Source organism: Nicotiana tomentosiformis, chromosome 1, assembly GCF_000390325.3.
Source record: "Nicotiana tomentosiformis chromosome 1, ASM39032v3, whole genome shotgun sequence".
Lineage (NCBI taxonomy): Eukaryota > Viridiplantae > Streptophyta > Magnoliopsida > Solanales > Solanaceae > Nicotiana > Nicotiana tomentosiformis.
In genome coordinates this window covers 54,923,441-55,067,619 of record NC_090812.1, presented here as the reverse complement: position 1 = coordinate 55,067,619, position 144,179 = coordinate 54,923,441, and the positions used below count along the sequence as shown (strand labels likewise).

Here is a 144,179-nt window from a genome sequence, read left to right as displayed (position 1 = left end):
AGGCTACAGCACTGGTAAATATGGGAATCGGGCGAAATTCTAGTTTTTTGGCCGAAAAATGCAAAACATGAGGAACAATCATAGAGGGGAGGTGACTATGGTTCCCTAGGTCGTATTTGATGGCCCGAAAAAATTTAGGCGATCCGAGGCAGGGGGCCCGGCCCACTTCAAAGGCGTGGGCTATAGCACACGAAAATATGGGAATCGGACGGATATCTAGTTTTTTGCCTGAAAAATGAAAAAGATGAGGAACGATCATGTCATGCTATGAATATGGTTCCCTAGGTGGTATTTGATGACCCAAAAATTTTTTAGGCGGTTCGAGTCAGGGGCCCGGCCAACTCGGAAGGTGCGGGCTATAGCACACGAAAATATGGGAATCGGGCGGAATTCTAGTTTTTATCCGAAAAATGTAAAAAATGAGGAACGATTATGGGGGTGTGGGGGGTGGTGACTATGGTTTCTTAGGTCGTATCTGATGGCCCAAAATAATTTTAGGCGATCCGAGTTCGGGGGCCAGGCCCACTCGGAAGGAGTGGGCTATAGCACACGCAAAATAGGAATCGCGCGGAATTCTAGTGTTTTGGCCGAAAAATGCAAAAAATGAGGAACGATCATTGAGGGAAAGTGACTATGGTTCTTTAGGTCTTATTTGATGGCCTAAAAATGTTTTAGGTGATCCGAGTACGGGGGGCCCGGCCCACTCGGAAGGCGTGGGTATAGCACACGAAAATACGAGAATCGGGCAGAGTTCTAGGTTTTTGGCTGAAAAATGCAAAAAATGAGGAACGATCATGGCAAGGAGGAGACTTTGGTTCCTTAGGTCATATTTGATCGCCCGGAAAAATTTTTGGCGATCGGGGTTCGGGGGCTTGGGACCACTCGGAAGGCGTGGGCTATAGCACACAAAAATATGGGAATCGCGCAGAATTCTAGTTTTTTGGCCTTAAATTGCAAAACATGAGGACCGATCATGGTAGGGCATTGACTATGGTTCCTTAGGTCGTATTTGATGGCTCGGAATAATTTTAGGTGATCGGGGTCTGGGGGTTCCGGGACCACTTGGAAGGCGTGGGCTATAGCACACAAAAATATGGGAATCAAGCAGAATTCTAGGGTTTTTGCCGTAAAATGCAAAAAAAGAGGAACGGTCATGTTAGGGTGGTGACTATGGTTATTTAGGTCGTATTTGATGGCCCGGAAAAATTTTTAGGCGATCTGAGTCTGGGGGCCCGGCACACTTGGAAGGCGTGGGCACACGAAAATATGGGAATCAGGAGGAATTCTAGTTTTTTTGTAGTAAAATGCAAAAAATGTGTAATGATCATAGTGGGGCGGTGACTCTGGTTCCTTAGGTCGTATTTGATGGGCCAAAAAATTTTAGGTAATCAGGGTCCGAGAGTCCCGGATCCACTTGGAAGGCGTGGGCTATTGCACATGAAAATATGGGAATCAGGCGAAATTCTTCTTTTCTGGTCGTAAAATGCAATAAATGAGGAAAGGTCATAACGGGGCGGTGATTATGGTTGCTTAGGCCGTATTTGATGGCCCGGAAAATTTTTAGGCGATCTGAGTCCGGGAGGCCAGGCCCATTGGCAAGGCATGGGCAATAGCACACGAAAATATGGGAATCACGCGGAATTCTATTTTTTTGGCCGTAAAATGCAAAAAAATGAGGATGGGTCATGGCGGGGCAGTGACTATGGTTCCTTAGGTCATATTTGTTGGCCCGGAAAAATCTTAGGCGATCGGGGTATGGGGGTCCTGGGACCACTTGAAAGGGGTGGGCTATAGCACACAAAAATGAGGAATGATCATGGTGGGGCGGTGACTATGGTTCCTTAGGTCGTATTCGATGGCCCAGAAAAATTTTAGGTGATCGGGGTCCGGGGGTCCCGGGACCACTTGGAAGGCGTGGGCTATAGCACACGAAAAAATATGAATCGGGTAGATTTCTAATTTTTTGGCCGTAAAACACAAAAAATGAGGAAAGGTCATGTCGGGGCGGTGACTATGGTTCCTTAGGTCGTAATTAATGGCCCAGAAAAATTTTAGGTTATCGGGGTCCGGGGGTCCCGGGACCAGTTGGAAGGCATGGGCTACAGCACAGGTAAATATGGGAATCGGGCGAAATTCTAGTTTTTTGGCCGAAAAATGCAAAACATGGGGAACAATCATGGAGGGGCGGTGACTATGGTTCCCTAGGTCGTATTTGATGGCCCGAAAAAATTTAGGCGATCCGAGGCAGGGGGTCCGGCCCACTTCAAAGGCGTGGGCTATAGCACACGAAAATATGGGAATCATAAGTTTAGTTTTCAAAACCAAGTCCAAATCTGTCACGCCACGAACTCAAGGAGCGCACCCGGCGCTCAACAGAGTGAACCCGACCGAGCAAGCCTGTTAGATTTCCTTCTACCCAAACTCAACCATGAATAAAAAGGAGATGCACTCCATTAATCAAACACTGAAACGATTTCATTAACAACTCACATTTCATTTCCATTAGCAACTTCATTCATAATTTCCAAAAGATTACAAGTGTATAGATATAATGAAAACATGTTTGCCAAATACAAACACTTCTAGTTTAATTCCAAACATCAAACACCACCCACAACATGTCTACAAAGCCTCTAAGTACAACAGAAGAGTAATATGGAAATGCCAGCAAGAAGCCGGCTATACCTCAAAATACAAAGTACAACATCCAATGACATCAAGCCCAGAACAGAGTAGAGCTCACCAAAACATGTTGAATAGGGAGTAACAACTAACGAGGACCAAAGTTGCCCGCTGATGAACCACCTGCACCCATTGAAGATGCAGCGCCACCAACAAAAGGGACGTTAGTACTATCATGGGCGGCTTTCCAGCCATGTCCCTTGACTTCTTGGACGCGCCTTGTGGCGTTCTGGCCAGCCTCCCAATGCCCAGCACCACAGTCGGCCCTGTGGTCTCGGCAGTTCCAAGTGACAAACACACATGTGCCTCTGTCGCTCCACCGCTAGCCATCTCCAGCGCCTTTCCCGAGTTCAGCCTGATCGATAAGCTCCACGTCTTTCGGAGTTGCCAGGTCTAGAGTTTTGTGTACATCTTATGTATATCTGTATATATGTTATGGGTAGGTCGGGGCCCTGTTCCGATCACAATATATCTATCAGTAGAGGCTTGTAGACATATCCTGTTGGTTAGTGCAGTATGTTAGGTTTGTAGGCCTGGTATGTATAATTTGGTGGTTTGTCAGCTGTAGTAGCTATGATGGCCTTTTCGGCCTAGCTTTATATTGATGTTTAGTTAGCGCTAGTTTCCATTCAGTTTTATATTTTGCTTCGCAAATTGTCTTGCAAGGTGGCCCCATGGCCAAAGTATGACATTATATGTTCAGAGTCCCTTAGTTGCAATTTGGTACGCCAGGTTAGGTAGGGCACCGGGTGCTTGTCTCGCTCCTAGGTTCGGGGCGTGACAAACTTGGTATCAGAGCAGTTTTGTTCTAGGGAGTCTACAAGCCGTGTCTAGTAGGGTCTTGTTTATAGATGTGTTGTGCACCACATTATATAAGCAGGGAACTACAGGGCATTTAGGAGTTGGTTACCCTTCTTTGAAATCTAAATCGTGCTATAGAACTGAGTTATAGGAAATTTGAATTAAACTTATGTGTTGGTGTTTGCATGCACAGATGACGGTGACTAGGAAGACTATGGCTTGCCAGAGGAGAGATACAACAGTAGGTGAGGGGACCAGCAGGGTACCCCCAATAGATGGGGCCCAGTTTGAGGCTCAAGGCGAGACCCCTACTCAACCATTACCGGCTCCTCCACCAACTGCGGAGATTCCTAGAGAAACCGCACATCCAGTTCCCCCCCCCCACTTCCATCAGATCAGGACTTGAGAAGTGCGGTGCACTTGTTGACACAGTTGGTAGCTACCCAACAACAGGCTAGGGTATCAGCTAGTGCAGGAACTTCTGAGGGGTCTGCGAGTTCAAGGGTCCGAGAGTTTATTGCTTTAAGTCCCCCAGAGTTCACGGGGACAGATCAGAGGGAGGACCCGCAGGATTTCATAGATCAACTTCACAGGATCTTTAGTGTTATGCATGCCACGGAGAAAGAGGCACTTGAGCTAGCAACTTTTCGACTTCGAGATATAGCCATCCTTTGGTACGAGGGATGGGAGAGGTCCAGGGGACTTGATGCACCTCCAGCTATTTGGGAGAATTTTTCAGATGCCTTCCTTGACCAGTACCTACCGCGGGAGATCCGACAGGCTCGAGTTGATCAGTTTCTAGCCCTCAAGCAAGGTAATATGAGTGTTCGAGAGTATAGTCTCCATTTTGACTCATTGGCCAGATATGCACCATCCATAGTTGCTACTATGCGGGACAGGATTCACAGGTTTATAGGAGGGTTAGCCTCAGAGTTAACCGAGGCATGTGCCACCGCTGCATTGCAGGATTGTATGGATATCTCCCGTATTCAGGCATTCACCCAGAATATAAAAAGGGGTAGGCGTCAGCAGCAGGGTACAGAGAGGGCTGAGCAAGGGCAACGTAAGAGGATGAGATTTCCCAGGTCTCAGGAGCAGTCTCGGGGTAGTTATAGGACCCAGTACTTCGGACGGCAACCTTACCAGTGTATGAGCATCTAGTAGATTATACAAAACTCCAAATACTGTCTGAAATAAACCTTCCTCGGATCCTGCACAAAAAGTGCAGCAAGTGTAGCATGAGTGCGTAAACAACGTGTACCCAGTAAGTATCAAGCCTAATCTCGAAATGGTAGAGATGAGATGATTGACTTTGACACTCACTATGGGTCAGTAATAATAATTAAAATAAAACTAGAATATCGAAATCAACATGATTCACAGAGTTAACAATAATTTATTTAACCAGCAGAAATAATTAAATTCCTTCAAATGCATCAATTTCCCATCTATTAATTAGCCTCATTACAGGGATAACAATAATTTCTTAACAAGCAGAGATAATTAATTCTTTAAATTCTAAAGATTTTTAATTTATCAATTAGCTTCACAAGTTGCAATAAACTATCCACTTATCGTGTAATTATTATTATTAAGCACGATTTCTGCTGAGGTTGTACGGCCCGATCCAGAGTGTCGTGTATACTGCCGAGGGACGTACGGCACGATCCATAGATGCATCTATCCTGCCGAGGCGTTCGGCCCGCTCCACAAGAAAGGAGGATATTTTCTTATGTACCTCCGGAAGGAGAGTATATTTATTATAAGATAAATTCTGGAGGAAGAACAATTTCTCTTAACAATTAATTAATTTAAATAGAAAATCAAGTATATGAGATTTCTATCCTTTAATATTTTTATCTAACAATTCACAATATATATATATATATATATATATATATATATATATATATATATATATATATATATATATATATATATAATATTAATTAAACAAAGAATACAATTTACACAAGTAATTCATGCTTTGAGTCCTAAACTACCCGGACTTTAGCATTAATTGTAGCTACGCACGGACTCTCGTCACCTCGTGCATACGTAGCCTCCCACAATTAGCAACAATTATTACTTTAATTACCTATGGGGTAATTTCCCCCTCACAAGATTAGACAAGAGACTTACCTTAATTTGCACCAATTTTAATCCAATAGAAGGCCTTTTCTACGATTATCCAACTCTGTCTGGCTCGAATCTAGCCAAGAATAATTTGACACAATTACTAAAAATATAGGAACCAATTCCATAAGAAAATACTATATTTTTCAATAAAAATCCGAAATTAACTCAAAAATAACGTCTCGGAATCCGACGAAAGTTACGAAATATGAACACCCACTCAACCACGAGTCTACCCATACCAAAATCACTAAATTCCGATAACAATTCGGCCCTCAAATCCTCAAATCTATCCAAGAGGGTTTTCAAACTTATCCAACTCAATTCACCAATTAAATGATAAAAACAATGATGGATTCGGGTAATTTAACCAATATTGAGTTAAGAACACTTACCCCGTTATTTTCTCTGAAAATCTCCCAAATATCGTCCAAATCCGAGCTCCAAATCGTTAAAAAAGGAAGTCCCATTTTCAAAACTTAAACTCTCTGCCTAGTGATCTCTTCTACGCGATCGCAAACTTCCTCCCGCGATCGCGAAGAACAATTCCAACACTGCCCAAAATTAACTCTACGCGATCGCATAAAGACTCACGCGACCACGAAGCACTGACTCCGTAAACCTACGTGATCGCGAACCTCCTCACGCGATCGCAAAGCATTAAGCGCGTGGTCCAGCTCCTCCCCAGGTTCCCCTACGCGATCGCAGACAATGCCACGCGATCGTGATGCACAGACTGGCCCAACCTACGCGATCGCGGATGTACCCACGCGATCGCATAGAACAAATTCACCTCTGCCCAAATTAAGCCTACGCGATCGCAGACAGACTTACGTGATCCCATATAAGGAAATCAGAATAAAATTCCAGCAGCTATCAGAAATCTCCCAAAAGCCAAAAATGATCTGTTAGCCGTCCGAAACTCACCCGAGCCCCTCGGGACCTCAACCAATTATACCAACAAGTCCCAAAATATCATATGAACTTAGTTGAACCCTCAAATCACACCAAACAACGCTAAAACCACGAATCATCCTCCAATTCAAGCATAATGAAACTTAAGATCTTTAACTTCTACATTCGTTACCGAAATCTATCAAATCAAGTCCGTTTGACCTCAAATTTTGCACACAAGTCATAAATGACATGATAGAGCTATAAAAATTTTCGGAACTGGATTCCGACCCCGAAATTTAAAAAGTCAACTCCCCGGTCAAACTTCCAAACTTAAATTCTTGTTTTAGCCATTCAAGCCTATTTTAACTACAGACTTCCAAATAAAATTCCGAACACGCTCCTAAGTCAAAAATCACCATACAGAGCTATTGGAACTATCAAATACCAATTCCGGGGTCGTTTTCTCAAAATGTTGACCGAAGTCAAACTTAGCATTTTAAGGTCAACTTAAGGAACCAAGTGTTCCGATTTCAACCCGAACACTTCCAAATCCCGAACCAACCATCCCCGCAAGTCATAAATCAATGAAAGTACATACAGAGAGTTTTATTTAGGGGAACGAGGTCCTAAAAGTCAAAATGACTAGTTGGGTCATTACATTCTCCACCTTTTAAACAAACGTTCGTCCTCGAACGGGTTTAGAATTATACCTGGAGTGCTGAATAAGTGTGGATATCTGCTCCGCATGTTTTCCTCGGCCTCCCAAGTTGCTTCCTCGATTGGTTGGCCCCTCCACTGGACTTTTAATGTAGAAATCCTCTTGGACCTCAACTGGCGAACTTGTTTATCAACAATGGCCACTGGTTCTTCTTCATAGCCTAAACTATTATCTAGTTGAACTGTGCTGAAGTCTAACACATGTGATAGGTCGGCATGATACTTCCGGAGCATAGATACATGGAAAACCGGATGAACTCCCGATAGACTAGGAGGCAATGCAAGCTCATAAGCAACCTCCTCAACTCGTCTCAACACCTCAAATGGGCCTATAAACCTTGGGCTCAATTTGCCCTTCTTCCCGAATCTCATGATTCCCTTCATCAGCGAAACCTTTAAGAGAACTTTTTTACCCATCATAAATGATAAATCACGCATTTTCTGATATGCGTAACTCTTATGTCTGGACTATGCTGTACGAAGTCGCTCCTGAATCAACTTTACCTTTTCCAAGGTATCTTTCACCAAATCAGTACCATATAACTTAGACTCACCGGGCTCAAACCATCCGATGGGCGAACGATATCGCCGACCATATGAAGCCTCAAATAGAGCCATCTTGATGCTGGATTGGTAACTGTTATTATAAGCAAACTCGGCCAAAGGCAAGAAATGATCCTACTGACCTCCAAAGTCAATCACACATGTTGTGTTGAGCTCTACACGGGTCCCCAATACACTCTGTACTGATCTCCAGAAATGTGAAGTAAATTGAGGGCCTCTATCTGATAGGATGGAAATTGGCACACCGTGCAATCGAACTATCTCTTGAATATATATCTGGGCCAACCTCTCTGAAGTATACGTAGTCACAACAGGAATAAAGTGTGCCGACTTGGTCAACCTGTCGACAATGACCCAAACTTCATCAAACTTTCGCAAGGTCCGTGGCAACCCAACTACAAAGTCTATAGTGATATGTTCCCATTTCCATTCCGGTATAGTCATCTGCTGAAGTAGGCCACCTGGCCTCTGGTTCTCATATTTAACTTGTTGGCAATTTAGACACCTAGATACATACTCAACTATGTCCTTTTTCATTTGTCGCCACTAATAATGTTGCCTCAGGTCATGATACATCTTCGTAGCACCTGGATGAATAAAATACCGAGAACGGTGTGCCTCCTCTAGAATCTTTTTCCTCAATCCATCCACATTAGGAACACATAGACGATCCTGGAGTCGCAGAACACCATCCAATCCAATAGTAACTTCCTTGGCTCTACCCCGTAGTACCATTTCTCGAAGAACCATTAAGTATGGATCATCATACTGGCGAGCCTTGATCTGCTCAAATAGTGAAGACTGATCTACAACACATGCAAGAACTCGGCTGGGCTCTGAAATATCCAGCCGCACAAGTCTATTGGCCAAGGGCTGAATATCCAAAGCTAATGGTCTCTCATCTGCTGAAATGAAAGCCAAACTACCCATACTCTCCGCCTTTCTATTCAAGGCGTCTGCAACCACATTTGCTTTGCCCGGATGATACAGGATAGTAATATCATAATCTTTTAGTAACTCAAGCCATTTGCATTGTCTCAGATTTAGGTCCCTCTGCTTGAAGAAATGCTGCAAACTACGATGATCAGTGTAAACTTCACAAGACACCCCATAAAGATAATGCCTCCAAATCTTAAGAGCGTGAACAATCGCAGCTAACTCCAAATCATGCACTGGATAATTCTTCTCGTTAGGCTTCAGCTGACGTGAAGCATAAGCAATAACTCGCCCTTCCTGCATCAATACACAACCCAAGCCAACGCGTGAAGCGTCACAATACACTGTATACATCCCCGAACCGGAAGGCAACACTAACACTGGTGTTGTAGTCAATGCTGTCTTGAGCTTCTGAAAGCTCACCTCACAATCATCGGACCATTGAAACGGAGTACCCTTCTAGGTTAATTTGGTCAAAGGTGCTGCAATAGATTAAAAAAACCTTCCATGAACCGACGATAATAACCTGCTAAAACCAGAAACCTCCTTATCTCAGTCGCCGAAGTGGGACGATGCCAATTCTGAATTGCCTCAATCTTTTTGGGATCAACTTTAATACCCTCGCCCGATACAATATGCCCCAAAAATGCTACAGACTCTAGCCAGAACTCACATTTGGAGAACTTAGCATATAGCTTTTGTTCCCGCAATGTCGGAAGCACTACTCTCATATGCTGCTCATGCTCCTCCTTACTGCGCGAGTAGATTAAAATGTCATCAATGAAAACAATGACAAACAAATCAATATATGGCCCGAATACCCTGTTCATCAGATCCATAAATTTTTCTGGAGCGTTAGTCAAACCAAAGGACATCACCAGAAACTCGTAATGACTATATCTAGTCCGAAAAGCAGTCTTCGGAATATCCGGATCCCGAATCTTCAACTGATGGTACCCCGACCTCAAGTCGATCTTAGAGAACACCCTAGCACCCTGCAACTGGTCAAATAGATCATCAATACGCGTCAACGATTACTTGTTCTTAATAGTGACTTTGTTCAATTGACGAAAATCAATGCATATTCGCATCGTTCCATACTTCTTCTTCACAAATAATACCGGTGCACCCCAAGGTGATACACTCGGTCTAACGAACCCTTTGGCTAGTAACTCCTCAAGCTGTTCTTTCAATTCTTTCGGAGCCATGTGATACGGTGGGATAGATATAGGCTGAGTATCTGGAGCCAAGTCAATACAGAAATCAATATCACGATCAGGTGACATACCTGGAAGATCTGAAGGAAATACATAGGAGAACTCCCGAACTACAGGCACTAAATCAATAGCCAGAGTCTCTGCAGTAGTATCCTGAACATAGGTTAGATAAGCCAAGCATCCCTTCTCAACCATGTGTTGAGCCTTTATAAAATAAATAACTCTATTAAATGAACTAACAGACGAACCCTTCCACTCCAGCTTAGGAAATGCTGGAATAGCCAAGGTAACAGTCTTGGCATGATAATCTAGAATAGCATGATATGGAGATAACCAGTCCATGCCCAGAATAATTTCAAAATCGGTCATCTCAAGAAGTAGAAGATCTGCTCTAGTTTTATAACCACAGAATGTAATAATACAGGCCCGGTAGATTCGGTTCACAATAACAGAATCGCCCACAAGAGTGGACACATAAACAGGAGTACTCAAGGACTCACGAGAAACACCCAGGAATGGAGCAAATAGAGATGACACATATAAATACGTAGATCCTGTATCAAATAATACTGAGGCATCTTTGCCGCAAATATAAATAATACTTGTAATCACGGCATCTGAGGCCTCTGCATCTGGTCTGGCCGGAAAAGCATAGAACTGAGATGGAGCACCAACTGGCTGACCTCCACCTCTAGGACGGCCCCTACCCACTGTCCTCCACCTCTTGGTGGTCAGATAACTGGTGGAGCATTTGGTCCTGTAATCATAGGCTGCTGGCCCTGTTGCACTAGTTTACCCCGAAGCCTGGGGCAAAATCTCCGTATGTGACTGGGATCCCCGCACTTGTAACAACTCTTCGGTGCGATGGGCTGCTGACTAAGAGTCTGGCCCTGGGGAACTGAATACCCACTGGGAAGACCCTGAATAGCTGGTGGGCGATAAGAACTCTCTGGTATAGCACTGAGATAGGGTCGCACTAGAGCACCTCGAGGAGGCGGTGGTGCTGGATATGGGGGCCTGCTGGACTACCCTCTCACAAACTAACCTCTACCCCTAGACGGGGCACCTCTGAACTCTCCAGAATGCCTAAACCGCTTCTCTCTAGTAATCTACTCTCGGCTCCGCCGACGTACACCCTCAATCCTGCGGGCTATCTCTACGACTAGCTCATAAGAAGTACCCATCTCAACCTCTCGAGCCATAGTGGTATGAATGCTAGTATGTAAACCCGCAACAAACCTCCGCACTCTCTCCGCCTCAGTAGGGAGTATCATAAGTGCATGGCGAGATAACTTAGAAAACCTCGCCTCATAATCGGTCACTAATATCTGACCCTGCTGGAGCTGCTCAAACTGAAAACACAACTCTTCCCTCTGGGAGAGTGGAATATACCTATCCAGGAAGATACGGGTGAACATGTCCCAAGTCATGGGAGGAGAATCTGCTTGTCTGCCAAGAACATAAGACTGCCACCATCTACGGGCTTTGCCCTCTAGCTGAAAAGTAGAAAAGTCAACCCCGTGAGACTCTAATATCCTCATGTTGTGCAGTCTATCCCTACACCGATCAATGAAGTCCTGGGGATCTTCATGTCACTCACCCCCAAAGACAGGAGAATGTAGTCTAGTCCATCTATCCAATAGTTTCTGAGGATCAGCGGTTGCAGCTGGCCTGGGCTCAGGTATAGCTGCTACCACTGGCTGGGCTCCACCCATAGGTAGTGCACCCTGGGTCTGATATACAACAACTGCCTATCCATGAGCCTGCGCGGTAGGGGTCTATGCTCCCCCGCCGGCCTGATATGTGGTTGGGTCTGCCATAAATAAATCGTCCTGAGTCATATTGTCCATGAACCGCAGCATACGACCCATGACATTCTGAAATCCCGGTGCAGATGTGAAATCAACCAGAGCTGGCTCTGCCACAGGCACCTCACCCTGTTCCTCAACAATGGGATTCTCTGCTGGACCCACTAGCGGCATAACTGGAACAATCCTGGGACGTCCTCGGCCCCTACCACGGGCTGGAGCCTTCCCTCGGCCTCTAGCAACTGGGGGAGTAGCTCTTCCCTGGTCTGGAACCTCATTAGAGCGCGTTCTCACCATCTGTGAGAGAATAAGAGAAGGATATTTAGTACTACATTAATTGCACGATGGAATATGAAGAAAGTTAGTTTCCTAACACCCTATAGCCTCTCGAAGATAAGTACAGACGTCTATGTACCGATATGCAAGACTCTATTATATCTTCTCATAACTTGTGAGACCTACATGAACCTAATACTCTAATACCATGTTGTCACGACCCAATTTTACCTATAGGTCGTGATGGCGCCCAACACTACAGCTAGGCAAGCCAACTAGTAATTTAAACATACATCAATTATTTTCAGAATAATTTTTCTAAATAATTTTTATTATTTTACTAGCAATATTAAAGAAAATATAAAAAATACCGATTATTTAAATCCAAGTTAAATAATTGACTCCCAATTCTACTAATGTGTGTACCAAGATCTGGTGTCATAAGTGTATGAGTATCTAGTAGATTATACAAAACTCCAAATACTGTCTGAAATAAAAATAGAAAGAATAAAAATGCAATAAGAGGCACTGGTAGCTGCAGAACGGCTCAGAAAGGCAGCTCACCACTATGCCTCTGGATAACGCGGATGTTCCATGATAGGTCCTCCACTAGTACCTGCCTCAGATCCTGCACAAACAGTGCAGCAAGTATAGCATGAGTACGTAAACAACGTGTACCCAGTAAGTATCAAGCCTAATCTCGAAGTGGTAGAGACGAGATGGCTGACTTTGACACTCACTATGGGTCAATAATAATAATTAAAATAAAACTAGAATATCTAAATTAACATGATTCACAGAGTTAACAATAATATATTTAACCAGTAGAAATAATCAAATTCCTTCAAATGCATCAATTTTCCATCTATTAATTAGCCTCATTACAGGGATAACAATAATTCCTTAACAAGCAGAGATAATTAATTCTTTAAATTCCAAAGATTTCTAATTTATCAATTAGCTTCACAAGCTGCAATAAACTATCCAAATATCGTGTAATTATTATTATTAAGCACAATTTCTGCCGAGGTCGTACGGCACGATCCAGAGTATCGTGTACACTGTCGAGGGATGTGCGGCACGATCCATAGATACATCTATCCTGCCGAAGCGTTCGACCCGCTCCACAAGAAAGGAGGACATTTTCTTATGTACCTCCGGAAGGAGAGTATATTTATTATAAGATAAATTCGGGAGGAAGAACAATTTCTCTTAACAATGAATTAATTTAAACAAAAGTTCAAGTATATGAGATTTCCATCCTTTAATATTTTTATCTAATAATTCACAATATATATATTTATATCAAATAATATTAATTAAACAAAGAATACAATTTACACAAGTAATTCATGCTTTGAGTCCTAAACTACCCGGACTTTAGCATTAATAGTAGCTACGCACGGACTCTTGTCACCTCGTGCGTACGTAGCCCTCCACAATTAGCAACAATTATTACTTTAATTACCTATGGGGTAATTTTTTCCTCACAAGATTAGACAAGAGACTTACCTTAATTTGCTTTAATTTAATCCAATAGAAGGCCTTTTCCACGATTATCCAACTCTGTCTGGCTCGAATCTAGCGAAGAATAATTTGATATAATCACTAAAAATTATAGGAATCAAATCCATAAGAAAATACTACATTTTTTAATAAAAAACCGAAATTAACTCAAAAATAGCCCGTGGGGCCCACATCTCAGAATCCGGCAAAAGTTACGAAATATGAACGCTCACTCAACCACGAGTCTAAATCACTAAATTCCGATAACAATTCGGCCCTCAAATCTATCCAAGAGGGTTTTCAAACTTTTTCAACTCAATTCACCAATTAAATGATAAAAACAATGATAGATTCGGGTAATTTAACCAATATTGAGTTAAGAACACTTATCCCGTTGTTTTCTCTGAAAATATCCCAAACATTGTCCAATTCCGAGCTCCAAATCGTTAAAAATGGAAAATGGGACAAAGTCCCATTTTCAAAACTTAAACTCTCTGCCTAGTGATCTCTTCTATGCGATCGCAAACTTCCTCCCGCGATCGCGAAGAACAATTCCAACACTGCCCAAAATTAACTCTACGCGATCGCAGAAAGACTCACGCGACCACGAAGCACTGACTCTGTAAACCTACGCAATCGCGAACCTCCTCACGCGATCGCAAAGCATTAAGCGCGTGGTCCAGCTCCTCCCCAGGTTCCCCTACGCGATCACAGACAATTCCATGCGATCGTGATGCACAGACTGGCCCAACCTACGCGATCGCGGACGTACCCACGCGATCGCATAGAACAAATTCACCTCTGCACAAATTAAGCCTACGCGATCGCAGACAGACTTACGCGATAGCTTATAAGGAAATCAGAAGGAAATTCCAACAGCTATCAGAAATCTCCCAAAAGCCAAAAATGATCCGTTAGTCGTCTGAAACTCACCTGAGCCCCTCGGGACCTCAACTAATTATACCAACAAGTACCAAAACATCATACAAACTTAGTCGAACCCTCAAATCACACCAAACAATGCTAAAACCACGAATCATCCTCCAATTCAAGATTAATGAAACTTAAGATTTTTAACTTCTACATTCGTTACCGAAACCTATCAAATCAAGTCCGATTGACCTCAAATTTTTCAAACAAGTCATAAATAACATGACGGAGCTATGAAAATTTTCGAAACTGAATTTCGACCCTGATATTAAAAAATTCAACTCCCCGGTCAAACTTCCAAACTTAAATTCCTGTTTTAGCCATTTCAAGTCTATTTTAACTACGGACTTCCAAATAAAATTTCGAACATACTCCTAATTCTAAAATCACCATACGGAGCTACTGGAACCGTCAAATCCCGATTCTGGGGTCGTTTTCTCAAAATAATGACCGAAATCAAACTTAGCATTTTAAGGCCAACTTAAGGAACCAAGTATTCTGATTTCAACCCGAACACTCCCAAATCCCGAAACCAACCATCCACATAAGTCATAAATTTATGAAAGTACATACCGGGAGTTTTATTTAGGGGAACAGAGTCCTAAAAGTCAAAATGATCGGTTGGGTCATTACAGGTATGATGAACTCGAAGAAAGTATTATCTTCGATAAGTCAGATACCAACGGTTTGGCTTTCCCTCACTATAATTCTCTTGTTATCACTTTACAAATTTTAGATACCGACGTGAGACGGATTATGGTAGACGATGGGAGCGATGCGTGTATTATCCATCCTCGAGTACTTACACAAATGAAACTTGAGGATAAGATAGTGCCATGCTGCATCACACTAACAGGTTTTAACAATGCAGTTGAGCGAACATCCGGTGAGATCACACTCCCGGTCCTAGCAGGTGGCGTCACTCTGGAAACCACGTTCCATATCATGGACCAGGACACGGCTTACAACGCAATAATAGTGCGACCATGGATACACATCATGAGAGATATCCTCTCCAGCCTATACCACGTGATCAATTTCCCAACTCCATGGGGAATAATCAGTATACGAGGGGAGAAACGCACTTCCCAGGAATGCTACTGCATCGCCTTAGACTGTACGGCCACCCAATAAACAAGGGATAAAGAAAAAGAGGCATAACAATCAACTGGGTCGGGGTCGGCAAGCGGGGACATCGAGGACGTCATCAAAGACCCTGATACGGCCGAGGCCGCAGGATCAACCATAGAGGACCTCGACCCCGTTCAGTTAGATAGCAACGACCACAACAAGAAAGCTTACATCGGCTGCAAACTTCAGGAACCGGGTAAGTTTCGTGAATTTTTAATTGCTAACGCGAACTTGTTTGCTTTTATCCATGAAGATATGCCAGGTATCCCAAAGGAGATCGCCACGCACAAATTGAACGTCGATCCACTCTACCCCCAGGTGAGGCAGGTTAGGCGTAAGTTCAACTCCGCAATTAATGATGCAGTACGCGAAGAAGTGAAAACATTGTTGGAAAATGGCTCCGTCAGGGAATCGAAATATCCCCTATGGGTCGCCACCGTAGTCATGGTGAAAAATAAGAACGGCAAATGGTGGATAAGTGTAGATTTCACTGACCTGAACAAAGCTTGCCCCAAGGATTCATTTCCATTACCCCATATCGACCATTTCATCGATGCAACAGCCGGGCACGAGCTACTAAGCTTTTTGGATGCCTACTCGGGCTATAATCAGATCCTCATGGAAGAAGAAGACTAGGAAAAAACCATCTTCATCACCCAATAGGGGACATACTACTACAGGGTCATGCCCTTCGGACTGAAAAATGCAGGGACAACTTATCAAAGGTTAGTGACGAAGATGTTCAAACACCAACTCGGCAAAACAATGAAAGTCTACATAGACGACATGCTGGTCAAATCCAAAAGGAAAGAAGATCACATCGATCACTTGAGAGAAGCCTTCAGTATACTCAGGCAATACGGCATGAAACTGAATCCCGAATAATGCTCATTCGGCATAGCCTCAGGAAAATTCTTGGGTTTATTAGTATCGCAGTGAGGTATCGAGGTCAATCCCGATCAAATCAAGGTCGTAGAAGGGATACCAGAGCACTTGACCACCAAGAAACAAGTCCAGAGGTTGACTCGCTATATCGCCGCCCTTTCGAGGTTCATTTCATGGTCCTTCGATAGGTGCCATAAGTTCTTCGGCGTACTCAGAAAGGACAACGACCTCCAATGGACCCCTGAATGCGTCCAAGCCCTGAAGGATTTAAAGGTGTACTTGTCATTGCCATCGTTGCTTTCAAAACCAGAGGTGAAACAGCCCCTCCTCGTCTATCTCGTCGTGTCTGAAGTAGCCGTAAGCGTGGTCCTGGTCTGAGAAAACAAAGGTACGCAATCCCCCATCTATTACATTAGCAAAACACTAGTCGACGCCGAGACAAGATACCCACATCTCGAAACACTAGCTCTAGCCTTAGTCGTAGCTTCACGGAAGCTTAGACCATATTTTCAATGCCACGCTATCTCGGTCGTCAGGACTTTCCACTTAAGAAGCATTTTCCATAAACTCGAGCTATCGGGCAGGTTGGAAAATGGGCTATCGAACTGAGCGAGCATGATATTACATATCGGCCGCGAATGAAAATAAAGTCACGGGTCCTCGCAGACTTCGTCGTCGACTTCAGTGCAAGAATAATGCCCGAAGTCAAAAAGGAAGTCGTCTACGCTTATCCCCAAACACAAGACCTCTTGGTCCTGTATACTGATGGCGCATTTAACGCGTCAGGATCTGGGATGGGACTCGTACTCGAAGTTCCAACAGGCGAAGTAATTCACTAGTCCATAAGATGTCCGGACATGACTAACAACGAGGTCGAGAATGAGGCTGTAATTGCAAGACTAAGACTAGCACTTAAATACGGGGCGAAGCGGCTAAAACTACGTTGTGATTCTCAACCAGTGGTCAACCAAGTCACAGGAACTTTCCAAATCAAGGAGCAAAGGTTACAAAAGTACCAGACCAGAATATACAAGCTTCTACCCAAGTTCGACGAATGTAAACTCCACCAGATCCCCCGAGCACATAACACCGAGGTGGACGACCTCGCCAAATTAGCCACAGCCACCAAAAACATTACAATCGGAGAAAGAAATATGGTCCACCCCCTCAACTCCTCGATAGATCAAATCGAGGTAAGAACCATAAACCTGACTTGGGACTGGCGTAACTGTATTGTTACATATTTGCAGGATGGCGTACTCCCCAACGATAAAAAAGAGGCCAAGAAACTGCGAATGCAAGCAGCTAGATATAACATCATTCACAACGACATGTACAAGAGGACATATGGCGGCTCTCTGGCGAAATGCTTTGGCACAAATCAGACGCGACGCGTCCTTGAAGAAGTACATGAAGTCCACTGTGGAGCTCACTCCGGAAATCAAGCGTTAGTTAGATGCCTCACACGGGCTGGGTATTACTAGCCCACCATGAAAAAAGAGGCCGTGAATTTCGTGAAAAAATGCGAGCAATGCCAGAAGTATGCCCCAATGATCCACCAAGTAGGCGAATACCTACACTCAGTAACTTCCCCTTGGTTGTTCACCAAATGGGGAATGGACATCGTGTGCCCCCTCCCGGCAGGACGAGGTAACGTACGATTTCTTTTAGTTTTAACTGACTATTTCTCTAAATGGGTAGAAGCAGGAACATTCGCCCAAATACACGAACAGGAAGTTATCGCATTCATATGGAAAAACATCATATGTCGTTTAGGTCTCCCCAAAGAGATCAGCTACGACAATGGACCCCAGTTTGCGGGAAAACAATATCATTGAGTTTTTGAAAAATGGCACATCAAAAGAATACTCTCAACGCCATACCACCCCGCGGACAACGGGCAAGTGGAATCCTCCAATAAGTCGATACTGAACATCATGAAGAAGAAACTCGATGACGCTAAAGGATTGTTGTCGAAAATATTACCAGAAGTACTCTGGGCCTACCGAATAATGCCAAAGATGAGCACAGGAGAGACGCCATACTCATTAGTCTATGGGACTAATGCAGTAATACCAGTCGAGGTCGGGGAGCCCAGCCTAAGATACTTCCACGAAAGCGGACCCCGGAACGACGACAGTAGAAGGCATGAGCTCGACGATAGTAGAAGGCATGAGCTCGATGACAGTAGAAGGCATGAGCTCGACGAAGTCAAGGAACGAAGAGATATGGCCTACGTTAGAATGGTCGCCCAAAAGCAACAAGAAGAACGCTATTATAACAAAAAGGCAAAGGACATGCCACTCAAAGTCGGGGACTATATGCTTAAACCTAAAACACAAGCGAGCAAAGACCCATGGGAAAGCAAACTAGGAATAAATTAGGACGGCCCGTACAAATTCATGGAAACAGCAAACAAAGCGTCATTCCAACTAGAAACGATGGAAGGAAAGCGACTACCAAACAACTGAAATATTACACACCTCAAGTACTTCAACTTCTAAAAGACAAAGCGCCCCCAAAGTCGTACTCTTTTTTCCTCACTTGAGTTTTGTCCCAATTGGGTTTTCTCAAGGAGGTTTTTAACGAGGCGACGAAGGGAACATTTCAGGATTGAAGTGCGCACAGGATGGCTAGTTCATTGCTCGACCTCTCAATATTTCTCCAGCTCGACCAATGAAAGGAATAGATAGACTGGGACTGGGAATGAAATGCCAGCCAATACCAGGAAAATATGTAAATTTCTCCAAGTGTATAAACAAAGCACAAATGCATGAAGTTTATTTCTATTTCCTCCAAATATACAACCAAAGCAATGTCGCCTTAAAATCATACCGCCAACAAGTGTAGCACCTAATCGGCCCTCGGCCATAATCAAGCATAGGTGATATTCGACCTCGTTCGAATCAACACCTAATCGGCCCTTGGCCATAATCAAGCATAAGTTATACTCGACCTCATTCGAATTAACGCCTAACCAGCCCTTGGCCATAACTAAGCATAGGTTACTTTCGACCTCGTTCAATCAATACCTAATCGACCCTCGACCATAACTAAGTATAGGTTACATTCGACCTCGTCCGAATCAATACCTAATCGGCCCTCGGCCATAAATAAACACACGATATGTTCAACCTCATTCGAACTAACGTCCACTGGCCCCCGGCCATGATCAAACCTAATTCTGTTTTGACCTCGTTCGACCCCACTCGAGCTAAATCATTACGACCAAGAAAACCAAGGCAATCAAGCAAACAAATCAAAAGGCATACAAACTCAAACAAAAGAAAAAGGGATCAGGTACAAATAACGAAACTGGTATTTCATACTTAGAATATATTATTACAAAGGCTCGAGAATACGCCCACAAAAAAGTGCACAAGTCTGTGTCAATACAAAAGAAGGAAAAGAAAAGCTACTAATCGCCGCCTGACCCAACCGTACCATCGGCCTGGTCGCCTAGACCATTATTGTCCGCCCCTTCACCATCACCATTTCCATCAGGATACTCATCTACATACCTGGCATCCTCTTCAATCCGGTCCACGCCCGCATCCTCCTCGTCATCACTGGCCTCCAGTGTAGCAGGATAGTAGCCACATGCGACCCGAGCTTCACGTGCCTTAGCACGAGCATCCTCGAGGACGATTTCCGAAATGGTTCCCGCCTTTATCAAATCTCTAATGTATCCAGTTGGGCCTCGACATGAGTCCACTCCTCGTATAAATCTCGAGTAACATCAGGGAAGTTAGAATTATGGGAAGAGGATGATCGAGCCAATACATGTGCCTTCTCGGCCTCTAGAGCGGCGACTCGTTCAAAAAGGCTAGAAGCCTCTTTCTCCAATCCTCCAATCCGTTTATCAAGCTGCTATTCTTTAAGTCTGGTGGTCTGCAAGGCATTCTTTCACTCGGATCGGAGAACATGGATGACGATCTCCAAAGCCTCCATCTTCCTCATTGCCCCCGACCGATCTAACTTCGCCTTCTCGAGATCTGCTACCTTCTCAAAGACCTCATTCCTTAAAGTATCGGCTTTGAATTCAAACCCCTCGATCTCTATCGAGGCCAACTGGAGGTGCATCATTCCCTGGTGCTATGTTGTCATTTTCGTCGTGGTGACCGAAATCATTGTCCATGTGTAAGGGTGCTGCCTGAGAGTTCGACATTTTGATCCTGGAATCAAAGATACCCACAAGAACAAGTGTAAAATAGTGTGTGTTATGAAAGTTAGTACCAGGTAATCACTATTATCCTTAGCCCCACGATGGGCGCCAAACTGTTTACCCTAAAAATGGATAACAATTGAATTTATACGCGGTTTTAAGGATACGTGATATAACTTGGCACAAATTAAGAGAATATATTAATATTGAAATTGACGATAAAAGAAATAAATACAAATCACACAAATTGAATAGGATTGGTCCTCGAGTTCGATCACCCTTGAACCAAGAGATATTTAAGTTGATATATGAACAGAGTAACAAGGTAATGAAAGCTAGAAATAATAGTATATTGTTTTATGTTGCGTAAATGTGATGTGTTTTAAAAATGATCAGACCCCCTTTATATAGTAGGGGAGTCCTACTCTTGATACAGTTCTAAATGAAGTAAGAAATCTCATGATAGGCTAATTAATCGGCTTATCCTTGATACGTGCCGAGATCTCCGCCGTGACTTACGCCTGATCGCGGATATTTCATCCTTCTGTTATTCGGCTTAGCAAATTTTCCTTGATCTTGCATGATCTCGATTTTGTTCGGTCCCGGGGTCTCGAGCTTGACGATATAACCTGGCACCTTGGTTCGATATGATTCGAGGTCGAACCTTAATCTATCACATTCCAGTCTCAATCAGTCACGCAAGGGGCGAGCCCGGTTTTGACCGTATACAAAGTTCTTTTGGTTCTTGAAATTATTAATATTGAAAACAAGCATACATAAATGAAATTGATTATCAGTTTTTTCTTGTAGTTCTAAGGAGGAGAGCAATGTGTTAAAATATCTCAGGCTTTCATCAAAGAAGTTGTTGGACACTGGATTCAAGTTTAAGTATGGACCAGAGGAAATGTATGATGAAGCTATTGAATGTTGCAAAAGTAGGGGTGATCTAGTCTTTTAGTTTAGACCTCTAAAATGGAAGAATTATGGGTCTATATTCTTAAAGATATAGAAAAATCAGCATGATGTTAATACTTCCTAAAAGTTTGTATTGATTAATGATTATTATTAGCAATTGATACATGGATAAAGTATAACCATTATTTGGTCATGTATTATGTATAATTCTTCCAACATTTGTATGCATCAGGTTCATAGGACTAAATATATCCAAAAGGGAAAAAATTTAGTAGCTCATATTTCAAATAAAAATCGTGGGGTGGGTCTTCACCCTAAAATTCACTTCGGATCGGAGGACTGATAACTTCTTGAGTGGCCAAGATATTGAACAATGAATATTTGGTACAAGGTTGTGTGCGGTCGAAATAGATTTCGGCCTTAGTACGTCTGATCGAGTTTGAAAGATTATCGATCGAAGTAAGACCTCGAGATGAATTCCAAATATGGTACAAACAAGCTTCGAACCTGGGGGGCCGATTAATGTCGAGTTCGATATCGTCATCAAGCTCGGACCCGAATCGAACTATGATGCAAAATGAAGATATCAAGCTTATGATCCAGAGACCGACCAGCATTGACCCCAAATTAATTCGATAGCTCGAGTCAAAATCGAGCTCAAGCCAAGATCGAAAGTTCGAGTCAGAATCGAGCTCAAGCCAAGATCGAAAGTTCGAGTTAGAATCGAGCTCAAGCCGAGATCGAGAGCTCAAGTCAAGATCGAGCTCACAGACAGGGGTCGTTGCAATCCCACTAGAGGAAAGAATATTAGCAGGAATTGTGGGAAAGCTGATTTATCATGGGTCTCCCACTGAATATTTTTAATTATATTTAAAGCAAGATCCCTACACTATAAAGGGCATGGTTATCATTTCTGTAAGTGCAAGTTTTTTTGCTAAGATTGTAATTCAAGCATCATATTCTCCTATAGTAAAGAGTTGTTCTTTCAAGCTTTTTAATCCGATTCCACTTGTTCATTCCATAATCTCATCTTCTTTGCGACCTTGTCTATTTTGTGTTATTTGCAACCTATACTCAATATTTCTATTTATCCATATGATTTGTATTAAGCTACGCCACATATCTTTAGAACTACGTACAAATTCAACTCTATCCGTTTTTTGGGTAAACAGTTTGGTGCCCACCGTGGGGCTAAGGATAATAGTGGTTATTTGATACGAATCTGAAGAAACACACCATTGTGTTTTGCGCTCAGCTCCGAAAATATCTTGGATTTCGGATTAGCAACGACTAACTACCAATCAAATGGCTTCACCAATCGACAACGGAGCCGATCTTCAAGACGAGAACAATAACATAACACCCAGTATCGAAAGGCCACTTGTAAACGCCGTTGAAGCTCAAATCGGAGCGCCGATAGATATCAATTCACATGTAGCCATTGAGGCGAACTTACATTCTGAACCTGCAAATAGCATTCATGGTGGTACTCGGTCTGCAGCTCGAGATACCCATAACGTCGAGGAAAACGGCGTCAGCTTACGCATGATTTTCGAAATGTTGCAAGCTCAACAGGCAGCAATAGCCCAGTTGCAGAGCCAAACCCAGCTGCCGAGCAGGTCGGAGCCCGGTCCACTTCGAGAAATCGCCCACAGAACGGACCCAGCCATAGTGAGGTTAAATGTACAAGAATCGAGGACCACTTCCGCAATGGCTAAAATTCTCGAGGAGCTCACAAAGCGAGTCGAAGCCAATGATAAAAAAGTAGAAATGTTTAACTCCAGGGTCGATCAGATCCCGGGAGCCCCACCAATGATAAAGGGGTTGGATTCCAAAAAATTCATGCAAAAAACATTTCCCTCGAGCGCAGCCCCAAAACCAATCCCTAAAAAATTCGTATGCCCGAAATTCCCAAATATAACGGAACGACCGACCCCAACGAACGCGTCACTTCTTACACATGTGCCATTAAGGGCAATTATTTAGAAGACGATGAAATCGAATATGTGTTGTTAAAAAAATTCGGAGAGACCCTCTCAAAGGGAGCAATGATTTGGTATCACAACCTACCACCAAATTCCATCGACTCATTCACCATGTTAGCATATTCTTTTGTGAAAGCACATGCCGGAGCCATAAAAGTCGCAACAAGGAAATCGGACCTCTTCAAGGTAAGACAAAAGGATAACGAGATGGTGAGGGAGTTCGTATCTTGTTTTCAAATAGAACGAATGGACCTGCCACCAGTCACGGATGATTGGGTTGTTCAGGCTTTCACTCAAGGTTTGAACGAACGAAGTTCGACGGCTTCACGACGGTTAAAGCATAACCTGATTGAACACCCATTCATCACGTGGGCCGACGTGCACAATCGATACCAGTCAAAAATTAGGGTCGAAGATGATCAATTGGGGTCTCAACCCGTTATTCGAAGGGATAATAGTCGAGAATGGGGTCCGATTGGGGATCGATACCAACCGTACAACGGAAGCCGCAGAGTCAGTTAATCGAGACATAACAAAGGGCAAAATAACAAAAGAAGTGATCAAGGTCAAGGGTCCCAGGGACTGATAAACAGAAGTGGATTCGATAGGCCTACCGGATCTAAGAAAGCACCTCGGTTATCAGAGTATAACTTCAACATTAATGCGCCTGCCATCATTTCGGCTATCGGACGCATCAAAGACACTAAATGGCCTCGACCCATGCAGACCGATCCTGACCAGAGGAATCCCAATCAAATGTGCGAGTACCATGGCACACATGGCCACAGAATGGAAGATTGCAGGCAACTAAGAGAGGAAGTAGCCCGGTTAATCAACAAAGGGCACCTTCGAGAATTGTTGAGCGATAGGGCGAAGAACCATTTTAAAAACAGGGATTTCGGCAAGCAAAACGAACAAGAAGTACCACAGCACGTCATTCATATGATCGTCGGCGGCGCCGATACCCCTCAGGGACCAGTGCTTAAATGCACTAAGACGTCGATTGTGAGAGAAAAGTGATCTCGAACTCAAGATTACACACCCATAGGAACTTTATCCTTCGATGATGAAGATGCACAAGGAGTCATACATCCTCACAACGATGCACTGGTAATATCCATACTCATGAATAAAACTAAAGTTAAGCGTGTGTTGATTGATCCAGGTAGCTCGGCCAACATCATCAGATTGAAGGTCGTAGAATAGCTCGGCCTGCAGGACCAGATCGTACCCGCAACCCTGGTTCTAAACAGATTCAATATGGCATGCGAAACCACCAAAGGCGAGATAATTCTACCGATAAACGTGGCCGGAACCATCCAGGAAACAAAGTTTCATGTGATCGAAGGCGACATGAGATACAACGCCCTTTTTGGAAGGCCATGGATCCATAACATGAGAGTTGTACCTTCGACCCTACACTAAGTCCTTAAATTCCACACGTCGAGAGAAGTCAAAACAGTGTACGGAGAACAACCGGCCGCAAGAGAAATGTTCGCCGTCGAGGAAGCAAAACCAATATCCTCACCTTCGCTAGTAAAGGGTTCGGGCTCAGAAGGGGAGCGAGATACCAAATAACAATCACAGACACAGGCTTTGAACCAACTGAATAACCAGAATATCGAAGAATATGAAGATCAGAGGATCCCTCAATCCTTCGTGACCCCTGATGATTCCAATGCTACCAAATCAATGATTGAGGAACTGGAGCAAGTCATACTAATCGAGCACTGGCCCGAACGAAAGGTATACCTGGGAACGGGGTTGAGCCCCAAACTCAGGAAGAAACTTATTCAATTTCTTATCGATAACATTGATTGTTTTTCTTGATCCCATCTAGATATAACAGAGATCCCACCGGGCATAATCACACATCGGCTAAGCTTGGACCCTAGGTTCAGACCGGTGAAGCAAAAGAGAAGACCCCAGTCTGAGGTAAAGCACGCGTTCATAAAGAACGAGGTAACCAAACTTCTTAAGATAGGGTCTATTCGGGAGGTGAAATATCCTGAATGGTTAGCCAACGTAGTTGTAGTGCCTAAAAAAGGGAAGAAACTCAGAATGTGTGTGGTTTATAAGGATTTGAACAAAGCATGCCCCAAAGATTCCTTTCTGCTGCCCAACATCGATCGCATGATCGATGCCACTGCCGGCCACGAGATCCTTACTTTTCTCGATGCCTATTCGGGGTATAATCAAATCCAGATGAACCCGGAAGACCAGGAGAAGACTTCATTTGTCACCAAATATGGAACATATTGTTATAATGTGATGCCTTTCAGGCTAAAAAATGCAGGAGCTACTTACCAACGCCTAGTAAATAAAATATTCGAAAAACAAATAGGTAAATCAATGAAAGTTTATATTGATGACATGCTAGTTAAGTCCCTGCGCGCAGAGGACCATCTGACCCATTTGCAGGAAACGTTCGAGATTTTGAGGAAATACAACATGAAACTCAACCCCGAAAAATATGCCTTCGGGGTCGGTTCGGGCAAGTTCCTCGGCTTCATGGTGTCAAATCGAGGAATCGAGATTAACCCCGATAAAATTAAGGCCATCGAAGACATCACCATCGTGGACAGCGTGAAAGCCGTACAGAGGCTAACGGGACGGATTGCAGCCTTAGGTCGGTTCATCTCGAGATCGTCAGATCGAAGTCATAAATTTTTCTCTCTACTAAAAAATAAGAACGATTTCTCTTGGACCCAGGAATGCCAACAGGCATTAGAGGAATTAAAAAGATATCTATCGAGCCCGCCATTACTTCATACTCCAAAAACAGACGAAAAACTTTGCTTGTACTTGACAGTATCCGAAATCGCAATAAGCGGTGTCCTAGTTCGAGAAGAGAAAGCTACGCAATTTTTCGTTTATTATATAAGTCGAACCTTAGGAGAAGCAAAAACTAGATATCCGCACCTAGAAAAATTATCACTTGCACTAATAAGCGCCTCTAGAAAATTAAGATCGTACTTTCAGTATCACCCCATATGTGTATTAACCACTTACCCTCTTCATAATATTTTGCATAAAACCGAACTATCAGGCTGATTGGCCAAATGGGTTGTTGAACTCAGTGGGTACGATATCGAGTATCAACCCCATACGGCCATCAAGTCTCAAATTTTAGCAGACTTCGTGGCCGATTTTGCGCCAACCCTCATACCCGAAGTCGAAAAAGAACTCTTATCAAAAGCAGGTACGTCCTCGGGGGTGTGGACCCTTTTTACGGATGGGGCTTCTAACGTAAAGGGGTATGGGCTAGGCATAGTTTTAAAGCTACCCACAGGCAGCACTATTAGGCAATCTGTTAAAACCACCAGGTTGACTAACAACGAGGCCGAGTATGAGGCTATGATTGCAGGTCTCGAACTAGCTTAAAGCTTGGGAGCAGAAGTCATTAAAGCCAAGTGTAACTCTCTGCTGGTGGTAAATCAAGTCAACAAAATCTTCGAAGTTCGAGAAGATAGAATGCAAAGGTATTTGGATAAAGTACATGTCACTTTGCACCATTTCAAACAATGGAATTTACAGCATGTTCCACGAAAGCAAAATAGTGAGGCTGATGCACTTGCGAATTTGGGATCATCAGTCGAGGAGGGTGAATTGAGCTCGAACACTGTCGTTTGACTCTCAATATCCGTGATCGAAGAAGGTCATGCCGAGATAAACTCTACGAGCTTAACCTGGGATTGGAGAAATAAGTATATTGGATATTTAAAGAACAGAAAGCTCCCATCGGACCCCAAAGATTCAAGGGCTCTACGAACCAAAGTTGCTCGATTCACGTTGGCTTCAGATGGAACGCTATACCGAAGGACATTCGATGGGCCATTGGCAGCATGCTTAGGTCCGGGAGATACCGATTATATCCTATGTGAGGTGCACGAGGGTACCTGTGGGAATCACTCCGGTGCCGATTCATTAGTCCGAAAAATAATCAGGGCAAGGTATTATTGGATCGATATGGGCAAAGATGCAAAGGAATTTGTTCGAAAATGCGACAAATGTCAAAGGTTTGCACCAATGATCCATCAACCCGGAGAGCAACTTCACTCAGTCCTATCCCCATGGCCATTTATGAAATGGGGGATGGATATCGCCGGCCCCCTGCCATCGACCCCAGGTAAAGCTAAATTTATTTTATTTATGACTGACTATTTCTCTAAATGGGTTGAAGCACAGGCGTTCAAGAAAGTAAGAGAGAAAGATGTTATAGACTTTATCTGAGATCATATCGTATGTCGATTCGGGATACCCGCCGAGATAGTGTGTGACAATGAAAAATAATTTATCGACAGCAAAGTGATGAAATTCTTCGAAGACCACAAAATAAGAAGGATATTATCAACACCATATCACCCCAGTAGGAACGGACATGCTGAATCAACAAACAAAACTATCATTCAAAACCTAAAGAAGAGGTTGAACGACGCTAAAGAAAAATGGAGAGAAATCCTACCCGAAGTCCTTTGGGCATATCGAGCAATATCAAAATCTGGTATGGGGGAAACCCCGTTCTCCTTAGTGTATGGCTCTGAAGCCTTGATACCAGTCGAAGTCAGCGAACCTAGTGCCAGATTTCGATATGCAATAGAAGAATCAAATAATGAGGCTATGAACACTAGCCTCAAAATGTTGGACGAAAAACGAGAAGCTACTCTCGTCCAATTGGCCGCCCAAAAGCAACGAATCGAAAGATACTATAATCGAAGAACCAAGCTCCGCCATTTTAAGCCTGGGGACTTAGTGCTAAGGAAAGTCACCCTCAATACCCGAAATCCAAACGAAGGAAAACTAGGACCGAACTGGGAAGGACCATATCAGGTTCTCGAAAACGTCGGAAAGGGATCATACAAGCTCGGTATCATAAACGGAAAATAATTATCAAGCAATTGGAATGTATCGCATCTAAAATGATACTACTGCTAAGATATGAAAGCACGCGTTGCTCTCTTTTTCCTTAGACCGGTTTTATCCCAAATGGGTTTTTCGGCAATGTTTTTAATAAGGCAACCATTGATCGTGCAAACTTAGAACAATTCAACAGTATCCGAGGTCTCTTTACGATCGACCTCGAATACTAGGGGGCATTACCCCTCAAACATATCAAGCTCGATGCAAGAAAGTTACTTCATAAACAAACAGGGATCCGATAGGAAAAATTGTAAGAGCCAAATGGTCAAAACAAACCATGCTCATGTAGTTGGCTCGAGCCCTGACACAAAACATGAACACATGTATAATGACTTGCAAAGAAAACTCTTTACCCACAATTTCCCCCTATTTTCGAGATTTATTATGCAAACAGGCTCAAAGGGCCGAATACTACCCCTTAAATCGGGGAGTGCCAACCGAAAATCAACGAAGCCCAAGGGTCTGCATCGACTACAATGCCTACGGGCAACATTACTTCGGGTTCGAAACATTCACTCGACTACTACGCCTACGGGCTACATTACTTCGAGTTCGAAACATTCACTCGACTACTACGCCTATGGGCAACATTACTTCGAGTTCGAAACATTCACTCGACTACTACACCTACGGGCAACATTACTTCGAGTTCGAAACATTCACTCGACTACTACACCTACGGGCTACATTACTTCGAGTTTGAAACATTCACTCGACTACTATTCCTACAGGCAACATTACTTCGGGTTCGAAACATTCACTTGACTACTACGCCTACGGGCTACATTACTTCGAGTTCGAAACATTCACTCGACTACTACGCCTACGGGCTACATAACTTCGAGTTCGAAACATTCACTCGACTACTACGCCTACGGGCTACATAAATTCAAGTTCGACGCATTCACTCGACTACTACGCCTACGGGCTGCATTACTTCGGGTTCGAAACATTCACTCGACTACTACGCCTACGGGCTACATTACTTCGAGTTCGAAATATTCACTCGACTACTATGCCTACGGGCAACATTACTTCGAGTTCGAAACATTCACTCGACTACTACGCCTACGGGCTACATAACTTCTAGTTCGAAACATACACTCGACTACTAAACCTATGGGCTACGAAGTCCGAATTCGACGAAATTGCCTAAATCCTTATGAAAACATTCTCAAGGCATGAATGAAATCTTCACAAAGCAAGAAAGCGGAAGCAAGTCAGTAATAGAAAAAACATACTTGTATATATATACAAAGATTGTTTACATGATTAATTGCAACATAGAAGATTGTTTATATGATTAATTGCAACATAGAAACTAAGGGCTAAGCTTCTGGGTTATCACCGGGAGCGGTCTCTTCTCCACCGGGCTCCTCCCCGTTCTCGGACCCGCTCTTACTACCATCATCATCATCATCATTGTCATCGTCACCATCAGAATCCAAGGCTTCAGCATCAGCTTCGAGTTCTTTGGCCCTTTTTATCTCTTCAACAAGATCAAAACCTCGAGCGTGGATCTCCTCGAGGGTTTCCCTCCGAGATCGACACTTAGCAAGTTCAGCGACCCAGTGTGCTCGAGTGTCGGAAGTATCGGTTGCCTCTCTTGCCTCTATTTGGGCAGCTTCAGCATCGGCCCGATAGACGGCCACGAGTGCATCCACATCAACCTTTGCCTTCTCGGCATCAGATTTGGCCTTGACAAATTCGGAGGCCGACCGAGCTTCGAGCTCCTCTATTCTTCTCGCTTGAACCAGGCCTTTTTCCTTCATTCTTTGAAGTTGGGTTTTGGCCGATGATAACTGGGCTCGAGCAGTTTCTTTCTCTACAGCAAAATGGTCCATAACTTTTTTCCTCTGCAGAGACTCCGCTTTTATCACATCGACCTCCTCACGAAGCTTCCCGATCATCTCAATTTTTTGCTGCAACTATGAGATCGAAAAGTTAGTCATCGTTCCGGTATCAAGCCCATAGGCTATTAAAAGTTTCATTACCTGCTCAGACAGATCGGTCTGATCTCGGTAAGCCTTGGCCAACTCAGCTCGGAGGTGTTCTATTTTCTCTTCCATTTGCCCTAAGAGAAGTATTAGGGAGTTCCTCTCCCCAGTAACAAGTTGAAGGTCGGCCTCATATTGTCGCAGCTCATTTTGGGACCGAGAACATGCTTCTCGATAAACTTCCGCTGCCTGCAAAGAAATAAGAAACGAAGTTAGAAACGAAAAATAAACATAAAGGCAGTACCGATAAATAATTTTAAGGCTTACCTGATTCAAAGCCTACTGCACCCTGTGAAAAAGATCTGATTCATCACTAGTACCGGAAACGTCCTCGATACCGGTAAATAGGTCATTAAAAGGATCCTCTCCATCATGAGGCATGTCTAGATCGAGGGTCCCCAAATCTTGGGCTTCCCGAATCACCCCTGCAGAAAAAGTGGGGAAGATGGGCGAGTCTTCGATTGCTGTTTCCCCAAAGGAATCACTTGGAGCATCCTCCTCGGGTCGAAGGGATTCAAGAGGGGGGCCTTCAGACATATCCCCCACCCGTTGATCCCGATGGGTTGCATCTTCGATCTCCGACAACTCAGGGACTTCGCCCGAATCTTTCTCTGGTATACCCTCAGTTCGAGGCGGAGTTTAATGAAGCATCATCGGTCCAGCTGCCGATGGGGAATCAGTGGTTCTCTTCGTTCGGGCCGCCAGTGCGGACCCATTGTTTTCTTCTTCTTCTTCTTCATCCCTTAGACGCAGAACTGATTCTACGGTCAAAGGAATGGCATTCTTGTTCGGCTTACGAGCCGTCCTCTTCTTCGGTTATGGATCTTCGGGAACGGAGGCTCTTTTCCCTGTATTTTCCCTCACCGACTTTGGAAAGAGGCCAAGGTTTCTTCCTCGATAGACAAGGGCCTCAAAACCGCATCTTTGCCCAAACCAACATATGAAAAATTTTATTAAAATATTTGTAATACTTCTCGTTCGAATTATCAAAGAGTACGAGAAAGGGGTTTACCGTAATTTTGGGCCTCCTACCGACCCTTTGACAAATCATGCCATGAACGCTCGGCGTAGGTGGAGGTCGAAACAAGAGCTCGTACCTAGTTCTTGAGATCGGGAACTGCTCCGGGCATCCAGGGAACCGCTGTATCATGAAAAGAAAAGCATCGATGAGAAAAGAAATGAAGGAGCAAAATAAGAGTAACAACAGGATCACACTTACGTTTCATATTCCACTCCTCGGGAAATGGCATCTTTTCGGTCGGAATCAGGTCCGAAGTCCTTACTCGAACGAACCTGCCCATCCAGCCCTGATCCCTGTCCTCGTCAATGCTCGAGAACAAAGCCTTGGTTGCCCGACGCTGAAGTTTTATTAACCCTCCTCAAAAAAGCCGAGGACGGTACAATCGGATAAGATGGTCGAGGGTGAACGGTATCCCCTCGATTTTGTTCGCAAAACATCGAATCAAGATAACGATCCGCCAAAAAGAAGGATGGACCTGGCCTAGGGTTATTTGGTATAGACGGCAGAAATCAATAAAAACAGAATCGAGAGGACCTAATGTGAAAGGGTAAGTATACACATTCAAAAACCTTTTCACATAAGTGGTGATATCGTCGTCAGAAGTAGAAATTATTATTTCTTTTTTATCCCAATTGCAATCTTTCTTTAGGTGTTTGAGGTGCTTTTCGGTTATCGAATACATATACCTCGATACTGGCTTACATCGATCAGGGATCGATGAGCATTTATCGACCTTGAAATCAGAAGTAAGAACACACGCCCCGGGAATGCACTCCTCAGGCCGTGGTTCCACCGATGTTTTATCGGCGGCACACTGTGAAGATGTAGCCTTCTCTTTCTGAGGAATGGTTTGTGATGTTTTTGACATTTTCGAATTCAAAAGTGAGGAATAGAAGAAGGTGGCAAAAATTTGGTAAAATTGAAGAGGGACTTTTTGCAAAGAGAAATCACAAACTTGCGGGTAAGACAAAGAATACGAAAAGGAACTTGAGAAATTTGGAAGATTGAAGATGTAAAAGTGGTAAATGATAAAAGGAAGGGTTATTTATAGGTTTAAGCGATGGCGGTTCAGTATCAGCGGTGGCGGACCACCGTCTGACATGCATTAAATGCCTTGAAAAGCTAAATCGACGGGACAGCTATCATGTGCGTCATGATCGAGCCCGATGAAAACGCCAGCTCATCATCTGATCGAGCCTTTGAAAAATTATATTGTTTCTCACCACATTCTTCCTGAGAAACGAGGGGACTATCTGTGTGCGGTCGAAATAGATTTCGGCCTTCGTACGTCTGATCGAGTTCGAAAGATTATCGATTGAAGTAAGACCTCGGGATGGATTCCAAAGATGGTGCAAACAAGCTTCGAACCTGAGGGGCCGATTAATGTCGAGTTCGATATCGTCATCAAGCTCGGACCCGAATCGAACTATGATGCAAAATGAAGATATCAAGCTTATGATCCAGAGACCGACCAGCATTGACCCCGAATTAATTCGATAGCTCGAGTCAAAATCGAGCTCAAGCCAAGATCGAAAGTTCGAGTCAGAATCGAGCTCAAGCCAAGATCGAAAGTTCGAGTCAGAATCGAGCTCAAGCCGAGATCGAGAGCTCAAGTCAAGATCGAGCTCGCAGACAGGGGTCGTTGCAATCCCACTAGAGGAAAGAATATTAGCAGGAATTGTGGGAAAGCTGATTTATCATGGGTCTCCCACTGAATATTTATAATTATATTTAAAGCAAGATCCCTACACTATAAAGGGCATGGTTATCATTTCTGTAAGGGCAAGTTTTTTGCTAAGATCGTAATTCAAGCATCATATTCTCCTATAGTAAAGAGTTGTTCTTTCAAGCTTTTTAATCCGATTTCACTTGTTCATTCCATAATCTCATCTTCTTTGCAACCTTGTCTATTTTACGTTATTTGCAACCTATACTCAATTTTCTATTTATCCGTATGATTTGTATTAAGTTACGCCACATATCTTTAGAATTACTACAAATTCAACTCTATCCGTTTTTCGGGTAAACAAAGGTAAAGAATAAAAAGCCAAAACAGAAAAACAGCGAGATTAAGGGAGAGGGATTTTTTTTAATAATCTGGGTATGTCGTATTGAGTTGATGATGCACGATTAGTTGGTTGCCAGTAGCAGTTTGTTGGAGTACCTAACATGCCAAGTCTAAAGTTGTGGGTATCAAATATAAATTACTTACTCATATTCATAGGCTTTTTTTTTTTTAACTTCCAAAAATGAATATGAAAAATGGCCCCAATTTTCACAATTACACTCACCGCATCAATTAAACTCAAAATAACATTTTTAATAGTTTATTATATTTTTACTTAGTACTTAAGTAAATTGAAATCTTCAATTTTACCGTTAATATCAATAAAATATAATCGAAAACTTAATTTTTAGTTGTAAAGAACTTAGAAGTTACTAATCATTATTATTCCAACAAATGAATGATTTGCAAACTACTTCAAGCATTTTGGGGAACAAATTGGATGCCATTGAATAAGGAATATGGAGATTTTGGTATCGAACGAAAATGAAAAGGGAATAACATTATAATAATACTTATTGTGTAAGAAAAGGAAAAGAAGGGAGGAATAAGTAGAAATAAGAGAGAATTGAAGGACGAGAAAGAGAAATTTACAAAGAAACCCACCGTTAGAGTTCTTTGTGCTTCCCCACGAAGTTTTAACGACTCTTTCTTTGAGTCTCCCCTTCAAAAACGCACTCTCCAACAATTTTCTCCCTCCACTTTCTATCTACGTCTCTCTCTTTCTCTCAGAAAACTTCCAATTCAATTCTGTATGTTCGAAAAATTCAGTTAAAATTCATAGAACCGAATTTGCATAGAGAATAATGTCATTTTCAGATTCAGAAACGTCCTCCCATGGCACAGAGTATAAGAATTTCAAGCATGTCAGCCGTGATCGTAAGCACTTATATCGCATTTACTTCAGATTTTTTATTACTCAACACTTGTGAAATCAATGCTCAATTTTTGAGAATTTGCGTTCGTAGCATATTAGCAATCCAACTAGTTTTGATAAAAGACTTTCCGGCCGTTAAAATGCTGATGACAGATATTAGATGCAATGCCTTTTGGTTCTTTTAATAAATCAGTTGCTTTAATGTGATGGTTTTATTTTTTAGGTCGTATAATTGGCATGAGAAAAATTTAGAGCCTGTTACATACTACTTAATTCTTAAGTCATTTATATTTCTTAGAGGTTATTTGATGATATATGATCAAGTGCTTTCTGGATCATCCCAGACCTTATCATTAGTATTAAAAAACTATTGCAATTTAGATGCTAAATAACCCCCCCCCCCCCCCCAACAACCCAAGGAAGCATGGTAGATATTCAGCATTGTGCAGATTTGACATAACTTCTTGGATTTCAAGTAGGAGCTGATGAGTTTTGATTCTTACGTTAGTGCCTTAAATTGAAAAAAATAAGGGAGGGGGGTGGGGGGGGGGGTGTGTATTTGTTGTTAACATGTGGAGGCTTGCACAACTTCTTTCCGTCTCTTTGAAAATTCACCAACTGTACTAAGTGATTGGTTGATTTTGGGTTGCCTTCCTAAATATGTATTAAGCTGAATCTTTAACGTTGATGCACAACGAGTAGCGGAGAGAGAATTAATGTCAAGCAACGCAACACTTCATGAAATCAGTTAGGTCATAAGAGCCATTTTACCCATGTGGTGTACAAGTCTTCTAATAAATGCAGTGTGGAGTTCACCTAGCAGTTGGACTATTGAAAAGTGGAAGAAGAGAGATGCAAACGGGAGACATTAACTAGTGAAATCATCTAACCTTTTGCTCTCATTATTTCAATCCGGCAACAAGAAGTATGTACGAAGAGAAGTCATGTGGAGTAATGAAGTGTAGCCTAAGATTTCTAATTCTATTGCAGCATCAACTTATGTCAATACCACCAGATTACTGATTCTTCCTGATGCATTGAACTATCTCCACCTCTTTATCCCTTGATCTCTTTGGGAGACATTAACTAGTGAAATCATCTAACCTTTTGCTCTCATTATTTCAATCCGGCAACAAGAAGTATGTACGAAGAGAAGTCATGTGGAGTAATGAAGTGTAGCCTAAGATTTCTAATTCTATTGCAGCATCAACTTATGTCAATACCACCAGATTACTGATTCTTCCTGATGCATTGAACTTTCTCCACCTCTTTATCCCTTGATCTCTTTGGGAGACATTAACTAGTGAAATCATCTAACCTTTTGCTCTCATCTTTTCAATCTGGCAACAAGAAATATGTACGAAGAGAAGTCATGTGGAGTAATGAAGTGTAGCCTAAGATTTCTAATTCTATTGCAGCATCGACTTATGTCAATACCACCAGATTACTGATTCTTCCTGATGCATTGAACTTTCTCCACCTCTTTATCCCTTGATCTCTTTGGGTGTGCATGGAGCTTTACACTTCATTAAATGGTTTTATACTAATGCACTGACGTGTTGGTGTATTTTTGTTATAGGACTATTACATGAAATGCTTGGATCTTCAGGTTCAGGAGATTCAAGATCTTCATGGAAGGTATGTTAAAAGGAGGGATTTGTTACATGAAATCAGTTTGTTAAATTTTATCTGTTATCTTTGAAACGATTATATTTTCTTTATATTTTATAGTCTTAAATACTTATTCGCAAATCTTATCTCTTGTTTAGGGAAAGCTATTATTTTGTTATGTTGTGTTGTGAGTCCTACCAGCTTCAATTTTGGTTTACCTTGTGCATGAAGTGCTTCCCAGCTAGTGGGGTTAGGGGGAGAGTGGTGTATACCGTATGCAGCCTTCTCCTTACATTTTTGCAAATAGGTTGTTTCCACTCCTTGAACTGTGAATCAGAGGAGAAACTCTACCATTGTGCCAAGACTCGCTTGCTATGCTGTCAACACAAACTTCTAAAATATGTCCTGTTTACCCATGTTATCAAGTTTTGACATACATGGTTTGTAATAATTTATCTTATCCAATACAACTTGATTAATTTGACATGAATACTCTAACTTGTCATCTGAGTCATTTGACAATTGCTTGATCATGTATCGGAGCAAAGTCTCCTGTTGAGTATGTCAATAGTCAAAGTGTGCATGAGCAATTTGTGTCTGTTGACATACTTTTTATGGTATCAGAGGAATTTCAAAGCTATTACATTACTTCTTATCAAGATTAAGCATCAAGTATATTTAGACGTGTTTTTCTTCATATTGGTCTCAAACTCTTTTAAGCCATTCCTAGATTTGACATTGAATGTGTGAACTTGAAGTATGTGAGAATGCACGGGAGAAAAATCTATTTTTTAACAATGATACAATGAGGCCTATATATAATACATATTCTACTTCTACTACATATGGGACTATGACATATTCTAATCCTACTATATATGGGATTAGGACATATTCTACTCCTACTAGATATGGGACAATGACTATTTACACATAATTATCTAACACTCCCCCTCAAGTCGGTGCATACAAATCATATGTACCGAGCTTGTTACATATGTAACTAATACGAGGACCAGTGAGGGATTTGGTGAAAATATCTGCAAGTTGATCATTCGACATACAAGACCACTAAACTCCTCCTGAGCAACAAAACCATGTGGTTGCTGATAAACAGAACTTGGCCGAAAAGTCACTGGAACACTGCAAAATAGGTTCTAGAACACCACCAGCAAACAGAACTTTTCTGGAAATTACTGTTCACGCCAGAAAAGTGCATTGTTCACGCCGGAAAAAAATTAAAAGTTATCAGAATTTGATGTAATTTATATGGGTAGGCTCGAAATTGCTGGACGAGTAAGTTGTCCTGAAGATGTTTTGTAAAAACGTGGCCGGAATGGCTCACACATGCCGGAAAAATTATTGTAGCTCGTCGGAACCCTAGTTCTGGTGGCGCTTGGAGGCGCATGAGGGACTTTCTGCCGGAGCGACTAACTGGGGGTTTTGTCGCCCGACTTTTCCGAACAAGATGATAGTGTTGGTTTTCGCATAACACTTACCGATGAGGAGATAACACAAATCAATCTTGAGTCGTCAACTGGAAAGATGCACGGTGACCGACTTTTCTATTTCAATGGTATTGGGATTTCTGGGGTTTGGTCGCAGATCTGATGGTGGTACTGGTATATGCGCAGCACCACTGTAGCAGTGATGAACCCTGAGAACAAGATGAAGTTGCCGGAAAATTGCACGGCGACGAGATCTTTCTTCCCGGATGTCGCTGGAATAACGCACAACGATAATTTTCTCACTGAAGCTCTGATACCATGTGAGAATGCACGGGAGAAAAATCTTTTTTTTAACAATGATACAATGAGCTTTATATATAATACATATTCTATTACATATGGGACTAGGACACATTCTACTCCTATATTCTACTCCTACTAGATATGGGATAAGGACTATTTACACATAACTATCTAACAAAGTAAAATAAAAAATAGCATGTAGAGTCATGATTGACCGTCTAATAACATGGGCATGCGTCTTAAGGAAAGGAGACTGCTTATCCGGAGCTTAGATGGCATAGCTTGGCACTTGTTGTTACTGTGTTCTTTGTAATAACCATTGACACTTCTAAATAGATTTACTGTTTAGATATTAAAAAAAAAAAGGGCAATACACAATTGTAAATTTTACAGCAAATACAAAATAATCATTAGATAATCTACGACGTAGAGTTAACACAATACTTCAAAACAATTTTCATACAGAAATATCATTGTATTTTTGCCCACGTTTCAGTTGTCAAATTTTAAACTAGATTACATTGTCTAAACATACTTATAATTTTCAATTACTAATATGGGGGGAAGTTGAGGTATTCAAAAAAAGCATGATCAAACGAATGAGCTTCCCTGTTGTTGCAACATCCTGCTACCTTCAAATAAATACTATTCAAAATATTGCATTGAAATGGGGATTTAGGACTGATGTCTTCAGTGGAGGATTGAGTGAACCAACTAACATTGTTATTTGTTTCTGGTGACAACAATTTGAATTGGAGACAGTAAAGTTTTGAGTTACAGGCTGCACTTGAACTATGCCTTTTGCTGTCATGCTCTAAGACTTTTCTACCCCATGCACAACATTCACTTCCTTGTTGCTAGGTTGATTGAATTCCTTCTCACGTTTATGGTGCTTTGTAAACATCTAATTATATGATGATGCCAATTTATATCTTTTTGACGTATCTGCTCAACGTATATCTTTTCATATCATGATTGTTAGTTAACATTAAAATATAGCTATTTAGCACATGTTCTGTGGAAGACTGTTCTGTTGATTTAAACCTGAGAGCGTGGGGAAATTGCCTTTTTTTGGAACTTATTCTCTGCTGAACTACTTTTATGCAGGTTCTTATCATGGATAAAGTAACAGTAAAAGTAATGTCTTCCACATGCAAAATGGCTGATATCACAGACCAAGGAGTTTCATGTGAGCTCCGCATACAATGAACTTTTTAGTTTGTCTGCGGAATTGTAGTTCTACGTAGTTGACAATCTGCCCTCACAAAATAAATTGTCAAACCCCTTCAACAAACCAAGAATAAATTGCATATCTCAATGAGAAGTGAGTGCTGACTAGTTTCATTAGGTTATGTTTCCGCTTATAAATTTCTATGTAGAAAATAAAATGTTTGTGGCACCACAGAAGTTAAGACTCTGTGATCTCTAGTTCTGTTCAGTCACATAAGTCTTATTGACTTTGTCACCAAACCCTGGTGCAATGAGTCCCAAAGCCCGATGTAGGTTAATCATTAGTTGTTAGTTCTTGAAACTGTCCTGATTCATTATGTGTATTTATTATGACAGTGGTGGAAGATCTTTTTAGAAGAAGGCAACCTTTACCAACAATGGATGCTATTTACTTCATCCAACCGTCAAAGGAGAAGTATGATCTTTTTTTCAACATCCCTTCTCTACATAATCATCTCTGCTTGATTTTGTATACAAAGCATGAGAACTGCGTATTTCCTTCATACATGATCTTTAATGTTCTATTCTTCACCTCCATTGCCCCTTACCTTCAAATTCCTGTATGATTGTACCCATTTCCAAAATTTTATGCTCATCATTTGTGCAGACATAATTTTGAATTTCATATCTTGATTAACCTTTATTGGATAAGAGCAAAGCTGGTTTGCATTTAGAAACATCGGTTCAGTTAATTCAGTGATTCTTGTCGAAAACATCGGGTTCCTTTTCCTTCTGCAGCACTTAATAAAATGAGAACTAACCTTTAAATTTTGAATTTGCAGCGTTGTCATGTTCTTGTCCGATATGTCAGGAAGAGAACCTTTATACAGGAAGTATGTGACAGGATCTCGTTCTCTAGAAAATCAAGTGTACCACACTTTGTTTAATGTAAGTGAATCCTACGGTTCTTGTCATCTTACTTCTATTATTTTCCTATTTTCTTCAGAGCATATGTATACTTCAGTTCCCCAATACCTAAGGACCTGGTTGCCCGCATCAAGAATGACACAAGTGTAATACCCCGTATAGGTGCACTAGGAGAGGTAATAATCATGTGTTTCTGTCTACAATACTGTGTGCATCATGAAATTGATATCTTCACAAGTTTGACTGAATCTTCTTATTCATTTTTTTTCTTTTTCATTTTTTGCACAATGCAGATGAATTTGGAGTACTTCCCAATAGACAGCCAGGTACTTCGGCAAATATTTCGACAAACAATTTCTCGCCTTACTTGGAGCATTTAGTTCAATATCTGTCTATAAACTGGGACATTAGAAGAATTTTACAATTTTGATGAATGAAAAATGATGCAGCATATATGAAATGAACCTGGATCAATAGAAACGGACATAGATGATTCACATAGCCGACCCCAACTAATTTGGAATTGAGTAGTTGATCTGTTGATTGATGTAAGAATTTTGTGGATTGCAACTTTATTAATATGTCAGCTTTTATCACAGGGATTTGTCACTGACCATGAAAGAGCACTTGAAGAGTTGTTTGGTGAAAGTGCTCAAAATTCCCGGCGTACTGATGCTTGCTTGAATGTAATGGCCACAAGAATTGCCACTGTTTTTGCTTCGCTGAAGGTAATTTTAAGCTTCACAAATGTGGTGACTTGCTCTTTCATCTGAAGTTTTATGTAAAATGTACAAACCAAAAGACTACTGGTACTAGCTTTTTATCAGTTTATGTTACCATTATTCTATCAAAAAGAATTTGTTGATAAAGTTGGTACAGTTGTGGCTGCTCTTTAGGAGGTAAAAGATGTTGCATTTTCATATATGCCTTCGAGTTCTGTATATCTTCCACTTACAGTACCCAGTGACCAACTTAGTTTGGCTAAACCTTTGTCTTTACATCCAGGAATTTCCTTTTGTGCGTTATCGAGGTCCCAAGGGACGTGATGGATCAACAACAAATTTCCGTGAATTAGTTCCTGAAAAGCTCGCTACAGCTATATGGAACAATATCACTATGTATCGGTCTAGTATTCCTAATTTTCCGCAGAAAGAGACATGTGAATTACTGATTCTGGACAGATCTGTTGACCAGGTTTTGAATTGATTTTGTTGATAAATATCAGTCAGCCCGGTCTTTTTTCATTATTATTAATATAACGACAAATCTTCTTGTTTAGATTGCTCCTGTGATTCATGAATGGACATATGATGCCATGTGTCATGACCTGCTTGATATGGATGGAAATAAATACGTACATGAGGTACGCATTGCTTCATGTTCTGGATCTCTTATATCAAGATTTTCCTGGTGTTTGATCGAAATGTATCTCACATCAGGTTCCTAGCAAATCAGGTGGTCCACCTGAGAAGAAGGAAGTTCTTTTGGAAGATCAGGATCCTGTTTGGTTGGAGCTACGGCATACTCATATAGCTGATGTAAGTCTTAAGAATTTCCTTATTCCTTTGATGCTTGTGAGTGTCATATGTTACTTCTGCTCCTAACTAAAGACTCTATCAGGCTAGTGAACGACTCCACGATAGGTTTACAAACTTCGTTTCTAAGAACAAAGCAGCACAGATGGAGCAGAGGTTGGTGTTTTAGCTGTAAATGATAAAATTTTATTCCTTTGGTAAATTTGTGAAGACCTGTAACATAATAATTATAGTACGTACTGTGCTTCATGTCTGTGGATGATGCAGCATTCAGTAACTTGTAGTAAGTTCAGCATGAGATGTTGTTCTGAGTCTTATAAGTATCAAGAGGTTGAGGGACTCTGCCAAGTTTCTCAATCTGAAAAGTAGCTTATTTCAGCAGTTTCTTATTTTCATATTTTGCTGATTATCATGTTATGTGCCTGAAACCTTTGACTATATGCTATCATGATATTTCTCATGTTATTATGGACCAATAATTTTAAGAAGTGCATAGCATCAAATAATCATTCACCACTGAATCTATGCATGGTATAATTCTAAGGTAACACTCATTTCTTAGGGCCGTTTGGTACGCAGACTAAATTATTCTGGGATTATAATCTTATCTCACCTGGAAGGTCGGATAATATAATCCCAAGTTTGATGGGATAAGGTAGGATAAGGTGGGATATCCTGTACTAAGACTGAGGATTATAAATTTAATCCCACACTTTATCCACCTTATCCCACGTACCAAACGACCCCGGGTTTTGTCTGTTAACTGGCAGATAACAAGCATGGAAAACTTGTCTGATCCGAGAGCCATTGACGACAGAGGCTTGAGCTTCAAAATATAGCTTTTGCTTTTCATACACATCTTTTAGGTAGCACATTAGTTGTTTACTTTATTTCAGAAACAGTTGCACTCTATATGTGTGTGTACTTTTGGGGAAAAAAATCTTTTGAGGTATTTATTTTACTTGTAAATTCAACTGGAATAATTGGAATGCAGTGAAGAGGCCAAGTAATTAATCTAGAGCGTCTTATAATTGTTTTAATTGTGACCAATTGATCATAGCTGTGATTTATTAGCTATATAGATGAGTAGATGTACAAAATTTTATTCATGAAACTTCCATTTTTCTGATAATCACTCAACTCGAATCTACTTTTACATAGAGATGGAGGTGAATTATCTACACGGGACTTGCAGAAGATGGTCCAAGCTTTGCCACAGTATAATGAACAAAAGGAGAGACTCTCTATCCATGTTGAGGTTTGTTCCTTCGTACTGGATCCATGTGCAAACTTCTTCCTCTCTTTCAAAGAGCAAACTTAACCATTTTCGTCCTTTTTCACAACTAGTAATTATGGAGTAACACTTAATAATTCTAAATGCAAGTAACTCGTACTTGAATAGAGGTCGACTGTAAGAAATTACCATTGACGTACTTTTGGATGTACAACTCTTAGGAGCTAGTTTCATCGGTTTAGGTTTGTATTCTAACTTTGTATAATCCCCAACAACACACCAGCTACTTCCCGACTCCATCGGCAGTAAACTAGAGCTTATGAGGATGGTCATATCTTATTTGAATACAAAATCTACTGAGGTGTTTAAGAGACATAATAGCCTCAATGTCATAGGTCTTACCAATGTTGAAGTCCGTATAGATATTCTTTGTTTATTTAGGACCAACTGAATTTTGACTATGTGATGAACCTTGCCTGCAATAAAATGCTGAAGTTTATTTCATTGCTTGATTGGTCAGATTGCAGGTGAGCTTAATAAAGTTATCCGAGAAATGGGTCTTCGGGAACTTGGACAGCTAGAGCAGGATCTTGTCTTTGGCGATGCAGGAACGAAGGAAATTATCCATTTTCTAAGGACGAAGCAGGTGATAATGTTTATGCTGACTCAGAATACAAGTATTCAAACTCATTGTAATTTCCACTTCCAAGCATGGTCTTTGTAATAACTTCACAGCATGTAGGATACTGCAGGTGAAAATAAGTTGCGTTTGATGATGATTTATGCATCTGTTTATCCAGAAAAATTTGAGGGTGACAAAGCAGCAAAATTGATGCAGGTATTTCATGCATGCTTATTTTTTGAAACAGTCTGATTCCCGTCTCTAGCCTATCATTGAACTTTTGTGCAAACGATCTAATGGTGGATTTGCATGCCTGTATTATATGGACACGTAATAAAACAATTGGAGATTAGCAGTTCCTGCTGTTGCTTTAAGGGAAGAAAGAATCTTCTGAAGAGAAGTGTAATAGTTTCGGTAATCCATTGAGAAAGATGATGCCCAGAAATAACTAAAGAAGCCATAAGTATCGGAAGAATATGAAATAGGGCATCACAAACAACAAATTTTTCCAAGTTAAAAATGTTGGGATTTCTACGCAGTGTTCCAAATAATACCAAAAAAAAAAGATGTTCCTATGAGCAATAATGCAGTCGGCTTAAGAGAGATCAGGTTTCTGTTTTGACCTTTCACATAGTTTTTTCAATCAGATTACACTTATAATGTGTCTGAATGTAGTTTAGGAATTGTGAAAAGAGTATGTCCAAAAAAAAGTTCTAATTTATGGAACAATTTTACCATGTGACTTTTAGATCAATGCTCTCAGGGATTTCCTGGCCTCCTTGGATAATATTTTGAGAATGAACCATTTGAGAAAAAAGTTCTCAACCAGATGTTTTTATGCCATAAGAAAATATGGTTGGTCAAGTTACATTTTCATGCACAAGGGTAATTCATCTGTCATCCATTTATCCATTTTCTAGTCCTAGAATCAACTTTTAAAGTTATTCATTGTCTCAAATGCATGGATATACTTTGTATTGGTTCATCTATACTGCAAATTGAAGCTAAGGAACCTTGGAAAGTTTTAATATAGATACTTTTTTTCTTAGTTAGCAAAACTGTCACCTGAGGATATGAAGGCGGTGAAAAATATGAGAATGCTGGAGGGTTCAGAAAAACGGAAGGCGTCAAGTGGAAGCTTCTCCCTGAAGTTTGATTCACAAAAGGTAAACATTAAAACTTACCTGGAGACTTCAGCTCATTATGCCAAAATGAGACCTGACAGTTGCTAGATTTTGTTGCTTGCATATTAGAAAGGGAAAGCAGCTAGACAGGATCGAACTGGAGAGGAAGAAACATGGCAGTTATTCCGTTTTTATCCCGTGATAGAGGTTCGTTATAAGACTTCCTAATCCTCCTTGAATGTAATTTTGCAGAAGTAAACTGACAAGATATTTTCATCTTTAGTTTAGTGCTGTGAGATTGTTAGTGTAAGAGTGTTGCAGTTTCTGCTGGCAGCCATGATTATATCTTGATTAAGTTGACTTTTAGTGTTGGAATAGGAAACTAATGGTCGACTTGCAACCAGATAGGTGTTAACTTCAAATTTCTACATGAACTGTAGGATTTACGTCCTAATTGACTGACTTAATCCACTGAACAACCTAGCACTGAGAATATTAGAGGATAATTTGACTGGAAGATCTTATTTATGCGCCACATAGAAGATACCCTCCCAGTACTTTATTAAAAATGGAATTTGCTTAAGGACCAATTTACCTTCTTATCACTGGAGGGTTCTAAATTATATTCCAGAAACTTCCATACTTGGAATCGCAGGGTACAATTGACCTTGCCTCTCTTATTGGAACTCTATTTTAGAGTTTGGGGGCTACAATGCTTAGAAAGCAGACATGATGCTTTCACAAAAGATGCTTCTTTAAACTGCCATTGTGTGACAGCGGATACATTCAGCTTCCATTAGTTTCCAGACTTTCTGAATGCTTTAACGTTTAATCAAATAGCTCTTCAAATGGCTTTGCTCATACTTCATACTTACTAAATCATATAACCAATCCTGCTTCTTTCAGGAGTTGGTTGAGAAAATGTGTAAAGGTGACTTGCCAAAAGATGATTATCAATGCATGAACAGTCCTCAACCAGCTACTCGTGAGGTCAATGGATCTTCTGTAAGGAATGCCCCACCAAAGACTGCTGAATCTACTAATCCACGCTCAGTGAGATCAAGAAGGACGCCAAATTGGGCACGTTCTCGTACTTCTGACGATGGATATTCAAGGTTTCCCCGTGGAATATCATCTTTAATAGATTTTTTTTTATCCTTGAAGATCCAGACCTCCTTGATTTCATTATGAAGATATTGTCACTTTTCAGAAACACAAGTACCATATTTATTCATTCAATTCTTCATTATGCTTTCCCTCACCTTGTCTTATGCCTTTGTTGGAATTTTTTCTAGCGACTCTAATCTCAGAAGTTTTTCAACTGATTTTAAGAACATGGGACAGCGGATATTTGTTTTCATTATCGGTGGTGCAACTCGATCTGAGGTAAACCCTTAAATTGTAATTTCCATCCACTGGCTTTCCACCTAGGGAAGGCTTAGGCCTCTGAAATGGTATATTGTTGATATTCTTCTATGCAGCTTAGGGTTTGTCACAAACTTACATCAAAGTTAAGGAGGGAAGTGGTCCTTGGCACAACTAGTCTAGATGATCCACCTCAGTACATCACGGTAATATTACTTCATCCAGGAGTTTTTTTGTGACGTGCCTTTTGATTTTCTAAGAATTCTCACAATCTTCCTCTCTAGAAAAAAGATGTATGAATAACTCTTTTACACGCTTGCAAAACATTCATCCTAAAATGATCAATCTTGGCATCAGTCATTCAGAGACTTCAGGTTTTTCAAGATAAAACTCCAAGATTCATGAGTTAAAATTTAAGTTTTACATAAGATGAGTTGATTCATGCCAGATGAACCACTTCAAGTTTTGCCGCATGTGAATATTGGATTTACTAAAAAGTTTGTTTACAAAGGTATACAAGCAAAGCTATTTATTAAAAAAAACGTCTGTTTATGATGGCATACAAGCGAAGTTATCCATTAATCTCCGATAGGCCTTCTCCTCATTTCAACATCCAAATTGTTGAAACTGCAATCTGATGATGAAGCAGCTTTCCAGGCTATAGAGCTATAAGATTTGCCAAAATTAGGAACTATTAGTCAAGTGAAATATATCCTTAGTCTGAACTCATTCTTCTCATCTTGTTTTACAGAAACTGAAATTGCTATCAGAGAAAGAACTTTCAGTAGATAGCCTCAGAATTTAATATGGTATTTGGGATTTGTAGACTACATTATTGGTTGACACCCGAAAGGTCAGTGAGAAAGCTAAACTAATTGTTGTTTAATGGTTTCTTCTCCTTTTTCTTCCATTTGAAGAAACTACTGGAACCCTGCCCTCAAACAACTTCTTTATATTTTAGGGTGCAGGGTGCAATATATACTTAAGGAGCACATTGTTGTTTTTTGATGCTTTTTTTATTGGTTTTGCGGGAAGAACTTGATTCATTGCAAAGGCAGATCAATTTTAAAGAAGGCTTCATGATACTGGAATTTACATATGGCAGTATACTAATCTTGCAGCTTAGGTAGAAGAACCATCTTTGGAATTAGAAGATGATATAGAAACTTCCTTCCAACATTCATGAGGCAGTGAAGGAGTTTGAATGCAACTTAGTTTTTTTGTTTTAAACTTCAAGCACAAGCAGGATTGCACTCTTGAATTTTGTAATTGTACTAAATTTAGTTGGTCAAGTTTGTCTCAAGGCATGTGTTTAAGGAAGAAGATTACTTGTATCTGTTTCTTTTATGAATTTTCTGTTTCAATACACTGTCTTTAATGCCTTTGGTCGATGATTGGTTCAACTGGTACCTTCTCAGGTGATCGAACTTAAATTCAATTTGCGTGCCACAATTTTTTAGTTATACAATCCTAACATTACACCTAATACCAATTACATGCTATATAGATAAAGAGTACTGTGTGAAACTTATCTATTCCTGGTTTAATATCTTTACGTAATATAAAGTATTTATAAGTTATAACTTTAACAATTTTTTCCGTCCATATGATATCACAAATAATTAGTGTATAGGTCAAAATCTGCCCTAAAATATTTAGGGTAATGCAGCATTAAGGAAAGAATCAGTCGAGGTCGGCCAGGGAACAACGAGGTTCGTGGTAAAGATGGCAACAATGGCCGAGTGTAAGGCCCCGGAAATTTTTTCTAACGATTTAATATTTTAAAGTACGCCAACGGTATTTGGGAATAACATGTTAGAGCATTAAAGGAGACCCATGGGATAGAACCACATTATTTCGAAATGAAACGTATATGTTTAAGGTGTGTTGAAACATACTAAGGTGTTTTGTGAATAGAAAGAATTCGTGTGGAACAAGTAGGATACATTAAGTGGAAAAGATATCTCAATTCGCACAAGACCCTACTTCAAACGTATACTGCTACCAAAGTATAACGACTTATGAGGTGATCTACCTATAAAATTAAAGCCCTTTGAGTCGAGTTTCTAACGCTTCAAACCGTTTGTCATTCGGACATTCCTACAAGAAGTTATGATCAAATAACCAAAGGCTGGCGGAGGAGCCTGCGGATGCGAAGCATCTGAAGCCGCGTCCGAAAGAGAGGCTGGCAGTGAAGTGCTGCCATAGCGTCCAGGTCCGCATCCGAGCTTCAAAGAGGAGTGAAGTGGGGATGCGAAGAATCCAGGGCCGCATCCGAAACCCAGAAATCTGGGCCTATAAATACAAGGTCGGGGAAGGGGGATATTTTGAGTATTTGGGGGTTAGGGTTCTTGAGGTGAAGGGACGATTTTGAGCTCAAATCAAGTCCAATCAATCAAGGTAAGTTGTTAATGATGTTTTGGGTTGATTATTACTCAATATACATGAGTTCTAACATCATTCTTACATCCAAATACAAGATTTCATCATCAAATCCTCAAGAACACAAAAATCACCAAAGTTGTGATTTTTCAAGATTGAGCTACTAGAGGTAATTTCAATGCTTCAAACTCGTTTAATATGAGTAGTTAGAACTATTTGAAGCATTTGTTGCAAGTTTTAATGGTTGAAAGATTGGATTATAAAAATCTAGTTCATGACATGAATAGTACTTTTGAGAAAATAAGAGAGAAGGTGAATGGTAATCTTGGCGATGAAATTTATGAATACATTGAACCTATGTGATTTGTTACTAATATTGGTCTCATTGGATGTTGTTATTGTAGATTGAAGTTGATTAGTGTAGTGCATCGTTGTAGTATCATTAAGGGAAGAATTTGAGGTATGTTGGTTAAACCCTTCTTTAAGAATTGAAATTCCCAATATCCTTGTAAGTTCCGAGATGTTGATTATAAATGGAGTATTCCGATAAGTTTTGTGACGAAGATATATGTTCAATTCGTGTTTCAAATGATCTTATCATATTGCATTATAAATTGAGGATGTGTCCCAAACTATGGATAATGTATCCACATGTTATAATTTCTAGTCGTGATTTATGTGAAAGTTATTATGCCAAGTTGTGTAGAGATTGTGACTGTGATACACCTCCACCCGCATATATTGGGGTGAGGCGGCATGACCGCTTTGTGTGGGGATTATGGTATAGAGATTGTGACTGTGATACACCTCCACCCGCATACTTTGGGGTGAGGCGGCATAACCGCTTTGTGTGGAGATTATGGTATAGAGATTGTGACTGTGATACACCTTCACCCGCATATATATTGGGGTGAGGCGGTATGATCGCTTTGTGTAGGGATTATGGTATTGTGGGACTGCACCTCCACCCGCTAACATTGGGGTGAGACGGTACGACCACTTTGTGTATAGTTTTGGTATTGTTGTGGCACCACCACCCGCATACATTGGGGTGAGTCGGCATAGCCGTTTTGTGTTGGTATTGGTATCGTTGATGTATTTCCACCCGCATACATTGGGGTGAGGCGGCATAGCCGATTTGTATTGGTATTGGTATCGTTGATGCATATCCACCCTCATACATTGTGGTGAGGCGGCATAGTCGCCTTGTGTAAGTTCTTAGTACTGTGGTTATATATCCACCCGCATACATTGGGGTGAGGCGGCAGGGCCACTTAATTAGAGTTGTGGTATTGTATGTACACCTCCATCTACATACATCGGGTGAGGTGGCAGGGCCGCTTTGTGTGAAGATGGTTACATAGGATCTCATCTTAAATCCTATAAATGTTGTTGATAGCTTTTAATAAGCTTGCTATGGTTGAGATAGTTTTCTACATTATTCTATTATCGCAGTGGTTCATCATAATTATCTTGTATTTCTAAATTCTTAAATTAGTGTTTAGTTTTCATACTAGTACTATTCGACGGTATTCCTTTTTTCGGGGGCGCTGTATCTTTAAATGGATGCAGGTGGTTCCACAGCAGGAGACATTGATCAGTGATAGCAGTACACCTTCTTCCCAGCTGACTTGGTGAGCCCCACTTCATTCCGAGGTCATGAATCCTTTGTTCTTTGTGTATTTTGTTTGGGGTATAGTCGAGGCCTTGTTGTCGGCATTATCATTGTACTCTTCTTTATCTATAGAGGCTCTGTAGACATAGTGTGGGTTGTGTATTGGTGCTGGGGAAGACAAAATATGTTATGTTGTGGTTGTATTACTTGTCCATTGAGACTTTAAAAATGATGAAGCTATTGGAAATGAATTGCTATTGTAGACGTGAACACCATTTTGTCTAATTAATGAAAATAGGTATTATCTCCATTTGTGGATGAGTTTGGGTAGAATGAAATCTAACAGGCTTGCTCAGTCGGGTTCACTCGGTTGAGCGCCGGTCGCACTCCTCGGTTTTGGGGCGTGACAAACTTGGTATCAGAGCCTAAGGTTTTAAAGTGTCCTAGGATGTCTCGGAGCCGTGTCTAGTAGAGTCCTTATTATCGGTGTGTTGTCGACCACATCTATAATTAGGATGTTATATGGGTATTTAGGAATAATACCCTTCTTTGATATTCTGAATCATGCGATGAAACTGGTTGTGAAATTGTTCTTCCTCTAACTCATACGTTGAAGTTCAAGGTAAGTTTAAATGCTCTTTTGGTTTATTCCATGTAATGTTGTCATGTGACTTGACGAATGGGTAAAGGTCTGAATATTAAACAGATGGCACATGTATCATGTTGAATGAATGGTATGGCCATATGAGACAAGTATATATTACTATGAGCATACTTTATATGAGAAGATTGCTAGAAGTGATTACCCACCTCCAGAGAGGCATTGACGTGATAAATGAGACCTAAGCTTAACTAGTACATGTGAATAGTGTGGGAACCATGCGTATGATTCTAAGATGTAAATTTGTTACATAGGCACGTGATATATGAAAGGCATGGCCTGGAGAGTAATGATAAATGTGTAGTTCTCTCACGGGAGACAAGAAGTTATGAAAGGAGAGTTAAGTGAACCCACAATGAGAAGACCCTAGAATTATGAATATTATAAAAATCCCAGGAATGTGCGAAGTGGTGTTACACTCCAAAAAGAATATTGACACGAGGGATTTGGATCCAAGGCATGTGTGGCTGAATAAGAGTAAAGAACTTATGAGGTTAATACCATGGGGACTTAAATCTCCCTAATAGTCAATCATATACAAGAGGACTAGAGATATGAAACATGTGTCCGTCAAATTGCTAAATTCAAGACTGATGTCGAAATGTGAAACATTCACCCCAAGTGGGGAGGAAAGGACCATGCTGAGGCTACTTAAGTGCAATAAAACGAGAGTAGGGCCATGTAGCTATGATGTTTGGATATTTTGTTGAAGACATGTGTAGTCTAGAAAAGTGGTAAGGGATAACGTGATTCTCTGAAAGGAAATGCAAAAGATAAACCACTAGTACAAAAATAATGTGGAAGGTTAGGAAATGTAAATTCTTTGTACGTGGCAATATACATGACAAGGTCAACGACACTAGAAACTAAGAGTAAGGTTTGCAAAAGTGTTTTATACTTGTTAAAGAGTCAGGAACAATTGAAAGATTTGTTAGAAAAGGGTTTCATCTGACCTAGTGTGTCACCTTGGGGCGCACATGTTCTCTTTGTAAGAAAGAAGGATGGGTCACTACGTATGTGTATTGACTATCGACAGCTTAATAAAGTAACAATCAAAAATAAGTACCCACTACCAAGGATAGATGACTTGCTTGACCAATTGCAAGGTGCTAAGTATTTCTCCAAAATTGATTTACAATCCGGGTATCACCAATTGAAGATCAGGGAGCGGGATATTTCGAAAACAGCTTTTAGGACCCGGTATGGGCATTTTGAATTTCTGGTGATGTCTTTTGGGCTAACAAATACCCCAGCAGCCTTCATGGATCTTATGAATCGAATTTTTAAGCCATTCCTCGACTCTTTTGTGTTAGTGTTTATTGACGATATTCTTATATATTCACAAAGTCGAGAAGATCATGCCGATCATCTTAGGGTAGTTTTGCAAACCCTGCAGCAGCACCAGTTATATGCAAAGTTTTCAAAGTGTGAATTTTGGCTTGAATCGGTTATATTCTTGGGTCATGTAGTCTCTAGTGAGGGAATTAAGGTTGATCCTCAGAAAATTTCAGCGGTGAAAAATTGGCCGAGGCCAACAACTCCAACAGAGATTCACAGTTTCTTAGGCTTTGCTGAGTATTACAGAAAGTTTGTGGAGGGGTTTTCTACTCTTGCCTCTCCATTGACTAAATTGACGTAGAAGGCAATTAAGTTCCAATGGTCAGATGCTTGTGAAAAGAGTTTCCAAGTATTGAAAGCAAGATTGACTACGGCACCGGTGTTGACTCTACCAGAGGGTATAGATGGAATTGTGGTATATTGTGATGCTTCAAAAATCGGGCTTGGGTGTGTATTAATGCAACATGGAAAGGTGATAGCTTATGCTTCTAGGCAATTAAAGAATCATGAAAAGAACTATCCAACACATGATTTAGAACTTGCGACGGTGGTATTTGCATTGAAAATTTGGCATCATTATTTATATGGGGTCCATGTGGATATATTCACGGACCATAAGAGCCTTCAATATATTTTCAAATAGAAGGAATTGAATTTGAGGCAGGGAAGATGGCTTGAATTACTCAAGGATTATGACATTGATATTTTATACCATCCAGGGAAGGCTAATGTTGTGGCAGATGCTCTCAACCGAAAATCTATGGGTAGCTTAGCACACTTGGAGGCATATCAAAGGCCATTGGCCAAAGAAGTCCACCGATTGGCTAGTTTGGCAGTTCATCTTGCGGACTCTAGTGAAGGACGGGTAATTATGCAAAATAGGGTTGAATCATCACTTGTAGTGGAAGTCAAATAAAAACAATACAACGACCCATTGTTGGTACAATTGAAAGAGAGAATTCATAAACACAAGACCATGGCCTTTTCTCTTGGCATGGATGATGGTACACTAAGGTACCAAGGGTGACTATGTGTTCCAAATGTGGATGGTCTCCGTGAAAGAATTATGACTGAAGCTCACACTGCTAGGTATTCCGTGCACCCAGGTTCTACAAAAATGTATCATGATATTAAGGAAGTCTATTGGTGGAATGATATGAAGAGGAATGTGGCGCACTTTGTGGCAAGATGTCCGAATTGCCAGCAAGTGAAGGCCGAACACCAAAGGCTTGGCGGGTTGGCACAGAACATAAAAATTCCAATGTGGAAGTGGAAAATGATTAATATGGACTTTGTGGTAGGATTACCATGCACTCCGCACAAATTTGACTCAATTTGGGTGATTGTGGATCGACTCACGAAATCTGCACACTTTTTGCCGGTTAAGTCTACCGACACAGTGGAGCAGTATGCTCAGTTGTATATCAAAGAAATAGTCAGGTTGCATGGCATCCCAGTTTCCATCATTTCTGATTGGGGAGCACAATTCACTGCTAATTTTTGGAAGAAATTTCAGCAAGGTTTGGGTACTCAGGTGAATCTTTGTACGTCCTTTCACCCGCAGACTGACGGGCAGGTAGAGCGGACTATTCAAACGCTTGAGGATATGTTGCGTGCTTATGTGCTGGACTTCAAAGGTAGTTGGGATGATTATTTACCACTTATAGAATTTGCATACAACAATAGCTATCATGCTAGCATTCAGATGGCACCATTTAAGGCTTTATATGGTAGGAGATGTAGATCTCCAATTGGGTGGTTCGAAATTAGGGAAGCAGATTTGATAGGGCCAGACCTTGTTCATCAAGCTATGGAAAAAGTTAAAATCATTAAGGAACGGTTGAAGACTGCTCAAAGTCATCAGAAATCCTATTCGGATGTTCGTCGTAGGGATTTGGAGTTCAAAGAAGATGATTGGGTATTCTTGAAAGTTTCCCCCATGAAGGGTGTAATGCGATTTGGTAAGAAAGGGAAATTAAGTCCGAGGTATGTCGGACCGTACAAAATCATTCAGAGGATCGGTGAGGTGGCGTACAAGCTTGAGCTACCACCTGAGATGTCATTAGTACATCCGGTGTTTCATGTGTCTATGTTGAAGAAAGTAGTTGGAGATCCGACACTCATTGTTCCGGTTGAGACTATTGAGGTAAATGAGAAATTGAATTACGAAGAGATTCCAGTTTCTATTATTGATCGGCAAGTCCAAAAATTAAGGAATAAAAAAATTGCCACAGTAAAAGTGTTGTGGCGAAACCAACAGGTTGGAGAGGCTACTTGGGAGGCCGAGGAAGAAATGAAGAAAAAGTATCCTTATTTGTTTGAATGACCATGTATTTTAAGTCGTGATCTAGGAAAATTATAAAACTTACTTTTTATGAATTTTGTATCATGTGAACAATTGCCATTGAGGGAGTTCCTTTCTGGATATATATTGCTTATGAAACCATATTTGGTGTTGTTTTGTATTATGTTACGTCGTTGGAATACGTATATGTTGTTAGGATGTGTTTCTGGGGCTCTCTGACATGTGGATAGGCCTAGTTACAAGTGAAACTCTGGCGAAATTTTTGGAAATTTTGGGAGTTAGTCAAATTGGGGCTGCTCGAATATGGTATGAAACAAACTGAGTAGTGTAAGATGCTAATGACGGTTTTTTTTACCCTCATTCGAGGACAAATGATCCTAAGCGGAGGAGAATGTAAGGCCCCGGAAATTTTTTCTAACGATTTAATATTTTAAAGTACGCCAACGGTATTTGGAAATAACGTGTTAGAGTATTAAAGGAGACCCATGGGATAAAACCACATTATTTCGAAATAAAACGTATATGTTTAAGGTGTGTTGAAACATACTAAGGAGTTTTGTGAATAGAAAGAATTCATGTGGAACAAGTAGGATACATTAAGCGGAAAGGATGTCTCAATTCGCACAAGACCCTAATTCAAACGTATTATGCTACCAAAGTATAACGACTTATGAGGTGATCTACCTATAAAATTAAATCCCTTTGAGTCTAGTTTCTAACGCTTCAAACCGTTTGTCATTCGGAAATTCCTACAAGACGTTATGATCAAATTACCAAAGGCTCGCAGAGGAGCCTGCAGATGCGAAGCATCCGAAGCCGCGTCCGAAAGAGAGGCTGGCAGTGAAGTGCTGCCACAGCGTCCAGGTCCGCATCCGAGCTTCAAAGAGGAGTGAAGTAGGGATGCGAAGCATCCAGGGCCGCATCCAAAACCCAGAAATCTGGGCCTATAAATACAAGGTCGGGGAAGGGCGATATTTTGAGTATTTGGGGGTTAGGGTTCTTGAGGTGAAGGGACGATTTTGAGCTCAAATCAAGTCCAATCAATCAAGGTAAGTTGTTAATGATGTTTTGGGTTGATTATTACTCAATATACATGAGTTCTAACATCATTCTTACATCCAAATACAAGATTTCATCATCAAATCCTCAAGAACACAAAAATCACCAAAGTTGTGATTTTTCAAGATTGAGCTACTAGAGGTAATTTAAATGCTTCAAATTCGTTTAATATGAGTAGTTAGAACTATTTGAAGTATTTGTTGCAAGTTTTAATGGTTGAAATATTGGATTATAAAAATCTAGTTCATGACATGAATAGTACTTTTGAGAAAATAAGAGAGAAGGTGAATGGTAATCTTGGCGATGAAATTTATGAATACATTGAACCTATGTGATTTGTTACTAATATTGGTCTCATTAGATGTTGTTATTATAGATTGAAGTTGATTAGTGTAGTGCATCATTGTAGTATCATGAAGGAAAACATTTGAGGTATGTTGGCTAAACCCTTCTTTAAGAATTGGAATTCCCAATATCCTTATATGTTCTGAGATGTTGATTATAAATGGAGTATTCCGATAAGTTTTGTGATGAAGATATATGTTCAATTCGTGTTTCAAATGATCTTATCATATTGCATTATAAATTGAGAATGTGTCCCAAACTATGGATAATGTATCCACGTGTTATAATTTCTAGTCGTGATTTATGTGAAAGTTATTATGCCAAGTTATGTAGAGATTGTGACTGTGATACACCTCCACCCGCATACATTGGGGTGAGGCGGCATGACCTCTTTGTGTGGGGATTATGGTATAGAGATTGTGACTGTGATACACCTCCACCCGCATACTTTGGGGTGAGGCGGCATGACCGCTTTGTGTGGGGATTATGGTATAGAGATTGTGATTGTGATACACCTCCACCCGCATATATATTGGGGTGAGGCGGTATTACCGATTTGTGTAGGGATTATGGTATTGTGGGACTGCACCTCCACCCGCTAACATTGGGGTGAGGCGGTACGACCGCTTTGTGTATAGTTTTGGTATTGTTGTGGCACCACCACCCGCATACATTGGGGTGAGGCGGCATAGCCGCTTTGTGTTGGTATTGGTATCGTTGATGTATTTCCACCCTCATACATTGGGGTGAGTCGGCATAGCCGCTTTGTATTGGTATTGGTATCGTTGATGCATATCCACCCTCATACATTGTGGTGAGGCGGCATAGTCGCCTTGTGTAAGTTCTTAGTACTGTGGTTATATATCCACCCGCATACCTTGGGGTGAGGCGGCAGGGCCGCTTAATTAGAGTTGTGGTATTGTATGTACACCTTCATCTGCATACATCGGGTGAGGCGGCGGGGCCGCTTTGTGTGAAGATGGTTACATAGGATCTCATCTTAAATCCTATAAATGTTGTTGATAGCTTTTAATAAGCTTGCTATGGTTGAGACAGTTTTCTACATTATTCTATTGTGGCACTGGTTCATCATAATTATCTTGTATTTCTAAATTCTTAAATTAGTGTTTAGTTTTCATACTAGTACTATTCGACGGTACTAACGTCCCTTTTTCTGGGGGCGTTGCATCTTTAAATGGATGCAGGTGGTTCCACAGCAGGAGACATTGATCAGTGATAGCAGTACACCTTCTTCCCAGCTGACTTGGTGAGCCCCACTTCATTCCGGGGTCATGAATCCTTTGTTCTTTGTGTATTTTGTTTGGGGTATAGCCGAGGCCTTGTTGCCGGCATTATCATTGTACTCTTCTTTATCTATAGAGGCTCTGTAGACATAGTGTGGGTTGTGTATTGGTGCTGGGGAAGACAAAATATGTTATGTTGTGATTGTATTACTTGTCCATTGAGACTTTAAAAATGATGAAGCTATTGGAAATGAATTGCTATTGTAGACGTGAACACCATTTTGTCTAATTAATGAAAATAGGTATTATCTCCATTTGTGGATGAGTTTGGGTAGAATGAAATCTAACAGGCTTGCTCAGTCGGGTTCACTCGGTTGAGTGCCGGTCGCGCTCCTCGATTTTGGGGCGTGACACCGAGGTCGAGCATCGTTGGCAGAACTGCAACGGCTAGTTTTTGAAATAGGATATTAAAGAGAATATTCTCTAAATAGGAGAAAAAGGGAAGGGAAGGGGGTATGTAATATTCATTGTGATATGAGTAGACTTTACAGAAAGATTCTCTCTCTTGTAAAGATACAAAGACTACCTTTTTATCAAGATTCTTGCCCATATTATTCCACACTTTTCCATCAGATCCGTGAATAGTTCGAACAAATCTTGGATTTATCTGTCATTCATCATTGTCAGGAGGAACATTCGTCCGACCATCCTTTTTTGGGTGAATCATTCCTCCTTTTTACTTTAATGCCATTTGTTGTTATTTATTGCTAGTTACACCTCCATCAATGCCCATACTTTATGAATATTTTGTGCTTATCATTGTCGACACTTTAGTGGATCTGTCCCATCTCACACACGTTCTCAAGATTCGCATCTAGAGTTTTTATCATTAACTAGATTTAATCCATTACTACATAAATTCAATAGTTTAGCCGAAAGTTATACTTTTTGGCGTCATCTGTGGGAATTATCTAGTTAACTCTTTTAGTTTCTTCTAGATCTACAACTCACATTGGTTACTAACGTAAAAAAAAAAACAAGAACTTTTTTTCTCTCTGCATACATAAATTTAATATGGCGGGTAACAGAGAAGAAAGAACGAGAATAATGAGTGACCTCCCAACCAACCTCATGAACATCATCCATGAGAGCTCTGAAGCAGTGGACGAGGACACAATGCCCAATGCCTCCCCCAGGCGATGTGGGTCACCCCCTCCCCACTGCAGCACCACAAAATTTCTTGGTAAGACAGCCTCCACATCCGCGGTAGAGGAGGCGCCGCCAGCAATAAAGAAGCTCCTTGAGGCCTGGCTAACTGATACGCTGACCAGCGTCCTCCATAAGCCTGTTCGGGATACGGCCACAGAAAACGCAAGAACTTGTGTTATACCTCCAATGGACGAGCAACATGATCAACTTCCTCCTCCTCCCGCAACGACATGAATAACTCACAATGTTGTTAGCAATGCAGGTAACGACGCTCTCACGGCCGTTCTAAAAAGGATGGAAGAAATGGAAAATGAGAACAAGCTACTTCGGGACCAAATGAGAGAACACCAAGAAAGGGTCTATAAAATACCGGACGCTCCTAAACTCTTACCGAAGAGAGATGTCAGTCGGTTTGTAGAGCAGTCGTATAGCGATGATGTCGCCCCATATGCCATACCAAAGGCATTTAAAATGCCGCCCTACCTAAAAATATATGTCGACACGACCAACCTTGAGGACCATGTGACCCACTACGTCACCGCTGTAAAAGGCAACGACCTCGCCAAAGAACAAGTATCCTCCATTTTGCTGAAAATTTTCGGCGAGACCCTCACTGGAGGAGCATTAACATGGTATTCGCAGCTGCCCGCGCGTTCCATCGAAATATTCGAAGAAATGTCCGACAAATTTGTAACAGTCCATGATGGGGCCAAAGAGGTAGAGGCGAGAGTAAACGACATATTCGCCATCAAACAGTTGTCGGGAGAGGTATTAAGGGACTTCCTCACCCGATTCAACCGAGTAAGAATGACCTTACCGAATGTATCGGAAGGGATGGCCATTGCAGCTTTTCCAAAATAGGTTGAGCAGAAATGGTTCAAGAGCAACAAGAAAGTTATTGAGTCGGCTTATGAAGTACCCCCCAACAACTTGGAACGAAATACATAATGCACATTACGTCGAAGTCCGAGCAGAAGAGGATGACCTCAATGGGCCAACCCATCGACTGACTTCGGTGCAAGCAGAATCCAGGAAAGATCAAAGAAATGATGTCAGAAGAGATCTCGCGGCCTCACGGCCTCGCGACCTAACCGGGAACGACATCTCCCATATGTCATAACCACCGCCGCATCTTTATCCCGCCATGAAGAGCGCCCACCCCGATCAAGAATATGGACTCACCGGAATGAGAGAGTATTACCCCTCTTATTATCCGCTCACAAATTTTGTGTGTCACCTACAGAGGTAATCTACGCCTTAGAGAAGCTCGTACCGAAGGTGAAGTGGCCGCAAAAGATGAGGTCAGACCCAAATACCAGAAAATCACATGCCCTCTGCGAATTCCATCAAGAGTGAGGACACAAAACTGAAGACTGCATTGCCCTCAGACGAAGTTCACCACAGAGGGCGACGCCTCCATCAACAGTGTGAAGTTCACCACAACCCACAAGCTCAAAGGGCCGATCACCCACGAACAGTATGATGGACTCGAAGAAAGTATCATCTTCGATAAGTCAGATACCGACGGTTTGGTTTTCCCTCACTATGATGCTCTTGTTATCACTTTACGAATTTTAGATACCTATGTGAGACGAATTATGGTAGACGATGGGAGCGGTGCATGCATTATCCATCCTCGGGTACTTGCACAAATAAAACTCGAGGATAAGATAGTGTCGCGCTGCATCACACTAACATGCTTTAGCAATGTTGTTGAGCGAACATCCAGCGAGATCACAGTCCCCGTCCTAGCGGGTGGCATTACTCTGGAAACTACATTCTACATCATAGACCAGGACACATCATACAACGTCATAATAGGGCAACCATGGATATACACCATGAGTGTTATCCCCTCCAACTTGTACCAAGTCATCAAATTCCCAACTCCATGGGGAATATTTAGTATACGAGGGGAGCAAAGCACATCCCAGGAATGCTACCGCATCGCCTTAGACTGTACGGCCACCCAACAAACAAAGGATAAAGAAAAAGAGGCATATCAGTCAACATAGTCGAGGTCGGTATGCAATGACAGCGAGGACGTCATCAAAGACCCCGATATGGTCGAAGCCGCAGGATCGACCATAGAGGACCTCGACCCCGTTCAGTTAAACAACAACGACCACAACAAGAAAGCTTACATTGGCTGCAAACTCCAGGAACCGGGTAAATTTCATGAATTTTTAACTGCTAATGCGAACTTGTTAGCTTTTAGTCATGCAGATATGCTAGGTATCCCAAAGGATATCGCCACGCACAAATTGAACGTCAATCGACTCTACCCCCTGGTGAGGCAAGTTAGGCATAAATTCTACTCCGTAATTAATGACGCAGTACACGAAGAAGTGGAAAAATTATTGGACAATAGCCCCGTCAGGGAGTCGAAGTACCCTCAATAGGTTGCCAACGTAGTCATGGTGAAAAAGAAGAACGACAAATGGCAGATGTGCATAGATTTCACTGACTTGAACAAAGCTTGCCCCAAGGATTCATTTCCATTGCCACGTATCGACCAACTCATCGACGCAACGTCCGAGCACAAGCTACTAAGCTTCTTGGATGCCTACTCGGGCTATAATCAAATCCTCATGGAGGAAGAGGACCAGGAAAAAACCACCTTCATCCCCCACCAGGGACGTATTACTACAGGGTCATGCCCTTCGGACTGAAAAATGCGGGGGCAACTTACCAAAGGTTGGTAACGAAGATGTTTAAAGATCAACTCGGTAAAACGATAGAATTCTACATACACGACATGCTTGATAAATCCAAAAGGAAATAAGATCACATCGACCACTTGAGAGAAGCCTTTGGTATACTTAATCAATACGACATGAAACTGAACCCCGAAAAATATGCGTTCGGCGTGGCCTCAGGAAAATTCTTGGGTTTCCTAGTGTCGCAACGAGATATCGAGGTCAATACCAATCAAATCAAGTCCATCGAAGGGATACCATAACACTTGACCACCAAAAATCAGGTCCAGAGGTTGACTGGATGTATCGTCGCCCTTTCGAGGTTCATTTCACGATCCTTCGATAGGTGCCATAAGTTCTTCGGCGTACTAAAAAGGGAGAACGACCTCCAATGTACCCTCGAGTGTGTCCAAGCCCTGAAGGAGTTAAAGGTGTACTTATCATCAACATCGTTACTTTCAAAACCAGAATCTGGACAACCCCTCCTCGTCTATCTCACCGTGTCCGAAGTAGTTGTGAGTGTGGTCCTGGTCCAAGAAAATAAAGGTACGCAATCCCCCATCTATTACATTAGCAAAACACTAGTCGACGCCGAGACAAGATACCCCCATCTCGAAAAATAGCTCTGGCCTTAGTCGTAGCTTCACGAAAGCTTAGACCATATTTCCAATAACACCTCATCTCGGTCGTCATGACTTTCCCTTTAAGAAGCATTTTGCATAAACCCGAGCTATCGGGCAGGTTGGCCAAATGAGCCATCGAGCTGAGCGAGCATGATATTACATATCGATCGCGAACGTCGATAAAGTCACAGGTCCTCGCAGACTCCGTCGCCGACTTCAGTGCAAAAATAATGCCCAAAGTCGAAAAAGAAGCCGTCCACGCTTCTCCCCAAACACAAGACCTCTGGGTACTGTACACTGATGGCGCGTCTAACGCGTCAGGGTATGGGCTGGGACTCGTACTCGAAGTTCCAACATGCAAAGTGATTCGCCAATCCATAAGATGCCCAGACATGATTAACAACGAGGCTGAGTATGAGGCCTTAATTGCAGGACTAAGACTAGCACTCAAATACGGGGCGAAACAGCTAAAACTGCTCTGCGATTCTCAACTCGTGGTCAACCAAGTCACAGGGAATTTCCAAATCAAGGATCAAAGGTTACAAAAGTATCATACCGAAATCTGCAAGTTGCTACCCGAGTTCGACGAATGTCAACTCGACCAGATCCCCTGAGCACAGAATACCGAGGCGGACGGCCTCGCTAAATTAGCCGTAACCACCAAAAACATTGCAACCGGAGAAAGAAATATAGTCCACCTCCTCAACTCATCGATAGATCAAATCGAGGTAAGAACCATAAACCTGACTTGGGCCTAGCACAACCGTATTGTTACATATTTGCAGGATGGCGTACTCCTCAATGATAAAAAAAGAGGCCAAGAAACTGAGAATGCAAGCAGCCAGATATAACATCATTCATAACGACCTGTACAAGAGGACGTATGGCGGCCATCTGGCGAAATGCTTAGGCTCGAATAAGACGCGGCGCGTCCTTGAAGAAATACACGAAGGCCACTGTGGAGCTCACTCCGTCAATCGAGCTTTGGTCAGATGCCTCATAAGGGCAGGGTATTTCTGGCCCACCATGAAAAATGAGGCCGCGGATTTCATAAAAAATACGAGCAATGCCAGAAGTATGCCCTAATGATCCACTAAGCAGGCGAACACCTACACTTAGTGACTTCCCCTTGGTCGTTCATCAAATGGGGAATGCACATCGTGGTCCCCCTCCCGGTAGGACGAGGTAACGTACGATTTCTTTTGGTTATAACTGACTATTTCTCTAAATGGGTAGAAACAGGAGCATTCGCCCAAATATGCAAACATGAAGTGATCGCCTTTATATGGAAAAATATCATATGTCTTTTCGGTCTCCCCAAAGAGATCAGCTGCGACAACGGACCCCAGCTTGCAGGAAAAAGGTCATAGAGTTTTTTGAAAAATGGTACATCAAAAGAATACTCTCAACGCCATACCACCCCGCGGGCAACGAGCAAGTGGAATCCTCCAACAAGTAGATATTGAACATCATGAAGAAGAAACTCGAGGACGCCAAAGGATTGTGGCCGAAAATATTACCAGAAGTTCTCTGGACCTACCGAACAACGCCAAAGACGAGCACAGGAGAAATGCCATACTCGTTAGTCTATGGGACTGATGCGGTAATACCGGTCGAAGTCGGGGACTACGTGCTCAAAGCCAAAACATAAGCAAGCAAAGACTCGCGGGAAAGCAAACTAGGAACAAACTGGGACGGGACCTACAAAATCACGGAAAAAGCAAACAAAGGGTCATTCCAACTAGAAATAATGGAAGGAAAGCGACTATCAAACAACTAGAATATTACACACCTCAAGTACTTCAACTTTTAAAAGATGGTGTCCCCAAAATCGTATTCTTTTTTCTCTCACTTGAGTTTTATCCCAATTAGGTTTTCTCGAGGAGGTTTTTAACGAGGCGATGAAGGGGTCACTTCAGGATTGAAGTACGCACAGACGAAGGCACTGGACGGCTAGTTTATTGCTCGACCTCTCAATACTTTGCCAAGTCGACCAATGAAGGGTCTAGATAGACTGGGACTGGGACTGGGATTGAAATGCCTGCCAGCGCCCGAAAAATATGTAAATTTCTCCAAGTGTATGAACAAAGCACAAATACATGAAGTTTATTTCTATTCTCTCCAAGCATAGGTTACATTCGACCTCGTTCGAATCAACATATAATCGGCCCTCGGCCATAACTAAGCATATGTTACATTCGACCTCGTTCGAATCAACACCTAATCGGCACGTGGCCATAACTAAAGCATAGGTTACATTCGACCTCGTTCGAATTAACGCCTAATCGGCCCTCAGCCATAACTAAGTATAGGTTACATTTGACCTCGTTCGAATCAACACGTGATCGGCCCTCGGCCATAAATAAACATACGATATGTTCGACCTCGTTTGAACTAACGTCCACCGTCCCTGTCCATGTTTCGACCTCATTCGACCCCGCTCGAGCTAAATTATTACGACCAAGAAAACCAAGGCAACCAAGCAACAAAATCAAAAAGCATACAAACCCAAATAGAAGAAAAAAATATCAGGTACAAATAACGAAATTGGTATTTCATACTTAGAATATATTTTTTATAGAGGCTCGAGAATACGCCCACCAAAAAGCGCACAAGTTTGTGGCAACACAAAAGAAGGAAAAGAAAAGCTACTAATCTTCGCCTGGCCCAGCCGCACCATTAGCCTGATCGTCCAGACCATTGTCATCCACCCCTTCACCATCACCATCGCCATCAGGATACTCATCTTCATACCAGGCGTCCTCTTTAATCCGGTCTACGCCCGCATCCCCCTCGTCGTCATCGGCCTCCGGTGTAGCAGGATCGTAGCCACATGCGACTCGAGCTTCACGTGCCTTAACATGAGCATCCTCGAAGACGGCTTCCGAAATGGTTCTCGCCTTTATCAAATATCTGAATATATCCAGCTGGGCCTCGGCGTGAATCCACTCCTCGTATAAAATCTCGAGGAACATCAGGGAAGTTAGAAACATGGAAAGAGGATGGTCGAGCTAATAATTATGCCTTCTCGGCCTCTAGAGCGGCGACTCGATCACAAAGTCCAGAAGCCTCTTTTTTGAATTCTCCAATCCGTTCATCAAGTCGTTCTTCTTTGAGTCTGGCCGTATCCAAGGCATTCTCTCACTTGGATCGGAGAACACAGATGACGATTTACAAAGCCTCTATCTTTCTCATAGCCCCCGATCGAGCTAACTCCGCCTTCTCGAGATTCGCTACCTTCTCAGTGACCTCGCCCCTTAAAGCACCGGCTTTGAATTCACACTCCTCGAGCTCGGTGCGCAACGAGAGCACCTGGGCTTGGAGATCGCCGCACTAGGCTTCAACCCCTCTACTAACCTCCAGTTCCTCCTCTTTGTCCCTTAGCGACCCCTTGAGAACACTGTATTTTTCGATGACCTTCACCAGCTCATCTTCTTTTTCGTTCAGCTCGTCTCAAGAGCTCGAAAGTTTCCGCCTTAGCCAAAAGCCTACAAATCTCGCGATACTTACCGCAGTACTCGCGGTATTTTCTCTCCAACTTCAGAAAAATAGCCTTACGCCTATCCTCTCTTCGGGCGCTTTCAATCTCCAAAATCACAGTCTGAAAGAAAGAGGAAAAGAAAATTAAGAGTAAGAACAAAACAAACTCTGAACTTGACAAACAAAAATGAGAGGGATCGAAAAGCTTACCCTAAGAGCGAGGCCGGCTATGCTTCTAGATAAGGTAGCATCCTTCAGCTTTTCGAGAGTTTTACCCTCCACATTTGAACAGAGGAGACCAAGAGAAGGGACCACGTCCTCCGTGTTGACCAATAAATCTCGATCCATGGGGATTGCAATAGTCCGCGTGGACCCCTTCAACATTACTTCGAGTCAGGCAAATCCCTCCCCCAGCATCCTCACCTCATCAGCATCCACATCAGAGCCCATCTCGTAACCATCATCAACTACACACTTTTCTTTTATGTCAGCCATTAAATAAGGGTCCTCGACCGGTCGCGAGGCCGATGACTCATCCCGTCGCAAGTTATCAGGGACTCTCGCCGACGGCCCTTCAGCTTGCATCGTGGTTTTAGGAAGAGGCATACCCTCTGCGGCTTCAGTCGATGGCATAACCACGGACAATAACTTGGCGTCATCTTCAAGATCTATGGTCACCGTTTCTCAGATGACAAAATCGCTCGTCACTGAATCCACCGCCCGAACAACCCCTTCGCCGACGTCCACCGACCTCCTCTTGTGGGGAACCAAATTACCACCACTCGCCGACGGTTCCTCTTCCTCTTCCTCGTCCACTAGATGAAGCAAAGAAGAAGTTAAAAACTCCGCTGTCGATATATCTGCGGGAACAGAAGAAAACGGTACGGAAGCAACAATAGGTATGGTCGACGAACAAGTAGACCTTGCCGCAGCAGAAGAACGAACAGAGGCAGATGACCGAGCAGGCCTAGCCGCAGTCACAGCAGGAACATACTCCAAAGAAGAAGCAGTTTTCCTTTTGCAAAACGCATGAGGAGGAGCCCCCGGCCTCCTCGAAGACCCCCGAACTGAAAAAGAATAAGTTTCTCAACACCAATAATGAACTATAGCATGCAAGCAACCATGTGGTCAAAAGAGAACTAAAAATAATAGACGAACTCACCGGCTAAGGAAGAAGCAGGCCCGGACTTCTTGAGAAAGACCGGCCACTCACCAATCCCTACCGTGTGAGGCAGAATCCGGCCAACCTAGTCAGAAATATCCCCGAGCAAAGGAGGAGGCGCGGCTTTGGCTGTACAAGGAAGAGAGCATGTTAGAACCTACGACTAGAAACAAGCAAATCAAATACCTTTCAAAAAAGACGGGCACTTACGAGCGCGATTCCAGGTTTTAGGAAAGCCGTCCGTGTTGGCTACCACGTCCCCGGTTCTGACGAAGAAGTAGTTGAGCCAGAACTGACGATTCGCTTTATCCTCCATCTTCACCTCCAAGCATTTACCTCCTCGGTGGCGAAGATGCAACATCGTCCCCCTATAAAAGCTAGGGGTGAAGAGATGCATCCGGTGGCGGAGTATGATCTCGACTCCGGCCAACTCGACAAATTTTGAGAGCATCCTAATAAGCTTGTAAATGTACGGAGAGAATTGGGTCGGGCAGACATCATAATAGTGGCAAAATTCCTCCGCCAATGGGAGAAGGGGGAGAGTATATCCGACCTAGAAAGGATACGCGTAAAATGCACAATATCCGGGACGGTGAATTTGCACCACATCGCGCCGTGCTGGGATCAGATCGATGCGGGCAGGGATATTGAATTTTACCCTAAGCTCGGCCAGATCGGCCTCTCCCATCGCTGACTCCGAGATTTCAGGCTCACCCTCGGATGCCTTCGAGAAATCGAACCTAACTTTCTCACTACGAGGGATTATTTTCTCCACCGTAGGAAAGTTCTCTTCCTCTATGGCGACAAAACCCTATCAGCGTGAGGGGGTATAAGCACCGCCAAAGGGACATGATCAATTTCCATACCAGAATCAGAGGACACATTAGTCATGTTGATTAAGGGAAGATGTTCGAGCAAGGAAATGTTAGAAGCAGCGAGAATCACTAAAACCAGTAAGAAATTTCAAACAATAGAAGAAGAAGAAGGTACAGAGTTTTTTTGGATGCAAGAGGTTTTGTAAAGGTTGGAACATTACCCACACACCCCAATTTATAAAAATTCAGGCATCGAAACCAATGAATTAATCCATCATTACCTGACACTGTAACCGAAATGGCAGATTCAATCAAAAGGCGCGCGCGAAACGAAGCAATGTATCGCGAAATTGCATCACAATGACGCTTGTCGCCATGACGTCATCCTGATTCGTGGGACATATGACCCAGAAAGTACGGCTCACAAAGGGACACGCTGCCAACTCATCCCAATCATCACTACTCGTTCATACCGTCTAAATACTTCGATCACGTTACACAATATCCGCTCATCGAGCCCACTAAGGCCGACCTCAATAAGCGGAGGAACTAACTATATAGATCAAAATCTGCCTTAAAATATATAGGGTAATGCATCATTAAGGAAAGAATCAGTTTAGGTCGGTCAAGGAACAACGAGGTTTGTGGTAAAGATGACAACAATGGCCGAGGTCGAGCATCGTTGGCAGAATTGCAACGACTAGTTTTTGAAATAGGATATTAAAGATTCTCTACACTTGTACTATTAGGGTTTGTTAGAGACATGTCTCAAATAAATAGGGGAAAAAAGGGATGGGGGTATGTAATATTCATTGTGATAAGACCAGACTTTACAGAAAGATTCTCTCTCTTGTAAAGATATAAAGACTACCTTTTTATTAAGATTCTTGCCCATATTATTCCACGCTTTTTTACCGGATCCGAGAATAGTCCCAACAAATCTTGGATTTATCTGTCATTCATCATTGTTAGGAGTAACATTCGTCCGACCATCCTTTATTGGGTGAATCATTCCTCATATTTACTTTAATGTCATTTGTTATTATTTTGTTGCTAGTTAAACCTCCATCACTATCCATACTTTATGAACATTTTGTGCTTATCATTGTCGACACTTCACTGGATATGTCCCATCTCACACACGTTCTCAAGATTCACATCTAAAGTTATTATCATTAACTAGATTTAACCCATTACTACATAAATTTAATAGTTTAGCCGAAAGTTATACTTTTTGGTCAAACAATTAGAACATTCTAACCCTAATTAGAAACACATTGTTTGTTAAAATACTCAGAAAAACAGTTTATATAGTTGGAACCTAAAAAGAACATATGGAATTGTGAGTATAATAGTTGGAAAATGATAAGCAATCGTTTAATTATATACAGACCGTAATCACACCTTAACTAAAACTAATTCGTCAACGTACTAGTTAAATTAATTCTAAATTCTGGAATATGTATTTGGATAAGTTCTAAACGTTTTTTTTAGGAAATCAACTACGAACAAAAGCTTATTTTATTTAATAATCCAATACTTTTACATTCAATCACTAATAAAAGTTTGAAAACCAAGACCAAAATGCTAATAGAAGTATATCTTTCAAATCATAAACAGCAAAGCTCATTCTCGTTTGCTGTTTTTACCTCATTCGAGATCATTTTCCTCAAAAAAAAAAAAAAAAGCAAAAGAAAACCAATCCATATAATTTTTTATTTTTTTTATAAAATACGCTGAGAGAAATATATAAACTTATAAAGCGAATGTACACAACACTCAACGTGCATCGAGCTGCAGCTTCGTACTGAATTGATAACACTTGGCTTGAAAATTTCGGTTTAAGAACTCCATTTTCGAGATTCAAAGCATTCAACAATGGATTCAATGCTTCCGATTGCGATTGTATCGGTGATTATCGGAACCGTGATTGCTTTTCTGGTGTTCGGAAACTATTTCCAGAAGAGGAAATCGGAGGTTGAATCTATCGCCCAGCCGGAGACAATTCAGAAGGCTTCGAGGCCTCAGCAATCTCAGAAGAACACTTTGAAGAAATCGCAAGGCAAATCTCATTCTCACACCGCCGATCATAAGGTATAAATGATCCCTTACATTTACTATATATATACACACACAAAAGTTCTCTCTTTTTTTCCTGGCTCTAGGGTTCGTTGATGTTCTTTATTACTAAATTATTTAAAATATTTATTGTTTTGAAATGATTCAAGTGATACAAGCCATGAGATGTAACCATATGATTAATTTGAAACTTACTTACCAAACCTTTTCTGAGTAGTTTTTTTTTTCTGGATAAGTAACAAACTTATATTCAAGTAACTTCCCTAGCACTAAGACAGCGTTGGACTAGTAGCAGCCAAGAAGTACAAAGATGTTGTATCTTGTATGGATTTGATAAAGTCTTAACTTCTTACAAGTAGTTGAAGGTTTTATTGCTGAATATCCGCAAAGATCAATTAGGGGCATTTCGCTGGGGAAAAAGCATAAAAAACTTAGCTTATCAATGCGTAGTTAGAGATCCGGAACCCAGATTTGAAGCTTATGGGTTCGAGATTATAGTTCTTTTAAGTGGGGGTACTAAATTAATAATTTATACATATTCAATGGATTTTTAAGATAACAAGGTTTGGACCAAAGCAATTGAGTTTGGCCGAACCCGTAGCTGACTCACTAGCACAGCCCCTGTTAGAGATTGGCAAATTCCTAATAACAGTTTTAGGAATATGCTGACCATCTAATAAGTAACTAAAAGCCAAACCTACCGTCCTTGGCGAGCTCTTAATTTTGTGAATACTGCAATAGGAAGCTTACTGTGATGTGTTAACCAAAAAGTCAAAGCTTTCATGGCATTCTCTTGGATATTGTTTCATCTCCCTGCAAAGGAACCATTGCACCTTATATAGGTTAGAATCATTAGAGTTGGAGACCCCAAGAGTGGTATGGTAAATTTGAGTTAGCTTCCTTTTATTGCTTCACGTTGCTACATTCTGTTTTTGCCTTTTACAGCTTCACTTTGCTGTGATAGGTCACTTCTTTTCAACACTTTGAATAAATAACTTACTTTCGTTACTCATTGATCACGCCCAACTATGCCTTCTAGGAGGTCTAGCGGTCGTTGCAAATATAATCCGGTTTACAAGTCCGGAGTCGAATCCCACAGGGAAATAACGTGCCAATAACAACTAATAGTTTTGCACGAATTCAAGTAATCAACCTTTAGAAAGATTATATAACAATTTGAGAGTTTACTAACTAAGATCAAAGTAATTAAAAATGCAGTAATTTGTAACTAACAAGGCAAATGTTGTAGACAGGATTTAGAAAAGTCTAAGGTTATGATTTCCCCTATTGTCAGAATCTTTCCCGCTACGTTTCCTATAAATTTGCCTAAATATTCTCTACCAATCGTGAGTACTTTGATTGTCGTAGCTCTCTCTCGAGCAAGTACCACAATTTACTAGACGTATTCTCTCGAACTACGCTAGTTGACACTAGTTTACCGCTCACTACGATCGCACCAAGACTTTGTTATCTCTAATCCCGCCTTTAAACCCTCCGTATCGATCTCTCAACTACGTTAGGAGTGGTGTTGTTCAATAACTACCTAAATGTGTACTCTCTCGAGCAATATACACACTAAATAGGCACAGTTAAGTGAGAGCTCTTCAATTAACAACAATGAAAATATAGTTGAACAAGTAGAGAAAAATCAAAAACAAATCTATATTAAACGCAGTAGAAAATCATCCTCCAATAGGTTCCATCAAACCTTAGATAAGAGAGTTTAGCTACTCATAAATACAACAACAATCAACATAATATTTAAAGACATGAAACTACAAAGTAAAGAGATAAAGTAAGGAAAAACTCTTTTGATTCTTGCTCCACAGTGCTTGGCAGCCTTTTTCTTCTCTAAAGTCATGACCACGGTCCAAATCCGGGTGGGGTCTTTTTAATCCGCGACTTTTAATTACCGTGCTATAGATCTCGCAAAGCCTGGTCTATAGCGCGGTCAACCTGGTTATTGACCTCGCGAAGCCTGGTCTATAGCACGGTCAACCTGGATATAGACCTCGCGAAGCCTGGTCTATAGCGTAGTCGACCTGGCTATAGACCTCGCAAAGCCTGGTCTATAGCACGGTCAACCTGGCTATAGACCTTGCAAAGCCTGGTATGTAGCACGGTTTGGATACTTGATGCTTTTGTGCTCTTTTCTTGTATTTTTGTCCTCTTTTTGTGCAACTTTCGTTCGACGATTCCTGCCGATGTTCCTACACATAAAACAACCCAATTTAGCTCAAATGTCGCACAATAACTCATTAGAACAACAAAATATAGGGTGAGTAATGTGCTAAAGTATATCATTGTGGCCTCACATCACCACCCCACACTTAAACGTTGCTCGTCCTCGAGTCAACCACTAATTCCTAGAGCACTTTTATTCTCTTTTAGCACATCTGAAGCACACCATACCTATGACTATGGTTGATAGCAACAATTAAACTTTAGCTTATGCCTTCAAACTTCCCTTTACTTTATGCCATACTTCAAATCTTTATTCAACAAAAGGACAACATGTTTCTAACAATCCTAATCTCACAAACCGACTCAATATCACAATGCATTCATGGCTTGAACACTTAACATCATAGAGAAATCTAATAACGTCACCTATCCCTTGTGAAATCATGTGCCCTCACAACAAGAACAAGAGAGTAAGTTGAATCTACACTCTCACAAAGAAGTCACATGCATGCACAAAGTACCATAGGCTTGCCCATTATGTAAACCTCTACTAATGTAGGCTTGCTCGATCTAAAATCAATTAGGACTTTTTATGGTTGTAATGTTGGCTTAAGGACGAGTAGGATAAATTTAGGAATAGTGACTAACCTACTAAACATTTTAACACATCACATAATTAACTTTAAGCGCATTTTTTCTTCAACCCAACTGCATTTTCACAAACAATATCATCCCCAAAGTATTTCCTCTTTCTTTAAGCACTACTTTAGTTCACACCCACTAGCAAGAACAAGATCTTTTTTTTTTTTAGTTTCCGCTAGTGCGTATTATTTTACAAAATAAGTGCACCCTTCTTTCTTTCATTGGTTCCACTCGAAAGCCACTCCACACTTAGTCCTTACTTCTTCTAGCACTCACTTCATAATTAAAGTACTTTACGAGGTACAAGGATCAAAATAATGTTAATTAAGAACAAATGGGCATAGGCTTGTAGTGTGGTTGCCAAATAAAAGTCTATAGGCTCAAAAGGGATGAGTAGGGATAAATTTTATTTGTGGTAGGCATTAAGTTCAAAAAGATCAAAGAAAGCCTAAAATCATTTTTCAAACCGAGCAAAACCTAAAATTTCGCTTCAACTCACATGCCGGGCAAGTTCTAGACTCTAATGCAATGACACGGACTATACAATTTCTCACCACTCATGGCACATGATTCACCAAGGACGGTTCCATTCCTATTCTCAAACAATTGCAAGTATTCACAGAGCCACAAAATATTAAGCATCAAACACAAAGTGACACAAGCCAAGAAAATGAGATATAGGCGTCAATAAACATGTTATTACTCAACAAGGCATAATAAACATTTTCAAACCATAGGGAAGGTACTACACATGCTAGAGCCTAAATATGCTACTATCAAACTAGTCAAAGGCGCCTAGCATTTCTCATTTTTCCCTTTCTTTTATTCCCTAAATTTTATTCTAATCTAAAGACAAAACAAAAACTACTACCCGGTTCAACTACATCCCGTGGAAAAGAACCGATGCACAAAGAAAAATCACGAGGGATTATTACTATGTACAATAATAAAAAGACTTATATATATATATATATATATATATATATATATATATATATATATATATATATATAATTTTTTTTGTTAGACTTAAGTCTCTCAGAAAAACTGTCTAAGAGATCCATCGTCGGGAAAAGTCCAGTCATTTCATTTTTTTTATTTTTTATTTTTTATTTTATTTTTTTAAATATTAAATAAGGGGAAATACGAAAATAAAATAAACATTAAACACACAAACTAATTAGTTTATCTAATATTTACAAATGACAGAGAATACCTTTCACCCCCCACTTAGATCATGCATTGTCCTCAATGTATATATAAATTCATAAACACAAAAACATGTAAGGTGGTTGGAAAACCTCCCTGATCAGTCATCGTCCTCGCCCTTATTGTCGAAGGCTCTATCTGCACTTGTCCAGTCCTCATCCTCTGCTCCCTCATCATCATCATCATCATCCTCGTCGGACTGCTCTGGCTCGGCCTCAGAACATACTGGTGTGTTGACATCATCATCCTCGTCGGACTGCTCTAGCTCGCCCTCAGAACATACTAGTGTGTTGACATCCTCATCATCTGGGAGTCGTTGCCCATCGCCAAGCCTAACTAGCTGTTGTGCGTGAGGATTGAGCGGATAACGCTCCTCCAAGGTGGCCCTCTCCTCAGTAGTGGCCGGCCTTCCCCCAATCCTGAGCTATAAATCCATCATCCCATATATGTGCCATAAATCTGTCATCTCGAGCATTGCGCTCGGCACCTGTCATTGTGGCCATGGCATTCTCCTCTTTAACCCGTATGCTTGTGATGTCCGTTAGTCTGAGGGGTGTAGGAATGACTATCAAAATCTCGCTCCTCCTCCCCCTCTTCTTTGCGCAGGTACTGAGTCAACATGTTGGCGAAGGACAATCTGTCAATGCGCTTGCTTGTTCTCACCTGGGACATCTGGTAGCGTATTAAGTGGCCCACATTCACTTTCTGGCCAGTCATGAGGAAGTACAACACGCATATCCTTTCACGGCTTATAAGAGTCTCATGATTGCATGGTAATAATTGCGTGTTGATCAATTTCAGCCACACCTGAGCTTCCGGCTTCATTGTTTTCTTTGGAAATTTCCTATGGCATTGGGTCTTCTTGTCACGAACCCAGACAACCACAGAGTTGACACCACAGAGAGTGTCTTAATGCCTGATATGTAGGACGGGTGATGAAGTTGTCCAAGGGTTCCTGTGGAACATTCGGAGCTCCCAAAGAATTGCATATAGCTATTGCCGAAAAATCGATCAACCTTCCTCTAATAGGCACCAGCTGCTCAGGATCATTCAGATCAAAACCGGCATAAAATTTCCGAACAAGGTTGACATTTATATCCCCGGTGTTTCTAAACACGTAGCTTAAGCCAAGGTCATGAATACCTTTCCAAATTGATTGGTACTTAGCTTGTAGGCGCCACTCATGAACAGCTGACTCAGAATGTATATGTCTCGGCCGACAAAGCTTGTTGTACCAATCCTTGGCAGATTGAGGCATGCTCTTTAGTCCAAATTCTCGTTGTCCCTCAGGTTGTGGGCGTGTGGCTGCTATAGCTGCAACTGCTTGCAACCCTTCAACTTGGCTTGAAGTGGCCTCCCACCTTTTCTCTTTTTCGGTGGAGGTCTGGAAGAAGCCTTGGCCTTAGTCGGAACAGTAGCCTTGCCCTTGCCTTTACCATCGTCTTTTCTAGGAGGCATACTCATACCTACATAAGTGAACGTTCCTCAGTGATAAAGCAGATGAATCAATTCAAAACATGGTCTTGCAACCCCACACTTAAGAGTTCACTACATGATGTTCAACCATTTTGAGGCTACTCAGACTTCACCTCTTTATTTTAGCATGCGAATAAAGCAATGGCAAAATGATGTTTACTATAATTGCGATGCATGTAGCTACTGTTTAGCCCACCTAAACTTGCAATTTGGAGTGTTGCAATGCAAAATAACATTAGTAATTACAATCCCGGAGAGTAGAACTCTATTTGGGCCAAGAATGTCTTTGAAGCATTTCGACAAACACTTAGCGTGTACTAGTGTTGTCAAATTGGTTGTAGATATCAGGGATTGCCTCACCCTCTCCAAATCGGCTTGGGGATTTCATATTATCACCATTGTACACAACAACAATACCAATCCTATGGGGTTTATGGGATTAGGGCGAGCAAGCACATTGTTGCTTTGAAGATATACCCAAAAATGGTGGAATTGCATTTCTTTAACTAAATTCAAATTTTTGATAGAGGAGAGAGTTAGAAACATACCTTAGATGCTTAGGAGAATTGAAGTGTTCTTCAATTGATGTCCCAAGTGATTGAAAGAGATGATGAGCGAAGGTCTTCAATGAAATTAGTGTGTGAGGGGAAGGGAAAAAGGGACGGGCAGTGTAGTGTTAAGTGTGGTGTGCGTGTGTGTTTAAGTATTGTGAGAAGGCACGGGAGAATATATGTTATTGATATTGGATGATAAATACAATACAAGAGGTCCATATTTATAGCTATACACTACAAGGAGATATTACTCCTCTTCCAATGTGGGACAAGATTACACTATACATATCTGTAAACTAACACTCCCCCTCAAGCCGGTGCATACACATCATATGTACCAAGCTTGTTACACATGTAACTAATACGAGAACCAGTAAGAGACTTAGTGAAAATATCTGCTAGTTGATCATTCGACTTTACAAACTTTGTAATAATATCTCCTGAAAGTATTTTTTCTCTGACAAAGTGACAGTCGATCTCAATGTGTTTAGTCCTCTCATGGAACACCAGATTTGACGCAATATGAAGAGCAGCTTGGTTATCACACACCAGTTCCATCTTGCTGATTTCTCCGAACTTTAACTCCTCGAGCAACTGCTTGACCCAAACTAACTCACACGTTGCCATAGCCATGGCCCGATATTCGGCTTCGGCACTAGATCGAGCAACCACATTCTGTTTCTTGCTTTTCCACGAGACCAAATTACCTCCTACTAGAACACAATATCCAGACATAGAACGTCTATCAAAAGGTGATCCTGCCCAATCAGCATTTGTGTACCCAACAATCTGCTCGTGGCCTCGATCCTCGAATAGTAATCCTTTGCCTGGAGCTGACTTTATATACCGAAGAATGCGAACAACTGCATCCCAGTGACTATCACAGAGAGAATCCATAAACTGACTTACAACACTCACCGGAAAAGAAATGCCAGGTCTAGTCACTGTGAGGTAATTCAATTTGCCAACCAACCTCCTATATCTCGTAGGGTCTCTAAGAGGCTCCCCCTGTCCAAGCAGAAGCTTAGCATTCAGATCCTTAGGAGAGTCAATAGGTCTGCAACCCATCATTCCAGTCTCCTCAAGAATGTCTAAGGCATACTTCCGCTGTGAAATAACAATACCTGAGCTAGACTGAGCAACCTCAATACCTAGAAAATACTTCAATCTGCCCATATCCTTAGTCTGGAAGTGCTGAAAGAGATGTTGCTTCAGATTAGTAATATCATCCTGATAATTACCAGTAATAACAATATAATCAACTTAAACCACTAGATAAATACACAAATTAGGAGCAGAATGCCGATAAAACACAGAGTGATCAGCCTCACTACGAGTCATGCCGAACTCCTGAATAATTGTGCTGAATTTACCAAACCAAGCTCGAGGGGACTGTTTCAAACCATATAGTGACCTGCCCAATCTGCACACACAACCATTAAACTCCCCCTAAGCAACAAAATCAGGTGGTTGCTCCATATAAACTTCTTCCTCAAGATTACCGTGGAGAAAAATATTCTTAATGTCTAACTGATAAAGAGGCCAATGACATACAACAACCATGGACAAAAAGAGACGAACAAATGCTACTTTAGCCACGGGAGAGAAAGTATCACTATAATCAAGCCCCAAAATCTGAGTATATCCTTTTGCAACAAGACGAGCCTTAAGCCGATCAACCTGGCCATCCGGGCCGACTTTGACTGCATAAACCCAACGACAACCAACAGTAGACTTACCTGCAGGAAGGAAGAGGAACAAGCTCCCAAGTGCCACTCGCATGTAAAGCAGACATGTCGTCAATCATAGCATGTCGCCATCCTGGATGAGATAGTGCCTCACCTGTAGACTTAAGGATAGAAACAATGGACAAAGAAGATATAAAAGCATAATGAGGTGACGACAGATGATGATAACTTAAACCGATATAGTGGGGATTGAGATTAAGTGTGGATCGTACACATTTGCGGAGTGCAATTGGTTGACTAAGGGGAGACAAGTCCGCAGTAGGTGCAGAATCTGATGTGGGGCGTGAATCACCTGGTCCTGATGCTGGATGTGGACGACGATGATAAGTCAAGAGTGGTGGAGCTGCAGAAGGTTGAACTGGATTATGCGGAGGAACTGGAGCTATAGGTGGTGGAGCTACAACTGGAGTTGTAGGTAGTGGAACTAGAGCTATAGGTGGTGGAGCTACAACTGGAGCTGTAGGTGGTGGAGCTGGAGTGACTGAATCTCCAAAAGATGAAACTGGTAGTACCTCAGAAATATCTAAGTGATGACCTGAACCTGTGAAGTATGATTGGGTTTCAAAGAAGGTAACATCAGCGGACATAAGGTACTGCTGGAGGTTAGGAGAGTAGCATCGATACCCCTTTTGTGTTCTCGAGAAACCCAGAAATACGCACTTAAGAGCACGAGGAACTAACTTATCTGTTCCTGGAGTAAGATTATGGACAAAACAAGTGCTTCCAAAGATACAGGGTGGAAGAGAGAACAAAGGTAAGTGGGGAAACTTGACAGAGAATGGAACTTGGTTCTGGATAGCTGAAGATGGCATACGATTAATAAGATAGCAAGATGTAAGAACTGCATCCCCCAAAAAACGCAACGGAGCATGAGATTGTATGAGTAGGGTACGAGCAGTTTCAATAAGATGTCTATTCTTTCTTTCAGCTGCCCCATTTTGTTGAGATGTGTACGGACGAGATGTTTGATGAATAATCCCATGAGATTTCATAAACTGCTGAAATGGGGAAGACAAATACTCTCGGGCATTATCACTATGAAATGTGTGAATAGAAACCCCAAATTGATTTTGAATTTCAGCGTGGAAGGGTCTGGAAAATAGAAAACAGCTCAGATCGATTTTTTATCAAAAATATCCGAGTGCACCTGGAATAATCATCAATGAAACTGACAAAGTAGCGGAATCCCAAACATCTGAATGGACTAAAGTAAAAGGTGACTCTGCTCGATTATCAAGATGCCGAGGGAAATGGGAGTGAGTATGCTTACCGAGTTGACATGACTCGCACTCTAGAGCTTACAAGTGAGATAAACCAGATACCATTTTCTGAAGTTTTGACAAACTGGGATGTCCCAACCGTTTATGTAATAAATCTGGTGAATCTGTAACAGGACAAGTTGTAGAAGAAAGACAAGATGTGAGTCCATGTGATTTAGCAAGGATAAGGTAATAAAGTCCGTTTGATTCATGCCTGGTACCAATGATCCGCCCCGTACTGCGTTCCTGTATAAAAACATGGTCATCAAGAAATAAAACAGCGCATTTAAGTGATTTGGCTAAGCGACTAACAACTATGAGATTAAAAGGACTATTGGGAACATAAATGACTGAATCTAAAGGTAAGGAAGGAAGTGGGCTTGCTTGACCTATTGCAGTTGCCATGGTTTGAGACCCATTGGCCATTGTGACTTTTAGAAGAGATTGAGAATACGAAATAGTAGTGAAAAGAGATTTGTTACCAGAAATATAATCTGATGCACCTGAATCAATGACCCAAGACTCAGAGGATGAAGATTGGGAGAAACAAGTCACGCTATTACCTGTTTGAACAACATAAGCTATCTCAGAAGATGTCGACTTACATGCTTTGTACTGAAGGAACTCAATATAATCTGCTAAAGAAACCATCCGACTATTCAAAGTATCGGTTCCCATGTTGCTACAATTTGTAGTAGTAGGGTTAACTTGAAATAGTGTAAATAAGTAACTCTTGTGAAAAAAACTGAAGAAATAGCTTAAAAAACACTATTTACAGCAGGAAAACAAAACACCGTTCTGCGTCGGAAACACTGTTTACGCCGAAAACACTGTAGCTCGCCGGAAAATTCCAAAGTTGTCGGAATTTGTTGTAACCGGGATGAATAGACTCGGAATTCCCTTGCGAGCAAGCTGTCCTGAAGAAATGTTTTCAAAAATGGCCGGAAAGGTCACTGTCCACGCCGGAAAAATATAAAAGTGGTCAGAATTTGATTTGAATTAGATGGTTAGGCTCGGAATTTTGAGGAGAGCACACTGTCCTGAAGAAGCTTCGCCAAAAAATGGCCGGAAAGTGGCCGGAACCCTCGCCGGAAAAGTAGTTGTTGCCGGCGCGTGGAGGAGCGTGGCGGCTTTTCTGCCGGATAAAATTTCAGGGATTGGTCGTCGGAGGGTGATCTACCTCGTGGTGGTGTTGGTTTTAGCACAACACCGACAGAAAGCGACTTTCACTTAGACAAGCCTTAGGTCACCAGAAAAATTGCACGATGACTAAGTTCTTTCTTCCCAGTTAACGCTGGAATGACACACAACGATCTTTTCTCACTAATGCTCTGAATCCATGTGAGAAGGCACGGGAGAAGATATGTTATTGATATTGGATGATAAATACAATACAAGAGGTCCCTATTTATAGCTATACACTACAAGGAGATATTACTCTTCTTCCAATGTGGGACAAGACTACACTATACATATCTGTAAACTAACAAGTATGTTATAACTAATAGAAAGAGGTTTTTTAAAAAAAACAAAACTAAACAAATTAAAAGCAACACTAACCTGGCGACGCGAGCTCCCAACGAGCATAGCACCATGCGAGGCTATCTGTTTAGCGTGGAACGGACTGGGCGACGCGAAGCTAACAACGAACTAAATGCCTAGCGACGCAACCTTTGCCGCCAGATTGACCTCGCTTAATCCCTCGCTGGGCGAGCTCTATAGCACGCTTAAGACCTGGCGACGCACGGTATTTAGCGAGAAAGGGAGTGGTTTGTTGTGCTTAGGCTGGGCAAGCTCCCAAGCGAGCAATGGACAATAGGTGATGTGAGGTCCATGGCGATCTCTGAAGCGTGCATGGGGGCTGGCTAACTGAGTTTTACAGCGAAAATGGGGGATGGCCAGGCAAAACCAATAGCGAGCTAGAAACATGGCTGGCGAGGATTTCAGCGAGCAAAGGACCATGCGAGACGATCTCTAACGCGTGCTGAGAACCTGGCGACGCGAGCTCCCAGCGAGAAACTTACCTTGCGAGGCGAGTTCCTTAGCGATCTGCGAAGCAGGCGACGTGAGGCATAACACGAGGTTCTTTCCTGGCGATGCGAGGTTTGCTGCCAAGTTTTGCTCGCTGCATCCCGCACGAGGCGAGGCTAACGCCAGGTTTTGCTCGATGTATCCCTTGCGACGCGAGGTAATTACCTGGCGACGCGAGGCTGCTGCGAGATTGGTCTCACTATAACCCTCGCTAGGCGAGTTGTATAGCGCGCTGAAGACTGGGCGACGCGAGCTGGAAAGCACGCTGGGCAGCAGGCAATGCAAGCTGTGCCGCGAGGTGAAATGTTTGCGCCGCGAGGTTTGCTTCCAGGTGCGATGTGCATTAAACTGGGTGACGCGAGGTACACAACGTTGTTTGGAGCGTACGCATGTAATTTTTATTTCGTTTTGTGAACGACTCCAAGCGCCATGACTTTCCATCGTGCTCCATTACATGTTCAGACACCAAGATTTAGCTAAAAACTTGTTAGTGCATAAAACAAACAAAAATTTATAGTTAAGCTTAAATAAACTACGAATTGGGTTGCCTCCCAACGAGCGCCTGATTTAACGTCGCGACACGACGCATGTGACCAAACTTAAGGTTCACTCAACAATTGAGGCTCCTTCAAATGAATCACCGATACAACTTTTTCCTCCTCCATGCCAAGGTAATGTTTCAACCTTTGCCCATTAACTCTAAACCTGTTCGTTCCATCCTCGGATTCAATTTCTACAGCTCCACGTGAGAGTACTTGCACCACTCTAGATGGTCCCGACCATCTAGATTTCAGCTTACCCGGAAATAGTTTCAATCTTGAATTATACAACAACACGACATCTCCGGGTTTGAAAATCCTCTCTTGAATATGCTTGTCGTGCATGATCTTCATCCTTTCCTTGTACATCATGGTGCTTTCAAAAGCATGGTAACGGAACTCATCGAGTTCATGAAGTTTTGTGACTCTACTCGTACCAGCGGCCTCCATGTCAAGATTTAATTGCCTTAATGCCCAAAAAGCTCTATGCTCTAGCTTCACCGGTAAGTGACACACCTTTCCGAACACCAATTTGTACGGTGACATACCAATCGGAGTTTTGAATGCAGTGCGGTAGGCCCATAGTGCATCATCCAATTTTTTCGCCCAATCAGTCCGAGTAGCATTTACAGTTTTGGTCAAAACACTCTTTATTTCTCTATTTGACACCTCAACTTGACCACTTGTTTGTGGGTGATATAGAGTGGCAACCTTATGGCGTACGCCATGTTTTTCCAGCAACTTTGCGAAGGCTCGATTGCAGAAGTGAGTTCCTCCATCACTAATGATCGCTCTTGGAGTTCCAAATCGAGTGAAGATATTTTTTCTTAGAAAACCAATAACTCCCTTTGCATCATTTGTTAGGAGTGCTACAACTTCTACCCATTTCGAGACATAGTCCACTGCTACGAGTATATACTTGTTGTATGAGCTAACAAATGGTCTCATAAAGTCGATTCCCCATACATCAAATACTTCTACTTCTTGGATTGGGTTCATGGGCATCTCATGTCGACGAGAAATATTCCCCGTTCTTTGACACTCATCACAGCTCTTTACCCAAAAGTGTGCATCTTTAAACAACGTCGGCCAATAGAAGCCCGACTCCAAAACTTTAGCAGTTGTCCTTACTCCTCCGAAATGACCTCCATAAGGCAAAGCATGACATGCCTGCAAAACAGAAGCTTGGTCTATCTCGGGAATACATCTCCGGTTCATGTTATCAATACAAATCCGAAACAAATATGGTTCATCCCAGAAAATACATGCGACAATCACGAAAGAACTTTTTCTTCTGCACAGAAGACAATTCATAGGGAACAATACCGCTTGCCAGGTAGTTTACAATGTCCGCATACCATGGCGCTTCCTCAAGGCTCGTGGCTAACAATTGTTCATCCGGGAAAGTCTCCATGATCTCTTCCACCTCCACCTTCGTTTCAGCTCCTTCAAGCCTAGACAAGTGATCGGCAACTTGGTTCTCCGTTCCTTTTCAGTCACAGATTTCCAAGTCGAACTCTTGCAGCAGTAGGACCCATCTAATCAAGCGTGACTTTGACTCTTTCTTATCAATTAGGTACCTGGGAGCAGCATGGTCAGTATAAACAATTACCTTCGAGCCTATCAAGTAGGATCGGAATTTGTCAAATGCGAACACTACGGCTAGCATCTCTTTTTCTGTCACTGTGTAATTCAGTTGAGCCCCCTTTAATGTTCTACTTGCATAGTAGATTGGATGCGTGATTTTATCTTTTCTCTGTCTAAGTACTGCTCCTACAACATGGTCACTTGCATCACACATCAGCTCAAATGGTTGCTCCCGGTCAGGGGCAACTATGATAGGTGCAGACACCAACCTCTTCTTCAATCCCTCAAAAGTTACCCTGCAGTCATCAGAAAACACAAAAGGGTGATTATTTTCAAGCAATTTACACAAAGGATTAGCAATCTTGGAAAAATCTTTTATAAAACGCCTGTAGAAACCGGCGTGACCAAGGAAACTCCTTATTGCCTTGACAAAAGTGGGTGGTGGCAGCTTCTCTATTACATCGACTTTAGCACGGTCCACCTCAATGCCCTTACTTGACACTAGGTGTCCCAAGACTATACCTTCTTGTACCATGAAATGACATTTTTTCCAGTTTAGCACCAGATTAGTCTCCATACATCTCCGCAACACTCTTTTCAGATTTCTAAGGCAATCATCAAAAGAATTTCCCACCACTGAGAAATCATTCATGAAAACCTCCATTATATCCTCTACCATATCTATGAAGATGGCCATCATGCACCTTTGGAATGTGGCGGGTGCATTGCATAGGCCAAACGACATTCTTCGAAAAACGTAAATGCCATATGGATAGGTGAATGACATTTTCTCTCTATCCTACGGGGCAATAGATATCTGATTGTACCCCGAGTATCCATCCAAGAAGCAAAAATGGGACCTCCCTGCCAATCTATCTAGCATCTGATCAATGAACGGCAAGGGAAAATGATCTTTTCGGGTGGCCTTGTTCAATCTTCTATAGTCCATGCAAATTCACCATCCCGTAACTATTCTTGTTGAGATCAACTCATTGTTCTCGTTTTGCACAGTAGTCATCCCACCTTTCTTTGGCACACATTGAACTGGGTCTAACCCAGTTGCCATCTGAGATGGGAAAAATAATTCTCGCATCTAACCACTTGATCACTTCATTCTTTACAACTTCCTTCATGTTAGGGTTTAGCCTTCTTTGATGTTCTCTGGAAGGTTTGTGCTCATCTTCCAGTAGAATTTTATGCATACAGAAGGCCGGGCTGATACCTTTAATGTCCGCAATGGTCCAACTAATTGCAGTCTTGCACTCTTTCAACACCTGCAAAAGTTGTTCTACCTGCACATCTAACAAATCAGATGAGATAATAACAGGTAAAGTCGAGTTAGGTCCCAAGAAAGCATACCTGAGGTGAGGTGACAGTGGTTTCAGCTCCAATTGTGGTGGCGCTTCGATCGATGACTTGGCTGGAGGCTTTCTTTCTTCCGAGTGTAAAGGCTCGAATTCAGGCTCTCTTCCAGTACCTTTGCCCTTAAAGAGCCAACACTTATTCCGCCAAGTCCTCAGTCCTCACCATTTACTTCTTCTAAGTTTATAAGGCAGACTGTTAGGGAGTCTTTTGCATTAAGTGCCTCATCATCTTCCTCCATGATTACATCCACCGTGTCTAACAAAGAGCAATTTGCGAACTCACTGGGTCGCCGCATAGACTTTTGCACATTAAATGTTATTTCTTCATTGTTCAACCTCATTTTCAGCTCCCCTGTTTCACAATCAATTAAAGCTCTTCCTGTTGCCAAGAACGGTCTTCCCAAAATTATGGGAATCTCCTCATCAACCTTGCAGTCCAGAATGACAAAATCTGCTGGAAACACGAATTTTCCAACTTGTACAAGTACATCGTCAAGTATACCTGATGGCCTTTTTACCGTTCGGTCAGCTAGCTGTAGTAACATGGATATGGGTCTTGCTCTTCCAATGCCTTAACTTTTTATAGATAGACAATGGCATCAGATTTATACTTGCTCCCAAATCACACAATGCCTTGGCAAATGCATAACTACCTATGGTGCATGGAATTGTGAAGCTTCCAGGGTCGGATAACTTCTCAGTTATAGGTCTTGACACAACAGCACTGCAGGTCTGTGTCAATGTGACAATTGCCAAGTCTTGGAAGACGAACTTACGATACATCAAGTCCTTCATCATTTTTGCATAACCGGGCATCTCCCTCAAGGAATCGATTAGAGGATTGTTTACCTGAATTTGCTTCAGCATTTCCATGAATTTTTTGTACTGTTCATCCTTCTGATATTTGGCCAACCTCTGCGGGAAAGGTGCTGGAGGTCACTTTTTTTCTGTGGCTTGAGTTAGATCCTGCTTAGGCACTTTTTCTAATGCCTTTTCTTGCACTTTCTCAATCTTCTCCGCAATCTCTTTTTCCTTGTTTATTTCCTCCTGGGCTGGCTGCACTCTTACTCTTGTTAGCTCAGTTGACTCATCTACCTCAATTGACACTGAAACAAGTGTTTCAGTCGATCGGCTCTCACGAGCGATTTCTTGCTCTAAATCAAGATCTCTACCATTTCTTAAACTCACCGCCATAAGCTGCTTCGGGACCTGCTCTTTTGGATTGACATGTGTGTCCGCAGGTAAAGTTCCTTGGGAGCGATTATTTAGAGCCATAGATATCTGCCCTAATTGAATCTCAATGCCTTTTATCGCTAATTCATGTGCTTCAACCTTCTCTTGCATTTTTCCATTGGATCCAATCAATTGTTGCAGCATTCCCTTAATTTCAGATAGCCGATCATCTTGTCTCACTATCTGTTGTTGAGGTTGTTGATAAGTTAGCTGCTGATTTTGCTGGTTGTATCCTTGTTGCCTTTAGTAAGGTACTACTTGACCCTGTGGTCGCATAGCTCCAGAATTGTTGGTGTTATTGTACTGTTGTTGTGCTGGTCTATACTGCTGATTTTGCTGCCCCCAATTCTAACAACCTAGCCTCTGGCCTCCATAGTTGCCCACATAGTTCATGTTCTCTTGATAGTTCTGGTTGTCACATTCATCACTCCACGATCACACATATGGTTGGTTAATGCATGGTGTACATAATCCCCCATTAGTCGTGTCAACTATGTGTACTTGCTTCTGGCCTGATTCATCAATCTTCTTGGCGAGGATACTCATTTGCGTCATCAGAGTGGCCATATTCTCGGCTATGGAATTGTTCGGGTCCAATGCTACTGAGTGAACTATAGGGGTGATTGTGGAGTCTTTTGTCATCCATCCCGAGTTTTGAGCCATTTTATCTAGCAGGACCTTACACTATCTAAATAACTTAGCTTAAAAATGCCCCACCTGCTGAAGCATCAACATTGGCCTTCAAGTTGTCTGCCAATCCCATGTAAAACCGTTGTCCCAACATCTGATCTGGAATACCATGATGTGGACACTTAACCAGCATACCTTTGAATCTCTCCCACGTTTCTTGTAATGTTTCAGCTGGTTTCTGCCTGAAGCTCAATATCTCATCAACCTGCTTGGCAGTCTTATTGGGTGGGTAGAACTTATTCAAAAACTGCTTGACTAATTCCTCCCAAGTTGTGATGGAATTTATGGGGAGCGAATTAAGCCAAGTTTGGGCTTCTTTTGTCACTGAGAATGGAAACAACAACAGTCTTCCGGTGTCACATTTGGTTACCTTTGTGTGACACAAATTGACAGAAAATTTTCCAGATGCTGCTGTGGATCTTCAATGTAAGACCCGGAGAACAGTCTCTTGTTTTGCAGCAAATGTAGCATGTTATTTGTGATTTGAAATGACCCCGCTTGTATCCGAGGGACTGCAATTGCAGTTGCCAAATTTTCAGCGGTGGGTTGTGCCCAATCATACAAAGTTGCTTCTGGCACAAGAGGTGCCACACCCTGATTGTTCGGGTCATTCACATTGTTTCGATTGTTTTGATTATCCAAAGCGTCACCCATATCCTGTTCAATTTGTTCTCTTGGGTGATGTTGTTGTTTGTCCTTCTTGTTTGCACGATTTAATGCCTTGAAAGCTTTCTCAGGATCCGGTAATGCTTCAAACAATTCACCAGTTCTTGAGGAGTTTCTAGGCATACACCTATAACACACATGACCACAAACGTTAGAATTTCAATGTAATGAATAAAAATGGAGAAAATTGACTAAACTAAGAATCCTAGCAATTCTTATAGTTGTAACTAGTAACACTGTTGCCTCCCGGCAACGACGCCAAAATTTGATCACGCCCAACTATGCCTCCTAAGAGGTCTAGCGGTCGTTGCAAATATAATTCGGTTTACAAGTCCGGAGTCGAATCCCACAGGGAAATAACGTGCCAATTAAAAATGCAATAATTTGTAACTAACAAGGCAAATATTGTAGACAAGATTTGGTAAAGTCTAAGGTTATGATTTCCCCTATTGTCGGAATCTTCCCCGCTACGTTTCCTATAAATTTGCCTAAATATTCTCTACCAATCGTGAGTACTTTGATTGTCGTAGCTCTCTCTCGAGCAACTACCACAATTTGCTAGACGTATTCTCCCGAACTACGCTAGCTGGCACTAGTTTACCGCTCACTACGATCGCACCAAGACTTTGTTATCTCTAATCCCGCCTTTAAACCCTCCGTATCGATCTCTCAACTACGTTAGGAGTGGTGTTGTTCAACAACTACCTAAATGTGTACTCTCTCTCTCGCAATATACACACTAAATAGGCACAGTTAAGTGAGAGCTCTTCAATTAACAACAATGAAAATATAGTTGAACAAGTAGAGAAAAATCAAAGATAAATCTATATTAAACGCAGTAGAAAATCATCCTTCAATAGGTTCCATCAAACCTTAGATAAGAGAGTTTAGCTACTCATAAATACAACAACAATCAACATAATGTTTAAAGACATGAAACTACAAAGTAAAAAGATAAAGGAAGGAAAAACTCGTTTGATTCTTGCTCCACAGTGCTTAGCAGCCTTTTTCTTCTCTAAAGTCATGACCAACCCTAGAATAACTCGTTTGGGGAGTATTTATGTCAATCCACGGTCCAAATCCGGGTTGGGGTCTTTTTAATCCGCGACTTTTAATCACCGTGCTATAGACCTCGCGAAGCCTGGTCTATAGCGCGGTCGACCTGGCTATAGACCTCGCAAAGCCTGGTCTATAGCGCGGTCAACCTGGCTATAGACCTTGCAAAGCCTGGTCTGTAGCACGGTTTGGATACTTGATGCTTTTGTGCTCTTTTCTTGTATTTTTGTCCTCTTTTTGTGCAACTTTCGTTCGACGATTCCTTCTTATGTTCCCATGCATAAAACAACCCAATTTAGCTCAAATGTGTTACAATAACTCATTAGAACAACAAAATATAGGGTGAGTAATGTGCTAAAAGTATAGCATTTTGGCCTCACATCACTCATCCAAATATATTTCAACAGACCAGCCAAGTTGAATAAATAACTCAACTTTAGTTTCTCATCCAAATATATTTCAACGAACTAGCCAAGTTAACGCGTTTGTGGATTTCATTACAGATATGACCTTGAGCTGTGTATTCAATGACCAGTCAACTGAAAGTAATTTTTGGTACTGGTTGTGCTCTGCAGGATGCAAACAAAAGGCATCACCCACTGGACTTGAATACTCTAAAAGGTCATGGGGATATTGTCACTGGAGTTTGCTTCTCACCCAATGCACAGTCTTTGGCAACTGGTAATTTTGGTTTACGTATTTGTTTGTTTGAGCTCTAAGCCTCACAAAGCAAGTTGTATGATCGCTGTACTTCTACTAAGATGCACAACTCTCCATTTGCCTGTTTGTGGCCACAGTCAATCTGTCGAGATATGCATGTTGGAACCAGCTTTTTTCTTTTCATTTTCTTTTGAGAAATTCTCTTTTTTACAGGATTAAATGTCTTGATGGAACCCTTTTCAAAAGGACAGGCCTTGTAGGACACACTTCCCAATCATTGATATGCTAATCAAATAGTGCTCAATCTTTTTTTTTTCCCTTCCAATTTTTGAGAATCGAGCCCTAAAGATTACTTAGTGCAACCTACTTATCATGTTGGGTTTTTATTTCGTTGTTGAATTTGGTCTAACCCACATGGTAGAATTATGCTTGCACCGATCAGACCTCATCCTGGATGTGGATGAGACTAGAAGAACTGATATGTGTCCCGTGAGCATGTTGTGCATGATTAAAAAAAAATTGATATTATAAAAACATTCATTTCTATTTAAAGTTATCTAAAGAAAGCTATTGTACTAGGATGATTGTTGGAAAAACCTTATACAACACCTGTGTTGCTTGGAAATGAGTTGTGCTTGAAAGTGAGAAAGATATAATTCATGTCAAAATCACTTTGGTTGCGTTACTGTTTCTACACTTGGTGCCATTTGCCGAAAATTGTAGGTTAAAGTTAGCACGAGGGGGTCTTGCTTTATTCTCTTCCTTTATGTCACATCCCCCTCTTGAAGCTATGAATTGAGTTTCTTTTATAAGGAAAACAATTTGTCACAAGAAGACTGTATTACAACACAGTGCAGAAAGAATTCAAGTTCCAAAAGAGTTAAAGTATGACCAGAGAACTTTAAGCAATTGATACAATCACTGAAAAATTGTATGATATAAATGCACGTTGGGTCAAAGCTAGATGTAGCATTTAGTTGCAAGCATTGTACCGCTCCAAAGAGCTTTACCTGCTGTAGATAAAAAGTTGTAATGGTGAGGACATGGATGAGCGGAACTTCTAACGGAGGAAAAAGTTAGACCTTTTCACAAAGTACAAGGGCAAGTCTAGACCGTTTCCCTTAACAAAATATATTTTTCATCCACAAATTTCTTTAATTAAAGAAAACATGCTTTAAAATTGTAGGACATAATCACATTCTACATATCTTCCATCACTTGTTGTTCACATTCCATTTATATATTTTGGAAGGAGGATGGGGGAGATAGATGTCAATCTTCCATACTAATGGTTTCCTCTTGCAGCTTGTGGTGACGGGGTTGTTAGGGTCTTCAAGTTGGATGATGCTTCGAGCAAAAGCTTTAAGTATGGCTTTTACAGTCTTATTATTATTAGGACAGTAATCTGGTTATTATTAAGCTTCGAGTAAAAGCTTTAGTATTGTTAAGTGTGAATCTAAGTGCAAATTTCTAACTCTAATCTGTGGTGTATCTTATTCAGGTTTCTGAGAATTAATTTGCCTGCTGGAGGTCATCCAACTGCAGTTGCATTTGCTGATGAAGCTTCCTCAGTTGTAGTGGCATGCGATGCTTTTTCTGGTTCTTCCCTGTACATGTATGGTGAAGAGAAAACAGCAGCCACTGATTCCAAACAGGCCAAGCTTCCTCTTCCAGAAATCAAATGGGAACAGCATAAAGTTCACGACAAGAGAGCGATCCTAACTGTAGTTGGTACCAAAGCAACTTATGGTAGTGCTGATGGGAGCACAATCATTGTTTCATGTTCTGAAGGTAAAACTCGAGTTAAAACTCAATGGATATCCTGATTCTTAATTATAGTAAAAGCTTCATGGTTTCATATTTGTTGCTGGAGAATGCATGATTATGAGAATGCTGTCATGTATCATATTGATTTTTGAATTCTATAACAGAGTTTTAGGTTTATTCAATTTCATACTGTAGCTGGTGGTGATTGGCCTGACCATCATGCTTAATTTTTATCAGTACGTAAAGTATTATTGAGGCAGCAAAAGACCAACACTAAGTTTGTGCTGGATTAACAAAGATTTCCCATCCTTTACAGTGGCCTGTTTTCGGTCATTTCAGTTAATTCTAACATACTGTCCTCACAATTTACAACAATAGATTTACACGATTGTCCTAATAAACTAAGGCATGTGAAGTTTAAATACTGAATTGCCGTAGTCTTTTCTTCGAATCATCTTTGATTTCTTTCAATTCAAACTACCCAAACTATGCATGCTGGAACTGTCATCCAGATTTTAGTCAGCTGCTTTGTAGTTTTCCTTTCATCGCAGAAGCAATACAATACTTTTGTGGTTTTTTGCATGACCCACCTCAAACCAAATATCTTAAAAAACACGTCTGCCTAGTACTATGCAATGCAAAATTAAACAGTCAGTTTCTTCATTGTTAAACCCACACAAATATCACCTATTGCACATATGAAAGCCCTTTCTCTGAAGATTTCTCTGCGTTAAACATACATCCTGCAACAAAACCCAGCTGAAGCAAGCTACTTTGCTTGGGCCATGGACTTTTGGATCAAGGTTCTTGGCCTCGAGCAGAAAAAGTGTCATCCTTATTGAGTAACTTATAGCATGAATTCATAGTGAATTTTTCATTGCTAGTTGCAGTCCATATGCGTCTTGACAGGAGTCCCGTTAAGTTGTTTGACTGTCCAAACTTCAAAAGAAGTTCGTAAGTTCCCAGTTGAAGCAATTCCTTCTTCTTTTTTTTTTGAGAAGGTAAAGTATCCAGTATATTCAAAAAATCATCAGCACAAATTTTGTGCTGGAAGCCAAAATAGGCAATTACAATATGGAAAAGCAAAAATATAGTCCTTGTTCTTCTTACAAGGAACTCAAAACATCTAGGATTGAATCAGGACCCTCTACATATTCTGATTTACACCAAAAACAAAAAAGAAAAATACACTTCATCTTAATCTTTTGTAGAGAGTTGGTTGTATCTTCAAAGCATCTCTGGTTCCTTTCTTTCCAAATTGTCCACCAAATAGTTACTGGGACAATTTTCCATCTGTTTTTGTCTGTGGTAAACTCTATCTCTGTGTTCCAGCATAATAAAAGATCAGAGGTTCTCCCTGGCATTACCCATCTAGCACCTCTGAGATTAATGAACAGATACCATAATTGGCTGGTCACTCTACAATGAAGAAACAGATGGCTGATTGTCTCAGCATCATTCCCACCCAAATAACATCTTGAAACAATTGGTATACCCCTCTTCCTTAGATTATCCTGAGTGAGGACAACCTCCCTAATTACCAACCAGGTAAAACATGCCACTTTATAAGGCACTTTTACTTTCCCTATGTGTTTCCAAGGCCATAAACTGAGTTGAGATCCCTCCCGGTTCAAATCTTTGTATGCTGAGCTGACTGAATACATCCCATTACTATGTTTTTGCCATCTGAGTGTATCTTCACCCTCCTGTAGTCCACTACATTGTTCTAGTGTTCTATAAAACTGAATCATTCTAGGCACGTCCCAATCCTGTAGGAATCTTCTAATAGCCATGCTTAATTCTTACTGCGTCTTGGCATTGTAGATGATCATTTGGCCTGAGAATCAGGTAAAAAGTCATGGAACATCATATCTGATATGTCAACATTTTGTGTGCCTTAAAGCCTCAACTATCTCGTAATTGGGTGTATTGGTATAGACATGAAATCATTAATTACTGGAAGTGTTAATTATCTGCTTCTCTAACATATTGTCCTTAACTACAGTATCATGATCGAAAATGTTACAATGCCAAAAAGCACTTGCAGTCCTGCATCAAAAGTCTTTCCACGCCAGAACTCGGTGGTCTTTTTTTAAACTTTTTTTTTCACCTGATAGTATAAATTTCTTCTTATGACGTCAGTGTAAACAAAATGGTAATTAACTTAGCAGACGAAGTGCTCGTGTGGAAGAAAACTAATGCTGAAACAAAAAAAATATTGACAAACTCAACTTAAAAATTTAGGTAGTAAATAGATATTCTTCACCACCATAACTACTAACATTGCAAACAAAATTTGGAACTAAAATGCAAGTTTTGCAACTGACGCCGGGAAGAACAAGTAGTTTCAACTGCATAGCAGCACATGAAGAAAATAAACAAGCTCAGAAACAAAGTAAAATCAATAGCCTCCCTTCAAATCGTTGACCACATCATATGGTATGGGAGAGTAACAGTTTCCAAAGTAGCACCTTCAACCATGAACCCTGGTTAGGTTGCCTCTTTGTGCTGATGACCTCACCCCTAGCCTTGGCCTTTAGCTGATCGTTCTTCTTGATTCTTTCCTTGACTTCTTCGGTGCACCGGTAAAGTTGAACATGCTCTATCCTCACATGGATCCTCTTTCGGAGGATTTTATTATGAACCTGTTTGTTGATTTCGACTCCAACATCACACTTGGTGACATCATGCCCTTGTGAACGGCGCCGTTCACTTTGACATCAACATAGTCACCGACTTTGAAGAACCTGAGGTAGGTGGAAAGAGGGATTACTCCCTTCTTTCTGAAGGCGCGAGAGAATGAATCCCTCGTCCGAGACCTTAATCCATGTCCTGCCGGCATTTTCCTCTGTGGTGTGCTCTGTGTGCGTTTCTGTGAAGAGAAGAAAAATCACACTCTTACCATTATGCTGATAATTAATACCCTTAGATCACTTTGTTCCCTTGTTACAAAGTCTTGGAAGCAAAATTCAGATAACAATGAAAAATCAATACAATTTGTTTTTCTTGCACATGTGCGCACACAGTTCGTTGCAAGTGCTAAAGTTTCCTCAACTTCAAACTATATAATAGTACCACTTACTTTATAAATGAGTTGATATATTACATGTGAAATTATTAGACAAGGATAAAATGAATCTGGAAAAAGAAAACATAAAATCAAGTTTCAGCCTACCATCCTAAGTTTTGACTGGATCGTAGGATCAAATGAGGATCATAGAACTGGGTTGACGTTGCTTGTGAGATCGTCAATATTGTACCGAGGGCCTTCACCTAGTCCAAATTATAAAGTTTGATGACACTACCTTAGGCTTGGATGTTTGTCATGTTTTTCCCCCTTCTGGTTCTCTCTGGGCTCTGGAAATAAAAACTTCTGTTGCTTGTTACTGTATTTGTTGAATCATCATAGTAACTTAGAGACTTGTTTGGAGAAATTTCTGTTGTAAATTCAACTGCCAAAATCTAAGATAAAGATAGTATGGTGCAAAATCTTTTAAAATGCTATCGCTTTAATTAAGATTTCATTGTGAATTTTGGTTTTGAAAAACTGATCTTGCTTCAAGCAATGCTTTTAATTGGTGTTGTTGGAAAAAAAAAATTCCAATCTGATCCCACACTCACATTATAATTCTTTTGGAAGAAAGTGGATAGATTTGGAATGACATAATGGTGTACCCTAAACCTTTATGTGGTTGTGATGTTCCAAGAATCCTTTAGACTGCAGGTACTAAGTTTGAGTTCTGATAGATATTAGTGATATGACCATAGACATGTGACCAGCTCGTTCATAATGCTTGAATTCCATAACTCTTTGTGTCGTAGTTCTTCTTTTCTGGTTGCTAATTTTGTTTCTGTGATCCTCATATCCACGAACATCCTAACAATCCGATTTTCCTTTCCTGTTTTTTCGTTTGTGTGGAAGAACCTATTTCTTTCATAGAGCAAAATGATGATTGAAATAATATGCTTTTGTATTTGTTGGTGTTTTAGGTACTGATATTGTGCTTTTTCACGGAAAAAGTGGCAAGATTGTTGGGAGTGTTGACACTAATCAACTCAAAAATAACATGGCTGCTATATCTCCCAATGGGCGTTTTATAGCTGCTGCAGCTTTTACTGCTGATGTCAAGGTGAAGTTAGATGTTGCAATCTTATCATTTGTGAGGCTGAACTGCTTTAAGCTTTTGTCAAGAGTTTACATTTATTGTCAAATTTCAATGTTGTTTAAGTAGTAGGAAAATAATGTTATGAAACTAGTTAGTTGTAAGAGATATTGGAAGATGAGAAACGCAAGTGTCTTTTATCTGTTCAAAATTATTTGAGTGGTTTAGGGGGTGGGAGGTAGATAGGAGAAACAAAGAGTGGAAGCTAATAACCTGTGCTAAATTTTCCCCCTAGCGGTTTCCTGAGACGTACAAAGGTTGACTTCCACAGATACACTCTTTTCAGTTGCCCTCTTGTGTTTTGTATCAAGCGTTAGGCAGTGTGGCATGTGAGTCGGGCTGTTATGTATGATTTTGTCAATGTGGTTATTGGAAGGCCAGTTATAACAAAGGACTTATGTGGAGCTATCCAAGAAATTAGGACACTGCTCATCAGTTGGTTCTAGTCATCTCAAATGCAGCTGCGACATAGTTTGGATAGAGATGATTAAATGGTGTTAAGAACACCTTTCAGAACCATGTAGACCCACCATCCATCCACGGATGAGGATCCAAATAGTATGGTTTGCCTACGTAAATTGAAGAGAGACAGACAGACAGGCAGAAGAGGGGGGAATCCAAATAATATATTTTCCTATGTAATCTGTGTGAATAGCTGAACACTTTCCAATCCTTCCGGAAAAAGTTGGAGATTGAGATTGTTTAAGTATTATTTTTCACTCTGGGAGGCTGTAGATATTTGTCATTTTGGCAAGGGAGTCAAGTAAATTGGAATAAGCTATGAAAGAAAAGTAGGTTATATAAATTTAGGGTGGGCATTAAATATTCTGATAAAGCTCGCATATCATGTGGTGTGGTTACCTTTTAAGTTTTATGCAATTTATGTCATGCTCGTTTGTCAACTTGGAAATGATTTTTTCATAATTTTCTCTCTCGCTTTTTGGATGTCATCAAAGAAGAGTTCCTGATTGAATTAGGTATCATGTTGACAGGTTTGGGAAATTGTGTATTCAAAAGATGGTGCTGTAAAGGAGGTTTCAAGGGTAATGGAGCTCAAGGGGCATAAGGTACATGATATCAAGTTCTTGCGCCATGAAATCCTATTTACATCTTCTCTTTTTCTATCGTTCTCTAGGGTTAGATCAATGTGATCTGCATTCAGTTGTATCTGATGATGGTTCTAGTGTGAACAAGATGTGAACAGGCTTATTATTGTCCTAATCTGTACTTGGGGGAAAAATATTATTGGAGTAATATTTTAGGGAAAGGAGAAATTTTAGAAAAATCTTAAGGGAGTAACAATTTGAAATATGCTGTTTCAGCAAAGACTTCCCAAGCTTCAAATACTTTGTTGTTGATTATCTCTTTTTCATTGTGTTCATGATTCAGCTAATGGATGAAATCTTGCTCTTATTATAGGTGTACAGTGTTCTCTTGACTGACTCTGTCATTTAGTTTAATGAACTTTTGCTATTGATCTCTTTCTCTTTTGATTTGCTGCTAATTTGTTGCTTGATGTCTAAAATTTTAATGGGTTCTGTGCAGAGTGCAGTGACGTGCCTATGCTTTACCCCGAATTCGGAACAAATAATTACTGCATCGAAGGATGGTAGCATCAGAGTGTGGAATATTAATGGTATGTCTTTCCCTCCCTAGCTCTTATTAGTTACTATACCATTGTTACCTCGTCCAATTATTTTCCTTTGGCACTTGCGTGCAACATTCTTGTTCTGCAGTGCGCTATCATCTTTCCGAGGACCCCAAGACATTAAGGGTGATCCCTATTCCCCTTAAGGATGCAAATGGCACAACTTTACACTACGATCGTTTGTGTCTATCACCTGATGGAAAGATATTGTCCACCACTCATGGTTCAATGATGCAATGGCTATGTCCGGAGACTGGGAAGGTTTTGGACACAGCTGAAAAGGCACACGATGGTATGCTTTCCAAATTACTTAGCCCCTTTATCAAAAGCTGTCCACCATTGTCATCCCTATGTATGTGTCGAACCTGTCTAGAATTTTTTTCTGTATTCTGAAGCAGCTATGACTGTGTGCTTCTTGGCAAAAATTCAATTTCTTGATTTTTCCCTAATAGACAACAAGAACCTGAATGGAATACATCCTTCAAAAATATTTTCCAAGTTCGATCCTCTCAGCCCCGCCCCATCAAAAGAAGAACGAAGTTTTATTTAGTGTTAGCTAGAATCTCAGTGACACACAATGCGAGTTCTTAGCATTCATTCTGTTGAGCTCTATATTGTTATGATAGCTCGTCTTTTCCTCATAAGTGTTTCTTTTTTCGGTTTGCGCATTTGCGCAGGAGTCATGAATACTTTAAGTTAGATATCATTTTTCGTAGGGTGCTGTGAGGCACTGCGTTGGAACCATTGGACTTACTATTCTTGTTTATTTCATGAGTTTTGTCTTAGAACATCTGCTTCATTTACGTAGTCTCTTGCGTTGTAGGATTTCTGTATGAAGCAATATGATGTCTTAGGTCAATAGGAGATGAGAGGGGATGTCTTAGGTTAATAGGTGATGAGGGGAAAGTTGAAGTATCGTGGTGAATTGAAGTGGCTGGTAGCCCAGTCATACCAGCCATGCTATCGACTTGTGTTAACTTGATTTGAAAATTTATATTCTTCCACTTATTGTGCAGGTGATATCACTGACATGGCATGGTCGCCTTCTCCCATTCCAATGGGTAAATCTCTCCCCAACCCCAAGTGAAGTTCTATATTATGTGATCTTACCTTATCAAATAGAAGTTTTATATTATGTGATTCTCTGTTTTCCATTTCTTGTCTACATTAGGTCATAAAGTGGATCAGCTTTTTTCCTTTTTTTCCTTTTATCTTTGCAAGTCTTTTGTCACTAAGTAAAACAATAGCTGGTCTCTTTTGGCTAGAATCTTGCTTTCAATGTGTCTTCCTCTTAGTTTTAATGGCTTCTCTGAATCTTCCATTTTCTTCCTATATATTCTAGCAAGTACCGATATGAGACTCAGTTTCTGTGTTACAGTTATGATGAAAAACTGGAGCGAAAATGAAAAATTGAAAAGTAGGACCAACTCCTAGTGGTTTAGGAGGAAGCTAAATTGTAGTTTAATAACCATCAGGGCTTTAAATTCATAGGGTGCATTTAGCTAGGGTTTCTGATGGCAGCAATTGCTTTCCACAAATGGTCTAACAATATTAAGTTGTTTCTGTTTTTGTTGTTGTAACTATGTATCAGGTGACAAGCAAGTTCTGGTGTTGGCCACAGCCAGTGTCGATAAGAAAGTAAAGTTGTGGGCGGCTCCATCCCTAAATGCATCGTGAACAAGCGACAGAGCCTTTTCCCCGTGAATGACAAGCTTTTGATGTCTCACCCAGTTTTTGAACTAATAGATTATTATAAGGGGACTGACGATAATATATACAGTACAAGTCAGAAGAGCAGAATACAGCCTAAGTTAGAGGATGGGTGCTTACATCTTTTGAGAGTTTTTGTTATGCAAAGAGAGAGATAACCAGCATGTATTAAGCTAGAGGAAAATTTTGAGATAAAATTTGATGTTATATACATGAGTTGTAGTTTTCTCTAGGCATTGGTGATCTATTTTAGAGCTTAGAATTGGAAAAGGTACGTTTTCAATTTTAAATCAGAAGACGAAAAAATATTCTTAAGTTCCATTTTTCTTGCAAGTATACTTGTTTCTTCAGGTTTGTCATCAACTTATTTAAAACAGAGGTTCCTTTTTCCGTTCAGTCAAAAACAAATAAGTGGATAGGAAGTTCTGTTTTCCTTGCTGTATTACATAGAAAGTGATTTGCTTGTTCATTTTCAAATTTGAAAAAAAGAGATTCTTTTTCGTTTTCAGTCCAAAGCAAAAAATGAAAAATGGGAAGTTCCATTTTGTTTGCCGTAGAAAGCACGAACTGGTGTGCGATTCCTACACATTCGCCTATAAAGTATGGGAAAAAAGATACTAGGAGTATGGGGCACCTTTTGGTACAACTTAATGAAAAAGGTAATAAGCCCATTAGCCCACCAATCCACCATATATTTTTGGTAAAAACACATCTATGCTACTATTTGATGAGTAAAAATCCCCCCAAGAAGTAAAGATTTGGGGAGCTCACAGAGGTACAAAATTGTTTCTCCGAACCTCTGTCGTACATGCAACTCTCTGCTACGTTAATTTTTCTTTAATTGATTTAGGACGTGGGGTGCAAATACTATTAAGTCTCAGAGTCTTCTTTCTGTATTTCTGGATTGTGTTTATGCATTTGATCAAAGGCCTATACTTTTTGATAGTTTAGGCCATATTTTTCGGCTGTCATTAAAGGCCTTAATATAATTCATGAAATATTTCATACCAAAACATAATTATAGAAAATTTTACAAAATCGATCTACCGTGAAAATTTTAACATAATATCAAATATTTATCATCCATAAAATATTTTATATCAAAATGTTGTATAAATAAATTTATCAATCCGATTTAACCTGCGATTCTAACATAGATGTTAAAAATCTTTTATATATATCAATCCGATTTAACCTGCGATTCTAACATAGATGTTAAAAATCTTATATATATATATATATATATATATATATATATATATATATATATATATATATATATATATATATATAAAATATATAGCATAGTCTATCCAACTATATTATATTTTAATAAGTGATTGAAGTTTATTCCCTAGCAAAACTCATAACACAATGAGCAAAGGGTCAAGTTTGTTGGAATTTTCCAATGCACAAAAATAATCCTTACGAATTATTTCGTGAAATATCAATATGCGACCTAGGAAATTCATTAAAAATAGATATTTATAGGAGATTTCTTGAGCAGTACGAGCCTCATTTATTTATAATGCAAGAGTCTTGAATTATTGATCCCATGGAAAATTGGCATTCAACACAGCCGCTTGGTATTACTATGGGACCACAAGAACAACGCATATATATATATCATCATCATCAAAATTAGGGTTATTGGGCTGAAAGTATAACTTTCAATGTTCATAGAGTTTAGGGGGAAGTGCACAGATAGTCATTGATGAGATGTGTTTACCTTTTAACCACTGTTTTAAATGTATTTACTCTTTAGTCGGTGCTTAATAAATTTTTACCCGCCGGACAAAAATACCCCTGTGCTAGACATAGGTATTATGTAAATATTAAGAACATAGTGTCCTTAACTTCATGAATGTTGTGTAAATATTTGGGACAAAGTGTCCTATATTTGCACGACGTGAAAGATTGAGATATACACCATTTGTTTTTAAAAAAAAAAAGAGAAAAGAGAAAAACCTCTCATTCTCTTAAAGATTGAAATTGGAAGACTAAAAGGCTAAATATGACTTCAAGACGATACTTGCATTTATCACTTTAGTTTTAGCATATATTTTATTCATATTTTACAAGAAAACAGCAAAAGAGTTTTTTCTCTTCTTCTTCCAAGTAGCAAAAAGGTTCAACTGAACCAGAATTTGCGATTGTGCACTGTTGAGCTAGGAATGATTATTAATAACACTATTTACCAGAACGAGACAAGAAGCCCGTCTAGCTCAGTTGGTGGAGCGCAAGGTTCTTAACCTTGTGATAGTGGGTTTGAGCCCCACGGTGTGCATTTTATTGATTTTTTTTTTTTGGTCAACTACTCCAACTTATTCCAGCAAATTATTAACCTTTCGACAAGTTGATCAACGAGAATATCTGTTAAAAAGTCAAGAGGCAATATGGTTTTATCTCTAAATTTGCTAGATTACAATTACAATTTTTTCTCAATCACAATTCTTTCTCTGATGTGATTGACGGAAAAAAGAATTAGTCATTAAAGACACCAATTAGTTATTAAATTTGCATCCGCTACTTTTATTTGGGCAAAAACTTATCCGTATCGGTTGTTATATTTATAAGACTTTCTTCCTCCCTTCCCTCCATCCTTAGCTACTATAAGGACGGAACCATGCTTTTTTCCTTTGGTATTTCAAATTATAGTAGTTTAGTTTGTGAACGTTCATTTTGTTGGTGAGGATTTAATTTCTCACCATGTTATCCTCTTCTCTATTTCCCGAATTCCTCCTTATATATTTGACGTGTCGTAGCAGGTTACTTATCTCTATTTTTATGTTATTAATCTCTCTTATTATGGATAATATGTATCTTTAAATAACTTGATAATGTAAAATTTTGTTTACCTTGACGCTATATAGAAGTAGTATTGACATGTAATAGGTAAGTTTGGATCTAAGTTGCATGAAAACTATTCTTTGAATAAATTATAGTAGTTTAGTTTGTTAGCTATCTGAATGTTCATTTTGTTGGTGAGGGTTTAATTTCTTATCTTGTTATCCTCTTCTCTATTTTCCGAATTCCTCCCTTATGTATAGCAAAAGAAGAAAAAGTTAGGTATTTGACGTGTCGTAGTAGGTTACTTATCTTCATTTTTATGTTATTAATCTCTCTTATTATGGACAATATGTATCTTTAAATAACTTGAAAATATAAAATTTTGCTTACCTTGACACTATATATGTTCACCGGAAAAATCGGATAACGTTAGATTTGTGTATGGTTCTAAGGATGTGCGATACAATTCGATATAAATCGTGTAGAGAAATAGAGATATGTGTATTCTTGACTATGAGAATGCAAATAGTGAGCAACAAAAATGAATAAGGTAAAGTAAAACAAGCACAAAGGGATATCTTTCAATATGAGAAGTGATTTTTGGTTATAGTGTATTTTTTTTTCTTGCCCCCATAGCTTACAAGGATCCCCCCTTTTATAGTAGAGGGTCATTACAAAAAATAATAAAATAAAGCATATAGTGGAAGGCCCATAATGACTTGTCTCTTCCTCGATTCCCGCCAAGATTCTCTCTCTTGGTGCGGTTGCAACGGTTCTTGTCTGTGAGCTCGATACTGGCTCGAACTCGTTACTGGGTCGGGCCCTTCGGTCTTGGCTCGAGTTCGACCTTCGAGATGGGCGTCGCGCATTTCCGACCTCGAAGCAGTGTCTTGCGGGTCGATTCGGTCACGGGATCGATAAGGTTACTGAACCGACTCCTCGAGCGACCTTCGGACTCGAGGCTCGTTAGTACTGACTTCGGAGCTCACTCCCAAAATCTCATTCCCACCTTTTAACACTTGAACTCGATCGAACGTAGGAAGGCTGAAATCTATTTCGACCGTATACAAATAGTCCCCTCGTTTCTCACGAAGGATGCGGTGAGAATCGATGTGATTTTTGGCAGTTCGATCGGGTTATTTCGGGAAGAAGTCAATCAAATCAAAGTTGAATGTAATCGGTGGAAGGAGACTATTGATCACCTGGCTGCGGAAAAAGAGACCATTTTGGCCAATTTATTGTCGGCCGATGTTCAGCTTCAAAACGTTAAGCAAAAGGGTTCGGCTCAAGCTAAGAGGATCGAGGAGCTTGAAGCTCAGCTTGCTGAAGCCAAGGCGGAGGTTGAGTCGTCGAAAATCTTGGCGGATAAGTCCATTTTCGTGTATCGGGCTAATGCCGAGGCTGCTCAGATGGAGGCACGAGAGGCGGCGGACACTGCCGACACCCGAGCATATTGGATTGCCGAACTTGCTAAATGTAGGTCTCGGAGGGAGACCCTCAAGGAGATACATGCTCGGAGTTTTGACCTTACTGAAGAAATAAAAAAGGCTAAAGAGCTCGAAGTTGAAGCTGAAGCCTTGGCTTCTGATGGTGATGGTGATGATGATGACTGTAGCAAGAGCGGATCCAAGGATGGAGGAGAGCCTGACAGAGAAGCAAACGCCCCTGAGGATGATCAGGAAGCTTAGTTCATAATTTTTTTTTATTTTTTTTTTTAATCAATCATGAATTTTTTTTTGTATATAGACAATTTTGGCCGATTTGTGAAGACTTTATGCGTGCCTTACAAATGTTTTCACAAGGATCGTAACAATTCAATCAAATTTGGACTTCGTAGTCTCTATGATTGATTGTTTGGAGTGATGTAGCCCCTGGGCTTACTAGTTGAGTTAATAATTCGAACTTGAAGAAATATAATCTGTGGGCGTAATCGTCGAGTGAAGTAATGTAGCCCGTGGGCGTGATGGTCGAGTGAGTGCTTGTTCGAACTCGAAATAAAAGTAGCCTGTAGGCTTTAGTCATCGAGTGAATGATTCGAACTCGATGCAATGCAGCCCGTTAGGCGTAATGATCGAAGTATCCCGTAGGCTTAGTGGTCGAGTGAATGCTTGCTCGAACTCGAAATAAAAAGTAGCCCGTAGGCTTATCAGTCGAGTGAATGACTCGATCTCGATGCAATGTAGCCCGTAGGCATAATGGTCGAAGTAACCCGTAGGCTTAGTGGTCGAGTGAATGCGTGCTCGAACTCGAAATAAAAAGTAGCTCGTAGGCTTATCAGTCGAGTGAATGACTCGAACTCGATGCAATGTACCCCGTAGGCTTAGTGGTCGAGTGAGTGCTTGCTTGAACTCGAAAAATAAAAGGTAGCCTGTAGGCTTATTAGTCGAGTGAATGACTCGAACTCGATGCAATGTAGCCCGTAGGCTTAGTGGTCGAGTGAGTGCTTGCTCGAACTCGAAAAATAGAAGGTAGCCCGTAGGCTTATTAGTCGAGTGAATGATTCGAACTCGATGCAATGTAGCCCGTAGGCATAACATTCGAAGTTACCCGTAGGCTTAGTGGTCGAGTGAGTGCTTGCTCGAACTCGAAATAAAAAGTAGCCCGTAGGCTTATCAGTCGAGTGAATAATTCGAACTCGATGCAATATAGCCCGTAGGCTTAGTGGTCGAGTGAGTGCTTGCTCGAACTCGAAAAATAAAAGGTAGCCCGTAGGCTTATCAGTCGAGCGAATGACTCGAACTGGATGCAATGTAGCCCGTAGGCATAACGTTCGAAGTTGCCCGTAGGCTTATCAGTCGAGTGAATGACTCGAACTCGATGCAATATAGCCCGTAGGCATGATGGTCAAAGTAGCCCGTAGGCTTAGTGGTCGAGTGAATGCTTGCTCGAACTCGAAATAAAAAGTAGCCCGTAGGCTTATCAGTCGAGTGAATGACTCAAACTCGATGCAATGTAGCCCGTAGGCTTAGTGGTCGAGTGAGTGCTTTCTCGAACTCGAAAAATAAAAGGTAGCCCGTAGGCTTATCAGTCGAGTGAATGACTCGAACTAGATGCAATGTAGCCCGTAGGCATAACATTCGAAGTTGCCCGTAGGCTTAGTGGTCGAGTGAGTGCTTGCTCGAACTCGAAATAAAAAGTAGCCCGTAGGCTTATCAGTCGAGTGAATGATTTGAACTAGATGCAATGTAGCCCGTAGGCTTAGTGGTCGAGTGAGTGCTTGCTCAAACTCGAAAAATAAAAGGTAGCCCGTAGGCATAACGGTCGAATTTAACTTGATTCTGTTTGCATAATAAATCTCCAAATAAAGGAATTTTCCTTGGATAAAAGATGTCGATAAAGAAGAGAACTTTCTTCGCACGTCATTACACATGTGTTCATGTTTCGCGCCTGGGTTCGGGCCAATAAGCATGGTTCGTTTTGACCATTTGGCTCTTACAATTTTTCCTATTGGAACCATATTGTTGTGAAATAACTCTCTTGTATCTGAACTCGATGTATTTGAGGGCCTAATGCCCCCTCAGTATTCGAGGTCGATTGTAAAGAGGCCTCATATATTGTTGTAAGTGCAGCACGATCAATGGTTGCCTCATTAAAAACCTTGCCGAAAAACCTATTTGGGATTAAACCGGTCTAAGGGAAAAAGGGTACAACGCATGCTTTCAATCGAAAGATCCATCTTGGCCCTTGTTCGGACTTCTTAGCAGTAGTACCGTTTCAGATGTGATACATTCCAGCTACTTGATAGCTGTTTGCCGTTTATAATGCCGAGCATGTACGATCCTTTTTCGATGTTCTCGAGCACCTGATATGGTCCTTCCCAATTCGGTCCTAGTTTTTCTTCGTTCAGATTTCGGGTATTGATAGTGAATTTTCTTAACACTAAGTCCCAGGGCTTGAAATGGCGGAGCTTGGTTCTTCGATTATAATATCTTTCGATTCGCTGCTTTTGGGCGGCCAATTGGACGAGAGCAGCTTCTCGTCTTTCGTCCGATAATTCGAGGCTGGTATTCATAGCCTCGTTATTTGATTCTTCCATCGCGAATCGAAATCTCGTACTGGGTTTACCAACTTCGACTAGTATCAATGCTTCAGACCCATAAACTAAGGAGAATGGGGTCGCCCCCGTACTGATTTTGACGTCATCCGATATGCCCAAAGGACTTCGGGCACGATTTCTCTCTATTTTCCTTTAGCGTCGTTCAACCTCTTCTTTAGGTTTTGAATGACAGTTTTGTTCGTTGATTCGGCCTGTCCATTCCCACTGGGGTGGTATGGCGTCGATAGTATCCTTCTTATTTTGTGATCTTCGAGGAATCTTGTTACTTTGCTGCCAACGAATTATTTTCCATTGTCACATACTATTTCGGCGGGTATCCCGAATCGGCATATGATATAATCCCAAATAAAGTCTATAACTTCTTTCTCTCTTATTTTCTCGAACGCCTGTGCTTCAACCCATTTAGAAAAATAGTCAGTCATAAATAAAATGAGTTTGGCTTTACCTGGGGTCGATGGCAGAGGGCCGATGATATCCATTCCCCATTTCATGAACGGCCACTGGGGATAGGACTGAGTGAAGTTGCTCTCCGGGTTGATGGATCATTGGCGCAAACCTTTGACATTTGTCACATTTACGAACAAATTCCTTCGCATCTTTGCCCATATCGATCCAATAATACCCTGCTCTGATTATTTTTCGAACTTATGTGTCGACACCGGAGTGATTCCCGCAAGTGCCCTCGTGCACTTCCCGTAGGATGTAATCGGTATCTCCCGGACCCAAGCATACTGCCAACGGTCCATCGAATATCCTTCAGTACAGTGTTCTGTCTGAAGCCAACGTGAATCGAGCAGCTTTAGTCCGTAGGGTCCTAGAATCTTTAGGGTCCGATGGGAGCTTTTCGCTCTTTAAGTATTCAATATACTTGTTTTTCCAATCCCAGGTTAAGCTTCTAGAATTTATCTCGGCGTGACCTTCTTCGATTACCGATCTCGAAAGTTGAACAACATTCCCTGAGCCCAAGTTATCTACCTCAACCGACGATCCCAAATTCGCAAGCGTATCGGCCTTATTATTCTGTTCTCGTGGAATATGCCGTAAAGTCCATTGTTTGAAATGGTGCAAAGTGACAAGCAGTTTGTCTAAATACCTTTGCATTCTACCTTCTCGAACTTCGAAGGTTTTGTTTACATGACTCACCACCAGTAAAGAGTCACAATTGGCTTCAATGACTTCTGCTCCCAAGTTTCTAGCTTGCTCGAGACCTGCAATCATGGCTTTATACTCGGCCTCGTTGTTAGTCAACCTGATAGTTTTAGTAGATTGCCTAATAGTGTTACCCGTGGGTGGTTTCAAAACTATGCCTAGCCCGGACCCTTTCACGTTCGAAGCCCCGTTCGTAAAAAGGATCCATACCCCCGATGATGTACCTGATTTCAACAGGAGTTCTTTTTCGACTTCAGGTACTAGGGTTGGCATGAAATCAGTCACGAAGTCTGCTAAAATTTGAGACTTGATGGTCGTACGGGGTTGATATTCGATATCGTACCCACTGAGTTCGACGCCCAATTTGGCCAGTCGGCCTAATAGCTCGGGTTTGTGCAAAATATTACGAAGCGGGTAAGTGGTTAATACGCATATGGGATGACACTGAAAGTATTGCCTTAACTTTCTAGAGGTGCTTATCAGTGCAAGTGACATTTTTTCTCGGAGCGGATATCTAGTCTCTGCTTCTCCTAAGGTTCGACTCATATAATAAACGGGGAATTGCGTACCTTGCTCTTCTCGAACTAGGACACCGCTTACGGCGATTTTCGATACTGCCAAGTACAAGCAAAGTTTTTCGTCTGTTTTTGGAGTGTGAAGTAGTGGTGGGCTTGATAGATATCGTTTTAGTTCCTTTAATGCTTGTTGGTACTCCGGGGTCCAAGCAAAATTGTTCTTCTTTTTGAGTAGAGAGAAAAATTAGTGACTTCGATCAGATGATCTCGAAATGAATCGGCCTAAGGCTGCAATCCGACCTGTTAGCCTTTGTACGGCTTTCATGTTGTCCACAACGACGATGTCTTCGATGGCCTTGATTTTATCGGGGTTAATCTCGATTCTCCGATTTGACACCATGAAGCCGAGGAACTTGCCCGAACCGACCCCAAAAGCATATTTTTCGGGGTTGAGCTTCATGTTGTATTTCCTCAAAATTTCGATTGTTTCCTGCAAATGGGTCAAATTGTCCTCTGCGCGTAGGGATTTAACTAGCATGTCATCAATATAAACTTCCATTGATTTTCCTATTTGTTCTTCGACTATTTTATTTACTAGGCGTTGGTAAGTAGCCCCTGCATTTTTTAGCCCGAAGGGCATCACATTATAACAATATGTTCCATATTTGGTGATAAATGAAGTCTTTTCCTGGTCCTCCGGGTTCATCTAGATTTGATTATATCCGGAATAGGCATCGAGAAAAGTGAGGATCTCGTGGCCGGCCGTGGCATCGATCATGCGATCGATGTTGGACAGCGGAAAGGAATCTTTGGGGCACGCTTTGTTCAAATCCTTCTAGTCCACACACATTCTAAGTTTGTTCCCTTTTTTAGGCACTACAACTACGTTGGCTAACCATTCGGGATATTTCACCTCCCGAATGGACCCTATCTTGAGAAGCTTGGTTACCTCGTCCTTTATGAATGCGTGCTTTCCCTCGGACTAGGGTATTCTCTTTTGCTTCACCGGTCTGAACCTAGGGTCCAAGTTTAGCTGATGCGTTGTTATGTCCGGTGGGATTCCTGTTATATCTTAATGGGACCAGGCAAAACAATAGATGTTATCGATAAGAAATTGAACAAGTTTCATCCTGAGTTCGGGGCTCAACCCCGTTCCCAAGTATACCTTTCGCTCGGGCCAGTGCTCGATTAGTGTGACTTGCTCTAGTTCCTCGATTGTTGATTTGGTGGCGTCGGAGTCATCGGGAATCATGAAAGATCGAGGGACCCTTTGATCATCATCATCTTCGATCTTCTGGTTATCTAGCTGGGTCAAAGCCGATGTCTGTGATTGCTATTTGGTGTCCCGTTCTCCTTCTGAGCCCGATCCCTTTATCAGCGAAGGCGAGGACATTGGTTTAGCTTCCTCGACGGCGAACATTTTCTTTGCCGCTGGTTGTTCTCCGTACACCATCTTGACACCTCTCGATGTCGGAAATTTGAGGGACTGGTGTAGGGTCGAAGGTACAACTCTTATGTTGTGGATCCATGGCCTTCCGAAAAGGGTGTTATATCTCATATCGCCTTTGATCACATGAAACTTTGTTTCCTGGAGGGTTCCGGCCACGTTTATTGGTAGGATTATCTCACCTTTGGTGGTTTCACATGCCATATTGAACCCGTTTAGAACCAGAGTTGCGGGTACGATCTGGTCCTGCAGGTCGAGCTGTTCTACGACCTTCAATCTGATGATGTTGGCCGAGCTGCCTGGATCGATTAACACACGCTTAATTTTAGTTTTATTCATGAGTACGGATATTACCAGTGCGTCGTTATGAGGTTGGATGACCCCTTCTGCATCTTCATCATCGAAGGACAAAGTCCCCATGGGTGCGTAATCTTAAGTCCGAGATCGTTTTTCTTTCACAATCGATGTTTTAGTGCGTTTAAGCACTGGTCCCTGAGGGGTATCGATGCCGCCGATGATCATGTAAATGACGTGCTGCGGTTCTTCTTGCTCGTTTTGCTTGCCGAAATTCCTGTTTTTAAAATGGTTCTTCGCCCTATCACTCAAAAATTCCCGAAGGTACCCTTTGTTAAATAAGCGGGCTATTTCCTCTCTTAGTTGCCTACAATCTTCCGTTCTGTGTCCATGGGTGCCATGATATTCGCACATTTGATTAGGATTTCTTTGGGCAGGATCGGTCTGCATGGGTCGAGGCCATTTAGTGTCCTTGATGCGTTCGATAGCCGACACGATAGCGGATGCACCAACGTTGAAGTTATATTCTGATAATCAAGGTGCTTCTATAGGATCGGCATATTTATTAAAGTCGCTCTTACTCATAAGTCCCCGAGAATTTTGCCCTTGATCAATCCTTCGATTGTTTCGAACTGGATTGTGTGCTGAACTGTTGTTCACCCGATCTGTGACGTACGGTTGATATCGGTCTTTGTTCGACCTTTGTTCTCTGTCGATCTCCTTTTGGTTTTTAGTAGCTGTCCTGTTCTGATGCACGGGTCCATACGGAGCTCCCAACTGATCATCCTCGACCCTAATTTTCGATTGGTATTGGTTGTGTACATCTGCCAAAGTTATTGCTAGATACTCGATCAAATTTTGTTTCAGCCGATGTGACGCTGTCGAACTAAACTCATTCAATCCTTGGGTGAAAGCTTGTACGGCCCAATCGTCTGTGAACGGTGGCAATTCCATGCGTTCCATTTGAAATCGGGATATGAACACCCTCAACATTTCATTACCCATTTTCTTTACTTTGAAGAGGTCTGATTTACTTGTTGCAACCTTTATGGCACCAGCATGTGCCTTTACGAACGAATCTGCTAACATGGCAAAAGAATCGATGGAATTTGGTGGTAAATTGTGATACCAGATCATCGCTCCCTTCGAGATGGTCTCCCCAAACTTTTCCAACAACACGAATTCGATCTCCTCGTCCTCCAAATCGTTACCTTTGATGGCACATGTGTAAGATGTGACATGTTCGTTAGGATCGATCGTACCGTTATATTTGGGAATTTCGGGCATACGGAATTTTTTGGGGATTGGTTTCGGTGCCGCACTTGAGGGAAAAGGCTTTTGTATGATTTTTTTCGAATCAAACCCTTTTATCATTGGTGGAGCCCCCGGGATATGATCGACCCTGACATTGTATGTTTCCACTCTCTTGTCATTGGCTTTGACTCATTTTGTGAGTTCCTCGAGCAATTTAGTAATTCCGGGAGTGGTCCCTGATTCTTGCCCGTTTGATTTCACTATGGCGGGCTCTGTTCTGGGGGTGATTTCTCGAAGTGGATTGGATTCCGGCCTGCTTTGTATGCGAGTTTGGCTCTGTAACTGAGCTATCGCTACTTGTTGGGCTTGTAGCATCTCGAAGATCATACGTAAGTTGGCCCCGATTTTCCTCGCGTTATGGGTGTCTCGGGCTACGGATCGAGTACTGCCCTGAATGCTTCTTTCCGGTTCGGAACGCTGATTCACCTCCAAAGCTATTTGTGAATTGACATCCAATGGTACTTCGGCTCGAATTTCGGGTACTACGATTCGAGCTTCGGTGCCATCGTTAAGTGGCCTTCCGGCCCCGGGTGCCAAGTTGTTGGTTTCATCTTGAAGGCCGGCTTCATGGTCGATAGGTAAAGCCATTGCTGATTTGAAGTTGCAAGCTGGCGTGCACTTTAGATTTATATCAAACGATCACTGTTACCCTTAGCCCCACGGTGGGCGCCAAACTGTTTATCGAAAAAATCGGATAACACTATATTTGTATATGATTCTAAGGATGTGCGATACAATTCGACATAAATCGTGTAGAAAAATAAAGATATGTGTATTCTTAACTATGAGAATCCAAATAGTGAGCAACAAGAATGAATAAGATAAAGTAAAACAAGCACAAAGGGATATCTTTCAATATAAGAAGTGATTTTTGGTTATAGTGTGTTTTTCTTTCTTGCCCCCATAGCTTATAAGGATCCCTCTTTTATAGTAGAGGGTCATTACAAAAAATAATAAAATAAAGCATATAGTGGAAGGCCCATGATGACTTGTCTCTTTCTCGATTCCTGCCAAAATTCTCTCTCTTGGTGCGGTTGTAACGGCTCTTGTCTGTGAGCTCGATACTGGCTCGAACTCGTTACTGGGTCGGGGCCTTCGGTCTTGGCTCGAGTTCGACCTTAGAGATGGACGTCGCACATTTTCGACCTCGTAGCAGTGTCTTGCGGATCGATTCGGTCACAGGCTCGATAAGGTTTCCGAGCCGACTCCTCGAGCGACCTTCGGACTCGAGGCTTGTTAGTACTGACTTCGGAGCTCACTCCCAAAATCTCATTCCGACTTTTTAACACTTGAACTCGATCGAACGTAGGAAGACCGAAATTTATTTCGACCGTATACAATATAGAAGTTGTATTGACATGTAATTTGTAAATTTGGATCTAAGTTGCATGAAAACTATTCTTTGGATAAAGAATAAAGTGTACAAGGAATTACAAACATATTGTTCGGATAATTCTATCTGGCTTGGATAACCTTTGTGGAGTAGCGTTATCTACTTTCATAACAAGCACTAATGTTTTTTATAAGGCTCTTGAAAGATTAACGGCTTTTTGGGGGAGACTTGAAGACATGAAGTTCCTCTCGAATATATTAAAATCTCCCATCACTATCATTGTCCAATAACGGTTTTAAATCTATGACATGAGTTGGGTCTCCATAAACTCTAGTAGAAATGGCGTGGTATAGTCACTTTTTTAAGTGGTATTTACTTTTTAGCGAGTGTTTTTAATGTTGAGCAAAAATAGCCACTACTCTATCAAATTGATACGAAAAGTCTACCCTTTCTTCATGAGTAATGTATAAATATTAAGGATATGGTATCCTTAACTTCATGAGTGATGTGTAAAATATTAAGGACACTATGTCCTTAACATTTACATTGCACACATGAAGTTAAGGACACCATGTCCTTAACATTTACAATGCACATATGAAGTTAAGGACATTATGTCCTATAGTTTAACAACAGAAGTTGCAAATATAAGTTAATGATATTATGTCCTTAACATTTACATTGCACACGTGAAGTTAAGGACACCATGTCCTTAATATTTACACTGCACATATGAAGTTAATGACACCATGTCCTTAATATTTACATTGCACATATGAAGTTAAGGACGTGGTGTCCTAAAGTTTAACAACATAAGTTGCAAATACAAGTTAATGATATTATGTCCTTAAAATTTACATTGCACACATGAAGTTAAGGACACCATGTTCTTAACATTTACACTGCACATATGAAGTTAAGGACATCATGTCCTTAATATTTATACATCACTTATGAAGTTAAGGACACCATGTCCTTAACATTTACACTATACATATGAAGTTAAGGACATGATGTCCTAAAGTTTAACAACAGAAGTTACAAATACAAGTTAATGATATTATGTCCTTAACATTTTTACATTACACACATGAAGTTAAGGACACCATATCCTTAACATTTACATTGCACATATGAAGTTAAGGACATGATGTCCTAAAGTTTATCAGCAGAAGGTGCAAATATAGGACACTTTGTCCTTAATATTTACACATCACTCATGAAGTTAAGGACACTATGTCCTTAATATTTACAATGAACACATGAAGTTAAGGACACCACATCCTTAATATTTACACTGCACATATAAAGTTAAGGACATGATATCCTAAAGTTTAACAACAGGAGGTGCAAATACAAGTTAAGGACATTATGTCTTTAACATTTATATTGCATACATGAAGTTAAGGACACCATGTCCTTAACATTTACACTATACATATGAAGTTAAGGATATGGTATCCTAAAGTTTAACAACAGAAGTTGCAAAAACAAGTTAATGATATTATGTCTTTAACATTTACATTGCACACATGAAGTTAAAGACACCATGCCCTTAACATTTACACTACACATATAAAGTTAAGGACATGATGTCCTAAAGTTTAGCAGCAGAAGGTGCAAATACAGGATACTTTGACCCAAATATTTACACAACATTCATGAAGTTAAGGACACCATATCCTTAATATTTACACAATATCTATGTCTAGTACAGGGGTATTTTTATCCGGCGGATAAAAATTTATTAAGCACTAACTAAAGAGTAAATACATTTAAAACAGTGGCTAAAAAGTAAAGACATCTCTAATCAGTGGCTATATGTGCACTTCCCCCACAGAGGTTATACAAGCCAGATAGAATTATCCGCACTATATGTTTGTAATTCCTTGTACACTTTATTCTTTATCCAAAGAATAGTTTTCATGCAACTTAGATCCAAACTTACCTATTACATGTCAATACAATTTCTATATAGTGTCAAGGTAAACAAAATTTTACATTATCAAGTTATTTAAAGATACATATTGTCCATAATAAGAGAGATTAATAACATAAAAATGGAGATAAATAACCTGCTACGACACGTCAAATATATAAGGAGGAATTCGGGAAATAGAGAAGAGGATAACATGGTGAGAAATTAAACCCTCACCAACAAAATGAACGTTCACAAACTAAACTATTATAATTTAAAATACCAAAGGAAAAAAGCATAGTTCCGTCCTTATAGTAGCTAGGGATGGAGTGAAGGGAGGAAGAAAGCCTTATAAATATAAACAATCGATACGGATAAGTTTTTGCCCAAATAAAAGTAGCGGATGCATATTTAATAACTAATTGGTGTCTTTAATGACCAATTCTTTTTTCCGTCAATCACATCAGTGAAAGAATTGCCATTGAGAAAAAATTGTAATTGTAATCTAGCAAATTTCGAGATAAAACCATATTGCCTCTTGACTTTTTAACCAAAAAAAACTCTATCCTTAGTTGATCAAAAAAGGATAAAAGAAATCAATCGCCCACCGTGGGGCTCGAACCCACGACCACAAGGTTAAGAGCTTTGCGCTCTACCAACTGAGCTAGACGGGCTTCTTGGTTTGTTCTGGTAAATAGTTTATTAATAACCATTCCTATCTCAACAGTGCACAATCCCAAATTCTGGCTCAGTTGAACCTTTTTGCTATTTGGAAGAAGAAGAGAAAAAACTCTTTTGCTGTTTTCTTGTAAAATATGAATAAAATATATGCTAAAACAAAAGTGATAAATGCAACTATCGTCTTGAAGTCATATTTAGCCTTTTAGTCTTTCAATTTCAATCCTTAAGAGAATGAGAGGTTTTTCTCTTTTTTCTTTAAAAAACAAATGGTGTATATCTCAATCTTTCACGTCTTGTCTTATACTATATGATTAGCTAGCATAGTACCCGAGTAGGGCATTTTACTTTTACATGTGAAATGTACTAATGATTCAATATATGAATAAATTATAGTCAATTAGTGCAACGTTAAGTATACTTGCATCGTAAAAATGTAAAAGAACAATATAAAGTATAGTTTAATATCGTTGCAAAAGATGATCATAAAAAAATTATTTTTTGTTTAGATAAGTCCATAATATAAATTTTAAAGAAAAAAAAATAATATTAAAAAGTAAAAAAAAAAAAAAAAAGGACAAAAGTTGATAATTTAGAGGATAAAATAGGTACTATTTTGTAGCGAAAAATTTGAGAAATCTAGTGGAATGATTTTCTGAGTGCAATATGCATAGTTAAGTGACTTTTTCGTTACAAACGAAAGAAAAATGGCTTCAGTAGATAATTTCGAATAGTTTAGTGATCATTGGAGTAATGGACTCTAGAACTAACCATAGAACTACAACTTTTACTTAATTAAGCTTACATAAAAAACACAGACTATGCAAGCACTTAGCAGTGCCTGATAGAGGAGCACATTCACACTTAATCCAACATATTACGTACTAAAACAAACTTGTCCCAAAATAGAAAGAGAAATGGAGTACACATGAAAAAAGGCAGAGTTTCAAAAAGTTATTTCATTATTTATTCAGATTTGAAGGGAGTTGTAGATCCATTAACATTGTCTTCCATGCTTCTCAACTTCTCTCTTCTCTGTCATATTCACAAAACACAAAGTTAGAGAACAAAACATGCTTTCTTTCTACTCTTTAATTTCTACCTTACGAAAAGAGGAACAGAACAATTTACGATATTTGTATCCAGAAAAATTAAATTGAAAAACTAAAATTCAGGACGCATCGGCTAAATCTTTCTTTTTAAACAATAGCCGCTTCCTGATGTCATTTCTACCTGGATAGCTCCTAGTATAACCTTCTTTTGTAGAAAAGTAAAATAAAGAATATTTTTGTTGATACCTTTTCGAAGACTTCCTTCTGGTACCGGTACCCCTGGAAAGTAGAAGTTGTAGGAGAGGGTCAAACATTAATTAAATCAAAATAAAGTCTATAATAAATAGTATATAAATTCTAAACCATCGCAATCCAAAAACAAAAACCTCAATATTTTATTCCTTTTTTTTATCTTTTGTGTTTTGAGATAAGCTACAGAAATAAAAAAGAAAAGGAAATTGTTTTACATGTCAATTTCGTTAACATATGTGGTCTTTTTCCAATACATTTTGTATTTTTATTAGGAAATCATTTTGTCTACTGAAATTTCATTTGTGTATATAAAGTTAATAGTGGACTGACTCTAACTTACCTTGTCGGTTCCATATATGTAATCACAGTAAGTGAAGACTGAAGCAAAGTTGCTGTGACAACTTTCCCCAACAAAATGGTGATAGTCATGATATATTGCTCCCCCATAAAATGGTATATATTTTGAAGGACTCCATGGAAATTCATAGCTGCATAATTAAATTATATATTAAAAAATAATTTTAGACGAAAAAAAGTAAAGAGGAAGTAAGAATATATGTACCCGCTATGAGTTTCAATGGCTTCAATTTGCCTCAAAACGAACCAAAGCCAAAAGGTAAACATGTGACAAGGGACCATAAGTGGGCCAAGGAAAGAAGCGAAGCCCAAGATAATAATCTCAGCCCAATGAGCATAAGGTGCTGCAAAACCAATTGGGGCCACATATTCATGATGTACTCTGTGTATTTTGTCATAACCCCATTTATAATGATGGAGCATTCTGTGAAGCCAATAGTTTGCATAGTCTTCAACTAAGAAATACACCACTAATTGCCAAAACACTTCTGATGCACATGGCAGGGGCAAACTTGTCCTTATTCCAACCCACTGCACAAAAATCAATAATCAAAAATATAATATTATTCTATCTTTCTTGACCTTTTCTTCCCTTGTTTTGCAACATAATAGCATCAATTTTTGGGCTGCATTTAAGCTTTATTTAATTTACCAACATATCATCTACTCCCTCCCCTCCATAATATTTAATTTTTTTCAGATATATATCAAGAAGAAATTAATTTCTTTGGAGTAAAGAGTATGAGAATATTTGTTATATTTTTAATGAACAAATTAATATTAATATGATCAACTTTATTATTAATTAATGTTAAGATATAAATTTTTTAATATGTATGAAAAAATAGCCAAAAAATCAATTAAACTGGATCAGAGGGAATTGGGAGAGGGAGGAAAAAACAAATGTCAAAATCTCAACACAATCGCTTTAGAGTTGATTGAGTGTTTGTTAATCCCTTGACTTAAACTTTAATCAAGAAATCGAAACTTTCAGTATAAATTACTGAAAACTCGTCTGTAATTCAACGATGTACACGTCACTGTCTGTAAACGTTTTTTTGATGCCTTAATATTTATAAGAGCTTCAAATTAATACTTTCAAAGTATATTATATACATGTATAAATGAAATTAAGGAAATGCTTCAGAATTTTCTATTGTTAGTTTTAAACCTAACTCATACATGCAAGGTAATATTGGCAGTTTTCTACATGTAATATATGTAAGAATTTCACATCATTTGCATCAAAAGGAGAATCCTACTAACTTTTTTAATTAAAAAAAAAAGGTGAAATGCTCTTGTCATTTCAAAATGTCTTTTAGGATGAATAGGAGAGGGAAAGAGAGAGAGACATACTAACAAATTCAACAAAATTCACATACAGAAACATAAATTAATTTACGTGTTTCCTTAACTAAGCTTAATCTTAATTCTTAATATATATGAGTCCCCCTCCTCCTCACCTTTTGACTAACTACTTTAAAATACTTAGAAATTGTATGAAACAAAAGTATTTGTTCGTGCAATACATGCAAACAATTTAACTGATACACATCGATAGTGTAAATATTTTTAGCTTAATATATGACAAGTTATTTACTTATGGTTTATTTTACACAGTTATCTATTGTTACCTAAGAAAATTTACAGCGTCAATATATATACAGAAAAAGAAGTTATATAGGGTGCGCGAATACACACCTGAATGATAGGGTAAGAGAAGAACTGTAGTGGACTGACAGCAAATACAAAAGTGGTAAGGACTTTTCTGTAGCATTCCATCATTTCAGATAAAGAAAATCTGATCTTGGGTTGAATCTTGTAAATTTCCAACTTCTTGGACCTTAGTAGCTCAATAATCACCATAGGCAAAGGGACCAATGTGTAAAAAATTATCAAGAAAATTGTGTTGTGACAATAAAGATACAAATCTGATTTATCAGCTGTGTATTTGAACCACAATGTCTCTGCAAATGTCAAGTTCCTCCCCAGAGACATCTCTGCCTCTTGAATGCTTTCAAATGGCAACATTTTTGAAATGTGATTGATTAATGTATTTCAACAATATTGGCTCATATGCTTAATTCTTTTTTTTTTTTTGAAAATCTTGTTTTCTCTCTCTATATATTTGGAATATATATAGAGAGAGAGGGGAGAAGATGAAAAGAAAAGTTTGCAGATAGGAGTTACAAGATTTAATTTATAGGAAAAAAGAAGGAAATGATGAAGATGGTACTACAGGAGAAAGGAAAGTGGAGGACTTTAAAATTTATAGGAAAGTAGTGGTGAAGAGAATTCTTAGGACTATCATTAGGTGTACTATAAATGTGGATTGGCCATTGTCCCTTTTTGCTTAGGATCCATACTTTTTATATTCTACTTTAATTTGTTTTCACTTTTCCTTGCTTGTATTAGTCCATTACTCCATTATTAGATGTTGTAAATATTGATATACGGATTTTATGGGGATAAATAATTGTACATGAATTATTTTGTTGAAATTTTCTAATATGATAATATTTATTTGTGAATAGTACTTTTATTTGCATATTGTGAATATATTTTCTTATTTTATGTTTTATTTCGTATGAAATAATACATAGATTTTATTATAAGTTATATAAATTAATTAATAGTAATATAAAATTTGATTTGTGAATAAGTTATATAGGGATTATAATGGGAGAATTATAAAGTTCATTCACTGTATTTGTACTTATTACAATGACTTTTGCATATTGTATGTAGATGTATTCATAAGTATTCAAAAGTGCCTTCACTATTTTGTACTTATTACAATGACTTTTGCATGTTGTATGTAGATATATTTATATGTATTCAAAATTTTCATCACTGATTTGTGCTTACTCTAGTGTCTTTTGCATATTGTATTTAGATGTATTTAGATGTATTCAAAAGTTCATTCACTGATTTGTACTTATTACAGTGCCTTTTACATATTGTATTTAGATGTATTTAAAAGTTCATTCCACAGCTTTTTTAAATACACTATTTGTTCTGGTTTTAGTTATGTATTTCGACTAAGTATTTTCATGTGTATTCTCAAGCCAACTGTATTTTGTTGTATTTACAACAACAGTCATTGCCATAACTCTCAATTTTTTTGTGGTAATTATCAATACATTATGTTTGCAAAACATGAATGAGTTATGTATAGCAAAAGATTTATGAAATCTTTTGTAATTCTTGTTGTATGCAGGAAATAAAACTATTTGTGAAACACTCGCATATTTTATCACCGCAAATCAGTTCATATACTAACACAAATATAGTCTTCGACCTCAAAGAAAAACTTACTACAGAGCAGTACAAAATATTTGGTACTATTTAATTTGGAAGTTTTCTTGATATGAAGCGTTGTGAGGTCCAACATCAATTGTTCAGGTGCTTCATGGTTCTGCAGTTGGAAGAAAGTCATGATGATTCATTTTCAATATACGTCAATGGTACAACATTATCATTTTCAATCAGGGAGTTTACGCTTGTCACTGGTCTCAATTGTGTTGGTGACCCTGATGATTTTCAGTTTAACACAAAGGTGCCTAACAAGATTGTTGATACATATTTTGCGGTACAAAGAATGTCAAGAAGAAAGATTTGTTAAAATACTTTGATGGCAAGAATTGGGGTCATGACAATGATGGGGATGCCATCAAGATAGATGTGTTGTATTTCATACACACATTTATATTTTCCTCCGAGAAGAACAGCACAACAATCCCAGGACTATATTTTAACTTGGTCGAGAGTGAGAGATATTCTGATTATCCATGGAGTAAGGATGCATTCCAATACCTTATTAAATCTATTAGCAAGAAGATGGATTCTCAAAAGAAGTACTATAGGATAGCTGGGATGCCTCTCGCTATGCAAGTGTGGTTTTATGAGTGATGTTCAAAGGTTGACCCCAAAATTGCACTGCGAGTTGATAACCGGATACCCAGAATACTCAATTGGAAATTCACTATCAACCAACCAACTTATGCTTATATGATAAACAACATGTTCAATGACCAGGGAAACATGGTAATTTACTATTCGTTAAGTGGCTGTTTTTTTTTAAGAATATATTTCTGTTAGTGAAATCATTTGTTGAAATTTTCATTAAAATATAGTTCAATGCATCATACATCAATGTCCCTATTTCAAAATTAGGTCAAATACTGTACAATACATAATACATTGTTAGAATTAAATATTAAATACAGTTGCATACAACCTACATCTTATTTTCCTATTTTCCAAATTAACTGGAATACATTAGAATACAGAAAATAGTTTACAGATACATATTTAATTCAATGAGTATAATTTTGTAATCATATAGCAAAGGTCGTTCACTTTGAGTGTATTTCTATTTTCAGATTGTTTACAATGACATTCAACCAAGCGATATAGAGCTTGATGTTATTCAGATTTCTCCAGAAGGCGTTGATGTAGAGAACAATCCTACTTATTCAGATAAGAATGAAGATGATTCGGATGACTTTAGTCCTACACCGCCTCTTCAGCCTAAGAAGAAACATGATGCAAGTGTTGGTCCATCTTCATCACCGCCTCACAAAAAGCGCAAACAGAAGATTGTAGATCCCTCAAATGCAGAGAGTCCAATTCCACATGTGTCGTCAATACCTCAATCCAAGATTCCTCCTGCTGGCATATCTGAAATCAAAGAAATTGTATTGCATGTTAAGAAGCCAGCAGATTATAAATCAGGTGATTTATCTTCTTTGAGAAAGGATCTAAATTCATCCAAGGATTATGTGAGTATTGTTAAAACATATTCAACTTTACAGTTTATGTATTAACTTTCATATAGTTTTCTAACACCTCTCTAATTATTTGTGTATTGATTAGGTGATGGGCGAGTTCACTTCTCTACGAACATTGATCAATGAAAATTTTAAAAAGCTTTCTGACCAGATTAAAGCCAATCAGAATACAGAAAGGGTATACCAAAGAAAGAAATATACCGGGAGACATGATGATGGTATTCAAATGCTATCTGATGCCAACTTGCAAGATAATCCCAAATGCCAAACACATAGTGATATAGCTGTTGGCGAGAATTCAGAAGTTAATATTTTTTAACCTCTTTAGTATATGTTTATATAACTATATACAGAATATATATTGTAATTTAGTTTCTGCTATTATTCAGTTTAATCATCTATACAATAACATACACATTACAGAATACAAGTATATACATGTGACATCAGTTATACATATGTATTCATGATTATCTAAATACAGATTTTAAAACATCTTTTATTATTCCTCAGTTTACTCATGTATACTGTAACATACATATTACAGAATACACTTATATACATGTGAATTCAGTTTTACATTTGTTTTTACGGTTTTCTAAATACATTTTCTATAACAACCTTCACTATTCTTTTAATTGAACCATGTATGCATCAACATACATGGTTCATAATACACTCATATACATATATATACATTAATAGAATACACATCTGAAAAACATGTGCTATATTAATATATTCTATTGGTTATTTTATTAGGCCATGCAAAGGAAGCTGAACACCGACATTCATGACGATCAATACCCACATGCTATTTCAACTGAAGACGCGTTAAATGCATCTACAGAGGTTAATCCTGTTTGTGGTAAAGTAAGAATGGAGGGGAATACTAAGTCTGAGGTGTCGTGTACCATACCACCTATATCTGACGAGGGTGTATCCAGAAAAGTACATGTATCACAATTTGAGTTGGCGGATAAGTTTCTTCCAAGTCAAATTTCAGAAACTAGAATTGTGATACATCATGCAGCAAAAAATGTTGATTCAACCCCTTTACCCTCCCATAGGAATCGGCGTTCAAGTCGATGATATTCTTCGCCTAACGAGTCAAACTTCGACTCCGCTGGTTAGTAAATTATTAAACAAAAACTATGTATTATAAAGTTATGGTCTATTTCCCCATGATATCTATAATTAAATGTCTTTATTAATGACTTCAATGAACAATAGGTACCTCAGTAAAGTTGACTCTCATATTTGACAAAAAACACCCCTTTGAAGATGATTTAATATCGGGGCCACATCCTACATTAGTCATTCAGGAATACGAGAAATGGGTTCGTGATGGTCTTCTTGCTAAACATGATCAAAAGTAAGTTTTTTTCCCGATATGTATAATATGCATTTATCAATTAGAAAGTGGATATAATATTTTTTCCAATTCATTGTAGAAATGATATGGAAGACCATTACAAGAAAAATAAGTCAACACTGCCTAAACCGTTGGATTTTGGAGTTGATCAAGTCACTTAAAAAAATTGATTTTACCTTCTCTCATTTGACGGTAAACTATGGAATGACAATGTAAGATATAACCCTTCTAACTTCAGTTTAATTCATTTTTTTCTGTTTGGTTTGTCTAATTGCATATTTCACAAATTTGCTAGTGACAAAAATTATGTATTCATTTGTATTTACATTGTTGATGTGGTATGTAGACAGATGTATTCTATATTAACAGAAATACAGTTAAATATTGTATTCACCGTTCCTGGGACAGTTTTATCTGCTGTTGGTTTAATTCAATGGGTTCTGTGTATTCATATTTATATTTGTTTCACTGTTTTCTCTAGAAATTTGTTAAAAGCAGTATGCATTCTTCATTAGTTTCTTAACTGTACGACTAATATAGAACAATATTTTAGTTATGAGTATGTATTTAACTGTATGCAGTATTAAATACTCAAATGTATTCAGCAGTATGTATCTAACTGTACACACTATATTCAATTTGTTTTCAACAGTACTGGCTTCTATATTCAGTTTCTTCAATATACAATACATGTATATATAAAGTTTCTTCAATGAAGTTTGTTTTCTTTAATTTTATTCAATGTACTAATGCTATGTATTCAATTTTATATATAGCATATTGATGTCATATTTTACTACCTGAGAAAGAAGGGCAAGTACAACCAAACCACCAACTTCAAGTATACAACTATTGATTGTATATTCAAGACAAGAATTGCTGAAATCTTCGACAGGTATGCTGATACAGATAGTAATACAAATGTAGCCAAAGAAGAGGATGTGGTATGTGAGTATATAAGGGGCTACCGATTGCTAGCTAATGTACCATGACATACTGTTGACAATGTCTTGATACCAGTCAACTTGAAGGACAAATTTCATTGGATATTGGCAGTTGTCTCATTCAAGGAGAGATGTATCAAAGTATATGACTCATACAGATCAGCAGGTCATGATGTCTATGTGGGTTCTGAGATAGATAAGCTTTCTAAGCTTGTACCTCTGTATCTATCGATCAGTGATTTTTACAAAGATAAGCAAGGCATAGATTGGTCTCATGACTCAGCATACAGTGACAAGGCACAAACTGATCCCTTTGATGTTGTTTTCATTTCAAATCTTCTGCAACAAAAATCTGGGAGCATGTATGTATTCAATCCTCTTGCTTGTATCATTTATAAATCTAATAATCTGAATTATTTTTAATTATTTCAATCTACATTTTCAGGGATTGTGGGTTGCATGTCGCGGCATACGCAGAGTAGCTCAGCAATTTTGGTTTGGTTCTACAAATAACATTTGATGCCAATTTACTCTGTCAAATATATGGTGCCCTCCTTTGGGACTATGCTATGCGGAAGATAGACGATGATGCTATAAGCGAGAACGAAGCACCCTCAAAGATTGTTAGGCAAATCACAGATTTAGATACTTATGTGAAGATAGTTTTAGAATAGTTTTCGGTGAATATAGTTTTGGAAGATAGTTTTATGTGAATACAGTTTTTTGAATATTATTTTGGTAAAGATGGTGTTTTGTTAAGAAAAACTCATATTTTTACTTTATTCACTGTATCCATGGTGTTTATTCAGTTGTTTATTATTTCAAATATTCATGTTGTTTTAATGTTTTGTGCAGCAATTAATATTCAGCAGTTTGTATTCTTATGTATTCATCAGATGTATATATACAATATGCATTCATCAGTTTACTAAAAATAATCCTTTAGCATATTGTATTCATACGTATATATATATATATATATATATATATATATATATATATATATATATATATATATATATATATATATATATATATATATATATATATATATATATATCGAGGTTGTATATGCATCATGTGTTGATATATATTCAAGAGATTGTACTGTATGTGTATTGCATTTTATATTCACATGTATTCAAATATATTCAGGAGATTAATATATTTAGGAAATTACTTATGTATTCAATATATATTCTGGACATTGTAATATATGTGCTCTGCATTTTGTATTCACATATATTCAAATATATTTAGCAGATTGTATTCATATGTATATATATATTCATATATATTCAGCAGATTGTATATGTATCATGTTTTGAGATAAATTGCAGAGATTGTACTGTATGTGTACTGCATTTTATATTCACATGTACTCAAATATATTCAGTAGATTAATATATTCGTGAGATTGTACTGTATGTGCTCTGCATTTTGTATTCAGATGTATTTAAATATATTCAGATTGTATTGTATGTATAATGCATTTTCTATTGATATGTATTCAGTAGATTGTAATTATCTATTCAGATATAATGCACCTGTGTGTATTCATATTTATTCAAAATATAAATGCAGTATGTATTCAGCAGTTTACTAAATTATATTCACCAGTATGTATTCACGCAATAATCCAATACACCAACTAATCAATATGTACTATTTCACAATATCACCGAAATCTATGACACATCGTTATTGCAGTAATATAAGTCAAAATGTGAACTAAGTCCTACGTGGAGCATTTCTACAAGTACGCTTATTATGTCCTCCCTGCCCAAATATGCTACACGAATATTGATTTTTCTTCTGCAACAATTCACTAAACGGCTTATCGCGCTTCTTCTTTGGCCTTCCAGGAGGTCTTTTCTATTGGGTGGTAAGACAACTTTCTCTGATATATGTGCTGGTATATTCCATTTATTTTTGTCAGGCAGCGGAAACACGGGCACCTCGTATGTCATTACAACAGACTTTGGTTTGTAATAGTTCGAGCAATGATCTTCTGGCATTAGAAACTTGCTCTTCAAGACAGTCCAAGCATGTGGTCATGATAATTCGTCAACTTGGAACCGCCCACAACTGCACATTCTCTCTAAGAGGCAAACAGTATAATGCCTTCCTTCATCGTTCACCATATGCAAGTATTCAGTCGATGGTACAACCTATATTTAAACATAGACCTATAAGTTTTGAACATTTTTAAAAAAAGTCATATATATATATATATATATATATATATATATATATAAAGAATAGACGTATTAAATACAATATAGATAGATACAATTAAAAAATAATTTAAATATACAGCAGTAAACTTTTATTTATCTTTCAGGATTATCATCTATATTGAATTCAAACAAATATATATGTATAAAATACAATGAAATACAAACATATATGTAGACATAAAATACAAAGACATACAGTGATATACAATGAAATATATTGAATACCGTGGAATACAGTCTATATTTAGGCTGGCAGAATATTAAAGATGATGACATTTTAACTGACGAATATAGTGATATACAGTAACATATAGACTATCTGCTTAGAAAATGCATCTGGTTAGAAACAAAACCATTGAATTCAATCAATGAAATGCAAATGTATAAACAAGTAATGCATACATATAATGATCAGTTTTTAAAAATTTCATAAAACAGAAAGCATGCACAATTGCTATAATACAATGAGCATTCTGTATTTGAATAGTAGAAATTGTATCAGAAATAAATACACCTTGTACCAGGGAAAATACATGATACAATGACTTTTAAAAAAAAACTTACAATCATACGTGTAGACATTGCCTCATTCAAAGTAAGCATCTCCTGGTATTTTTTTCCAAGCGTTGTGTACGTGTGTGAAGTTTCTTTCCAATTGCTGCAATTCTAACATCCAAACATCTTCCTAACTTCTTCGAGGAAGTCGTATATTGGCAATTCTCTTGCTGACACAAGTGCGGCGTTGATTGACTCAGCAATATTTAACGTCATGGTCCATCCCCTATTAACAAGTGCATACAACCTAGCCCACTTTTCGCATCCAGTTAATTTCAAGTATTCTTTCACCCTAATATTTACTTTCTCCACTTTCTCCATTAGACTATCAAATTCAGCCTGTGTGCATGCTTTTGCCTTCGAGAAGTATATCCCGCTCAACTTTGAATGACTCTTTTTGAATTTCTTATATACGTTATTCCATATATGCCATATACAAGCAAAATGTAGTACCATTGGATACACTCTCGATACAGATTTGATGATGCTCTCATTCCTATCTGAAACGATGCACATGTTTTTCCTCTCACCATATGCTTCCTTGAATTGCTCAAAGAACCACGACCAAGCAACATCGTTCTCTGAATCAATAACACCATATGCTAGTGGCAGTATATGACATGTAAATACAATTGCATACATATTAAAAATATGTATTTCAATCTTTAATAGGCAGTAAAATTAACAAATTTTATTATAATCCCCATACTCACCTGCGCCATTCAACGTGCTGGCCGAGACGAATGTCCCGGTGTATGCCGATTTTAGGTGGCTTTTATCCACAATCACAATGGGTCTACAGTGATCGAACCCCTTTATAAAGGCATACAAAGATATATACACATACATGAACTCATTTTGTGGCGATTTTACCATTCTAATGTGTGAACTAGGATATGTCATATCCATTGTATATAAGTACCTTGGTAATTTATTGTATGAATTAGTCGGTTCACCTCTCAAAAAATCCATTGCCTTTTCTTTAGCCCGCCACGCCAACATATAACTAACATCTACACCAAAATCTGATTTCACATCATTAATTATATCTTTTGGGGTGTATTTCCTCTTATGATTAGTAAGCTTGGATCTAATCATACCACCGATAAGACTACTACTTGCTTGACGTTGCTCATACACCTTATCTTTCAACGGACATGTATGCTTATCATTGAACTCTATCACTTTGAACATTTGTGATTTGTTAATGCTAGAAGCCTTAAATCTCCATTCACAATCCTCTGACATACATAATAATGTATAGCTGCAATTAATTTTTTCGCAATATATATGATCAGTATAAATGGTTAAAAAAATACACGCATATACATGTGAATACATTATTACATATATATTATTCATAAGTACAACAATGAAAGTCATGTAAATACATCCAAACATATTTAAATACATCTAAATACAATTTAAAAATTCTACCTGCATGAATACAATATACAAAAAATTTAAAATACACACATATACATGTGAATACGATTGTAATTATATATATCTAAATACGTATAAATATATCTAAGAACAACCAGTGAAAGTCACTGTAATAAATATTTATCAGTAAAATACATATGAATACATGTATTTGAAATACATAATTATTCATAAGTATAACAATGAAAGTCATGTAAATATAGATAAAAATTCTACCATGAAAACAATATTCAATTTCACATTCAAAATACATAACCATACATTTGAATATAACATGATGTTCAACAAGTTGTAATTACGAACACTCAAACCTGATAGCATTAGACCTATCAACCCGGAATTGAAACCTTTCAGATATTGCATAATGCTCCATCACCTGTTTCAATGTAGCCTTATCCTTATATACTCGTCCAACCATAACCTCTCTTTGATTAGTTTTTGAAATAATCAAATCCGTGTCCAGTTCGAACATCTCGATTGGTTTTCTTGAATTGACAGAATCAATAGCAAGTGTATCATCTGTATCAAAATTACACCTTTGATTTGCTTCGTCAATTTGCACAAGGTCGCCTTGAATTAAACTACCTCCAGCTACAACTTATTTGTCAATTGTTGTTATGCACAAAGGATACATCTCGAATTCTCTGTTCACTTTTTTCAACTCTACATACATCATGTAACCCATGTCGTTATGTATTTCCATAGGCGTGCAATTTTCATCTACTTTGTATTCAATTTTAATTGACTTTGAGCACAAATCTATGTCGAGTTGCTTCGAAATTGAAGCAACCAAATCATTGTACGACGTATACTCCTTTATCAGTATCCCCTCAATCGAATAATCGACATAGTTACTGTCACGACCCAAAATTCTAACATATCGTGATGGCGCCTATCTCAATACTAGTCAAGCCGACAACATCAATAATTCACGATTTCCTTTCAATTTAAAAATGTAACGTTTAATACAATACCAAAATCTTAGCAAAAATCATATACAACATTCTCAAAACCCGGTGTCACTGAGTACATGAGCATCTAATATGAATATAAATCTGGGAAAGTACGGTCTACAATAGTCTAAGACCAAAAATACAGTAATATAAAGATAGGGAAGGAGAGACAAGATCTGCGAAACACGGCAGCTACCTCTGAATCTCCGAAAAATCAGATGTACGGAAGAATCAACACCTGCTATATCCGAGAACACCTGGATCTGCACACAAAGTGCAGAGTGTAGTATGAGTACAACCAACTCAGCAAGTAAAAATAATAACTAAGGCACTGAAGATAATGACGAGCTACACATTCATAGTTCACTTTCAATAGTTCCAATAAAGAATAGACATGCTTTCAAATCCGGCAGTTTAAGTCAATCAATTTTATATAGTTCAATTTCAAGTAATCTGGATATAAATTCTTTCAGAGATTTCATAACAATGACAGATAACAACCAAGTACAACAACAAATGCAATGTAAGTACAGCCTCTCAGGCAACAATCACTCAGCTCATCACAATAGCTCAACCACTCGGCTCTCAGCCCTTAGCACTCACACTCAATGGGTACCCGCGCTCACTGGGGGTGTGTACAGACTCCAGAGGGGCTCCTACAGCCCAAGCGCCATAATCTGCACGGACAACTCACGTGTTATAATATCCTGTACGGATAATTTACGTGCCATAATATTCTTACCTTACTAACAGGCCATCGGCCTTACTCAGTCCTCAACCTCTCACGTCTCTCGGGCTCTCAGAAATCACAAAGATCAGCCAAAACAAGAATAACATAGTATATCAATAAATACCAAGAAAGACTGAGGTATAATACGCAAGAAAAATCGTGACTGAGTATAACACAATAATTAGCAATTAATTCGACAGGTACACGGCCTCTGTGGGTCCCAACAGTACTATCACATAGCCTAAGCATGATTTTTAACATGATTTACAGTCAAATTTCTTCAACACAAAGAGAGCTTATAGCTAACAACAGGTTATTCAACTTTACAGTTTTACGGGACGGACCAAGTCACAATCCCTTCGATGCACGCCCACACGCCCGTCACCTAGCATGTGCGTCACCTCCAAAATAATCACATGACATAAAATTCGGGGTTTCATATCCTCAGGACCAGATTTATAACTGTTACTTACCTCAAACCGTGCAATTCTTTATTCCGCTATGCCCTTTCCACGAGAATTGGTCTCCAAAAGCCTCGTATCTAGCCACAATTAATTCGATTAAGTCAATACCAATTATTGTAATTAATTCCATAAGAAAATACTAATTTTTTCAATAAAATCCAAAATTAACTCAAAAATCGCATGTAGGGCCCATATCTCGGAACCTGACAAAAGTAATAGAATATGAACGCTCATCTAACCACGAGTCCAACCATATAAATTTCACCAAAATCCGACACCAACTCGATCCTCAAATCTTCAATTAAAGTCTATAAAGATTTCTACCATAGAATCACACTATTAATCACCTATCTTTACTCCAAACCCGAAATTGAAGAATTAGGGAAAGAAATTCTTACCTTCTTGAAGCCCTAGCAAGATCCTTGTAAAATCTTCAAACCTTGAACAAGAATTGATGGATAAATGACCAAGTCTTCACTTTCTCTCTCTAAAATGCTCTCACTTCTCTCTAAAATATCAGATTTTGGCTCAAAAATGAGCTTCAAGGGCTATAAATCGAAGTTGGGTCGGGTAAAAAATTAGAAAGAAAAGAAGCTCCGATGCAGTTATGCGGTCCGCATACCGGCCGCATAATTTGGCCTCCAAAGCTGGGCGTTACTGACCTGTTCTGCGGTCATTATGCGGTCCGCATACTTGTTCTGCGGTCGCATAATGCACAGCAAAACAGGTCTGCGGTCGCATAGTGTACCACAGATTTTCCTCAAATCTTGCCTCTCTACTGATCCACTTTGCGACTATTATGCGGTCCGCAGAGTGATTCTGTGACCGCATAGTGATCGCAGAAATGACCAATTTCCGACAAATTTTTCCTTTCCACTTCGGTGCATTGTTCAACCCAAAAAGTCCGAGCCGCGAGAAATTTCTATAATCTTTGTACTAATTGATCTACCTCGGCACCATCAAACTTTAATTTTTTTAGCAAAATTTCTCCGGGGTCGTTACACCTAAGTTAACATCTGGTCAACCTTTTCAACTTAAAATCTAAACCTTGGAGCTAAGCGCTCCGAATCATTTCAAAACCGAACCGAACCCAAACCAATTACCCCGGCAAGTCAAATAATAACTGTAATTCACAATTTGAGCAGTAAATGGGGGAACGGGATTACAATAGTCAAAACGACCGGCCGGGTCGTTACATTTACTCTCACTGTTTTCCTTGCCAAAATGACGCAGTAGCACGGTTAAACTTGCCATATGTAAAATCGAATTATACCGATTTCTGTATATAATTGTATGAATCTCGAATTTTATTGATTGAAAAAAGAACTTCCACGAACGATAGCAACAGAAAAAGGAAGGATTGAAAATCTTGAGATTGCTCTGTTTTGTTGTATTTTTCGGCTGGGAAAAATATTCTACAGATTCAGCGTAAAATACAGATTCTAGGTGATATGAATCTCGAATTTTATTGGTTGAAAACAGAACTTCCACGAACGATAGCAACAGAAAAAGGAAGGATTGAAAATCTTGAGATTGCTCTGTTTTGTTGTATTTTTCGGTTGGGAAAAATATTCTACAGATTCGGCGTGAAATACAGATTCTGGGTGATATAATTGAGTTAGCTGAGTTATATTAGGAGTCTATTGTGTTAATTGATTCACTTACCGTTTTAAAACAACTGAATAGACCACGATTTACGCAATTTACATTATTGTATTCGCGAATACAGCTCGCGAATACAGTCGAATACAATAATTGCCTAGCTGGACTCCCCTGTTTCACGTCGAATTTTGCTACTGTATTCATGAGTACAGTAGCTTAAATACATCGAATACACTCTATAAAAATTGAAAATATAGCTATAGGAAGTTATATAATAAATGATAGCTACAACTAGCTAATAACCACTAAACATAGTGGTTTGTAAAAATTTCTCTTCATTTAACCCTTATCTAATTTCACCTTGTAAAAGGTGGCATCATCAACATAGTACAACACTACAACCCCTTTCTTGTATCGAAATTAAAAGCAAATTAGTATAGCATCATGGAAATAAAAGGAGATATCAGAACATTTAATAATTTCTTGTACAGATAAATCTAATAACGTACGTTAGCAAAGAAAAGAAGAAAATATCACCACATTAAAAAATTTAAAATTAATAATAGTATCAACCATTTAAAAAGAAAAAGATCGAGCACGTATTCTTTATTTATAAAAAATATAATCACAGCAACTCTTCACTTTTTTCAACATCACCTTTAAATTTAATTCGTAAGAAAATCAAACTCTTTGGACTGCTATTTTCTTTGTTGGGTACTTCCCCAGGACTGTGTAAACGAATATTTTAGGAAATCTAGAGGAAAAACTGAATAAGCTATTATATTAAAATTTTGAGTAGTATATTAATAATTGTAAGTATTAAAGAGTATAGATAGACTGCAGTTGTAACATAGTTGGAAAAAATTGTGACAAAAGACTCTTTAAAGAAGATCTTCCAATTACCAAATCTAATATCATCTTCATTGCTGGTAACAAATAAGAAAGATAAAGCCATTCAAGACAAAACAAGTTGTCAAAAGTACCAGAATCTAACTCATATTTTCAAGCCTTGCAAAACTTAAATATCAAACGAATAACAAATTGAAATTAGAAGAGCTATTTGCCATATCTAAATTAGATTATCAAATTAAAATAAAGATAAAAGAACAAACACAAGCTAGAAGAATTTCATAATAAATTAACACATAGTTAACTTTCATGCTAAAAGTTTACAATATGCAATCCAACTGGCCCGGGTGCAATACGGGCCAACTTTTACTAGTTACTATAGAAGAGGGAATAAACATGCACTAGGTGAACATGCTTGCCTTGCATTGTAAGGGCATTTCGGTAACATCAGGAAATAGAGCACTGTCATTGGTTAAGAAGTACATTTATCATGCACTTTTTTATGTGACTTGACCATTTCGCCCTCCTATATGTGGGTCCAGCTTTAATTGTCATTCCACGTGCTATGTTTATCCTTTATGAAACAGCCGCTCATCTAACCATGTGGGCCCACAAGTATTTTATATTTCACACCTAGCTCTCCATTCTCATCTAGGGATTGCTAAAACTCTCAATAAGAGTAAAAATATAGACACAAGTATACGTGTCCATATAAGTAAACAATAAGTTTGAAGCCAAAACAACAATTCTATCAATTTTTACACTGAATAATTACACCGAAAAATAACATGCCTAAATATTATTCCCTCTAGTCCGCTTTAATTAATTTTTTAGTTATTTTTACACATATTAAGAAATTCATCTTTAAGTATTAATTAACAATAAAATTGATGTTATTAATCTTAATTTGTTCATTAAAAGTATAACAAATACTACTAATCTCTTTACTCCAATGACAACTTTCAAAAAAATAACTAATTCGTTCTTAATATTTCAAAAAAAGGCCAAAAGATTTTGGACAAAATTTAACGCATGTTTAACTTTTGCTACGTTTTTTAGTTCAAGTTTAGCCATTGTTTATTTTATTTCTAATTATTTTAGCGGTCATTTGGATAATTTGATTTGGCTGAAGTTAAAAGGAAAAAAGCTCTTGAAGTTGTATTTCATCTATATTTTACTTTAATAAAATTGAAGATTATAATTATTTTATTTGATACATTCTAAGAAGTATTTAAATATTTCACCTTATAAATTTTGGTAATAAAAGTTCAATATTGAATATTGGTGGTTATGTATTTGCAAATATTGGATTTTAGTATTCAAATATCATTTATGGATGAGTTTAGATTAGTATTCTACTTCTAATATAAAGAAAGTTTTCTATTATTATTTATGGTAAGATTATCTAATATAGTAGAATGCATATATAAATTGTGAGACCCACTTTTCCTTAAAAGTTGCATGTTTCATACTTGCACAAAATACAAATACTTTTTGGTAGCTAATTCATTCCAACCATAGAAACTTAAAAGGGAATTCTATTAGAATTCAATAAAATATTTAAATTTTATGCCATCAGGAACTAATAATTTTTTGAGTATGAATATCAAATATGTTAAATCAATTATTCAATATAAAAAATTGACAAGTTAAAGCGTAGCAGAATTAATTCACTAAATAAAAAATAATAGTTGCACATAAATATATTATATATGCTAAGCTGAAGTTTAATTGCACAAGTAAGTTAATAATTAATATTCATATTCATCTAAAATTTTAAACATTATGAATTCATGAAGAAGTAAATACGATATAACAATTTACAATTTAATTAGTTGCTAATGCTTTCGAACAATAAAAGTATTTTGTACGACAACTCTTTCATTTAAAGGCATGTGCAATTGTGCATACCTTTTTCTTCTATCAAAAGTATGATTAACTAAAATAGATGTTACTGAGATTTTATATTAATTTACAAATTCAAATTAGTTTCTAATTTAACTCTTACGATATTATATCTAACATATTAAACCTTATACTATCATGAGTTTATGTATTTAAAATGCTAATATTTAAATTAATTACTAATTTAGTTATTAATTTAATTTATATTTTCTATTCATCCTAAATTCAATGGATCGGATCACTAGAATATTTGTGTTATGAAAAAAATGACAATTAATAATATTTTAAGTTAGTTACTTTTTGAATTGCAATTGATATGTCTATTTTTATTACTAGCACTTGAAACTGATTTGATTATTCTACGAAAATAAAAAATGATGCAAATTTGTGTTGATATTCCCTCAAAAAATATATCTTACACACAATTATTATTTATAACTATTTTTAACATTATGCTCAAATTTTAAATATAATAACTTTTTCTAAAATTTTAGCTAAAATTATTCAATCCCCAATTAGTATATAATGTTTAATCTAGAGAAAATTGAGACATAAAGAATATTTTAAGGAGTAATTATTCATTAGCTAATATATGCGGCTAGATAAAATTGTATAATATTAGATTCTTCTTCTGTCATCACATTTTTAATTGCAATATTGGGCCCGTGTACAGTACGGGCTTTACTTCACTGGTCTATTTCTAGATGCTATGGTATTTCATGTGCTTTATGTGTATATTTCTGTATCACATGTTTCTGAGTTTGACGGTAGTGCCAGCTCAAGGCCAAACAAATGAAACAAGAGATGATGGATTTAGGCCCCAAACTTTTGGGCCCAGTTTAAAATTAGAAAATTTTATCTCCTATAGCAAAGTTTTATTCCCTATTTATTATAAATAAAAACTCTTTTAAAATATTATTTTTTATAGCTACCTTTTAGTTTTTTATAGCAAAATATGTATTTATGGTCACTTCCTACAGTTAAGTCATTAAGTACGCTGTTTAATATTTTTCTCTCTCATTCTTTTAGTTTATTCTCTCTTTGTTGTCTTCCCCATTGTAGATTTTGCAGATGGGTGATGGCGAAAATTTGTTGACAAATCCCTTATAAACGTGCACCGTAACAACAGTAGCATATCAAAACTCCACCTTGATTTCCCCTTCAAACGTTGTTTCTCATCCGATGTTACTGTCGGGGTCCTTTCCGCCATCACCCATAAAATCAAAGAACTCAACTTGATTTTATCCAGTGTATTGACAGAGGAGATTTTATCAGTGTAGAGTGGTTTTGCTCAATTGATTTTGAATGTTGACGTGGGAGAGGAAAGGACAGAAGAGACGGTGGCAGCGACCAATGAGATTAGGATTAGGTTTGGGATTTTTAGTTTGTACAATGATTTTCTCTTCTTGTATTTATATGTATTCGATAAGGCACATATTTATACAGTGGTTTTCTCTTCTTGTATTTATATGTATTCGATAAGGCATACACTAATTATTATTTTGTACAGTGATTTTTGACTATTGTATTTAGATGTATTTATATGTATTTGAGTTCATACAACAACATTTTTAAATACATTATTAGTTCTATCATTTTGATGTTATTCATCAATTAGTTATGCATTCAATCTAATTGTATTCATCTGTATTTTCAACCTAACTGTATCTATATGTATTTAAAACAACAATACAATGAAATACAGTAAAATACTCTCAATACAAATAGAAAATTAATGAATACAACCAATGAAATATACCCAATAAAGCGGTAATACCAAGCATTAGGAATAAATAAAATATTGTGAATAGAAAAATAAAATTGAATACATCGAACAATGTCAGAAAAAAAAAAATCTTGAATTGTATCAGAAAAAAAGAGGGACTAAAACTCTGAAGAATGCTCTATTTTTTTTGTGTTTAGCGTCTCATAAATCTTCTCATTAATTTGATTGATAATATTGTGTGTTATAATTGATTTAGGTGAGTTATATTAGGAGTGTATCCCGTTAAATTAGTAGCTTTCCATTATTAAACAACTGAAGAGACCTATTATTACGTTGTATTCATGAATACATGGTATGAATACATGTGAATACTGCAGCTGACATCTGGATGCCTTGTATTTTAGCCGATTTTTGCTACTGTATTCATGAATACAGTAGCTCGAATACGTCGAATACATTACCATAACAACTGAAAGGTAGCTACGGAAAGTAATTATGTATATGGTAGTTATAGAAAATTAATAGGCACTAAACAATAGTCATTTCTAAAAATTCCTCTTAAAATTAATATGTTAATTCTATAGCAATTTCCTTTAATAAATATTAAATATCTTTAGTAAAAGATTATAAGATATTCATAAAATAAGAAATGAATTATTTTGCAATGTGATTGATGGTGACTAATAGTTAATTTACATTCTAATATTAATATCTAATTTTTTTTCTTAATAATAAAACTCGTATTTTATACTCTCCTTTTTCTCTCTAATTACTAAGCTATCTATTTTCTAAAAAAACAAGGCACGAAAAACATGGAATATCTTTTTTTAAAAAAAATCAGTATTCTCAAGTCCTCAAGCATTACAACAAAGAAATTGAAATAATTAAAAGAAATTTATTCTAATATCAAATTATAAACTTCTAGAATCATCTTCTATTATCTAACTTTCTATTTTTGAGCTTTAGATTTACAATTTATGCTTCTTTTTTTTAATCTTTTTACCTCATAGTAGCACAACTTTTTATTATTTATCAGAAGGCACATATATCAACTATAAATTAAGCATTAATCACATTACTCAATATGAATTTTTTTCTAAAGTTTGAGGCATCCTAATAAAGTTTGGCTTTAGGCCTCCAATGTTCTTAGCCGTTCCTTTGACATGCATCTAACTTTAACGAGTAGTGAGGTATATATGATGTGAAATGTTTTTAAGCCTACTTGCTTCAACAAGTAATTAAAGATAGGGTAAATTTCACATAGGATACCTGGAATAATGATTTATTGCATTGAAGTATCTAACTAGTAACTAAATCTTGTAATTAGAATACACCTAAGATGGATATAACAAAAAGTTGAAACTGATATATTATTATGTAAAAAACAATATTCAATACAAAATATATACAAATTACTGTATCAAAAAATCCAACTCGCGTGTTATCAACTTTTTACCATTACACAATGACTCGTGACTTTAACTACCATCCCAACAAATTACACCCATCTTTAATTTGTTTTGCAAACAAATTTTTGTTTGCTGCAAAGGATATCTTAAATACATTTTTTTTTACATAAATTTGATAAAGTTAATAAAGTTTAATCTTGATTATGATTTAAATTTATTTTCGAAGAACATAAGGAGTCATAAGAATCAATAAATGATAGTTGGATTACTTTTTATCCCACAATAATGGTATCAGTGCCAGCCGCCAGGAGGGATATAAGAGTGAATTAATTGATTTGAATGGATTTAATTATTATTCTTGAGCACTTAAAATGAAAGACCTCTTATTTGAGTCTATGCATTTACCGATTTTTGGAACTGAAAAATCAGAGGGTAAGACTGAAAAAAAGAGAGGACGTGAGAATATCTGTTTTATTAGATATCTGTTGAATAAAACGTTTACACTCAAGTAACTCGTGAGAAACTTACTTGGACTTTACTGGTTAAGCAAAATGAACTAGAAGCAGACTAGATCAGTTGTTCCTATTGACAAAAATGATGCAATTGAAATATAAACTTGGCAAAATACAAAATTGAACAGTCTGAAACTAACAGCTTGTTTGAATTGTTATTACGTGTCGTTTTATAATATATCGTATCGTATTGTACTATATTATACTGTATTGTTTGATGAATATAACGTTTGGATAGATTGTATCGTTTGCCGTCGTTTTATGATATCACACACCAACAATACGAAGAATAAACATGCAATATTACTAAGAAAAAATAGGATACGAAATACAATTATTATATAAAAGAGTAGTGTAAAGAATAAAATATGAGTATTTAATAACAAGGAAGGGTAAGATGAGAGAAAAAAGCAAGGTAACGACGCCACCACACCAAATCCGCCGTTCCATAAAATAGCACTTTTCTTCGTTACGTAACAACGGATTTAACGATACGATATAATAAAATTTAAATAACAATCAAAACAAACATTATATTTAAAGTAACAATCCAAACAAGCTGTAATTGCATTCGCTAGCTGAAAAGTATATAAAATTTGTATATTTTTTTTTGTATATATATATATATATATATTAAAACAACTAAAAATATACATTTTTTTAATAAACTTCTGAACTCGTTTCTGTTATTAATAATAAGAACTTTCTAATCCTTGGCCCTGGAAAACAACACGCTGATGAAAACAAGACGAAAATCTTATTATTAAGAAAAAGATGTACAAATACCACTCCATAGTTTTCACTTTATTCTACTTTATGGAGCAAACTAGTTATTGCCAACCTAACCATTCACAGTAGTCTCCACTGATTCCTTCTCGTAATTAATTTAAAGGAAAAAGAAAGATGGCCCCCCTCATATTTATGAAGAACGAGACATAATTGAAAATGTTGCACCTTGAATTTACTAGCATGGAAATGCTGTCTGTACTGTCTTAGCTGATGCAATTATTTTCCAGAAACTAATGGGTCTAGTTCACGGATGGAATTAGAATTTAAAACTTTTGAATTTAGAGATTTTAATCTTTTAACTTTTTGAATTTTAAATTAATAAGTTATACATTCATAATTATTTTCTTAGTATTAATATAAAATTTAAACTAAAATTATTAAGTTTGACCGAACCATAAACTCCTTGCTAACTCTGCTCCTGGTCTAGTTCCTATCGGAATTAAGTAAGAGGACTCATTTGAGGAGATGAGTTCCTTTTATTGATTTTTTCTTCGTTTGGTTGAGAGAACTACACGTAGCATTTTCTTGAAACTTTAACATTTAACACATGTACTTCATTTATAGTTTTAAAATATTAACGCAGATTTCCCTACTTTCAAGTTTCATTATTTCTGTAGTTTCAAATATCATGTAGACCTCTCAACTTTAAAGTTTTACGTAGCAAACTTCCCTTCGGTCCTGCTTGTTATTTTTGCCAATTGTTTTTTTTTTTTAAAAAAAAAAAGTTTGGCCGCACACTTTTAGGGCCCGCTTGGTTCGAAATATTTTTATTTTTTTTCGAAATCAATATTTGATGATGAAAATTTTAAATTTTATTTGAAGTTAAATTTCGAAATTTGAAATACTCCAAAAAGCTATTTTTCAAAATTTTCACTTCAAATCACTCACAAAAATTCAAAAACAGCTCCAAATTACATTCATCTCTAAACACAAGTCTAATTTTTAAATATCATTTTTTTTTAAAAATCATTTTTTACGAAATTTCACAATTATTACATCCAAACGCCCACTTAGAGCCCGTTTGGATATAAGATTTTTTTCACTTTTTTCCGAAAAAAATTTATTTTTTTCGAAATCAGTGTTTGCCATAAAATTTCCAATTTTCGCTTGAAGATGAATTTTGAAATTTCTCGAAAATTTGAAAAACTTTAAAAAGTTATTTTTTAAAAATTTACTGAGATCATTCACAAAACTTCAAAAACAACCCAAAATTATATTCATGTCCAAACACAACTTTAATTTTCAAATACCATTTTCAAAAAATTTCACTTTTTTTTTTTTAATTTTACAATTCTTATGTCCAAACGCCCAATTAATCTCCAAAATATGCATTTTCCTTTTTTTTGAAAAAGAAGCACTTTTAATCCATTAATTGCTAGCACTGTATTAGTTCAACTATTTGGCTAAAACAAATGGTGGACGCATGCTCTGGCGATAGTTATTCAATCACTTCCCACATCTGTTTTTGCTGCTAATTATTACTCCACCGTTAGCTTTCCTCTTAGTTTTGTTTCTGGTATATTCCCTTTTCTTTATCTTCTATCCCCAAAAAAACTCTTTCTGTAGAGACGCATTTTCCACAACTTCTTTGTGAATGTGGTCTCATATATATATATATATATATATATATATATATATATATATATATATATGAACATATATAATATAGATCTTTACTTGACCGTTGACTTAGGTGGTTCATGCTATTGGCTGTATAAGAAAAAATTTCAAGATTCTCTGGTTAAAGGTCTCAAGGTGAATGTGCAGGTGACTGTGAGTTTCTCAATTTTGGACTATAAACACTTCACAAAGAGATGTTGAAGCACTTCTCTTTCAATTGGAGAATGGAATTCATAAATAGAGGCAACAAATTTGTCTGGCTTGATGGGGATGACTGAATAGGAGAAATGACAAAGGCAGTTATGCTCATAAGAATAAATGAGATGCTTACAAAACGAAACAAAATAATAATAACGCGGTATCTTCGCAAACTATTGCACATCTAGCAGGTTATTCAATATTCAGTATACACCCGAAGAATAGCGGATGCAGATTTCGTAATTATTTATCTACTTTACTTTACGTGACACAAAAACGACTAGAGAGTCAAATAATTTTATACATATTTTACTATAAGAAATGTGTGATGTGTTGTAATTTTAAAATATATAAAACTTAAAAAGATAATTCACTTTTTACCGTAAAGATTTAATATTTATAAGCATTAATAGCACTAATGTTGCTCAAATAGCACAAATAAAGATCTTTTCGGTCAAAATTTTCATTTGCTTTTAGTTTTAACTTTCGGACAGTAGAAGGGGAAAAAAATCACATCTACAGTATATTCATCAGTATTTAGGAACACGTGAATTAGTAGGGTCCGATCTTCACTCAAATAGGAAGGTGGCGGTCAAATATAGCAGTTATACGTTGATGGTGTTCTTTCATCAAAAGAAACCCACTTTGATTCAAAAAATCCACCTGAAAACCAAATCTACAATAACAAATCCCAGATTTTAATTGAATTTCTTATACATCACAAAACAATGCGATTAGTGACTTTCATATTTCAAGATTCGTCAACAATCTTTTCTTTCAAAAGTTTTTCAACCAAAACATAGTATGAAAATAGTTTTACATCATACCAAACACAACTTAAGGTTTTACATTTTGCTTATAACTTCATTCACATTTAGACAACATTTAGCAGACTTCAATATTCTTGCAACTCAGCATTAAGCATAGGTTATAGGGCAGCATCAGGCTGTCGATCTGGCGAAGAAGCTTGAAATTCTGGCAAAGCCTCACAGGAATCATATATCCTTGTTAAAGTGGGAAACTCGGACTGCACATAGACGACGTAAGGTGCATTGCAAATCAAATCACAGAACATTAGAGGTTATATTCCAAAAAGAATGCAAATCAAAAAAGCAATTATGTGTTGGTAGATATGCTCATTAAACCACCTGCTGATTGAGTATTTTGTGTTTTGTTTGTTTTCTTAGAAGGTTGTGGGGGAGGCTGAGGAGAGGGGAGTGAGCGGACAAGAAAGTTGAAGAAGACATTGTTAGATTCAATGACAGGACAGTATATATCCCCAGGGAAAAAGATGTGAAATGTTCTCCACAAAAAACCATAGAAAAGAAGTTGGTACTTATTTTTGGGATCTTTACACAAATAGCCGGCCATATTAATTGTTTACTTTTTCTAGCCATATACATAGATTATATATTGATTATACACAATTATACATATGTAATACATAAATTATACATTCACTGGCTATTTTTAGTTTAAGTAATAGGGTGAACAGCTATTTGGGTTAATCCTTCCTTATTTTTTGGTAATTCATTGGATATAAAGGTCCAAGGAATTTTAGTATTATAAGGAGGGGCGTGGGGTGAGGCTAGTGTTTTTTTAGAATTGCAAGTTGTAATAGTAAAGTGATTGTTAAAATACATGTAGAGGAAAATAACTAGAATCTGCAATTGGTTTAAAATATTTTCACTTAGTTAAGTGTTTTTCGAAGTCTGAAAGATCAAACTGAAGATGATGTTTATAAAGGAGAATATTTCATGAAAACGATTTACGTCATACCAAAGACACCATTGCCAAGAAACTAATTTACATGAAAATAGTAGTATTTCAAGATAACAAAACTCGACTCGGCCATCTCATAAGCTCGACATCCACCCGTATAAAATCAAACTCAGCTCATTTACTTTACAAACAAACAGAACTTGAGCCCCATGTCAAGGATGCTCAATTATCAGATAAACAAAGCTCGTGAAAGCTTAATTTCTCTCACTCAGCTTGACGCTTCACGAAAACTCAGGTAACTTGGAGTTTTCATTTTACTTATCGTTTTTCCTTAGTAGGTTTTGCTATGGCATCTAGAAAGTCTATGAGTGTTAATTGTACTCAAAGCAATGGGATAAGGGTGGGTCACGTAGACAAACAATGATTCGGAGTCAAGCTTCATGTCAACTAAGTTCACGAACGGAGCTCAAGCTTGGTTGTTTAGACAAATAATAAGCTGTGCCAAGCTCGACCATGGAAATTAATGGAGCAGAGAGTTTAATCTCAAACTCGAGCATGTGTATCAAACTAGTCCACCCCAGCATGGCTAGTATAATATGGTTAAGCAAGTTTGGAACTTTAGAGCATGTGTATCAAACTAGTCCAAATCATGTTGTAGGAAACAAAATCCCCTACAACAGACAACACAAGGAGGCCTAGTTGCCACATTCTTATCCTAGAATCTACAGGAAAAAGAATCATGATCTATAGCAAAAGAGTATCATCTTGTCTAAACACCAGAAGCTTAAGAAAATGGGCATATTGTCACCAATTAAGACGAATATTACCTCTATCCCGATCCCTGTGATAATATTTATGACAATTAATCCAATAAATGTTCAATTGGATATCCAAATTTTTTGAAGCACATGTACAACTAACCATATTAAAAAAGTTACAGAGAATCAAGTTTTAATAACTCAATTAATAATATAGAAAACTGAAATCCAACTCATTTGATGCTTTCTCTATTATACAAGCTCTATTTACAAGCCCCAAACTACCCCGCTACATATAAAATATGCAAATCAAACTAACTCCTTATAACCAATCCAGTGAAACTATGTGAAATAAATTGGAACAAGAGACTCCAGATGATAAACATTCTTTTTTTTTTAAAGAACAACGATGAACATTCCTTTCTCAATCAGTACGATGGACATTATAGTACAATGATGAACATTCTTATGTACCAGAATAACTCAAAGCTCAAGCATCAAAATTAACTTGAAGGCTTTATTGGTGACATCTGTTTTTTCATGTGGACTAAATCGTTATGGGAAATAGACCATGCATAAAACTTAACCCACAGGAGTGCTTTTCCTACAATGGATACACAAGCAAGGATAGCCTGCTCGGCTTTACTTAGTTTCCCATTTTTACCTTCTTTCTTAAAATACTGGCGTTAGTTTCAAATTTTAAAACGTCAGCAAGGACGTGATTGTTCCATGAAATCCTAGATAAAGCCTAACAATACAACAATTCCATTGAGAATGGAGGAAGGAATTGTTGCGGAAGCCGAATATATAGAGAGTGATTAAATCACAACTACTATATCTAAAGGTAGCTAATAAATAGTAAATGAGACAATAATAAAAAAAAATACCAGAAATTAACGATGTTCGGCAAAATTTAATTTTTGCCTAGTACTCGGACACAATCAACTCAAACTTTATTTCACTCCAAAAAATACAAGTGAAATACTATAAGAGAGAAAGAAGATTCAAATGCCTGAGGAGATAAGAAGGCAAGTGAGAGATGATTTCAAATGAACAAAACCCTTGCTATTTATAGAAGGGAAATTGCCTTAATAATGTCATGCATGACATCATATTAAGTGTGAACATGCAATGTAAATGCATGAAAAATGCATCTACCAATTTCTTCCTAAAAGGAGGCTTCAAATGTTCACACTAGTTCACATTAATCTTGTCAAAATTCAACAAATCTCCACCTTGGCAAGATTCCACTTTTGCAATTTTCTCTTACTGATAAATTTTGATTGTATCTTCAACTTCAATCTTCAAAGTTCAACAATGTTGATCAAGTTCAAACAATGTTGAAACTTGATCGCAGTCACTACTTTTGTTAGCATATCGGTAGGGTTGTCTGTAGTCCGAATTTTCTGCACCATGACTCCACCTTCTTCTATAATATCAAAGTGATATCGAACATCAATGTGCTTCGTCCTTGCATGATAAACTTGGTTCTTTGCTAATTGGATAACACTCTGACTATCACAAAATAGTGTGACACTTTCTCGACCAATATCAAGATCTCTAAGCAACCCTTGAAGCCAAATTGCCTCCTTTACAGCATCCGTAATTGCCATGTACTCTGCCTCAGTAGTAGACAAAGCAACCGTTGACTGTAAAGTAGACTTCCAACTAACTGGTGCATTTGCAAAAGTGAAAACATAACCAGTAGTTGATCTACGCTTGTCCAAATCACCCGCATAATCCGAGTCACAATATACAACCGGATACTGACTATCTTCCTGCTCAAAAATCAATCCAACATCTACAGTATTACAAATATACCGTAGAATCCATTTCACAGCTTGCTAATGCTCCTTTCCTGGATCATGCATATACCTGCTTACAACTCTGATAGCATGTGAATTATCAGGTCTTGTGCAAACCATTGCATACATCAAGCTACCAACGGCATTCGCATATGGCACTCTTGACATATACTCTCGTTCAACTTCATTCTTCGGCGACATAGCAGCACTAAGCTTAAAGTGAGAAGCAAGAGGAGTGCTAAACGACTTTGTGTTCTCATTCATGCCAAATCGATCTATTACTCTCTTCAAGTATTATTTCTGAGATAGATAGAGTTTCTTTGAATGTCTATCTCTTTTTATCTCCATGCCAAGAATTTTCTTCGCCTCACCTAAATCCTTCATCTCAAACTCCTTTCTTAGTTGAATCTTCAAGTTCTCAATTTTCTCTTGACTTTTGGAAGCTATCAACATATCATCAACGTATAGGAGAAGATATATGAATGATCCATCTTCAAGCTTGCGCAAATACACACAATGATCGTATTTGCTTCTTCTGTACTTCTAATACGGGCCTTTTCCACAGAAAAGGGGAATCTTGTGTTCCAATAGAAGCAGAAGTGATGTGGATTATTCAAGAATCGAAGTCGATTCGCCCGCAAAAACTTTTTTTATTGCGGATCCATTGCAGGAAAGGGATAATGTGCAACTTCGAATTGTCAATTATATCCTTTATGGAAATGGCGCAACATAAACTTGTCAAATCGTTTGTACTATTGTCTAGAAGATTGTTTCAATCCGTACAACGATTTTCAAGTTTGCACACCATATTTTCCTTTTCAGCAACTTTGAATCCTTCTGGCTGAGTCATATAGATTTCCTCTTCCAAGTCTCCATGTAAAAATGCAGTTTTTACATCTAACTGAACTAGTTCCAAATTCAACTGTGTTACCAAAGCCAACAAAACTCTAATGGAGGAGTGTTTCACGACTGGAGAAAACACCTCATTGTAATCAATTCCCTCCTTTTGAGCGTACCCTTTGGCCACCAATCTTGCTTTGCAGCGAACATCTTCTTGGTTAGGAAATCCTTCTTTCTTTGCAAATACCCATTTGCACCCAATTGCTTTCTTGCCCTTCGGGAGATTGGCCAATTTCCATGTGCGATTCTGATGAAAAGGACTGTATTTCTTCATTCATGGCAATCCTCCACTTATATTCTTCTGAAATTTAGACTGCGTCTTCTTTATAAGTGGTAGGAACACCATCAGCTATAATTGAGGCTGCACAAGCCACCGTCTCTATGAGACAATTAGGTTTCTTTATTGTTCTTTTTGGCTTGCTGGTTGCTATTGATTCAAGCTGTTGTTGGGGTTCCTGAGTTGGAATCTCCCCTTCCACTGACTCTTCTTCCGAGGGAAAATCTTCTATTGTTTCCTCTTTTTCTCCCTGTGTTGGAAAAATTAATTTTTCCTCAAACTACACCTGCTTTGAAGTACCATCAGTTTGTTTGACATCTTCAACTGTCACCTTATCTGTTATGGCAGATTCATCAAAGGTAACATCTCTGCTGAATATAATTTTTCTTGTCTCTGGACACCATAATCGGTATCCTTTGACTCCAGAAGTAATCCCCATAAATATAGCTTTCTTTGTCATCGGATCCAATTTTGACTCT

At 39.0% G+C, this 144,179-nt stretch overlaps 5 protein-coding genes, 2 non-coding genes and 1 pseudogene across 9 annotated transcripts; 3 read left to right on the top strand and 5 right to left on the bottom strand.

Annotated features, from left to right (window-relative positions):
* Positions 1–29,799: 29,799 nt before the first annotated feature.
* LOC138906552 (KNR4/SMI1 homolog) lies at positions 29,800–31,005 on the bottom strand. The gene is made up of 3 exons (XM_070195600.1): positions 30,757–31,005; positions 30,466–30,657; positions 29,800–30,399 (listed from the first exon to the last, which is right to left on the bottom strand). The coding sequence occupies exons 1-3, from the start codon at positions 31,003–31,005 to the stop codon at positions 29,800–29,802; spliced, it is 1,041 nt and encodes a 346-aa protein (XP_070051701.1).
* A 3,241-nt stretch (positions 31,006–34,246) lies between these two features.
* On the top strand, positions 34,247–47,161 carry LOC104104522 (protein transport Sec1a). 3 transcript variants are annotated; one of them, XM_009612627.4, is made up of 22 exons: positions 34,249–34,433; positions 36,011–36,069; positions 38,901–38,982; positions 39,360–39,438; positions 39,806–39,856; positions 39,970–40,066; positions 40,184–40,216; positions 40,490–40,618; positions 40,896–41,084; positions 41,170–41,253; positions 41,330–41,428; positions 41,511–41,581; positions 42,587–42,683; positions 43,180–43,305; positions 43,402–43,497; positions 44,331–44,447; positions 44,535–44,612; positions 45,312–45,520; positions 45,701–45,791; positions 45,887–45,976; positions 46,522–46,623; positions 46,732–47,161. In XM_009612627.4, exons 1-21 carry the CDS (start codon positions 34,361–34,363, stop codon positions 46,573–46,575), a joined length of 2,004 nt encoding a protein of 667 aa, XP_009610922.1. In that variant the 5' UTR covers positions 34,249–34,360; the 3' UTR covers positions 46,576–46,623; positions 46,732–47,161. The 3 variants fall into 3 exon arrangements, with proteins under 3 accessions (XP_018629070.1, XP_018629069.1, XP_009610922.1); XM_018773554.3 differs by having other exon boundaries at positions 34,247–34,433; positions 39,970–40,216; positions 46,739–47,161; XM_018773553.3 differs by having other exon boundaries at positions 34,248–34,433; positions 39,970–40,216.
* A 21,303-nt stretch (positions 47,162–68,464) lies between these two features.
* LOC104085938 (uncharacterized) lies at positions 68,465–97,293 on the top strand. Its single transcript, XM_070183158.1, has 10 exons — positions 68,465–68,801; positions 87,600–87,705; positions 88,990–89,050; positions 89,186–89,475; positions 93,442–93,581; positions 94,607–94,681; positions 95,160–95,250; positions 95,351–95,554; positions 96,279–96,323; positions 96,854–97,293. Exons 1-10 carry the CDS (start codon positions 68,586–68,588, stop codon positions 96,937–96,939), a joined length of 1,314 nt encoding a protein of 437 aa, XP_070039259.1. The 5' UTR covers positions 68,465–68,585; the 3' UTR covers positions 96,940–97,293.
* LOC117274131 (small nucleolar RNA R71) lies at positions 85,407–85,513 on the top strand. Its single transcript, XR_004504210.1, has one exon. It is a non-coding gene; the product is annotated as a small nucleolar RNA R71 (small nucleolar RNA).
* Positions 91,827–92,348, bottom strand: LOC117274130 (large ribosomal subunit protein eL21z/eL21y-like; annotated as a pseudogene).
* Positions 97,294–112,390: 15,097 nt separating the features above from the next.
* Positions 112,391–112,463, bottom strand: TRNAK-CUU (transfer RNA lysine (anticodon CUU)). Its single transcript has one exon. It is a non-coding gene; the product is annotated as a tRNA-Lys (tRNA).
* A 771-nt stretch (positions 112,464–113,234) lies between these two features.
* LOC104085939 (methylsterol monooxygenase 1-1-like) lies at positions 113,235–116,362 on the bottom strand. The gene is made up of 5 exons (XM_009590060.4): positions 115,830–116,362; positions 114,334–114,659; positions 114,112–114,259; positions 113,766–113,798; positions 113,235–113,502 (listed from the first exon to the last, which is right to left on the bottom strand). The coding sequence occupies exons 1-5, from the start codon at positions 116,157–116,159 to the stop codon at positions 113,434–113,436; spliced, it is 906 nt and encodes a 301-aa protein (XP_009588355.1). The 5' UTR covers positions 116,160–116,362; the 3' UTR covers positions 113,235–113,433.
* A 7,784-nt stretch (positions 116,363–124,146) lies between these two features.
* On the bottom strand, positions 124,147–125,283 carry LOC108943476 (uncharacterized). The gene is made up of 2 exons (XM_070195597.1): positions 124,749–125,283; positions 124,147–124,637 (listed from the first exon to the last, which is right to left on the bottom strand). The coding sequence occupies exons 1-2, from the start codon at positions 125,281–125,283 to the stop codon at positions 124,147–124,149; spliced, it is 1,026 nt and encodes a 341-aa protein (XP_070051698.1).
* Positions 125,284–144,179: the final 18,896 nt, after the last annotated feature.

Excerpts from the sequence above, each read along its gene's own strand:
- LOC138906552 (XM_070195600.1), bottom strand. The coding sequence starts at position 31,005 with ATGTCTGAAGGCCCCCCTCTTGAATCCCTTCGACCCGAGGAGGATGCT. Across the intron at positions 30,658-30,756 it reads AATCAGATCTTTTTCACAGG|GCAGCGGAAGTTTATCGAGA; the intron begins GTGCAGTAGGCT and ends ATTTCTTTGCAG. Across the intron at positions 30,400-30,465 it reads AGACCGATCTGTCTGAGCAG|TTGCAGCAAAAAATTGAGAT; the intron begins GTAATGAAACTT and ends TCGATCTCATAG.
- LOC104104522 (XM_018773554.3), top strand. The coding sequence starts at position 34,361 with ATGTCATTTTCAGATTCAGAAACGTCCTCCCATGGCACAGAGTATAAG. Across the intron at positions 39,857-39,969 it reads AGAGAACCTTTATACAGGAA|AGCATATGTATACTTCAGTT; the intron begins GTATGTGACAGG and ends TATTTTCTTCAG. Across the intron at positions 41,254-41,329 it reads GAAATAAATACGTACATGAG|GTTCCTAGCAAATCAGGTGG; the intron begins GTACGCATTGCT and ends ATCTCACATCAG.
- LOC104085938 (XM_070183158.1), top strand. The coding sequence starts at position 68,586 with ATGGATTCAATGCTTCCGATTGCGATTGTATCGGTGATTATCGGAACC. Across the intron at positions 87,706-88,989 it reads TGCACAGTCTTTGGCAACTG|CTTGTGGTGACGGGGTTGTT; the intron begins GTAATTTTGGTT and ends TTCCTCTTGCAG. Across the intron at positions 95,555-96,278 it reads AGCTGAAAAGGCACACGATG|GTGATATCACTGACATGGCA; the intron begins GTATGCTTTCCA and ends CTTATTGTGCAG.
- LOC104085939 (XM_009590060.4), bottom strand. The coding sequence starts at position 116,159 with ATGTTGCCATTTGAAAGCATTCAAGAGGCAGAGATGTCTCTGGGGAGG. Across the intron at positions 114,660-115,829 it reads TCTCTTACCCTATCATTCAG|TGGGTTGGAATAAGGACAAG; the intron begins GTGTGTATTCGC and ends ATTTTTGTGCAG. Across the intron at positions 114,260-114,333 it reads GCCATTGAAACTCATAGCGG|CTATGAATTTCCATGGAGTC; the intron begins GTACATATATTC and ends TTAATTATGCAG.
- LOC108943476 (XM_070195597.1), bottom strand. The coding sequence starts at position 125,283 with ATGTCAGAGGATTGTGAATGGAGATTTAAGGCTTCTAGCATTAACAAA. Across the intron at positions 124,638-124,748 it reads CAGCACGTTGAATGGCGCAG|CATATGGTGTTATTGATTCA; the intron begins GTGAGTATGGGG and ends TACTGCCACTAG.